The sequence below is a fragment of the Callospermophilus lateralis genome, chromosome 10 (genome assembly GCF_048772815.1).
Source record: "Callospermophilus lateralis isolate mCalLat2 chromosome 10, mCalLat2.hap1, whole genome shotgun sequence".
Classification (NCBI taxonomy): domain Eukaryota; kingdom Metazoa; phylum Chordata; class Mammalia; order Rodentia; family Sciuridae; genus Callospermophilus; species Callospermophilus lateralis.
The window spans coordinates 79972177-80116355 of NC_135314.1; positions in this window are offsets into that span (position 1 = coordinate 79972177).

Below are 144179 nucleotides of genomic sequence, written 5' to 3' on the forward strand. Positions count from 1 at the left end.
TCATGCAAGAATATATTTTCCAAAACACTATTGAATCATATAACCAAAAAAAAAAACCTATTTCTTCTAATTGTGCATCTAATCTACTTATTTAGCTGATTCATTTAATCATAAAGATAACCTTGTACGCAATTAATTTCCATGAAAGGAACTTTATTGTCTTGGGCTTTTCCAACTGTACCAAACAATGGAGCTAATAAAATAACACAAAGATACAATCAGTTCAAATATTCATCCTTTTATAGTAGAAAATAACATTATGAAAGATTGAATTTTTGAATGGATCAAATGCTTTTAAGTTTTCCAAAAAGTATCACAATCAACTTTGTATTGTTTTACTTAAATGTAACCACTAAGTCTACCTTTCTGTTGTATATATTGAACACACACACACACACACACACACACACACACACACACAAACACACACGTTTGCATTTCTATTCAGCTAAGTAAGTAGTTTAGATGCACAATTAGAAGACATAGGTTTTTTCCTTGGTTACATGATTCAATAGTGCTTTGGAAAATGTATTGTTGCATGAATTTTTCTACTGAAACTTGAATCATTGTTATTAGTGAGTCTCTTTCTTTTCTTTAAGTCTAGATGAACATATTAATATTGATAATACAGAAACTTTTACAAAATTTTGAAATAAGTTAATTACATAAAATTATATATATAATATATGTTATATTTATATATATACACACATACATATATATAAACATTTCTCAAGGGCATACGAATATAATGACAAGGCACCCATTATGAGGACATTTTATTTACAACAGCAATTTTCTAGTTAGTTTTATTCTTATTTGAAAAGCATTTATTTCATTGGGAAAGTTTGCATTTCTATTTTGCTACAGTAAATATAAATAACAAATCAGCCAAACAACTTTCTTTACCTTGGAGATAAAACATTAAGTATAAGGAATTAATATATAGCAAATACATTTGTTCAGCAATAATAGCTTTCTAAAAACCTTGTATTTTCAAGGCAATTTAACAATTTACTTCTTAAAATTTGAAACATTTTTGTTATATATGTTGTTTAAATGCTTTGTCATCTATAATTAATTTTCTATGAAATCAAAATTGCTGTTGTAAAATTCAATATTATTATATATATAAACAATCAGACTCTTTTGAACACAAACATAATTAGATTAGCTTGTCACTTTAGTATCTGTTAGGAAATAAATTAACTATTTCATAAGAGCAAAAATTCTTGAAGAAACAACCAAAAACAAAACAACTATATAAATTCCTCAGACATATACATAGCAAACATGTTTTAAAATAGGATTTTATAATGTTTGAAAAGAAAATATCTACATGAGGCAAGTTCTGTTATAATTAAAGATATTTTCTCCCATTAAGAAGTGGTATGATATTGAATGAATCACTGAAAATCTTTTGTATTTCCTTAAGCTGACTGGCAAAGTGTTTTACTTGAATATCTTCTAGTCCCTTTCTGATAGTAAACCTCTCAAATTCTAGCTGCTATATTTACTAAAAGAAGATATCAAAAGCAAAGTGCTTAATGAGAGGATGTCCCTTTTATTTTCTAAAAATATTGTATAATTAACTGCAAATTTTACCACAATTTGATTATTGTTTTAAATTGTATAATGCAAATATTTATTTTTATGTTTTAATTTAATTATAAGAAATGAGAATTATAATGAATTTTAATCATGTTTTAAGATTGTCTTCAGTTTCTTAAAATGAAAAATATTGAATTTAAAGTTAGATGCTCTATAATATTCAATCAAAACATACTGAGACATGTAATTAATATAATTAAGGTATGATATAATTTCAATAAAGAATGGAGATTTTATACTTAATTTGGATTTGTTGCGGTTTACTACTTTTTATCATTTATTATATGCAATTAATCAGAAAATATTCTGAATTAGCCTTTTTTCATTTTTTTTGAATTATCTATATAACTCTATTAGGTTTTTTTTGAAGTTGTTAATAGGATGAACTTTGTTTTTTTGTTGTTGTTGTCCTTTTTATTGTTTTATAGCTGAAAACATTGTCCTAATTCTATATTCTATTTTTAACTTAACCATATGATGTTGATATTTGTAATTAAGTAGGAAAATATTAGTAGACTTATTAATAACATTAGATCAATGGACAATATTGTATTAATGCAATAAAGTGACTGAACACTGTGGTCAGCAAAAGAATGTCTCTCCAAAGGGGGACATTTTATAACCTAAAATCAGAGTGGCTTGATTATGTTATGTGGCATTAAATTGAGGATCATTTGATGTGGGGATCATTCTGGATCATTTGGGTGGGGTCCCTTGTCGTCACAAGTGTTAAAAGAAGGAAACAAGAGGAATAAATTGTGATCTTACACCAAGAGCTTGGATTAAACTTTTTCAAGCTAAAGGAATGAGCCAGGAACTCAGGAATGCAGGACATCTTTAAAAACTGAAAGAGGCATTCTCCTCTCAAGGCTCCAGAAGGTACATAACTCTGAATTTAGATTTCCATTCTCTAAAACTGTTAGAAGAAGAAGAAAAAAAATGTGTGTTGATTTAAATAATAACTTTGTGGTTAGTTGTCATTGCAGCAATAGAAAACTAATAAATGTAACAGCCTCTTCAGTGTGTTTGTTGTGACTTTGTTTTTCCCCAGATTTATTGTCAATCTTTTTGGATTTAATACCTAACAAAAGCCTGTATTTCTATTAGGAAACACAATATTGCTATATTAAATAAAAAGAAATTAGATAATTATATCCCTAATATAATATTATAAACTTATTTTCTCACAAAATAATGTTTCATACAAATAATATGTATCATGTGAATCCTACTTCACAGAGAAATCTAACTTACTTTATTGTGTAATATTTTGTAGTATGAAATTCTCCATAGTTTATCCAAATACGAATATGCAGCCTAAAAACCAAACATATTTTAAAAGAGCTACTAAAATTAATGTATTGATTTTAAGGACTTTATCACTTTCTTATATGTTCAAGATTTCTATTTATTGACAAAATTTGATAATTGCACTTTGCTTGTAAATAAGCCATTCAATCTTTTCTTTTTTTGAGAAGGATCTATAATAGTCATCCCAAAGTTTACATAAGTTTTCCTGTTTTTTCTCTGGTAATATGTCTTTTTGCCTTATAGATACCTGCACACATGAGCACAAGTTTGTATTTGTTTATGTTTTTATAAAAACATAATTCATTTGGCTCTTTCCCTTCTCTAGTCAGTGTATAAGCAGGTTATTTATTGACAATTTAAAAGAAAAATTCTATACTTTATGCAATTTTTCCCGTTTGTTATTTTCAATGTTATTATTATTTACTTTCTTACTTTTGGAGTCACTTTTCTCTTTTTCATTTATCTTAGGGCCTTTCTTCATGACTTCCAGTCACCACACGTGCATATTTCAGGCATCTGTGTGGAGAGAGAGAAGGCACATCTCCCAACCCTGTTGGCTATTATTCAGTGGCTGGCTAGACACTATACACTAGACCTCCATATTTATCTATTGTTTAGCATGGGATCACCAGGCTCTTCCATCTGTTGTGCACAACAAAAAATGCTAGGTTTTATTATGACACATTATTGCCATGAATAAAATTGAATTTCTATTACTAAGGAAAGGACATGAAAAGGGTATTGGGTTGTTCTCAAAAGTTTCTACTGCATCTCACTCACCTAGATGTGACACAATGTTTTTATTTCTTTTTAATTCCTTATAGCTCCAAGGTCCTGGATTTTGTTGAAATTTATCTTTAGGTTTTTCTTTTATACTCTGTTGCATTTTTAAGAAAAAAGTTATTTTAGGATATCTTACTTCATGGCACTTTCACAATTTTGTAGTCCTAATAACATTATCCATTTATAGTCAATTACATAAATTGCAAGAGTCATTACCACTATTCCCCATTATAATCCTCATCATTTGTAATAACTTAGTTCTGATTTTCAGTTATTATATTTTTATGATTATTTTCCTCAGAACACATGGGTAATGCATGCTATGAATGTATGTTTAATATCATTCCCTTTCTCTGACAGGAGAAAAGTAAGTTCACTCTATTATTTTTGTCCCAGTAGATAATATTTGACTGCCAGGTTTTAATATTATAAATACATCAGATGCTAGTTTATCTTTCTAATGAAAGTTACTTATTCTTATAGAAGTTTATAAGACTTTCTATTTACTGTTGGAATTCAACAATTTTAGCAGGATATATCTAATTAAATGACCTTTTTTATTAATCTTCTCTGAGACTCAGATACCTTGTCAATCTTCAGGCACACAGCTTTCTTCAAATAAAAGAAGTTTTCTGTATTTGTTTAAATATTATTTCTCCCGTTTCACTTCCTTTATTTGAGGATCCTTTTTATACATATGGAAATTCTCTCACCTCTGTTTTCAAAAACTCATCTTTTCACTAGTGTTTGCCATCATTTATGCTGTCTTTACATGCTTTGTAATTCTTTCAATAGATCTTCCTGGTTGACTTACTTTGAACCATGACCACTTTTAAAAAGTTTAATCATAAATTTAAGCTGAAAATTTTATATTCTTGCTGCTTTTGTTCCAAAAATTGTTTTATATTTGATGTACTTGATAAATCATATTACTTAGCTTATTTATCTCATCCGACACTTTTATCACTTCTACTTTTTGTGAGACAGCTCTTTGTTTCTCTCTGTTTTTAAGTCTGTTGATTTTCTTTGCTTGTTCATGGTGGCAAACACAGAGACATCACAAGCAGAATAATACTTACTGGCACGTATTAGCTCCCACAAGAAATAGTAGCAACTCAGCCCACCAGGGTAAATAAATTAAAGTTCCTCTAGGTTTGTTAAGCATCTCACCCTAGACATCAGGACAGATGGAATCTTTCCTTTAGGACATGCAAAATTCTATATTGGTTTAATCATATTAGAGAAGTTCAGAATAATCTTGCTTGGTCAATCCTTCAAGGTCAAATCAATTAACTTGATCTCTGATGCACACTATCCATTCACTCCAATTCTGGTAAGAAATCACGTTTTTTTGCTTACTTTTTACTCGTTCATTTCTGTTGGTGTATACTGCCACACCATTTTCCCATGTCAAACAGAAAATGCTTTTTTCATTTTCAAGGCATTGTACTTGGAATAAGCTGACTTACAACAGCTTTCATGAGAAGGTATTTGCCTGAAATAATAGTGGTTAGCACATTCTATTCTAGGTGGTTCTACTGATTCACTCAAAGGATGGTCACCAAGCTGAATATAGTCTGCTTAGGCACAGGACAATTAGGGAATGAGAAATTTACTTCTACTTTGACCTTATATTTGAGAGGAAACATGTTGGATCATTGCAAGTCCTTTTCTTTTCACACATTGCTTTGTAAGGCAGCACAGAGGAAAAAAGCCTTGAGAAATGGGAGATGTTTCCTGAGGAACAGGTTGCTGAAACCTGTGCTATCTGTGAATTGTTCATCTGTAAAAGACAACAAATAATCTTTTTTTTTCCTAAAGAGTTTAAAAAATATTTTTGAAATATAGTAAATAATGAATCTTCCCAATCTGAATGAACTTGCATAAAGCAAACCTAAGTGTGTGTGTGTGTGTGTGTGTGTGTGGGTGTGTAAAATAGAACATTAAATCACCTCAGGAGCATCTCTTAACCTTGCTTAGAGTCAGCCAGTAATATGCAAGGGAGATCCGACAGTCTGATATGATATATTATTTTTGTCATTCTTTAATCCTGTGTGAATGAAATATATGTTTTTTTGGCCTGCATTTTTTAGCTCAAGTTTTTGTGAGATATATCAATACTGTATACACAGTTTGTTTTTCTTATTAATGTACAAGATTACACTGTGAATATACCAAAATCTATTCATTTATTTTGTGATGATAAGCATTTGGATAATTTCCTTTGGAAACCATTATTTATAGCAATGGTACAAATAAAATAGAGCATGTTTAGTGAACATATCATGCATTTATGCTGATGTATACTTCCATATCATTTTTCCATATCAAAGGATAGACACACATTGAACTCTGGTAAACACTGACAGTTTTTTGTAATAGTTGTAAGAATATACTTTCATACCAGCATGCATGAAAGTCTATTTCTTCCACATATTTGTCAACACTGGTATTTTAATTGAAACTTATTTTTTAAATGTCAATTTTTCTGTTGGTTGCAACCTCCCTTTTTTAAATTAAAAAACTTCTTGTTTTATTAGCTTTCTCTCCTTGCCTATTATTTAATGTAACAGAGAAAATTGAGAGGGAAGATTCTCATTCATGTCAAACTCAAGCCTTTTTCTTGAAAATTACAGGTATTCCATTCCTTTCAATTTAAATATACAGATGTATATATGTACACACACATACATACAAACATACAGAGAATACACACCTGTATATGTATTAATGTATGTGTGCGTTTGCATATACATACATATATAGATTTTTCCTGTCATTTCAAAGTAGCACAGTCTATGTTCATATTTTGCTTTAGTTCTTCATTAAAGTGAACTTTATTATGTACATTTAAGGAATACAACCAAATGGTATAGTATACTTATTGAGTAAAATGGTCACCACAGGGAACAAATTAATTATCCATCATCTCATATAGTTATCTCCCCCAATCCCAGCAACAAGAACAGCTATAGGTCTTATTTAGCAAAAATTATCCACAAAGTACACTGTTATTAACTATTGTCTTTGTTATGGTTTAGATGTGAGGTGTGCCCCAAAAGCTCATGTTTGAGACAATGCAGGAAGGTTTAGAGGAAAGATGATCAGGCCATGAGAGCCTTAATCCAATCAATGAACTGATCCCATGATGGGATTAACTGGGTGTGGCTCAAGGCAGGTAGGGTGCGGCTGGAGGAGGTGGCTAATAGTGGGTGTGCCTTTACCCCATCTTGTATCTGGTGTGTGGATTTTCTCTCTTTGCCTCTGATCATCATGTGAGCTGCTTCCCTCAACCACACACTTCCACCATGATGCTCAGCCTAACCTTGAGGCCTGAGGAATGGAGCCGACTGCATATAGACTGACCCCTCAGAATCCGAGAGCCCCCATATAAACTATTCTTCCTTTAAAATTTTTTGTGGGTTCTTTTAGTCACAGCAGCACAACGCTGACTAAAACAGTCTTCAGGTTGTACATTCAATCTTTCCAGTTATTCATCCTACATATTTTACTTTTTAATCCTTTGACCTACATCTTCCCAGTTTTAAGCCATAAGAATCAATTTTCTTATGGCTTTACATGATCAGTTGATAAAGTGAGGTTGTTTCATCTGTCAAATATTAACCCTATACTATATCTTACAGTCTAGGCCACAACTACTCCACATGTATTATAGTCTGTTCCTGAGGCTTCTTCTTTAGAAGAAAGAAATGTTTTCCTTCCCAGAAACAACATTAAGGGTCTTCTTAGTTGCACTGGGATCTGCTGATAAGCCAAAACCACTCAGGAACCTTACTTCCACCACTCTCTGGAACTGAGAATAGAGACCTTCTCATTCAAACATGGTGGCTAGGGACTAAAGAAGAGTAAATTTGTCAACAGGAAATTTGACTGTTAGTGGCGGGCAAGAAGAAAAGCATATATCCAGGAAGAGCCCACATTCTATCCCTGAATATTGTTTGTATTGTAAATATTATTTTCAACAGTTAAAAATGAAATTAATTGATGATAATTTTAAATGCACTTTCAGAGTCCTGGCTAGAGATTCCATTCCCATTTTGTGTTCATTATTTATTATAAATGCCTTTTCTATCATTCAAACTGAATTAATATTTCACAGTGTAAAGTGCCAGAAAAATGCACCACTTCAAAATAAACACCCATATGTGCATTTCTAGAGTGACTGTCATGTTGGCACTCAAATACAGGGATGGTTTCCTTGTAAGTGTCTTAAGAATCTTGATTTCTCAAATTATGCGTACATATAAGACAAGGCAGCATAAATAATCCTGCCTAAAATACAACTAGACAGTCTAAAAAAAATTAAGCTATAGGTACGAAAGTGATTAGGTAAGGTCCCCACTTCTCATAGGAACAACATTTATAGGGATAGTCATTAGTTTGGTGAATAGGGGAATAAGAAGATCATCAGTCTTGGCCAAAACTATGAAATTATATATGCTAAGTTAACATCTCAATTTCTTTTTCTTCTCTCTTCTTTTATTTCCCTTCCCTCTTTCTCTTCTTCCCTCTTTCTCTCCTTCCCTCCCTCCCTTCCTTCCTCTTTCACATTTCTTTCTTCATTCCAACTTTCCTCCCTCCTCCCTCCCCTCCTTTCTTTCTCTTTCTTTTCTTTCTTTTTTTTTTTTTTTTTTTTTGTTGTTGTTGTTGGTACTGGGGATTGAACTCAGGGGCATCTGACCACTAAGCCCAATTTTGTATTTTATTTAGAGACAGGGTCTCACTGAATTGCTTAGCATCTCAGTGAAACCCTGTTTTTGCTGAGGCTGGCTTTGAACTCTTGATCCTCCTGGTTCAGCCTCCTGAGCTGCTGGGATTACAGGAGTGCACCACTGCACCTGGATAACTTTTCCATTTCTAAAGTAGGTACTATTCAGTACCATTCATCTATTGTCAACTATATTGTTGCTTGACTAGCTATTTCAAAACTCAGAGGATTTGAATAATAATCATTTGATTTTACATCTATGAGTCTGTGACCTGGCTGGAACTCATCTGCTCTATGCTTTGCTAGTTCAGTTCCAAGCTGTGTGTAGGGCTCGTGTCTGTTCCATGAATACCTAATTCTTCTGAGACCAATAGAACCTGGAATAAATAGAAAAGGAGTAAATTGAGTCACATAATGCCTCTTATGGGTAAGATCACAAATCTCTGTTTGTTAGAGAAAATCTTTTGCTTGTTGAATAGGGATCAAGTCAAAACTTCACAAGAGGGAGATGCCTTCAAGGGTGATACTCATCTTTTCCTCGGACTGACTTCATTGTTTCTATTACAATAAGTAGGTTCAATCTTCATAAAGCCTAAAGAAGAAGGAATTGCTTCATTTTACTAACATATACTACAATAACTCAAATAGCATGTTTAAAAATATGGATTAGGGATAATGGGATTAAGTTTTCAATACATTGAATTTGTGAAGATACACTCAAACCATAGTAGATACTCTTTAAGAAAGTAATTAATACCTACATCCAATAGGAGTTTCCCTTCTCTGCCTGTTGCCTCAGTCAGAACCATGCTGCAAGTTCAAACAATATACTACTGAACATCACTTCAAAACAAGGAACTATTCATATGGCGAAGGGCACATGAAAGTGGAATCCAATAATTTCACAAGATGCTACATCATTGTCATTCAGAATCTGCCATCCTGATGGAGAATTGTAGTGATATTTTTAAAGGTGCCAATAAGTGTTATTCTGTGCATGATACCCTATAGACTTAGGGTGTAAACTTTCAAAATATAGATCATACTTTGAATTATTGGCTACTACCTGGTTCTACATTCCTCTAGCTTGAATTTGAGACTAATGCTCAGTCAGCCTTGCTCCTAGGAGAAGAGAAGACAAGAATCAATTATGCAGCAAGTTCTCAGGATATGGAACTATATAAATAAACCTTTACATAAACCATGTATTCTACTAGTCAAATATGCAACTCTCTTCTTGTAGAAGGCTAGTAATTCCAGGATCACTTGTAGCAGCTATTAATAATAATATGAAGGACAATTTACTAGTATTAACTGATGGCGTGGTAACAGTGATAGCACCTTCCATATAGGACTTGATAAGTGGAGGAAGCAAGAGATAACTGAGAACTTGTCACCACATCAGCTGTGTTTTTCTTCTAAACCTCAGTTCGTTTTGTTCAAAAAGAGAAGGAAAAAAACTTCAATTTACTTGTGATAAGCTTGAAGATTAAACTAACTAGTGTTTATAAAGTCCTAAACAAAGTGCTTGCCCTAAAACAGGTATTCATTACATTTTATTTCTTTCTATGCTTACATATTCATAATTAAAACAACTGCTATTTTTAGAGAAATGCTGCCTTTGCCTTATTTGATAATACTGAAATAATATTTAAAAGAGGGGAAGAAAGTAAAATGTTTTATTGAACTCTAACTGTTGCTAATGAAGATATAAGTTTATTTAACAAAACTTTTTTAAACTTTTAAAAAAATTCACACATTATTTCTCTCTACTATGAGTTTTTTTTTAATTACACTTCTTTAAAATATACTAGATGTATTACAAGTGCCTCTACATGATTATAATTAAATATCTTTGCTTTTTATAATGAGCCAGTATAAAATCATTGAAAAGTCATTGCGGTCACATTTTACAGACAAATCTCTATTCTAGGAAAAGGCAATTTCAACAAAATGCAAAATTTTTTAGGCGAGTCTGTGCTCTCCTTTCCTTCCAATAACGTGCAGATATTTTAGTCTAGGAGTTAGGTTGCCAAGCAATATATACTCTCTGGAAGTTTTGACTTCATGTTCTATTTTCTGCCATATAATGTTCAGAGTTAACATTGCTTCCATAGATAATGTGAAATTCTGATCTAATAAGTGTTTTAATACAAGGCAGAAGTTTGGATGTGACTTCATAGCACTCTTCATGTAATAATTATATTGATAAAAATTCACATGCAGCCTATACAAATGCATACATCATTATTTTACCTAAGCCAGATGCTATAAATTAATTATAAGTAATGGTATTTATTATTTGGTTGGATAATGGATCAAGAGCTCCAATCAGGCTTGTGTTACATTGCATTCATGAAAATCAACAGTAATTTTTTTTTTGGTACTAGGGATTGAACTCAGGGGCTCTCAGCAACTGAGCCACATCCCCATCCCTATTTTATATTTTTTAGAGACAGAGTTTCACTGAGTTGCTTAGCACCTCGCTTTGGCTGAGGCTGGTTTTGAACTCTTGATCCTCCTGTCTCATCCTCCAGAGCTGATGGGATTATAGGTATGCACCACTGTGCCCAGCTTCAACAGGAAATTCTGAGAGGAAATATCCAACAGCTGGTTACCTTCATGTGGTCTGCCATTGGGAATGTATTATTTATTTGGACAAGGAAATTAGAAGCAATGACAATTTACACCAGGATAACTTTATAAGTATATCTTATTGACAACATTTACCATTATATAATATTTTCTAATTTCATAGACCTATTGGTTTTGCCTGAATGACTGCTAGTTCTATATTGCCTCAATATTAAGTCATTAGCAGATATTCAGATACTTATTTCTTGGTACTGGGTGTTGAATCCAGACATTTTGCATATGCAAGAAGTACTTGGCCAGGTACTGTGGCACATTCCTGCAATTCCAGCTACTTGGAAGGCTGAGGCAGGAGGATCTCAAGTTCTGGGCCACATGGGCAATGTTTGACAATGTTTGCCCAGGTGGCCCAAAACTTGTGGTCCTCCTGCCTCCGCCTTTGAAGTAGCTGGAATTGCAGGCATGTGCCACTGCACTTGGCCAACCACTTCTTGAAAGATAAATTTGATTAACCATCAGTATTTATAGGGGAATGGTTTTATGAACTCCACACAGATAACCAATATCTGGGGATTTTCAAGTATTTTATATGATTATGCATAGTATTTGCATATAAACCATAATCACACTCCCATATACTTTAAATCATCTCCAAGTTACTAATAATACCTAATTCAATGTACGTACATAATACATAAAAGTTGTCTACTGTATTGTTTAAAGAATGATAACAAACAAAAATGTTCTACATATTTAGCACAGACACAATATTTCAACATATGTATAATTGATTGAATCTTCAAATGGGTAACCCATGAAAACAGAGAGCCAACTAAATTACAGTAATGATTTACATCGGTATTTATATTAGTAAAATTCTTTATTAAAAGAATGGCATGAGAAACAAGTTGGCATGATATTAAGATGTGCTTATATAGAAATATAAACCATGTATTATATGCCTAATTAATAAGGATAAGTGTCCCACAACTTTATAATACAATGGGCCCAGATTAAAAGCACAGAGTAATAATTACATCAGCACAGATGGTGCACAAAGCTGTTGGTTGAGCCCAAGGCTAGTACGTATGGTGGTGCAGCTTGGTAACTGTGCAAAGGAACCTGGCTGAGGGCACTAGCAAGGACTGATATTTAGCCCACTTCTCACCAGTGGCCATGTCTTTCCGGGGAATGTCATGTACTCAAAAGTGAGTGGCATTGAAGTCATTCTAGTTATCTGTATGTAGTGGACAGATATCTTGTGCCCCTTAAGGTTTGTTTGGGTTACAGCAGGACAAGTCAACATCAGGATTTATTCCCTCTTTGCACAGTGCTGGGTTTGGCAGAAAATCAGGTAAAAATTTCATCCTAAATGACTCCTTTCACATTATGCAAGAGAATTCTCCTGCAGTTGATCCTTCCCAAATGAAACATGTATAGAATGATATTGATTTATGTAGATGAAAACATTTATGTGGCCTCCTGAGGAGTGTTTTTTATTTGACTTAAAGCTTTTGCTCCAGGTCATGGAGACACATTATTTCTATTTTCATCTATTTCCTAAAAGCTAAGCAACAATTTAAAATCTGCTTCTTGAACAAGAGAGTAATTCTTTTTAATGGGAAGGACCTTGTTTCAGCAGAAATTATATACAATTCTGGGAGATAAGTAAAGATTATGAGGGAAAATGTGCTTAGAAAACAATTATTTTATAAATTGTGTCCTTTACTGAGATACCTGAAAAATATCAATTTTGTTACCTGTGGATCAGGAATTGTTTATTTTTATTTTTTTCTTAACAGGATAAAGAGTAGGATGATAAGGCCATGTAATGAGGTTATATGCATGTGGGAAAAAAAGTTTTAAGTGTTTGGTTTGACTTGTAGATAATTTCAACAAGAAATCAACTTATTCTAAAACAAACAGACAAAAAATCCCCACAAAATTTCCCTTATGTTAGACTGGTTATCATACTAATAAATGTATGTTAATTTTAGTAATAATATGGGGTAAAGTACTGCTATGGTTTAGATATAAAGTGTCCCCCAAAATATCATTGTGAGAAATTCAAGAAAGCTTAGAAGTCAAATGATTATGAGAGCCTTAACCTAATCAGTGCATTAATCCTCTAACTGAGAATTAGTGGTGACTGTAAGCAGATAGGGTGTAGCTGGGGGAGATGGGTCATATGGCGGTGTTTTGGGGGTACATATTTTGTGAGCTGAGCATATTCTCTCTCTGATTTCTGGTGCCATGATCTGAGTTGCTTTCCTCCAGCACCACCCTTCTGCCATGATATTTATGATATTCACCTCTACACCTAAGGAATGGAGTGGGTCATCTATGGACTGAAAATTCTAAAATTGTGAGCCACAAAATAAAGTTTTTCTTCTCTAAATGTTCCCCCCACCCCAGGTCTTTTAGTTATAGCAGTGAAATTAGTAACTGAAACAAGAAGTAAATTTGGAATTTCAAATGCCCAAGACAGAATGAAGAACACAGGAAGCACACATGGAGGTAAAAATGCTGTATTGTGCAACACCATTTCTATAAGTACAAAATTTTGGATGAATTGCTGTAAGTAAAGATGAATATGGCAGTTCATACAACTATTACAGCCCTCTAAATTCTAATGTGCATGAATTGACTTTGGGAACTCACAGGACTCAGAATCAAAGAGCTTGACCTCTTACAACTTATAATCTAAAGCATATTACTGTACTCAAATAGATAGTAGAAACAGATAAAAATAATTCAGGTTGTGGACTTTCCTTTTGAAGTTAACATAGCACAATATACTTCTAATTATGTCACTGTCAGTTGATGTTTTATATTGACTTTTTTCCTTATAAAATACTGGGTTCTATTCTTAGCACCACATAAAAATAAATAAATCCAATAATGGTATCACATCCATCTATAACTAAAATACATTAAAAAATACTACCATACTCACATAAAAGTATAATTACTTGACATATACTTTCTTATTTCTTTTGGGAAAAAAAACTATAGAAAAATTATTTTCCTTTATAATTTCCTCTCTTTTGTAACTGACAATTTTTATTTTTGTCTTTGTTTTATTTAAATAAATTTTTATTTAAACAAATTATTACATTATTCTTTCCAGGAAAGTCCAAACAATAAATGGTTTAGTCAAAATTAACTGCTGATGGAACATTTAGGACGTAGTTACTGACCTGATAAGAGAACCCTCATATTCCTCATTTTCTCCCAGTTTATCCTCATTTTATCTTTATTTCCTTCCCATCTCCCTGGCAATACGGTTTTTCTAATCTTGAAAGCAAATTCAACAAATAGAAACTATTACTAAACTTTTTGCTGTAGTAGATCACCACAGAGGAATGCAAAGTTCTAATTCTGTGGATCCTTGATTTTCATCCTCTTCTTTTGTATCTTTTCACATTTTTATCTCACATGTTTGCATAAATAAAGGTGACCTGAATTGTTAGAGTCTGTAAACAAGTCTGGATGGCGCCTGGCAAAATGCCAGAGGGAGTGGTTTGTGAAGTAACAAAAGCGAGTCATTAAGTGTGGAGATTCCTTATTGGTTGACTGCTGTATCTAGTTTATGCTAATTAAGATAAGCTGTGCAAAATGTATAAATACCTCTGTTATCCTACAATAAACGGCTTCCATTCCTGCTGTATCAACGTACACAAGTTATTCGTCACCCCCGGATATTTTGCTGCAGCAGGACTGCGGCAGATGGTGGCCCGTACAGGGAGCCCCGGGACACTCAGGGGTAAGTGACAAAAAAAGCTGCCCGTCCACAGATAGGATGGGAGCAATCTGCTCGTCCCTAGGCAGATAGGGCGAGAGGAAAAATGGCCATTTCGAGAAAATGGAGAAGATTGATACAGTATGTTTGTGTCTTGTTTTGTCTTGAAATGTTGTATTGTCTTTGTGATGAAAATATGGAAGGGGTGAGAAGTAAATTGATAAGAGAAAAAGGCACCCCAGTAGAACCAAGAATAGTTAGGGCATGTGTTGATAAAAGCCCAGAAACTCTAGTCAGAAAAAAAAAGAAAGATCAGAAGAAGAAGGATTATCAAGAAAAAAGTTGCAGCAAAAGGCTATTACTGAATACTTTTCAATACCAGAGGGTGCGTGAATCGGTGCAATGGCGGCTGCCACGTGCAGGAGCCGGTCACAGCGAGGCAAGGAATTTCCAAGCGGCGGCAGTTGCAGGCTCTTCCCCGCCCCCCTGCCCGGGGGAGCGGATCGCCACTGTGAGCCCAAATCTAGACCTGACCTAGAGGCACAGTCTCGCAGGCTTTTGCTCCCTGTGCCCGGAAGCAATTTGAATCTGGGACTCTCCCCAGGGCCATCTGGGGCTGCCCGGGATGCTACAGCTGGCAGAAGACACTACTGGCGTCCCTGAAGTTTGATCATTTCCAATGTCAGTAACTACAATGGTTTTCCCACACCTGGAAGCTAATGAGTAATAAGTACTATTAATGCTTATTTCAAATGTAAAAAACCTTGAGATAATGTACTAAATTGTTTAGAAGGTTGTTTTCTTAGTGAAATGCTACAGGATTTTCTTTAGCCATCTGGAGTTCCTGCCTTTGTCCCAGTGCCGGTGAAAAAAAAGGTAAAAGAATTTACAGTGTTGCTGAGAACCGGAAGAAACTTCGGCTGAGAACCCGAGGAGACTTCGGAGCTGTTGCTGTTTCTGCTGCTACAACTTAAGCTAGCTGCCTGCAGAACTTGCCTGGACTGTGATTTAAGCTAGCTGCCTGCAGAACTTACCTGGACTGTGATTTACCTGGACTGTGAGTTAATCTATTGAGACACTGCTTTATCTGGACTGAGACAACAAACTGTAATCTACAACAAATTGTAACTCAATATCTTTGCTAATGGTGTCATTGCTGGTATAATTTTTCCAAGGGCTTCTTGCATGAAGCCATCAATTAGCTTAGAATTGTAACATTTTGTATCCTCCCTTTCTGTTTCTAGCAGGTTATTTATGGTGTTTGTGTAAAAACCACTATGGTCGTTATTTAAATTAAACAAAAGGGGGATATGTTAGAGTCTGTAAACAAGTCTGGATGGCGCCTGGCAAAATGCCAGAGGGAGTGGTTTGTGAAGTAACAAAAGCGAGCCATTAAGTGTGGAGATTCCTTATTGGTTGACTGCTGTATCTAGTTTATGCTAATTAAGATAAGCTGTGCAAAATGTATAAATACCTCTGTTATCCTACAATAAACGGCTTCCATTCCTGCTGTATCAACGTACACAAGTTATTCGTCACCCCCCCGGATATTTTGCTGCAGCCGGACTGCAACACTGAATGAAGATCAAGATCAAGAGGATTAGAAAAAGAAAGAAGCAAGATTTTGTAGCTGAAATATCCCATAATGCTTAGGACAGCTGCCCACAACAAAGAATCACAAGGACCCAAATGGCAATAATGCTCAGATTGAGGAATCCTGGACAAGAACATCTCTTGGCTTTGCTACTGTAGCTAATGAAGCTCAATCTTTATTTACACAAAGAAGAAAAATCTCCATATATGGAATTGCCCACATTCTAAATGTTGTCTTGTGAAGCATCTACTCATAATGACAGCCCTATTTGATAAGGGACACATATTTCCACTGACTCAGGACATATCTGGGAAATTATGGCTTTACCATTCTTTCTAGACATCTCACCCTCTTTCTTATATTTAACCCTTATTTCTAGATTTTAGGATCATCAACTAAAAGATACAGTTTTAGAAAGTCAGTAATTCTATATAACTCTTAAAACACACTCCTAATGCTGGGCCATATTATCTTCATGGGCAGAAAGAAGGTGGTGTGTGAGGATATGAAGGTGAAGATGCTCCCTTATCCTGAAGAAATAAAATAAAAATACATTGGAGCTGCACAAGTTAGAAAGGGATAAAGGCCAGCTGCTTTATCTCTGTGTCAATAAAGATGAGGAATATTTTCAATAGCCAATAATTAGTTTTGCATTGTAGTCTCGATGTCTCTTCTCTGCTTCATGGAAGCTTGAGTCACTGCCCCTGTTGGCTTTTGTTCCAGCATTGTAGTTGATAGGAAACTCTGAAGAGGGATCAAATATATGTATGAACTAGATTGAATAAATTGGATATGGAGACAAGGACCTTCTTTACCTGATGTCTGTTTCCCCTATCTCTGAAATTAAAACTTGGTGGTTTAATATTCTTCCTTGAAATTTGATAAAAGAAAAGGAAATCCTACATCTATTCACATTTAATGAGTTCCAAAAATTCACTCTGCTTCACTTGTTTCCCATAAAGGCAACCAAGCATTACTTTTCAAAAGCTTAAATATTTTCATAAGAAATTGAGAAACTGGATAAAATTCAGATCCTACACATTAAAATTCTAAGTATCATTAGGTTTAATCCACTTGTTTATAACATAGCAGAATATATACTTTTAACCTTTTGATGTGGTCATTATTTCCAAAATGATTCTTTTTCTGTATTTGAGTACATAAAATGGCTCAAATACTGTTGAGTGCTGGCTCCTAAAACAATATCAACATAGTGTTTGACAACTTTGGGTTTACTACTTATCACAATAACTGAGAAGACCACCTTTGAACTTTGGATGAATGAGATTAATTTTTATTGAGAATCTGCAGTTTTGTTTAATGTCAGTTTTAAATGTGGCAGGGAGAAAGATAAATTAGGATTGCATAAGAAGCAAGGTATATAAGATTTTAGGATTTGTAGAAACAGCAATACAAGCCTTTGGGGCCCAGAGGTTCAAAGAGTCTTAGGATGCAAACTGTTAACACTTTTATTGAAGAATTGATGGGTATTTCATAAATCTGCTAATAACAAAGTTGCTTTCTTTAGCAAATGTCTTTTGGAATAGTAAAACCATGGTAATGAAGGTAATAGGATAGTAAAACCATTTTATTTCAGAAAATAAGCTGTGTCCCAGAATAGACTGTCTTGATTCCCAATGTCCCATCATTTCAAATTGTACCCATCATTTCTTTACAATTATTTCATTATTTTTTCCTATAGTGATTGAATCAGTGTTATTGTTGAAGTCATAACATCACTAATGACTATATTGTATGGGGCTTGAAGTTTATTCAGTTTTGCAAGCTCTATCATAAAAAAGGAATATAAAATTTTGAAAAATAAGTTCATTATTTTGAATGGTGATTACTAGATATACTTTCAAGGCAAATTTACTTCTGAATATAATTATATTATGATAGTTAGATTTGTCCCCCTGGGCTTAAACTTTGCAAGTATAGCATCAAGACTTATGACAGGGGAGAATGGAGTATGATTGAAACAACAGGATATGTAGTAGTCTTGGAAGAATAATTTAAGGGAGGACAAGGAAGTAGAGTTCTGGAGCAACTTAGAATGAACTTGTTCTAGTGTCAGAAACAAAAGAAGATACAAAACAGGCAAATGTGAAAAGACTGTAGTCTCTTGTAGGTCAGTGTGGGCAATCACAATTAGAAAATCATTTAAGAAGGTGGAGACAGTGAGTTTGGTGTTTAGGTAGTCAAACTGAGTTGTGGAGCTTCAGAAGAGGAATCAGAAATTCCTTTTAGGGCACTGTTTCTTAGTGGTCTTCATACACCATTGTGAAGATGCCCTTGGTTCTAAGTCTGGGTCAAACTCTAGTTTTGCTATCTCCATTAGGCTTCATAGCAAATAATCAATAAGCTTCATCTCCTATGATCTTAAAGTGTGTTCCCAAAATTTCAGCCTTTTTCATACCACCTTTAGGATTTCCACCATTTCCAAATATTTTCTATTATACCATTTAGTTTTGGTTAAATTTACTTATTTTTTATCACAAATATGTTTAGAAAAATTGCATAAAATACTGTTACTATAAATAGAAAGCAAATATGCATAAAATAAAAATGAGACTAAAATTAAAATTAAATATTTGAGCTAAGTGCTGTTGCTTAACAAAGGATTATTATCAAAGTCTGCTTTGTCTTCCATAGGAGATGAGCAAGTGTTTGCTTCCATAAGAGATGAGCAAGTATTTATGAATCATAAAAAGCATCAGAACATCACATTGACATCGTCTTTCACTTAATCAGAAGATTGAAAGGTGCTTGGGTAACTTTTGACTGTTTCAGTGTCATTTGGTGCATGTCAATCTTATGCATATCTTTCATTGCAGAAAACAGTTTTATAATGGGTTGTAAATCAAGTGGTAATATTATTAAGCAAAAATAACATGGTAAGATTTTAACCTCTTCCTAAAATAATGCATTTCCTCTCAAGATTGTATCCCACATGGCTGCTAAATACATGATAGTTTTCCATGGGCTAACAAAATGAATGTCTTTAAATGATAGAAGAAACAAGCTTTCAAGAGCACCAATTCCATTCTTAAGCCCATACCTTTACTCAAAAATTGATCCCTCCATCTCTGTAGAAGCTAGGCTCTTAAAAGCAGAAACTCTCTTTTTCACAATTTTACTTCAAATAAGTTGCAACATTTTAGTTCTTACAACATTTTAGATATCAATAATTGAATAAACGAGGGAGGTAAAAACAAAAATGACAATCATTTTGACTGAAATATAAATTCACTATGGCCAAATAGAAAAAAAATGATTTTTGTTCCTATTGAACTCCTAATGCCAAGGAATATTGAACAACTACATAGTTATCACTAAGTGAATGCCCACTTTCAGCACGTATGAACTTATGGAAGACTTGTCCTTAAAGAGCATATATTATACTGCCTAAGGTTAGAGTGTTTCTAAAGAAGTTGGTAACTAAAGTATAGCATGATTTTATTTTCATGCAATGTTTTGTAACATATTTTTAATTTGAGTGAAAAAATAAAAGTAAAGGGTATGCAGTTTAGACCTTCAGAAGAGATCTTCCATCAAAAATCATGTGCTCTCAGACATCTAACACCTTAGTTTACTTAGTCTTATTGCACAACACCCAAGCTTTGGTCAAGATTTCTCTTTCTTGTCTCATGATTACATGGTTCAGCATCCGAATTGAGAGTTCTTCACTTCACTTGAGTTGCTTGGTTCTAAAATTTGCCTGCTCCCTTCTGATTGTGACATGGAGATTTAATGCTCCTCACTCTTCATGTAGCCTCAAAGTATGGTGCACTTTCTGACAGTCCATATGCTAGAATTTGCTAATCTTCAATGCTTTCATGTTATAAAAGCCTGTGGGGGCCCCTGGCCCATACTGAAGCAATGCCTCCTAGGGGCTTTTGGTTGAAGATTGTAACACAGGCAGAGTTAAGCCTTCTGGGTACTATATACATATCTAATTACTCCTTGTGGCTGACCTTTATTAGTAAGTTATCAATTACTGTGGTTTTTACTTGATTCTAATCTCCTTGATGTTTCCTGGTGTATAGAAAGAAGTAATGGGAGGTTAACAGTTGACTTCAGGATATGTTTACTTCCTAATCCCATCCTCAGAGACATCCCTTTGTAGATTTGATTACTGACATTTACAACAAACTTTGAACTCTTGTAATCTCAGATAAAAGAATTTAACGTTAGCTTCTGACTACTGAGAATAAATTTTTTAAAGGCTTTCTTTCCTTGTAGAACATAACTACAAAGTTTTAGAATTTTCTTTAAGACAAAAAAAAAATCTTGTTTCTATAGAAAAAAAAAAGGAAAACATTAGGAGGATTCAGTGTTGGGAAAAAACATTCTTTATCACTCTCCCATTAATGCATTTTTTTTCCTAAAACCTTTCATTTGGTTTTTGTAAGTTTCTTGTACATTCTTAGCATATACTCTTGATTATATCTTTAATGATTTTTGTTTTTGTTTTATGCATGGGAGGAAAATGAGTTTATTAAAAAATTCACATGAACTATAGGTATATATAATATGAACATAATTCACATACAACCTGGGGAAATTCTTAGTGCTTTAGTTTAGAGAATCCATGTGGCTAAGTGGAAAATGGTTGGAGAGGTTAAAAGGATTTTGAGTGGAAGGGTATGTGTATGATCTCCATAGGACCAAAAGTGTAAGACAGTATGATGGGATAGATCTCTATGTCAAGGTCTGTAATGACACTACTGATGACCATGCTGGCAGGCTCACATGCTAACAGTTTTATGAAAAGTTAAAATAAAATTATTGGATAAAATTGTTGAGATACAAATGAGCTCAAAGTTCTAGTTCAATACTAGTCTCTATAAGGTTATCTTTTTCTGTGCTGGTCTCTGTTACTAGTAGTGTCAGACAGAACCTAAGGAGGAGAAATTCCAGAATTTCTGCACCATAGAAACTTACATGTGTTCATATGGTTAGGGCAACTGGAGCACTGGTCTTGAGGCTGTGTTTACATGGCAAGCATGCTCTTTTCACTTATATTCCACATTGCTTGAGTACATATGTGTTTGGGGGTTCCTATGAATCATATGGTAAAAGGTAAACCCTTGTTTATTACTCTTGGTTGCTAACCCTGTGGAGCTACTCAATGAGTCAGTGAGAAAAGCATTCACTGACAACTAAATTTAACATTCAACCTAGTTCCTGTTGTTATAAATACTATCAGTTCTTGCTTTGTAAAGTTCTGGCATGAGCAAATTTCATTTACCATGATTTAGTTAACTATCACTATACTATCCAAAACATAGTTTGAATTACATTTTTGCCATATTATAGAAATGGTGCATAAATGCATGTAGTACAAACTCCATTTCTACTTTTCCAACCTGCAAATCAATACTGACTATGAGACTTAGTGACCAGTCATGTTACTTCTTTCAAGATCTGTCAGTGACTGATCACTCATTGTGTTTATTCATTTCACACACACAAAGCAAAGCTATATTTGTACTGCCACTTTGTCTCCATAATAAGTTTAGGAGACAATATATGAAGATAGATAATCAAAGGAAGGAATTGGCCAACAAATCTGAAGGCAAAGCAGATAACCAGAAAGTAATAGTGCTGAAAGAAAAATTAGAATCTAATGTAAGTGGAGTTCTGGAAGAAATAGCTTGAGAGACCAAAGAGAAGTTAAGTGAAGACAGACTTATTGATGTCAATGACAGCAGTGATTGTAGTGAAAAGAACAAAGAGGAAGAGACAATGGCAAAATATTTCCCATTAAAGGAACTTCAGAGATATTTCATATCATTGAAAGTGAAGAGGATACGATGTTGGAAGATTATCAAAACTTAAAAAGGGGTATGATAGTTTTCCAAAACATTGAGAAATACTCCAAAATGTAAGTTATATGATGAGAAGAAGGCAAACACTGTTTAAATTACTCATAACATGAACACATTTTATAAAAAACAAATTAAAACCAACCCCCCCCTAAACTCACTCTCTTGATTTTTCTAATGTTTTAAATCCCAATATTTAAATAAATTTTGGATTATGAAAATATTAACATCCTTGGCTATAAATACTGAGGACCATTTCCTTAATATTTATAGCCAGTGTGAGAGAATTACTAATGTTTTACCAAACATTTTTGAAAGTCATGTAACAATTGTAGTGTTTTCCATTTTTAATAAGATTTTCTTTTTAAACATTTGAGTAAACAAACTCATTTTTATGATATTGTACTCTGGTGTAAGTCAAGAACTGCTATTACATTTTAAAATGTATAATGTTTAAATATTGATGAATATCATGTTTTTCTTTTATTACAAATTAATTTTTTTTGCTTCCAAATCAAATATTAATAACTAGTGCTAATGAGTTGGAGATTGACAGAAAAGTATCTGGAAGAAAACCTGTTATCAATAACCCTATGTGTTACAAGTAGGGAACAAATTACTATGTGCTTTACCTTAGAGAACACATTAAACAACATAATTATGTTTTTTTTTTTTTCCTCACTAGATCTCAGTCCATTTTGGTAGAATAATTTACTTTTCTTTAAGCACTGTTTGAAATTATTAGTGATCTTTCACAAACTAGGGCAACAAATGTATGCACTTATTAATATTTTTCCATTTGTACTATACCACAGCTCTAGTGGCAAAACGTAATAGAGGGATGAATACAACACATAGCACCCTTTGCTTCCCTTTGAAGATTTATCCTATCTTTCTGCTTTTACAAATACCACTGTTCTTTATACCATTGCTGCAGCTGCTCTCTCTGAAATGCTGCCAAATTCTATGCTCTCTGTCTCTCTCTTCAAATGATTTTGATAGAAATACTGAAACTGATATAAAAAAATTCTAAACAGAAAAAAAAATCAAAACTCCTTCAAGAATAAACACTTGAATTCTGTTCATTCTTTTCCTAAGTTGGTTTGGATATTCAATAAAGCAAGGATTTTTCCAAGTGTGAACCTTCCTCACTATGAAACCCTGAATCATTCTATAGAAAGGAGAAAGGAACTGAGATTCTGAGATTCCCAACTTAACCCTGTTTATTAGTGCTAGATAGTGCTTATCATTCCCCGGAATTCTGGGCCTCATTTTCATGATGGGAACACAGGAAACTAGAATTAGGGTAGGGATTCTGTAAGTAGAGCAGCCTGCCTATGGAAGGAAAATAACCTCCCTCCCTCCTCAGAGTTCCTGGCCATTGGACTCAGGCTTATCATAGAAACAATGGAAGCCTTTCAGCAAGTTTTCCCCATGTCTTGGGTCTTAGTGGGCTTTGTCAGTTAGTGAAACTTTAGGGTATTCCTGGGGGTATGCAATAAAAGGAAGTTGAACGTTCAATCATGTATGCATTAGAATTTTACTGAGCCTTATGTTTGCACAGAACCTTTGAATCTTATTCAATGCTCTTAGGTGTGCATGAAATGCTTAAATAACTAATTAATCTGCTAGGATAGGGCTACACATAAAATATGAAACACCTAGTTAAATTTGAATTTCAGATTAAAAAATAAGAAATTTTAAGTTTAAACATGTTTCATGAAATATTTAATTATCCTTATATTAAGTCTTTGACCTTATTTTCACCAAGTAAGTCCTAGATTATATGTGTAAAACAGATTGTTATGTTCTGTAACTTACTCTGATTTGTTGACCTGCTCCTTTGAAAACACAAAGAAATGATAGGTGGGGAATTTGAGGTTAAATAAATACATAGGGTTTCCTGGTCTGTCTGTCTCTTTACATAATGCTTATTATAAAACACATTCTTAATAAATTAAAAATGTAAATTTTCTTAAAATGAAACTGTGAGCAGTTCAGTTTGTTTTAAAATTTAATTAACATTTTAAAGTTTATTCCACCATATTTAATATCTATTTCTAAGATTACGAATGCTACTTTAATTCATGTAATTTTTCTTTGATTTTACTCTTTATACTATCCTTTACTTCATCCATCAATCGAGAGTACATTCTAAACTCTTCTGACATTTCTTCTACTGTGTTGTCAGTGGGTTCTGTCATTGGAGCATCTTGGTTTGTTTGGGGCACTTTATTCCTGTGTTTTTTCAGGTTGTTTATGTTTTCCCATCTAGCAGTATGGATCTAAAACAGCACAAATTCTACCCTGCAGACCTGTAGTGTCCCTGAAGGTTTCCAGCACCTTGCCTTCAAGGGGGGAGAACAACCTCAACAGCACCCAACGCAAATGACACACAGTCCCAAACCCACTAGATCCTATCAAGACTTCCACATTTTTCTCTCAACACACAGAGACAGCAAGTTCAATTACTGACCACACTATACACAACAAATTTGTTAACAGGGTTTACAATTCCAACTGTTGGACAAAAAGAGAACAGAAGTGATGCAGGACATGATGTTCATGAGGAAGGAGGAAAGAAGCCAGAAGAAAAGATCTATGAAAGAGTGGAAGAGGAATTGAAGGAGACTGACAGTGGGAGAAAAGATAGAGAATCCAAGAAAACAGACAAGCCAGAGGAAAAACATGTACAATAAAAAAATTAAAAATATAAAAATACACAACAAAACTGAAAAATACCATCCTTATACCATAGTACTCAACAAACTGGTGCATGAAAAATATTAGTCCCCCAAATAGTTAGAGATGCTAGAGAACAGGAAAAAAAAATATTTTAAAACAGAAACAAAACAAAAAACTAACTCAATGAATAACTGAACAACTGTTTGCTTCAGAGTTCAAAGTTTTCTCAGTCCTGTCTCTGATTCTTCACGGGATTGTCAGGCCCAGACTGACCCTCAAAGACCCAGTCACTCTGGGTTTCAGATATGCAGACTGGACCTCAGCAGTTCCAAGATATTAGTGCTGTTCTAATTTGCAGAGATCACCAGGGATGCGCTCACAGGGAGGAGAGACCCTGAATAGAAGCTGCAAGTTGGCTGTCACTAGCACTCTCAACAGGAAGGCTCCAGGCGCAGCCAACGCTGCAGGCATTCTCACACTGGACCTCCAGGTTCCAGCCCATGTCCCCAAACAGGCGGCTGTGCCCCGTGATGGCGGTGCTGGCAAACCCGGCTGGCCCCCTACATCCCCAGGTGCTGGCCAGCATCGCAGGAGGTAGCCAAGTAACCAAACCTGCAGGCTCTCTGGCAGTGGAGCTCTGGGTGGCAGCAGCAGGTCCGCAGCACCAATTGGCGGAAGCAGCACTGGTGGTAGAGGCTCCTGGAGAAAAGACCTCCGGGTGCCAGCAACACCTTCACAGAGAAAAGACCAAATCGTGGGGAGGGCGGCAGTGGCATCCCCCGCAGCAGCCATAATATCACTTCAAAAAATTAAAATTTTTTGATTCTCAAAATTTAATTGAATTTACACTTAAACACATCATTTTTACCACACCAACTTTCAAAATGATTCAAAGTACATTTTCATCATATTATGTCCACAGAATGGGAATTAAACATTTCAGACCATCAAAACGAGAAAGACAAAAGCCATCATGTGGCACACTCTTAAGAGCCCAGCCATTTGGGAAAGTGAGGCAGACAAATAACAAGTTTTAAGCCTGCTTGGGTCCACTTAAAGGAGTGCTCACCTAGCACATGCAAGGTGCTGGGTTTGATCCTCAGCACCACAAAAAATAAATAAATAAAATAAAGGTGTACAACTACAACTAAAAACAATGTTAAAAAATTTTTTAAAAGATCCTGTGTCAAAATAAGAAGAAAGAAAGGAAGGAGGGGAGAGAGGGAGGGAGGCTAGAAGGAAGGAAGGAGGAAAAAGAATGGGGGTGGGAGAAGAAAAAAGAGAAAGGAAGGAAGGAAAGAAGGGATGGAAGGAGGGATTGGGAGGGAGGGAAGATGGTTCTGTAGCTCAGTGGTAGTGGTAGAGTAGTTGCCTAACATGTACACCTTCCTGTGTGCAATCCCAGTACCACAAAAGAAAAAATAAAGTAAAGCAAAACAGTATCTACCTTTTTTTTTTTTAACTTCCACATTACCTCGAATTGTGTTCTCTCTGAAATAAATGTCACCTAGTTCTCAAAATAGAGAGTAAGAAAAGCCTCAAGATGTGCTTGTTTATTTATGTCCAACCATCTTGGAGAACATTTGGATTATTTAAAAAGAAGACACATATAATAATGTTCATCACATTCCACCATCCTTGCTAATCCCCTGCCCCCTCCCTTTCCCTCCCACCCCTCTTCCTTATCTAGAATTCATCTATTCCTACCATGCTCCCTCTCCCTACCCCACTCTGAGTCAGCTTCCTTATTCAGAGAAAACATTCAGCATTTGTTTTTTTTTTGGAATTGGCTAACTTCACTTAGCATTAACTTCTTCAAGGCCATCTCATTTACCTGCAAATGCCATGATTTTATTCTCTTTTAATGCTGAGTAAAATTCCATTGTGTATATATGCCACATTTTTTTTTTTTATCCATTATTCCACTAAAAGGCATCTAGGTTGGCTCCACAGTTTAGCTATTGTGAGTTGTGCTGCTATAAACATTGATGTGGCTATGTCCCTGTAGTATGCTGTTTTTGAGTCCTTTGGCTATAGTCTGAGGAGAGGGATAGCTGGGTCAAATGATGGTTCCATTCCAAGATTTCCAAGAAATCTCCATACTGCTTTCCATATTGGCTGCACCAATTTGCAGTCCCACCAGCAATGTATGAGTATACCTTTTCCTCACATCCTTGCCAACACTTATTTGTTGTTTGTCTTCATAATAGCTGCCATTCTGACTGGAGTGAGATGATATCTTAGAGTAGTTTTGATTTGCATTTCTCTGATTGCTAGAGATGATGAACATTTTTTTCTATATTTGTTGATGGATTGTATATCCTCTTCAGAGAAGTATCTGTTCAGGTTCTTGGCACATTTGTTGATTGGGTTATTTGTTTTTTTGGTGCTTAACTTTTTGAGTTCTTTATTCAGAGATTAGTGCTCTATCTGATGTGTGATTGGATGTCAGCATACTTTATATACAAACAGAGATATGAAAAATTGTGTTACATATGTGTAATAAAAACTGTAATGCAAAAAAACACACAAAGTACATTATAAAGACATGAATTGGCATGGACCTACTGTATATACAAAGATATGAAAAAATGTGCTCTATGTGTAATAAGAATTGTAATGCATTCTGATGTCATGTATTAAAAAAACAAAATTGATTAAAAAGTAAAAAAAATAAAAAATAACATGGTCTAAATAAAAAAGAAGACACATATATATTAAATAAAAAGGGAAATACAAATAATACCAGCATTATAGGGGTAAATGAAAAGATGAGGTAGGTGTCAAGATAATATACATACCAGAAATTATTCAAAATGTGATATAAGCAAGACAGCAAGAAGTTACATTTACTCTTTTAATATATTGCTTAAAACATCAATATATTACACTTTTTTTTTTCTTATGAATCACATTCTGTTTGAAGTCCTATGGAAAGAAAGCAAAAAGACAGGACAATGGGATCAGGGTGGCAGGCATGAATAGGAAGTGACATTTCTTTGAGTATATACTTTTGAATAGTTCTGACCCTTGGAACCAAGTAATGTTTCACATAAAAACACCCACCCAGACAATTAGAACCAACCGGGATGTTAGGGGAGCCAAAGAAAAATATAAACACTAAAAAATGCCTAACTCTATTTAAAAAAAAAAAAACTGAAATATATGGAAAAGAAAACTAAATTAATTAAAAATTTCAAACAGTACTTTGAACACTGCAAACATAAGTATACACAAAAAACTTCCACAAAAATACTTTTTGTCTTATATATCCATATACACATATATCCATCTACTTATATGTAGCTCTAAAAATAAATTATCTATTGAAATTTAATCAATGAGATATGAGACTCATATTTTCATAAATGTCGAATATAATTCTACAATAAGTATAAAATACGTGAGATCTTTTGAATTACTAAAGTATTGCTTTTCTAAAGTACACTGTGAAATTCAGACAGCTGACTAGGGAGTGGGTATATGGGCATAGAGAATGAGAAGCTAACATTATCTTAAGTGCTCCTTAATAAACTTAAACTACTAGCGGTAGTTTTTGATTAAAAATAACATTCTATAATCAAAAATTTTAGGAAGTATTGTCACTTAGAATTTAATTGAAAAAGAAATCATTTTTAAATTCATTCTATATAATATTTGGATGAATTTACTTTTGTTGTAAGTGTCACTGTCAGGTCAAAACCATATGCTTTTTTCCTACCATTCTTCACAGTCAAAAGAAACTTGGTACAATCTTATAGGTCACTGAATTTCCACAAAGACTTGTTTGTCAGCTCTGTTTTTGGAAATTTTTGGTACTTTTACTACTTAAAGATTAGCTTTTTTGTATTCTTCTGATCTTGCTATAACCCTGTTAAATTACTTAATTTATTTTTCTGGCCTAATTTGTCAGCTTCTTAAAAGTGTTGTGACAGATTGCTTGTTGCCTATCAATGTCCAGCCTTCCATTTTGCCATTGTAAACCTTAACTGGTTGTATGGTTGTCCAAATGAAATAGTTCATTTCTTACACTGCCATGTATTTGACTAACTTCTCATCAGTAGAAAAGAACAGAAATATCATAAGGGATAATTGGGTCTTTTCCTTAAAAGTTATAAGCATGCATTTCTTAATTTTTTTTAACACTTTTTTTCTTTTTCTGCCTGGTAATAATGAAATGAGTTGCTTGCTTGTGCTGGAGCCTGGGAGTTCCATGTGGAGGGTGATGGTGTCATTCGGCGATGCCTGAACCACTCAGTGCTGGACTTCAGCATAAAAAGAAAGTACATTTTTATCTAATTGAAATAACTAGTACTTCAACTCTGTTGAAAGGAGCTAACCCAATATTGTACTATAAGTACCAAGTATTTAAATGTCATTTTATTTCAGAACTTAGGTAGAATCTTATGAGCATATATTCTGGGAATTCTTGGGGTCTGAGGTCTGCACGAAGAAAATTATTTTTCAGTATGTACCTTCTTTTCTTATTTTTATTCTGGCTGTAATGATAAAAAAATTATCAGGTAAATAAACATTGCTGTCTCTATGGTAATTGCTATTTAGTGTAGCTTCTTGGGGTTTTACAATGCCCCCTTCTTCCTTTGATAAACATGGCTGCTACATCTGTTTAAATGTGATCCATCTCCTAATTTACAACAGAATTACCCAGTAGAGAACTTCTGTCACAACCTCCTTCAGTGTCTTCCCTGGTAATTTGAAATTTTGAACACAATATTTGAAACAGAGTGATATTAAAGCTTGGCTTGTGCATAGTTTCTTGGAATGAAACCTCTGTCATCTCCCACTAAATTCACTTCTTTCAGTGAACTTGCAACCAAATGAAAATTTACATACTCAGGATCTAATTCTATGTTTTAGATGTGTAGGAAATTTATCTTTCTTCGCATAGAGTGTCTTTAACAGAAGTAACCCAAGTCTAAGGACGCTCAGATTTCACCTCAATAGGAAAAGGCTAGCTAAAGGAGTTTTGAAGTAGCTTTTACATTGTACTGTACTCCTTCATCTTAAAGAGAGCTGTCATTTGTAATTGTTCTTTGTTTCTCTTCTGAATTCTTTTTAAACTGTCTTCTACTTTACACATCTAATATGATTTTAAAAAAACAAGCATTGATGTTTCATTGAAAATAGTATGAAAGAAGAGATAATTTTAACTTTCAGAACAAGTGTCACAGTGTCAAATATAACATACAAATTAGACTATAAAATAATATATGCAAATGAACAAATGTGAAGGATAGAAGCACAAATATATTCACCTTATGTTGGTAGAAGTTTGAAAATAGTAAATCAAATATCTGTCACTTAAGTGGGACTACTTTACATATTTTTCCTGTAAGAAAATGGTGAGGAAAATTTTTTATGATTTCACATGAAATTTTTCTTTTAATTATGGGACTGCATAAGTTTCAAGTGTTGCATTTAGTGTGAGAAAGTGTGTGATGTACAAGGATTCCAGAGGTAAAAGCACTAGTGCCCATTAGCCAAAGATACATTGTGCTATCTTGGATGAAAAGAGGGTTTCCTATTTTATATTGTCTAATATTTCACTTAAAAATGTGATACATTCTCAATTAACTGCAACTTTAATTTTAATTTTGAATGTGTATAAATTTTTAATTTTTTGTGGTATGGAATTTAAAATAACAGTAAATATACATATTTTTATTCAAAAATGACGGTGATACAGATGAGTAGAGTAATCAGTTTATTTCAACTGGTCATTGTATTTCTAAATCTTTTTTTGCATAAATTATAGAAACAAATAGCTCTTAGACTTGTATTTTTCTAATTTATACATATTGGTTTTATCTAATTCTTAAATTCTCTATGTTAAGTAGTGTAGTTTTAATTATTTAAAAGCAGAGAAAATGTTGCTGGGTGATATGATGCATCCCTGTAATCCCAGTGGCTAGGGAGGCTGAAGCGGGAGAACTGCAAGTTCAAAGCCACCTCAGCAACTTAGTGAGGACCTAAGCAACTTAGTGAGACCCTGTCTCAAAATAAAAAATAAAAAGGGCAAAAAATAAATAAATAAATAAAAATAAAAAAGGAATGTGACTCTGCAGCTAAGTGCGCCTGGATTCAATCTCTGGCTAAAATAAAATAAAAGCAGAAAAAACTTTTAATAGAAGAGGGAACTAGAGTTTAGACAATTTATGTAACTCATAACAACCAGAGCCACACAATTAGAAAATGACGAAATACAAGAATTCTTGCTCCATTGACTACAGGCTAGTTTTGAAATATAATCCATGGTATTTTATATGAATTGTTTTATTTCTTTGTCTTCCACTGTTATGGTTTGAATATGATTTATCTCCCTCAAAATTCATGTTGAAATTTGATTTTCATAGTATCTCTCTTGGGAAAGAGGGCTTTAATAGATGATTAGGTTGATAAAAGTAATGATTGCCTTTTTGTGTGAGTTTTTGCTCTCATGAGACTGTATTTGTTACCATAAAAACAGGTTGTTTTAAAGCCTATATTTTGTCTATTTAGCACATGCTCACTTATTCTTCAACTTTCTTGCTATGCTAAGAAGTAACATAAGCTTTTCCAAGAAACAGAATGAATGCCAGAACCATGTTTTAGGACTTCAAGCCTCCAATGTCATGAGCCAAACTAAATCTCTTTTCTTTATAAATCACCAAACTTTAGGTATTTTTGTTATAGCAATAGAAAATGGTCTAAGATACCCATACTGAGTTCAGAAAAAGAATTTATGTTATACAGTCATTTTTATCCATGGCAAAGTAAAACACTTGGTACTTTAGCTGCTCATAAAGCTATGATAAAGTGATTATGTATATTAATGAATGAACCCTTTTTTGTAAAAAAAAAAAAAGACTGATTTTTTCCAGAAATATTTCTTATATTGTTTTTAGATATTTTACATTCTATTAAGAGTGACAAATGTTAAACTCACTTATTTAGTTTTTAAGCCATTTACAGTATAGTAATTATAATGATATTTTTAAACTCTGTAAAATAATTGTGTTCTAAATTCTGAAAGTTGACAAGACTGAAAACCTCTCCCCTCTGTATAAGTTCTAATGAGTACAAAATATAGACATGTGTTATGATTGTTAAATTTTCATCAGAGGATCCAAGAGAGCTGTAGTGTTCACCTCCTCAACAGAGAACCATTGTTGGAGAGGAATTATTGCTCTTCAAGGACAGTAATTGAAGGAGAGCACCAGAACTCAGCAAGGCAATGGCTGAAACTCTCTATATCATGACACTTAAGGGGGCAGAATGTGAGAGGAACCAAGTGCACTGCCACTCAGCCTTGGCTCCTTGGCTGGATGGGACTCTATATTTTTGAGGAAAATAAGCAGAATATCTTCAGCAGCCTCCATCTTTAATGCAAAACTGAAGACTAAGAACAGGACAGGCTTTGAACACAGTTTGGGAAGCCCTCTGAAGTCCATGTGACTCATTTTTTTCAGAGAATGAACTCAGATTGGGACTTTCAACCCCCAGGCTGCAAGCTATTATTGTTTGATGCCATTTTCAGAATGGAGCCATTGTTAGAGTCCAACCTTCCCTAGGGAAAAAAAAATCTCCCTGCATTTCCCTATATCTGGTCTTACAAACATCCTAGCACAGTAGCACAAAATCGATGCTACTTCAGGAATCCAAATAGACCAAGCCATAGAACTCTGGCTCTGGTATCCAAGCCAATACAGCACCCTTCTCTCACCAGCATCAGGGCTGCCACAGCTGGAAGCCCGAACCCTGCAAGGTCTGTGGATGAACTTGTTATAATTTAAATATTAGGTGTTCTCCAAAAGTTCATGTGTGAGACAATACAAGGTTTAGAGGAGAAATGATTGGGTAAGGATATCCTTAACACAATCAGTGAATTCATCCTCTGGTGGGATTAACTGAGTGGTAACTGAAGGCAGGTAGGGTGTGGCTAGAGAAGGTGGGTCAGTGGGGGCATGCATTTGGGCTGTAGGTTTTGTATCTGGTGAGTACAGTCTCTCTTTCTGCTTTCTGATCATCATGTGATCCACTCCCCTTTGCCACACTCTTCTGACATGATGCTGTGCCTCACCTTGAGACCTGAGGAATGGAGCTACCTGTCTATGGACGGAGATGTCTGAAACAGTGAGCACCAAATAAACTTTTCCTCCCCTATAATTTTTCTGGCTGTATTTTTTAATTATAGTGGTGAAAAAGCTAATTAAAACACACCCATCTGAAGTTCAAATATCTAGCAACAGCTGACACTACCTCTATTGACATTTGCTTTAACAGGGTCTGAGGCCATTGACATATGGTGGCCAATGTCAACTACAAAGTTGCATGATTATATCCACAAACACCTGAAATCTACACCATTTATGTACTCTCAATGACATTGATCATAGCTGGTGATGTCACAGATAGGCCTACTCAGTGCCGCAGTCTCTCGGCTGGGCACAAATCACGAGTCTCCACACAGCTTGTAGATTCAAACAGCAATTCTTTATTCCCGAACTCACACCGGCCGTCTACAAACACGTTCTGGGGGAATCCACGTTCTCTGCCCAAATCCACTCCGTTCTCTGCCCAAATCCTCTCAGTTGTTAATAATACCCAGCCTACATAATAAATTTCCTAGTCATAGTGTAAAAAGAGGTTCCAGGGGATTAGGCTCCACAGGTGTAGATTGGGCTATGTTGTCTTTAAATTTAGATTCTCGCCCAATGTTAAAACTAAATATTCAAGGACACGACTTTAATGGGCTACTGGACACAGGTGCAGACCTTAGCATCATATCTAGTAAGGAATGGCCAAAACATTGGCCATTACAACAAGCCACTCAAACGCTTCGAGGCCTAGGAGTGGCTACTAATCCCCATAGAAGTGCAATGATATTAGATTGGAAGGATCCTGAAGGTTGTGAGGGAACTATACAGCCCTATGTATTGGATCATCTTCCTATAAATTTATGGGGACGAGATGTCCTAGATCAATTAGGTTTGACGTTAACAAATAACATCAATCCTAATGCCCCCACTACTAGGGCTAGACAAGGTTTTAGGAAAGAAAAAAGATTAGGAAAACAAGGACAAGGTATAGCAGCACCAATTCAAATAGATCAAGGAACAGACAGACATGGGTTGGATTTTCAGAAAGGGCCACTGAGACAATCAAAATTACTTGGAAATCAGAAAGACCAGTGTGGGTTCCTCAGTGGCCCCTGACTAAAGAAAAGATACAAGTAGCCCATGATCTGGTCAAACAACAATTAGCGGAAGGACATATACAACCTTCCATATCTCCCCATAATACTCCCATTTTTGTCATTAAAAAGAAATCTGGTAAATGGAGATTATTGCAAGATTTAAGAGCCATTAATAATGAGATGGTTATTATGGGACCTGCTCAATCAGGGATTCCTCAATTGTCTGCTTTGCCAAAAACCTGGCATGTTTTAGCCATAGATATTAAAGATTGTTTTTTTTCAATTCCAATTCATCCCGAGGATAGTCCACGTTTTGCATTTACTATCCCTGCATTAAATCATGAAGGTCCTGATCAGAAAAACATTAACCTAGGTTTGTGTGAGCTCAAAAAATAAAAATAGAACCTTATGATGTGGGAAAAATGCAATAATAAAATAGATATTGAAAAAAGCATCCTTGTTAATCACTGTTGCAGATGTAAGAATGGCCAAGCTGGAGTTCTGGATATCAGCTGTTATGGATTTGAGTCAAATCATCTTCTTTTCGATTCGTAGAAATTGCTTTAGTTAGTCTTTCTGGAATCCAAATCGGCTGCTGTTCTCCCTGTGGAAACACACAAACAGAGCCCCGACTCCAGACAATCACTGGGTCTGGACCTTTCCATTGTCCTGTTAGAATATCTTTCCAAAGAACTTTAGGCTTATGCCCATTTTTTGGATACATATGCCTTTCCGCAGCACTAAGTCCTGATGAATCCAAATTTAAAAAATTTAGAGTAAAAAGGGTTATTTTAAGTTTATCTTTGGGGGATATATACCCCTTTCCAATTTTTAAGATTAACTAGGCTTCAAATGACGCAATCTTTTCTCCATCATGAAGGCATCTTAACCACCTTCAAATTAACCTTTTAAATATCATCTATACTGTACTTTTAAATGTACTTTTTCATTACCTACAGCTTCGCTCTTTTAAACGAGGTTTAGATTCTGTTTAAATCGCTTCAATGTAGTTTACATGGCTGCCCTTCAACCAAGGGCCTTTTTTACTCCATTAAGAAGCTTTGTCTCAATCTGCCATGTACAAATACCTTTTTCTTTTTCTTCCTTTCTCAAACTTTTAAAGTAAGTCTAGTTTCCTCAAAATCTTTTTAAATGGCATTTTACAACTTTTTACTTTACCACACAGAGATTATCTCATTTAGAAACATTTCTCTCTTTTTTTTAACCTTTATATTAAAATATTATTTTCACATCTTGAATCTTTTTATCTCTTTTTTAACCGTTAACCCTTTTTATAAATTCACATTCTGAAATAACCCTTATAAAATTTTTGATTTAGACAAATTACTCCACTTTAAGAAGATGAAAGACTTTCATGTTTTTTATGATACTGTAATTGAAACCCAACTGAAACTTCTTATACTCTTTGTATATAAATTACACCTGATAGAATCTTAACACTTAGTAACCTTGTTTCAGCAAAGACATAGACCAAAGCAATATTAAACATTTTTCCATTCACCAATTTATGAAAACACACATAATGATTAATATATTACCTTATGGAACTTAATAAGTAAAGAGTACTTGATTTCATATTTAGTGGTTGATATTTTAACACTTTAGCTTTGTAAATTAATCAGATGTCTGTAAAAACCAAGATCTTAGACAAATGTAGTAAACAGAATTAGCCATCTCTTTCTTGTTGAAGAAAAATCCTTCTACAGGATACCATGATGGTCCCATTGATATATTTAATAACTCGTCTTTAAAAAGCCATGGGCTACATTTTTGTGTTGTATCAACATATGCCCTAATTGTTCTTGGTCTTACTGGGTTGCCTCCTTTCTCTAACAATTTCTCTTCCTCGGAGGAGAACAACTTAAAACCTTGAGTCAACCATTTTCCCCAGTTTGCCTGAGAAAGTTCTAGGAACAGGCAACTTGAAATGAAAACAAAATAAATCAAAACAAGAACACACTGTTTTTTGAAATGCTCACCCATTCTTTCGCTCTCCTTCAGGGGCGAGTAATTTCACTTACTTCCAATTTTTAAACGTTCCGCGTACGAGCCACCAGATGCCGCAGTCTCTCGGCTGGGCACAAATCACGAGTCTCCACACAGCTTGTAGATTCAAACAGCAATACTTTATTCCCGAACTCACGCCGGCCGTCTACAAACACGCTCTGGGGGAATCCACGTTCTCTGCCCAAATCCAATCCGCCCAAATCCACACCGCATGGGCTTCTGTCTCTCAAAAAATACTGTCTGACCCTAAGCACTCAAGAGGAACTCAGCAGCAGGATACGCCCTATTCCAAAAGAGGAACACCCTAATCTCCTATTACTAAACCACCCTATTCTAAAGGGGAAACACCCTACTCTCCTATTATGCTAAACTGCCCTATTCTAAAGGGGGAACACCCTAAACACGGATCCTGCCCTGGTCCTTGAGCAAGGTCACCTTTCAGAAGTCCTTCCACTAGACAGCATGGGAGTAAGCTGGCAAGGAATTTGTCATACCTACTTGGCTGATGGATCCATTCTTTATAGGACATATTAGAGCACATACAGGATTGCCTGGAGCCCTTAGTTTGGGCAATGATTTAGCAGATAAAACTACACATGACATACATATTTTCTCTACACTAGAAGAAGCTACGAATTTTCATAAAAAATTCCATGTTAATGCTAATACTTTACAAAAGCATTTTAAAATAACTAAGGAACAAGCCAGACATATAATAAAACAATGTCAAAATTGTGTGACCTTTTTACCACAAGTTAATCTTGGAGTCAATCCTAGAGGACTGATACCTAACCATATTTGGCAGATGGACGTCACACACTTGCCAGAATTTGGAAAATTAAAATATTTACATGTTACAGTTGATACTTCTTCCGGATTTTTGATGGGCTCCCTTCATGCTGGAGAAAAAACTAAAGATGTTATAGCTCATTGCTTACAAAATTTTGCCACTGTGGGTGTTCCTAAACAGTTAAAAACTGATAACGGTCCTGGCTATACCTCTACCTCTTTTAAACAATTTTGCTCATCATTTGGTATTACTCATATAACAGGAATTCCATACAATCCACAGGGACAAGGCATAGTTGAAAGAGCTCATCAAACTATTAAAACGTACTTACTAAAACAAAAAGAGGGAATTGGAAAGGGGTATATATCCCCCAAAGATAAACTTAAAATAACACTTTTTACTCTAAACTTTTTAAATTTGGATTCATCAGGACTTAGTGCTGCGGAAAGGCATATGTATCCAAAAAATGTGCATAAGCCTAAAGTTCTTTGGAAAGATATTCTAACAGGACAATGGAAAGGTCCAGACCCAGTGATTGTCTGGAGTCGGGGCTCTGTTTGTGTGTTTCCACAGGGAGAACAGCAGCCGATTTGGATTCCAGAAAGACTAACCAAAACGATTTCTACAGATCAAAAAGAAGATAATTTGACTCAAATCCATAACAGCTGATATCCAGAACTCCAGCTTGGCCATTCTTACATCTGCAACAGTGATTAACAAGGATGCTTTTTTCAATATCTATTTTATTATTGCATTTTTCCCACATCATAAGGTTCTATTTTTATTTTTTGAGCTCATACAAACCTAGGTTAATGTTTTTCTGATCAGTTTTATTTTTTTTGACTATAGAGTTTTCAAACATTGCAATGGAGATTTCACCTAGGTAAAGCTACAAGGCCTTTATTATTATCTTATGTGTTGTACGTTTGTTTGCACATTTGTGTTTTGTGTTGTATGTCTGCGTGTGCGTATTTTATATATGAGGAGCGCTCATGAGAAAATGGATCCGAATTTTTTTTTTATTCACGTGATTTAAATGGCTTAATTTAAATTAGGTAAACAGCTGTTAAAGATTGTTTTTAAAGGTGCTTAACATATCTGCTTGTTTACTAATTTAAATCAGGTAAACAGCTGTTAAGGATTGTTTTTTAAGGAGGTTAACAGATCTGTTTGTTTACTTTCACCTTTCCTTTTCATTATATTTAATAATTCTTTTCAGGTTAATGTCTTTTTAGCATCATTGCCAGAATTCCTATCTTCATCCCAATGAATATAACTCAACAAGTATGCTCAATCAAGGAGTCAACTTACTTTGGGAGGAAACGGACTTTGGGAGGAGACGGACAGATTGATAGATTCCTCCCCTTTGAACTGCTTACAGAACTTGCCTGGACTATGTAACTACGTTTAGTGCAGCAAATTGTGGTAATGCTGGCATATCTTTGCTGATGGTGTCACCAGTGATCTTTGCTGATGGTGTCACCAATGATGCAATTTTTCCAAAGGAACTGTCAATTGGCTTGGTGTCGTGGCATTTCTGTATCCTCCTCCCTTCTGCTAGTGATGGTCTAAATTTGGGGGCCAATGGCTATATGCTGGACCGGCAGTCAGTGACGGGTATGATCCAATTGCAATGGTATCAACCTAAGACAGGAGGCTGACGCCTAAAGGTCAGTTGCCTAAAGGTCAGTTTTCCCATGACGGGTAAGAACCATATGTTGAATTGGACAACCTACCAGGCGCGGTCCTTAAGCCACATTAACCTCACTCCCCCACTGGCACCAAGGCCAAATTTGGGGGCCAACAGAGGTGAGGCAAAGAACCTCACCCCCCCACTGGTGCATAGACCTATCCACAAGTATGGCTGTATGCTGGACCGGTAGTCAGTGACGGGTATGATCCAGTTGCAATGGTATCAACCTAAGACAGGAGGCTGACGCCTAAAGGTCAGTTACCTAAAGGTCAGTTTTCCTATGACGGGTAAGAGCCATATGTTGAACTGGACAACCTACCAGGCACGGTCCTTAAGCCACATTACTTGTTGTTTAATTAATCAGAAGGGGGGAGATGCTGGGAGCCATCAGCCAAGTAGGTATGACAAATTCCTTGCCAGCTTACTCCCATGCTGTCTAGTGGAAGGACTTCTGAAAGGTGACCTTGCTCAAGGACCAGGGCAGGATCCGTGTTTAGGGTGTTCCCCCTTTAGAATAGGGCAGTTTAGCATAATAGGAGAGTAGGGTGTTTCCCCTTTAGAATAGGGTGGTTTAGTAATAGGAGATTAGGGTGTTCCTCTTTTGGAATAGGGCGTATCCTGCTGCTGAGTTCCTCTTGAGTGCTTAGGGTCAGACAGTATTTTTTGAGAGACAGAAGCCCATGCGGTGTGGATTTAGGCAGGAGAGGATTTGGGCAGAGAACGGAGTGGATTTGGGCAGAGAACGTGGATTCCCCCAGAACGTGTTTGTAGACGGCCGGTGTGAGTTCGGGAATAAAGAATTGCTGTTTGAATCTACAAGCTGTGTGGAGACTCGTGATTTGTGCCCAGCCAGAGACTGCGGCACTCAGAACCCAAGCCAAAGTCTTTACCCAATCATGCTGGCCCATCTAAATGAAAGAGCCTTTCCTTAAAAAGCCACTCCATAAAGTTGGAAGAGGCACCTCTTTAATCATTTGTGTAAACCTCAATGTAGGGACATGTGAAAAACTGGGTGGTAACTATAGGAAGATGGGACATAATCAGAGAAAGTTAGTAGTGGGGGTGTGCCTTTGGAAATTATAGTTTGTTTCTATCTCCTAAGGAACTAAACTCTAATGAACTAAGTAGCTTTGAATGTCATGCCCTGCAATCATGTTGTTTGGCCTCACCTTGGACGCAGAATAAAGGAGTCAACCATCCACAAACTGAAGCTCTGAACTCTGAGCCTCAAATAAACTTTTCCTCCTCTAAGCTGCTCCTTCCATATGTTTTGGTGACATAATAAAAGACTGATGAACATAAATAGTTTTAAGAGGAGATTTTTGTAGCAATTGATGACTATATCAAAAAACCCACAAATATTGAAAATAAGTATACCTCAAAGAACTAGAAAATCAAAGTTAAGCCCATATTTAATAAAAGGATAAAAGTAGTAAGCATTGGAACATAGGTAAATAAAATTGAGATTAAAAAACACAAAGTTCCATATTTATTACTGCATCATTGTCAAAATCCAAGGTGTCCATTGATGAAAGAATGCATAAAGAAAATGTGATCTATACATAATCAATATCTATACATAATCAATATATTTCATTCACAAAAATGAATGAAATTCTGACATTTGAAGCAACATGGGTAGAACCAGAGAACATCATGTTAAGTGAATTAAGACAAATGCTGCACATTCTCACTCATTTATAGAATCTAAAAAAGTTCAATTCATAAAAAAAACAATTAGAGTACTGGCCATTGAAGACTGGAAGGGTAAGGAGAAGATGGGACAGAATGAATTTAGATAATGGGTACCAAGATACATTTAACAGGAATTAAGTCTAATGTTCTACTTCGTAGCAGAGTAACTATACTACAATTTATGATATATTTCAAAATAACTATAAGAGTCCAAAACTTCTCAACAAATAAAAATTTTAAATGTTTGAGTAGATAGAAATAGTAATTACCTTAATTTGATTATTACATGTTTTATAAATGTATTATTTTTGCAGTATCACATAGCTATGTACAAATATTATGTCAATTAAAAATTTTAAATGATACTGTATAATTAGATAGAAGAAAAAAAGTTCCAGAGGCTAGAAGTGTGTGGAGTCTGATGGGGAAAGGTTGATTGATCAGTATGAAATTAGATAAACAATCTCTGATGTTCTATTACACAGTAGGATGTTTGATAAAGCTTTGTCAGGAAAAATAATAAATGTCTGAGGTGATAGGTATGTTAATTTTCCAGATGTGATTATTACACGATGTAAGAAAAACTCCATAAATTTGAGTGATTATTATAGGTCAATAAAAATAATTTAAAACATTTATTGATTAAAGAGAATGAAAAACAACTCAACTATCAATACAGGATGATTTCATGGTGTTGGTATATATGAAATTCTTATAAAATAAAACATATGTCCACTTACTGTAATAAGAGAAGGTGAAGAAACAGTGTGAAGAACATTTTATATTTAGGAACACCATACTTGCTTGTAAAATGTTCAGATGATTTAGATTTAGATAAGCAGTCTAAATTTATGAAGTTGTATACATCTTTAATGATCAAAAGCATTTTATGTTTTTATTAGTGCATTAGAATTATACAAAAATTGAGATTCATTTTGATATAATCATGCAATCATGGAAAATAATCGCTCCACTTCAGTCCCCAGAGGTTCTCTTTTCCCTTCTCTCCACCCTCTCCCTCTTTCTCTTCATCTGCTTTACTGGTCTTCCGTCTATTCATTTGTATTTTTTGTAATTAGTGTTTTATGCACATATATAGAAAGTCAAGGGTTGAATGTTTTCTCTCATTGGCAAAGCTAAACCAAAATAAGGGGGCAGGGGGCCGGTGGGAGGAAATTCCAGGAAAATAAAAGATCAGTGGAGCAGAGGAAAGGGACTGAGGGGAAGGGAAGAGACAGGAAAAAGGGGGATGTGGAATGAAACTTACAAAATTTTGCTATGTCCATATATGTCTATACCATAGTGAATTTCACTTTTATGTGTATCTAAAAATGAGTTCTTAACTGTTTCTCTCAAATTGAATATATCGAATCCCAAGCTTCTCAACTGCAAGGGATTATAGAAGGTGCATTTATGAATTGTACTAGGTAATTACAACATCTAGCTACATGATTGCTATAAGAATGTCACCAAAGCATCCCTTAAGTATGTACTTGGCCTATGCTTCTATAGCCACCAGCTCTGAAAAATTACATGATTATAAGTATGTTCCGAGTACTATCTCTCATGTTGCTACTACCAACATCAGTCCTTTATCCACTAACTGCTTTTGGCCAGATACATACCACACTGCTCCCAATTGAAAAGCTTCACTCTATGGTTTTGTTCTGCTCAGTGTCAATTAGGCTGGAGATAATTTGTTTTTGCCCTTGTGCCAGATGTGAAATGGGCATACTAACTAGTTATCTCCCTTTTCCAATTTCCAGTTCTCTTAAGTCAGTCCAATGTGGGAAACACTCCTGTTTTTCTCTGGGAGTAAAGAGAAACTCCAGAGTTCCTTGCCAATCACTGTTACTTTGTAATTGTATTTACAACTGCATCAATCAGAGATACAGTTCAATCATTAGCTTTTATCCTTTTACTCTGGTACAAAACTTTTGCAGGATTAAAAAAGTTCTAAACATGGCAAATGTTTAGGTAATGATGGAAACTTGAGCAATATTTTAACTGAAAATATATATCTCAATAATGTGGGATAGAATGTATGTGGTCTGTCCCTGTTTAGTACTGGGGATATTATAAGTGAATTTTCATATTTTCTTTTTGTCCCCTCCAACTCTGACAGGAATGGACCCTTTGTGAATAAATAGGTCTTGGTGAGAGAGGACTTGTTTTATTATGTCAAACATATAATCTCTTCTCTTAGAAGGGAGTATGAGTACAGTTCAAGTCTCTTTTGAGGTTTCAGTAGTGCTAGGGACCTTTCTGGAAATGAAGGGATGGCGGAATGCATTTGTACATGGGAAGAGTATTTTCTGGAACTTTTCCTCATGTGCTTTCTCAACACTCATTTCAGATTTATTTTCACAAGTGGTCAGAAAATTGTCCTTTTTCCTGTCTGGATGAATGACCTCACTTTCTTATTTTATGTCTACTAAATAGACTTAAGGGTGAAGGGATAGGCATTTTCCAATCATTCCACAAACATAATATTTTAAAGAAATAGCTTCTTGGCCTAGGTTTTTACTACATTTCAAGCATATCAACAATACCCATTTATAATGGGCACTGAATATTAAATTAATGAAAAAATATGAATGAATGGGTTAGAGCTAAGAGAGGAAATTACATGATTAAATTTTTATTGGTTTCTTATGGTAAGCTAGTGTTATACTCCATTAGAGAAACATGCCAGGTTATGTTCAAGAACCATGAAATCCATCCGACCTTTGAAATTCTGAACATCAATTATTAAACTTCCCTCTCTCCACATACCTTAGTTATCAATTCCCCTTGTGTTGATAAAGGCTTTATTTAGGTGTGTTGTTACTCTATATTGTACTAGATTCACACTCAGTTTCCCTCAGCAAGCATTTCTTTCTGCCTCTGTCTCTCATTCTGTGTCATTAATCTAATCTGTTCTTATTTGCTTTTCAATAATCTATTTAATCTATGTATCATAGTGAGAGACACAGCATCTGATAAAAGCAGAAATCTTGGAGCCAAAATGTTGCCAGTTCAGTTTTTAGCTTTGCCACTTGCTAGCTGTTTAGAATTTGGCAATATCTCTGAGCCCACTTTTCCTCAAAAGTAAAATAAGGATAACAATAATAACACACATTATGGAATAGCTAAATTAGTTCATGTGTACAAACCCTTAGAATAGGATTTAAAATCACAAACAATGTTGGCTGTTTATCCTTTCAGTTATCTGATATAACTCATTATAGATATTTTTTTTCCATTTAATTTCTGAGATTTAGGAAGGTATTAGAAATTCTAGAATTGCTTTCACTTATTTTAGAAGTGATAATAAATATCATAATAATATTAAATATGAGTCAGACCTGTGTAAAGATATGATTCTTACTCTCAAAAACATAAATTAGAAACTGTTATTTATATTTTCCTAAGGAATCTGATGCTTTTATAAATAAATTTATGTTTCTGAAATTTAGGCTTAGGTCTGGCTTACTAAGAAACACACATAAGCATATTAATATGTACTTATTATAATATATCATATAATAAATTAACAATCTTACAGTAGGAATAACATAAAGATAAGTTCTACATTATAAGGTAGATTGTAATATAACCTGCAACTCTTTTCCAATGTTATGGTTTGATGGTTACAAAGCTTCATGCGTGTTACAAATCAGTTAGGCAATATTTTCAAAATACAAATGCACAGAACACATTTTATAAAAAAGTTGGATAAATTTATGTTCCCTTTTTTTGGGGTATATTGGGGATTGAACTCAGGGCACTTGACCACTGAGCCACATCATCATTCCTTTTTTGTATTTTAATTAGAGACAGGTTCTCACTAAGTTGCTTAGCACCTCACTTTTGCTGAGGCTGGCTTTGAACTCATGATCCTCCTGCTTCAGCCTCCTGAGCTGCTGAGATTACATGCACCACTGCACCCAGCTATTCCTTCGGTATCATATTATAATAACATACACTTTCTTATGTAAGCATTTCTATTAGAATATAAACTATGACTAAATTTTATTGTTTTAATTATGTGTATGTCTATTATCTATATATCTACGTGCCTATCTATTTATCCATGGCCTTACTCTTACTATATTTGAGGATTAATATGATACATAGACAAATACTTTATTTTTTAAAGTTTTTTTTTAACCTTTGTTTGTTTGATTGATTGATTTGTTGGTGTATTTATAAACCAGTGCCTCATACACGCTAAACAAGTGCTCTACCACTATACTACAACCCTAGCACCTAGACAAAAACTTAAAAAAATTTTTCTCTCATTCATTGGTTTTTGCATTTTTACTTTAGTAATATGCTTACAAATTATAAGATATATAATATTCATCTAAGAATTTCTATGGGCTAAAAATAATAACCAAATGAATCTCAAAAACGTTTCAGGTTCATATATAACATTATCATAGTTAAGGTTTTTTAAGAATTATTACAAAAAGAAATCTATCCTTTTCTTTCAAACAAAAACTTGTGTGTGTGTGTGTGTGTGTGTGTGTGTGTGTGTGGTGTGTGTGTGTGTTTGTTTGTTTTACTGGCGATTAAACCCAGAGCTATGCACATGCTAGGCACTCTACCACTGAGCACATCCTCAGACCTTTCCAACACTTTTGATGTCAAGAATGTTTCAGAATTTCACAATCAATAGCCTATGGAAAACTTAGGAAATTTTGGTTCAGATATTTGTTATTGTAAATTAATGGGGGCAACTGCCAATGTCTCTTTGGGGGGTTCTTCTTCCTGCTGAAGAGGGTGTAAGTCACTTGGAAACTTAAAGTTTAAAATAATTAGTGAAGAACAAAACACAAATAGTCAGAAATATATTTCCCCAAAGTGGAGACCTAATAGGTCTAGTCCAGATAGGGGTTGAAAATTGGCGAAGGAAAGATGGCTCTGGTGTTTTATTTAAGGGGGTACATCAAAGGCAGAGATAAGGTTTCCAGGGTGTAGTCTTGCTGCTTGATGTCTTGTGGTCAACAGGTTGATTGGCATCTTGTCAGGTCACACCCATCTCAGGGGCTATATGGGACATGGTAGAGCGGGATAGAAATTCACACTGTCCCTGGGCAACTGACCAGAGAAAATGTCCACTGGTCATTTCCAGACACCAGATGTTTCTATCCTCTAGGCTTCCATGCACGGTGACCCACACACAACCCTTGGACAGCTTGTGTTAGGAAATATATTGTCATCATGAATTGACTTTAGTATTATTGCTTTGTTATGTGCCTAAACTCAAATAAAAATCACAATTTTGATTTATAAAGATGCAATTAAATTTGCAGATTGAATTTTGCTCTTTGGTATGTGAAACTATAATAAAGTAAGAGATGTTAGCACCAAGTTCAAAAAAATTCATAGGGAAATCATTCTTTTCTGAATATAAAATGATGAATTATTAAGCTATAGGTGAAAGTTATGTTAATGTAAAATCACAAGTCATTGACATTTTGTCTACTCCAAGAGCAGTCACTATGTTGAGAGTTGATAAGTAGAGCATTTTAAGATAAAATTAATACTTTCATGAAGCTGAATTTATGGAAGATTTTGTGCTTTAAAGTGATCTTATAAGTGCTGTTTCCCAGGTACTGATTTTCTTTTAATTCAGAGTTAACTTACAAATGCAAAAAAATTAAAAAAAAGGTTTTTTTTTTTTTTAATAGCAATGTTCTTAAGATACTAGCACTCCTTTATTTATTTATAATTTTCCCTCAATTGGGGAAATCTTCATAAGGAGAACACATAGTATTCTTAAACATAAGCACCTTTGTGTCTGTTTGACCCATAACTGCGTTGGAACACAGCCTGTTTCAGGATGTACGTGAGTCAAACGAAACAAGTGAAAATTTTGACTCTGGAAGCTGAGGCTTAAACTTCAAAATAATTGTAAATATGATCACATTTCATTCTGTGACTTTAATCATCATCTATGAGCATATTATCTAAAAGTTTTTGTTACTGTCAGGGTTTCTCTCCTCAGATCCAGCTGTGAGTTCACCATCTTCACTGAAAGTACATAAACTTTCTCAAACTTGATATATCCAGAATAGAACTATTTATTTTCCCCATCAATCTGTTTCTCCTGTAGAATTTCCTACCTCAACACATGATTAGTGCATTTGTCTCATATCTCACCATTAATCCATTGGCATACCTTGTCTACATCACTTTCACGATAAACCCAGAATAACACCAGTTAGTACCATGAAGTCTCCACCAATCCTATTACAAACTTTTTTCCTGAATTGTTACAGTATTCAAAATTTTCCAATTGGCTTACAAAAATCTTGATGTTGTGCGAATAAAAGTCTATAAGCATTTCTAAGAGCTACATCAAATGATACTTTTGAAGGAATCATGCATAGATACAGCAATCACTATTAGTAGTATGAAAAATATCACAAGCTGTGGGTTTTATTCCATCATATAATTCTACATTAAGCAGAACTCAGAAAAAATCAGAATACTTGGATTTGGGGCAAGTTCATTTAGATGTCAGTGAAGTGTTAAATGAAGAGATATATTTAACCTCCCACAAAGTGGTATTTTCTAATAGCACTAAAGCACACTCTCTGCCTAAGGACAGCAATCACCAAGTAACTGTAAGCCCAGAACTCGGGAGTTGAGTAGGTTTGGGGCAGTCTAAGTCTCTGCTTCAAACAAGACAAATGGAAACAAAACCACAGAAATAATAGAAGTAGCAGAAGTTACAATTTAAGTAGAGAAAATATGATATTCTATTCTTGTCCAAAACATTGTACTTTTATACTTTTCAATAAAGGTTAAGATGTGAGTAGGAGAGAGAGAGTGAGATAGTTAGAATTCTGAAATTAGCTGCTAGTAGATTCAGATATGATAAATCCACAAAAACGTTGGATTTGGTTAGGGTCTCATGGGACAGAATTGATATTGAAAGCTATCAAATTTTGAAGTAAATATGTCAGGTTTATTTAAAATAATGTGGTGTAATAGACTGCCCCAAATTTTGGTGGTATAACAATAAACCCAATTCATTGCCTTAAGGAGAGAAATTTCAGAATGCTCCATGGTTTCAGGTTGACTGAGACTTGAGTTATGCCCTATTTGGCTTCTTCCATTACTTTATCCTGCTTGCTACACTTCAGGTGCTTTTTCCTGGATATGCTTTCTTGATAGATCTCTTACACTTTAATTCTTGACTCCCAGCCTGCTTCTAGCAGAAACAGACCCAAGAAGCGCCACTTTAATTTTTGTAGAGGTGACAGCCGCACCACATTTTATTTGATCTATGGCCCAGCTGTCTTCATTGAACATGCCCTTGACTTGCTTAGTCCCCAGTGTTTATATTAAATTGAATGTCTTATTGAAGTTGGAAACACCTTCATTTTTGATCCCAGTAAGTTCCAGATTTTTCTGGACTTTCTATATTCTTTCTGAATTTTGATTTTTCTGGACTTTCTATATTCTTTCTGAATTTTGTTTTTAAACTAGCTACTTTCTCCCAGAGCTTGTTCATTTTAAAAAAATGTATTTATCAAATGCAGCAAGTGAGGTCTGGATCATGCTTTAAAAGTTACTTTTTCTGGTTAACCACTTTCCAAAGTTCACAAGTTCATACGTTTGTCTCCTACATTTTATGTTAGTGTTAATTTTAACAAGTGTTTGACTAAAACACATATGTCTATTTTTCCAGCCTCCATTATTAATTTTTAATTTGAGTTTTCAACCTTCTATGACAAATACTTTGTTTCCTACTGGCCTCACAGTCAATACTATATATTTAAAAAAAAATTGTGTGACAATATTCTACTTCTGGGTACCTAATTTCATCACTGACACCTTCATTTCTGATATTGCCTTGTGGGAAACCACTACCAAACTCATCATGATGATGGCAGAAGCCCCAGAGAGCAAGCTCCATGCATTTTAGCTCTCAGCTTAAATCACATCCACTAACATGTCATCAGCTAAGCAAGTCATATGGTAACATCACATTAATGAGGTAGGAAATATATGTTGTCTCTTGAAAGAGGACATCTTGTCACATGACAGACAGCATGGATAAAAAGGCAAGACATGGGAAAATTTATTTAGTTTATCATAGCAGGCTGCTTTGCTAAATTATCTTCAAGAAGGAATCATAGAAGCTGGAAGATTACCCAGTCCTTTAGGCTCCAGAACTTGCTCAACAGGATTACTGTAAACTGGTCTAATTCTCAGGACATCTTGAATATGATTATTCTATTTATGGAGTACAGTGAAAAGAAGGCAAAACCCAGAAAGCAAACTGGAAGCTTCCAGATTGACTGATCAAAGGTTTCACTGTATTCTCAGGGCAGAGTGCCGCAGTCTGGCTGGGCACAAATCACGAGCCACTGAAGCAGGAACAAACTTTATTTTTGAACTGCAAGAAAAAACCTCACACACCCTCCTGGGGAATTCTCCCGAATGCCACGAGGCTCGTCCAGGAACCCCGAGCTGGAAATATCTCTCCCAGAAATCCCTCCTCCTGCACTTCCCCAACCAATGGGAACTTTTGGGGAATCCCCAGAAATCCCCACGAGAACTCCAAAATAGTGCAAGAACTCAAAAGTAGCGGCAGAGGCGGATAGTAATGCCTCACCTGTCAATCAATACTGTTGGCAAAATGCCAGGGGCCACATAGACTCGGCCATGGCTCTCAGCATCTCCCCCCTTCTGTTTAATTAAACAACAAGCAATGTGGCTTAGGGACCGTGCCTGTTAGGTAGTCCAATTCAACATATGGTCCTTACCCGTCATCAGGTGAACTGACCTCTAGGTGTCAGCCTCCTGTCTTATGTTGGTACCACTGCAATTGGATCATACCCGTCACTGACTACAGGTCCAGCATACTGCCATACTTGTGGATAGGCCTTTGCACCAGTGGGGGGGTGAGGTTCTTTGCCTCACCTCTGTTGGCCCCCAAATTTTAGACCAACACTATTAGAAGGGAGGAGGATGCAAAATGCCACGACACTAAGCCATTTGAGGGCTCCTTTGAAAAATTGTACCATCAGTGACACCATCAGCAAAAATACTCCAGCACTACCACAATTCGCTGCACCAACAGATAGTTTACAATGCAAGTGATACATAGTCCAGGCAAGTTCTGCAAGCAGTTCAAAGCAGAGGAATCTGTCAATATGTCCATTTCCTCCCAAAGTAAATCGACTCCTTGATTGAGCATTACTTGTTGAGTTATTATTCATTGATGCATCAGTTTATACAGTTTGTTGTGATAACTATCGAAGAAGCTGTAGTTTGGTTTTATCTTTGTCTTCACCAGCACTGGGATGAAGATAGGAATCCTGGCAATGATGCTAAAAAAAAATTTATGTAACATTCCAACAGGCACTAAGAAAACAATTTTTTGAACAATTTACATATTCATGAACAGAATTATTAAATATAATAAAAAGGAAAGGTGAAAGTAAACAGATCTGTTAATCTCCTTATTTGTTCACATATTAAAACAATTTTCAACAACTGTTTACCCAATCTACATTAAATCATTAAAATCACGTGAATAAAAAAAAATTCGGATCCATTTATTCATGAGCACTCTTCATATATGATATATGGACATACGCACATACAGACATACAACACAAAACAGAAGTGTGCACACATAACATACAACACATAAGACAATAATAAAGGCCTTGTAGCTTTACCTAGGTGAAATCTCCATTGCAATGTTTAAAAACTCCACAGTCAAAAAATAAAACTGATCAGAAAAACATTAACCTAGGTCTGTATGAGCTCAGAAATAAAATAGAACTTTATGATGTGGGAAAAGGCAATAATAAAATAAATATTGAAAAAAGCATCCTGGTTAATCACTTTCGCAGATGTAAGAATAGCCAAACTGGAGCTCTGGATATCAGCTGTTATGGATTTGAGTCAAATCACCTTTTTTTGGTCTGTAGAATTCGCTTTGGTTAGTTTCTCTAGAATTCAAATCGGCTGTTGTTCTCCCTGTGGAAACACACAAACAGAACCCCGACTCCAGACAATCACTGGGTCAGGACCTTAGTTAATCTCTCTGGAATCCAAATCGGCTGCTGTTCTCCCTGTGGAAATACACAAACAGACCCCCGATTCCAGACAATCACTGGGTCAGGACCTTTCCATTGTCCTGTTAGAATATCCTTCCAAAGTACCTTAGGCTTATGTACATTTTTTGGACACATATGCCTTTCCGAAGCACTAAGCCCTGAGGAATCCAAATTTAATAAGGTTAGAGTAAAAAGGGTTATTTTAAGTTTATCTTTGGGGATATATACCCCTTTCCAATTCCCTCTTTTTGCTTTAATAAGTACATTTTAATAGTTTGATGAGCTCTTTCAACTATGCCTTGTCCCTGAGGATTGTATGGGATTCCTGTTATATGAGTAATGCCAAATGATGAGCAAAATTGTTTAAAAGAGGTAGAAGTATAACCAGGACCATTATCTGTTTTTAACTGTTTTGGAATGCCCACAGTGGCAAAATTTTGTAAGCAATGAGCTATAACATCTTCAGGTTTTTCTCCGGCATGAAGGGAGCCCATCAAAAATCCAGAAGAAGTATCAACTGTAACATGCAAATATTTTAATTTTCCAAATTCTGGCAAGTGTGTGACATCCATCTGCCAAATATGGTTAGGTATCAGTCCTCTAGGATTGACTCCAAGATTAACTTATGGTAAAAAGGTCACACAATTTTGACATTGTTTTATTATTTGTCTAGCTTGTTCCTTAGTTATTTTAAAACGCTTTTGTAAAGTATTAGCATTGACATGGAACCTTTTATGAAAATGTGTAGCTTCTTCTAGTGTAGAGAAAATATGTATGTCATGTGTAGTTTTATCTGCTAAATCGTTGCCCAAACTAAGGGCTCCAGGCAATCCTGCATGTGCTATGATATGTCCTATAAAGAATGGATCTTTTCTGTCCCAGATTAGACTTTGTATAGCAGAAAACAAAGAGAAAACAGTAGAAGAAGGGGAAATCCTACCAGCATCTTCAAGGGATACTATAGCATTAACTATATACTGACTATCAGAAATAAATTAAATACAGAATCTTTAAACATCATAAAAGCTTGTGAAACTGCATTAAGCTCTACCTTTTGAGCTGATTGTTTGGGTACTAAAAATGTAAAAGTTTGATCAGGGATAACTACTGCTACTGTACCATTATTTGAGCCATCAGTGAATACATTTGGAGCATTCATGATAGGGGTTTTTCTTGTCATTTTTGGAAAAACTACAGGATGCTTAGACCAAAAAGACAACAAAGGATTAGATGGTAAGTGATTATCAAATGAAACATTAGAGTTACACATGATTATTGCCCAAGTATTTAACTCATTAGCTAACTCATCAATTTGATCCATAGTATAAGGAGTAATAATTTTATTGGGAGAAATTCCAAACACTCCCTTCGGTGCTTTTATTCCTTTGAGTATTAATTGTCCTACAGCCTCAGGATACCTAGTAAGAATAGTGTTAGGAGAATAAGATAAATGTATCCACAATAATGGACCTTCTTGCCAAAATACTCGTGTAGGAATATTTTTTGTTGGTATTACAATAAATAATAAAGGCAAAGTTATATCAATTCTATCCAAATGCATATTTTCCATATATGTTTCAATAATTTTTAATGCCTTTCTTGCTTCAGGTGTTAACATGCGGGGTGAATTTGGATCTGATGGACCTTTTAGGATATCAAATAAAGGTCCCAACTCTCCTGTTGGTATGCCTAGATAAGGCCTTATCCAATTTATGTCTCCTAATAACTTTTGAAAGTCGTTAAGTGATTTGAGTTGATCTACTCGTATTTGAATTTTTGGTGGACGGAACATGGTTGAGGATAATAGAACTCCTAAATAATTAATTGGAAAATTTAATTGTACTTTATCTATGGCTATCTCTAGATTATAATTTTTTAATAAATTTGTAAGTGTGGCATAACATTCTAGCAATATGTTTTTATCTTTGTGTGCTAACAATACATCATCCATATAGTGAAATATTTGTGGTTCAGGATTTTGATTTCTAAGTGGCTGGATTGCTTTGTTAACATAAATTTGACACATAGTTGGGCTGTTAGCCATCCCTTGAGGGAGTACTTTCCATTCATATCTCTGATTAGGACCTTCATGATTCAGTGCAGGGATAGTAAATGCAAAATGTGGACTATCCTCAGGATGAATTGGAATTGAAAAAAAACAATCTTTAATATCTATAGCTAAAACGCACCAGGTTTTTGGCAAAGCAGACAATTGAGGAATCCCCGATTGAGCAGGTCCCATAATAATCATCTCATTATTAATGGCTCTTAAATCTTGCAATAATCTCCATTTACCAGATTTCTTTTTAATGACAAAAATGGGAGTATTATAGGGAGATACGGAAGGTTGTATATGTCCCTCCGCTAATTGTTGTTTGACCAGGTCAGGGGCTGCTTGTATCTTTTCTTTAGTCAGGGGCAACTGAGGAATGCATACTGGTCTTTCTGATTTCCAAGTAATTTTTATTGCCTCAGTGACCCCTTCTGAAAACCCAGTCCATGTCTATTTATTCCTTGATCTATTTGAATTGGTGCTGCTATACCTTGTTCTCCTAATCTTTTTTCTTTCCTGAAACCTTGTCTAGCCCTAATAGTGAGCGCATTTGGATTGATGTTATTTGTTAATGTCAAACCTAATTGATCTAGGACATCTCGTCCCCATAAATTTATAGGAAGATGATCCAATACATATGGCTGTATAGTTCCTTCACATCCTTCAGGATCCTTCCCATCTAATACCATTGCACTTCTATGAGGATTAGTTGCCACTCCTAGGCCTCGAAGTGTTTGAGTGGCTTGTTGTAATGGCCAATGTTTTGGCCATTCTTGACGAGATATGATGCTAAGGTCTGCACCTGTATCCAGTAGCCCATTAAATTCATGTCCTTGAGTATTTAGTTTTAGCATTGGGCAAGAATCTAAATTCAAAGACAGCATAGTCCAATCTACACCTGTGGAGCCTAATCCCTTGGAACCTCTTTCTATACTACCTATGGAAAATTTATCATGTAGGCTGGGTATTATTAATAACTGTGCTATTCTATCTCCTTGTGAAATTACTGATATACCCTTCGGAGAACTAGCTATAATTTTTATTTCACCTTCATAATCAGGATCAATTACCCTGGGACTTATCATAAGTCCTTTTAGCGTAGAAGAACTGCGTCCTAACAATAAGCCTACTGTTCCTTGGGGAAGAGGTCCTTTTACTCCTGTGGGAATGATTTGAACTCCCATCTCTGGAGTTAGTACTGCTCTGGCGGAGGCGCAGATGTCCAACCCTGCACTCCCTCTGGTTCGTCTGATGAGAGATCTGATGGATAATGTGTCCTGGGCACTACCCTGATGGTATTGCTGGGTTCCTCCATGGTGTTTCTGGGTTCCTCCAGTGCCCCGTAAATTTGTGGTTGTGGGCCCTGGAGCATTGGGCCCCCTTGTTCGTTTTTTGGCAATGGAGCCCGATGCCTTTCTCCACGATATCGTGGGTAAACACCTGGTCCTTGTCCAATTTTTGATAATGGAGTACCCTCTATGGTGGCTTGAGAACGGCATTCATTAGCCCAATGTCTCCCTCTACGGCATCGTGGGCAAATACCCGGTATTCTATTCCTTTGATACCTAGCTTTGTTAAACCCTCCTCCTATGGGGCAACTCCTTTTAAAATGTCCTGTTTGTTCACAACTGTAGCATGTTTTTGGCCTGGCACCTAATGCCTGTTGTACTGCTGCCAAGACTTGTCCTTGTTCATTAATGTCTCTACATAATTTAATATACGTGTTTAAATCTTCACGTCTCCATGGTCTAATGACCTCTCTGCAGCAACAATTTGCTTGGTCATAAGCCAGTTGTTTTATAAATGGCATTGCTTGTTCTGTATCCCCCAAAATTCTGGAAGCTGCTTGAATAAGCCTATCTACAAATTCAGCGTAAGGTTCATTAGTTCCTTGTATTACCTTAGATAATTGTCCTTGTAAATCTCCATGCCCCTGTAAAGTTTTCCATGCCCTAACTGCATCTACAGCAATTTGTGCATATACGCCAGGATCATATTCAATTTGTTGCCGTTGACCCTCATAAGGTCCTTTTCCTAACAACATATCTAGATTTCTTTGAGGGTAACCGGCTGCTGCATTTTGCCTAGCTGTCCTCTTGCAAAATTCCTCATTGGCAACCTTCCATAACAAATATTGTCCTCCATTTAGCACAGATTTACACATACTAGCCCAATCTGCTGGCGTCATGTCCAAGTTGGTAATGGATTCGACCATGCTTACAGTGAAGGGTGCTTGAGGACCATAGGTTGTTATAGCCTCCTTTAACTGCTTCACTGTTTTGAAATCTAAAGCACAGTGAATTCGCTTCCCTCCTGCCTGCTCAAGTACAGGGCATGCTAATCTTTGAGGTTCTGTCTCAGGATCCCATCTATCAACTACGGGGGTTGAGGGCCACTCAGCTATCTCCATAGGTGGAGCTGTTGGTTGAATTATGCCCTCTGGTGATATAACTGTGTTAGTAGCAGCCTCTTGTTGTAGCTTTTTCCCTAATTGCTGTTTCTCCTCTAAGCTTTCTTCCTTTAAATTTTCTTCCTCTGTTTGACTAGCTTGAGAGACCTTCTCTTTTGCTTGATCTAAGATGTCTTTCTCCATGGTCTGAACCTCTAACAATTTACTTAACACTCTTTCAGTTTGTTTTTTACTAATTTATAATCTGTTATAAAGATAACGCAACCCAATAAGATAACACAAAACAAAACCGAAACAGAATGAAACAAAAATGGAACAAAAAATTGTTGTATCAATATTCCTATTTTCTTGACATGTGCATTTGTGGTCTATTTCTATCTCTTCCTCAGGGGCAAACAACTTCAAACCTTGAGCCAACCATTTTTCCCAGTCTGTCTGAGAAAATTCTAGGGATAGGCAGCTTGAAATAAACACAAAACAAATCAAAACAAGAACACATTGTTTTTTAAAATGGTCACCCATTCTCTCGCCTTCCCTTAGGGGCAAGCAATTTCACTTACCCCGAAGCTTCAGACTTTCCCCGTACAGGCCGCCAAATGTCCAGATTGACTGATCAAAGGTTTCAATGTTTTCTCAGGGCAGAGTGCCGCAGTCGGGCTGGGCACAAATCACAAGCCACTGAAGCAGGAACAAACTTTATTTTTGAACTGCAAGAAAAAACCTCACATACACTCCTGGGGAATTCTCCCAAATGCCATGAGGCTCATCCAGGAACCCCCAGCCGGAAATATCTCTCCCGGAAATCCCTCCTCCTGCACTTCCCCAACCAATGGGAACTCTCGGGGAATCCCCGGAAATCCCCACGAGAACTCCAAAATAGTGCCAGAACTCAAAAGTAGAGGCCGAGGCAGATAGTAATGCCTCGCCTGTCAATCAATACTGTTGGCAAAATGCCAGGAGCCATACAGACTCGGCCGTGGCTCTCAGCAGCAGAGAGTTCTTCATTCCAATTAAAATATGTGTGATGGACAGTGAAATCTGTATATTCCATTCAATTTTTCCCATTACCAAGCATGAGCTACTCACATAGTTATCACCATGAGATAGTCCAAATGATGCAATGAAATAAATCTGCATTTAACCAGTTACAATTATTCCCAAAAGGTGCTCTTGAAGAGGAACTGATAAAGAAAATAGAGTATCCCTGTGGACTCTGGATTTAAGTATATGAATATAGATGTTCAAAACTTTGAGCTCTCTCCTCTTGTAGAGAAGGCAGATTAGTTTTATAATAGTTGTTATTTATAAAGGCTAATATATCTTCCTATGAATTCTGTATACCTTATTATATTCAAAACTTCTCATAGGTTGATGAGTTATCTAACAAAGTTGTGTAGACACAATTGGATTGCAAAACATCTAATAACATCTAATAACAAGTTGGGAAATGTGGTGCATGCCTGTAATTTCAGCTATTTGGGAGGTTGAGGCAGGGGGATTGCAAGATTGAGCCCAGTCTTAGGAATTTAGTGAGATCCTGTGACAAAGTAAAATATTAAAAGGAATGTGTATGAAGCTTATTGGTAGAGTGGTGCTGCATTCAAGCCCAGGTATCACAAAAAGATAGGAGATATATATTTATCAACATCCATTCTACTCTACACTAATAAATTAGCTACGTGATTAGGTAGAATTAATCCCACATTCAAGTTCAAGTTTGAGTTGTTATTGATTTAAATCAATTAAGCTAATACCACCCACCTAGTAACAGTGCTAATTTCAGAATAGATGTAATCTAAATGGTCAAAGTAAATGTCAAGAGTTGTTCAAAGGTTATGGGAAGCAATGCATTCTCTTCTTGGAAGGAAATGAGGGAACTTTTAAATCTTAATTGTTTCTGAAGTTCAAAACAAAGAACTTGTTAATATGAGGAGCACAGGGTTAAAATTATCAGAGTGAATTTGAAGTTTGTCTTGGACCAAACTATCTGAAACCTGACCTCCAGGTTCATGGAAAGCAGACAGACTAATGAGATTACCACTTTTTAAATGTGAAGGAAAATATCTTAATAGTGATGTTGTATTTAAATAAATCTGGTTCTCTATGTCTGGAAACCTTTACTGGAGTTCCATTTTGAAAATTAATAATTAAAATGGTGATCATTTAGTTCCTAGATTCAAAGCCATGTCTTTTTATTTAGAAAGAAAAATAATTTAAAGCTTTTATTTATTTTTTGGTTGATACTTCCTCCCATCCTCTTTCTTTCTGTTTCTTTCTTTATTTTCCCTTTTCATTTCAGAACAGATCAAAACAACACATATATGTGGCAACATGAATGAAACTATGAACTGCTTTCATGAATTATTAAATTGAAATTTTCTATATTTGTGCATTAGTTTAGAGCAATAAAGAAACAGTACTGAGAAAAGGAAAACATTAACCTGTATTGGATAGTCACATATAGTCATAAAAAGAAAACCTGACTCAATGTTTTAAGATCTTAAATTGGCTAAAAACTCAAGGGGAAGTCTGAGTGGCATTAGTGGTATGGTGACATATTGATATGAAAAGAGGAAGTAAATAGCAAATTCAGGGATTACTGCAGATGACCAAGAATTGAAAGATAAAAAATGTCAGGGAAGATTTGAAGAGAACTTTTCTCTTCATTACACATAAGTCAGACACTCTTCTGGGCTGCTAAATCAGGGCCAAATGGTAGCTAACTCAAGACATACATTATTAAGTGCAATTTGTTATCAGAAACGATGGGCTAAGCCAGGTACAGTGGTGAATAACTGTAATACCAGTGACTTAGGAGGCTGAGGCAGGAGGATCTCAAATTCAAGGCAAGCCTCTGCAATTCAGTGAGACCCTGTCTCATAATAAAAAGTAAAATGGCTGGGAATGTAGCTCACTGGTAACGCTCCCCTAAGTTTATTTCCTAATTGCCCACCCCCTACTTAAATAAAATAGTAAAGATAAGATTGTCTAGTCCATGTGGATAACTAACAGATGTTTGTGGTGTCCTTTGATGTGGTACTAGTTAGTCACTCCATGAAATACTAAGGGCTCAATCTGAGCAGTGTCAATTCTTTAAGTGTATTGCATGTCCTTGCTGTTCATTCTATAGCAGACATTTCTGATTCAAAATTTCCTAAAGATAACACCATTTTCTGATTCACAAATCATTAATGCAATACTCAACTGTATTAGTTACAGCTTACATAATTTTCTGAGGCAAATTATCTTAATTAAATTTGGAATATGTTTTAATAATTTATGCATTATCTTAGATTCATTTATTTTATGAGATTTTTCTAGTTATTGAAGAAGATTTTCATGGACAGAAACAATTTAACCATATACAATCTAACCACAAAATTTTTCAAGTTAACTAATTTTAGAATAAAATAAGCTGTGGTTATTTTGTGGTATAAACATTCTTACATTTGTCATGGCATTATCTAAAGTCCAATTTTTCATTCTAACACTTAATCTATATGTATATGTTACTCTAGGGACCAATCAGTGCTGTAATTCTTAATCACAGTGCTAAATGTGAAGTTGGATTACTTTCATGCTACAAGATCCTATTCAATGCTTTCAAATAGCCTTCAATCATGACAGAATTCATAGGAAGAACAAAGACTAATGAGGTTATCAATTATTCAGCCTGAAGAAAAATATTCTCAATAGCCATATTGTTTTATCTAAACAGCAGCATTCTAAAAATTTGTGCTTCTCCACTTTTATATAAGCTTTATAAGACTTATGACAATTATAAGAGTAAAAACTATTACTTAGTGTCCTATATTCAAAATCACAGGCCAAAAGTTTTGAGTATATAAAAATAAGACAATATTTTTAAGGAAACTACCTAATTTTAGTCAATTATGGATAAACTTGGTCATTTTAGACTTATATAGTCAGTTCTGTACATTTTCTTTCAGGCTCCTATATCCAGATCAAAAGATCTATTGGTCTAAATAACTTTACGACATTACGCTGGTGAGAAATTTAATTATTATTCATATGCTTACAACTCCAGTTAGTGAAATGCTGTGTTCATCACCAGCCTTGAATATATGGTCCAGGGGGTCTCTATATGTGTCATAACTATGAGATTTCTTTGGATGGTAGACACTTTTTTCCTTTAAACCTACTTCCTTTACCTTCTTCCAGAAATCAGAGATATTTGTTTAATAAAAGTGCCACCTGGATGTTTGGTAGGAGAGCACTTCTCGCCTGTCCACAACATTCCCAATAGCCTTTCAAGGAGACTCTTTACTTTGCTCTGCTACCCTCTGTGATGACCTGGGAATCACAGGAAAACTGTTTTCTCCCAAGGGGTCCAAATGGGAAGCAGGCACTAGTTCTCTTCAATGGCAGCTTCCCCAAAATATTAGCTGATCACTAATACTTTGTGTGCCTTTCAACTTCTCCCTACCCTTGTCTCAATGTGAAAAACTTTCGCTCAGGTAAGATATACTGGTACAGGATGCATTCTTCCAAACCTTACTGAGTGGCATTGGGGCTATGGCTTTTAATACTTTGTGCTAAAGTACAAAATCTTGATGATTTTGCTTGCTCTACTATGCAGAGTCTCCTTTAGACAACAGATACTTGGGCAGAATCTGGGGATAAGGAATTGTCATGATAAAGGTATAAATACTTTGCAAACAGACACAGTCTCAGGCTGGGGTTGTTGCTCAGTGGTAGAGTGCTTGCCTCACATGTGTGAGATACTGGGTTCAATTCTCATCACTGCATATAATAAATAAATAAATGAAATAAAGGTCCATCAACAACTAATACACACACACACATACACACACACACACTCACACACACATACACACACACACACACACATATATATATATATATATATATATATATATATATATATATATATATATATATATATATGACTCAGTCCCTAGTGCTTTCTGTGTGCTAGACAATGTGCTAAAGCCTTTGGTATTCATTCTCTCATTTACTCTTCATTAACCATAGTATGTGATTTAGTGTGCACAGTAATTAGGATTCCCTTTCTGCTTCCTCTGTTAGGCTTATCATTACAAATGCAGAAAGGTTTAACTTATTCATCTTTAGATCTCAGAAGCCTTGTCCCAGGTCTGGCATTTAAGAAATGCTAAATATATTTTAAATGAACAAAAGCTATCAAGTTAGTTCCCAAGACTAAAAATTGAATGTTAATGTGAACAGAGCTTAGGAACAATGCTAAAGAACAAGGATTAGGTCATATTTGTTCTCACTTAGGATAGGAAGGGAAAGGTTAGTTTTATTTGGAGAAAAGACAAACAGATAAGTTGTTTTATTCTATGCTACAATAGTATACAAATCTTAATGAGTTCCAGTTTGATGTTTTCACATTTTAATGATTTTACTATATGTGTGTATTGTTTTTAGCACTGGATATAAAGTATATCAATAATTAACAAAATTCTATTTAGGTACAGAAAAACTGTAACTAAAATCAACTATTAGAGAGCACTTCCAGATACTTGGTAATATGTAAATGTAATTAAGTCTATGTCCTGTTCTTAAATTTCAGAGTGTCTTCTGATTTACTCAAAGCAGAACTGTACACTGTAGTAAGAAGAACCCATTACTACTTCATTCTAAATAGGTTAATAAGAAATGGTATTTCTGCAGAATTCTGAAAGTATTAGACATGAGATCTGCAGGTGAGTTTTAAGAACACATAATCCAGCATAATCTGAAGCATCTAGAAGGAGTGACTGGGAAATCCTCTAAATTCACATTGCCATTTCATGACAAACTAGGACTAATGCCAGCACTCCTGACTTTTACTAGGACCCATTCTTCTATAACAGTAGTTTGGAAACATTTTCCACCTAAGGATGAGATCACATTTAAAGATTAACATGGTTAGAATAGCTTCAGTTAAAAGGAAGTGTTTTAGGGATGGAGAGATTAAAAGAGCCTTGTGATTTTCCCGAAAACACTTATGAAAAAAATCTAACTTTGAAAACTCCAACTCTTTCCTATAGTGATTCTTCATGAGGAAGAATAAAATGGTAAGTATTAAATAGAATTCACTGGAACAAATAGATAATATAGGCCAAATTAACTGATGTTTCCATTAATTTCAATCACAAAATATATCTAGAACTACTTATTGGTAAAAGGAAATGAATAAATATAAAAAGCTCCTAATTTTCTACTAATAATATAACTAATAATGGAGTTCATTATCACCACATTAGCAATTCTCAAGAAAAAAATGTTTTCTGCAGTTCGTTTTTTTTTTTTTTTCTTCCACTGATTGCTTTAATCATGGCAAGATAGGATTTTCACTGAGGAAGATTTAATTCATCAGTGAGAACTTTTGATGCTTAGGTACATGAACACTATTCCACCTCTATGCATCCAGAAGTTCACAGTTATTTCTGAAGGAAAATAGCATTGTATGTAGTGGTATGTGTGCCTGTATGTGCGTTTATACATGGGTATTTTACTACAAATAGTAATGCTTGGTGAAACCTTAGGAGTAGGGGTAAGTAGGGTAATCAGGTGAACCTAGGAATGTACAGTTATTTATTAGGCCTTAACTCAGATCTGCCATAAAAATAGATGTCTTAATGAAATGAATGTTAACTGCAATATTAATGGTAGTTGATAATAGCAAAAGAAAAAAAAAAACATTGGGGATTTTAACATTCTTATAAGTAAGCTTGTCCTTACTCTTTCATGGTTTCTGCTATTAGCGTTAGCTTTGAAGCTAAATTTATGAAGTTAAATATCCCTTGTACTGCTTGGATTGTGGGGAGGAAAATAAGTGACAGAAAAGAAACAAATATCCATTAAGCAATGGTCTTACTTTTATGCTCATTCACATTTTGGATCCTTAGGAGAGATGGCATTTTGGATCTTCTGCCCAACAAATCCTGCCCCAATTGAGACTGAGAAGTGTCTGCACCAATATCTTTGCATCTGGACCTGTTTTTCTTATTGGTATGCTGGTACTTTCCACTTTTGAAGGGTCATAATTGTTAATGTTGGACTCATTTCCTGCTTTTTGAATGTGATTTTGAAATTTAGTGACAGATTCACCAAATTTTAGATAACTCGTCCTTAGCTGGAAATGTCTTTTCTTACTTGGAGTGCCAACATCACACTCCTCTCTGACTATGGAGAGTCACAAGAAAGAGATAAAAAGTAAGTGGTGAGATCACCCAACATGCTCCCTTCTTATTGAATGTCTATTCGCCCTAAAGCTCTATGTCAAAGATTTGAAAAATCAAAAGCAGATATTCCATAGCAAATAGATTCTTCTGATTTTCATTCAAAATTTTTTTTTAAAATGCCCAAAGCAAAGGCAGCATAGTTCTCTTGATAGGTGACAAGGGGAAACCCTGGAAATGTATTTCTATTCCAATTGAAAGATACAAACAAATTTGCAACAGCAGGGTGTGAGATACATGAATTCTTTTGTCTGGCATTTATTTAAAATAAAATGTGAGCATCATGATTTAAATTTCGGCTCAATTTTTCTAAAATTCTTTCTTTCCTGGGGCTGGGGCTGTAACTCAGTGGCAGAGTGCTTGTCTAGTATGCATGAGGCACTGTGTTTGATCCTCAGCACCACATAAAAAATAAACAAATAAAATAAAGGCATTCTGCCTATCTACAACTACAAAAAAATATGTTTTCTTTCTTTTGTTCCACATTATATATGTTTTAAAATTAGCAAAATACTCATATTCTTACGAGTATGTATTTTATATTATATAATAAATTATTACGTAAATACAACTAACATGTGTATACATACATGTAATTTGAAGATTTTCTAGTGTATTTTGACCTATGATTATTTCCTGGTTAACTTCACATGCTTTCTGTCTCACTTTGAAAGCATCAAGGCATATGTGTGTGTGTAGAGCCAATTTTTCAATTTTACTTTGGGATGACTAATTCTTTGCTATAGATTTGAAGAAGGACCATGTGAATTGTAGGATGGTTAGCAGCATACCTGTCCTCTACCCAGCAGATACCAGTAGGAACAGTCCCTTCCTTCAACAGCCAGTGTGACAAACAAAAATAGCTCTAGACATTGCTAAATGTTCCCTGGGAGAAAAAAATTTCCCTGATTGATGACAATAGTAGTACCACATCTGTTACACTTTGGGAGTTCTCCAAGTTCTTTTCCTTTATCTCCTGTGACATACAGTGTAAAGAAAGGTCTCAGAAAACCGCTGAAAGATATTGATGTGCTGGAGTTTTCCAGTATACTTGTTACTTTCAAATTTTAATTGTTCATTGCCGGTATATAAGAAAGCCATTGGATTTGGCATATAAATCTTGTATCTTGTAAAATCATTTCTAAGTTCTAGGAGATTTTGTTGTTTTGTTGTGATTTTCTTTATAAACAAATAACTTTATTTATTTTATATATATATATATATATATATATATATATATATATATATATATCCTTTTCCCTTTTGTCTTATTGCACTAGCTAGATATCCTGTACAATGTTTAAAAAGTAGTGGTGAGAGTAATCATTTTTATGTTGTTCTAATCTTAGGGGAATGCAACCAGTTTCTCACCATTAAGAATGCTGCCAGCAGTAGAAGTTTTGTCTGTACCCTTAAACAAGTTGAGGAAATAATTCCACCTTACTTCTAGTTTGCTGGAAGGTTTTTCAATTATGAATGTTAGCCTTTGTTACTCTTTTTTTCTGCATGTGGTCTTTTGATTTTTTTCTTTTACTATGTTGATATGATAAATTATATTAATTGATTTTCAAATATTAAACTAGCTGTGTATTTGGTCATTGCATATAATTCCTTTTTTTTTTTACATTATTGGATTCTATTTGCTAATTTTTGGCTTAGCATCTGTCTTCATAAGAGATCTGGGATCTATAGAGAACATGGTGGATTATAGGAAGACTGCCCTTCCCCATAGTTCCTCAGCCCTAGATGTACAAATTGGAAAGTCTGCTTCTCAGAGAGGTGGGTAACTAAGGGAACTCACTGAAACATAATACTGAACTGTAAAAGAAGCCATAGAGGCATAGAAAAATCAGAAACTTGAATATAACATAAGAAATAAAATGTTAGAAATTCCCCAGCTTTGAGGATGTTGGGCAGCGGATGCATTCATGCATTGTTGGTAGGATTGCAAATAGGTACAACCACTCTGGAAAATAGTTTGTGGTTTCCTCAGAAAACTTGGAATGGAACCACAATTTGACCCATTTATCTCACTCCTTGGTCTATATCCAAAGAACTTAAAATGAGCATACTATAGTGGTGTGGCCATATCTATGTTTATAGCTGCTCCATTCACAATAGCTAAGTTACATAACCAACCTAGGTATCCTTCAACAGATGAATGGATAAAGAAACTGTGTTATATATACCCAATAGAATACTACTCATCCATAAAGAAGATTGAAATTATGGCATTTGAAGGTAAATGGATGGAACTAGAGACTATCATGCTAAGTGAAATAAGCCAATCCCCCCAAACCAAAGGCCAAATATTCTCTCTGATACACAGATGCTAACACACATTGGCAGGGGTTGGTGGTAGGGAAAAAGAGAAGTACTTTGAATTAGACAAAAGGGAATGAAGGGAAGGAAGGAGGGATGGGAATAGGAAAGATGGTAAAATGAATCAAAAAAATCTTTCCTATGTTCACATGTGAATGCATGACCAATATAACTCCACATCATGTTCAAACACAAGAATGGGAAGTTATACTCCATGTATATATAATATGTCAGAATACATTCTATTGCCATAAAATACTAAAAATAACAAAGAAAAATAAATAAATATCCAAGCTTAACCCCCACTGGTGGCATGAGTGGAGGTTGGAGCATAGCCAAATAAGGCCATGGGGTAGCTTGAAGTTAAAGAAACTGAAAAATAAAGGTAAACTGATTTGGGTAAACCTGGGCAGTAGAGAGAAAGGCTGATTTAATGGACACACATTTGGAAGGGAAAGTGACTCAGTGTAAGCAAACCCCAAAATCACTTGCCTCAGTACAGGAAGCATTTCATGGGTATGGAAAACCCTCACAAGTACGGAAAGCCACTTCTATCTGGTGCAGGAAACATCTATAAGAATTATTCAGCTGCAAACAGAGATCAGAAACTTATAAAGGAAGTTACCAACTGCTGATTAAACAAAATCCTAGAATGAGAGAGACTGAAATAGATACAAAACTATAACTGGGCCATACAGCCTTCCAATACCAGAGAAGTTTTCCTTTGTTGCTGGTGCCACAAATGAACTATTGGGGAGACAACTTTTGCAGCCACAGAGGAGCATCTGCACTCCTGGTCAGTTACCTGGTATATCATATTATAGGAGTGAAGGTGAAACCTGTGGAGGTTAAGTCACTATGCCTTAAAAATGGATTTTAGTAGAGGCTCTAGAGTTCCAAGTGTCCTACAGAGATTGGCATCTCCCTAACAATAGGAGGTGTGGACTAAATCTCATTTGAGAAATCTGTACCACCCCTACTACAGAAATACACAATTTGTCAGCACCAAATTGTGCTATTCTACTGGTTACATCAGATCTTTCACTGCTGTGACTAAAAGAGCAAACCAGAACAATTGTAGAGGAAGAAAAGTTTATTTGAGGGCTCATGGTTTCAGAGGTCTTAGTTCATAGATAGATGGTTTCATTCCTTGGGACTCCCCAAGGTGAGGCTGAACATCATGGTGGGAAAGTGTGGTGGAGGAAACTAGCTCACATCACCATCAGGAAGATAGACAGAGTCTGCACTTGCCAGATACAAATATAAACCCGAAAGCCCCCATTCCCACCTCCTCCAGTCACATGCTGTCACTTCAGTTACCACTGAGTTTATCCCTATCAGGAGATTGATTCACTGATTGTGTTAAGACTCTTAGGATGCAATCATTTCTCCTGTGAACCTTCTTGCATTGTCTCACATGTGAGCTTTTGGGGGAGACCACATCCAAACTATAATACCCACCCTTATCTGGAAGCCTAGAAGCTGAGATGTACTACAACTAGCTTTTCCCCTTGCCACAATGGCTGGCAGCTAAGTGAGGATCACAAAGGCATTGAACATAACAACCCTCAGCCAAAGACCCAAAGCTAAACATAAACATGATCAATGAAAATCCACACTTGTAAAACAGTTTTAACCACCTCCGCAGAAATAAGCCCCTTATTTATCAGTAAGATTTTTATTTTTTTCTCTTTCCCCTTATTTCTTTTTTCCTGTCTGTACTCCCAGTTTTTAATTTATTTTTATTCTTATTATTTTAAATTTTAATGTTAAATGTTTTTCAAACATAATTTCATCATATTATATTACTTTTTTTTCTACTATGCATAATTTGTGCATGTGTGTGTGTTCAAAACACATGTATATTCATATAATTTTACTTTCACATTAGTTGCTTTCTTCTGCACTTGTTTATTATCCAGCCTTGATTTGACTTAGGTGGGGTTCAATTATACACGGTTTTTGAATTGTTTTGATATTATGGTTGCTGGTTTATTCCTACCTTGCTTCTGGACCCTCTTACCTCTCTTCACTCTCACTCCCCACTAACCCAAATTTCCCCATTCTCACTTCCTCTCTTTCTTTATTACTTTCAGATACTTTTCATTACATTTATGTTACAGTCAACATCTGCTCCCTACCTCCTGCCTCTCTTCTCACCAGATTATAATATTTTAAACTTTCTCTCCCCTTTCCACACTATTTTTCTTTTTTACTCAAGAAACTACAAGGATTGCAAAGATTGCAGATTAAAGGAAGAAACCACTTTCTAGTAGTTCCTCAGCATTAGCATCAGCATCAGCAGGATGATGGCTCCTCAGTGAAGTGGTAACAAAGGGTGCTAACTGAAACATAATACTGAAATGTAAGACAAACCATAGAGTACCGAAACTCAAAAACTTCTTTGAAAAGACTATAAGAAATAATACATTACAGATGCACCAGTGTGGCTGTCAGACACTGCCATAGCCACTGAGGGGAAAGAAGGACAGAGGGAGAATTAAAAGTGATTTTTTTTTTTTTTTTTTTCTGGATTGGGTGAATCTTCATATTAGAGAGAGAGGATGATCTTAGTGAACACAGAGTTGGTAGGGTAAGGGGTTCAGTGAGTACTGAAAACTACTGGCCCAGAAAATGACTGTGGATGGAGCCCTGGAACTATCTCTAAGCACTGCACACAGACAGCAGAGACAAATTTGGATCACATAAAGGAAGTAGCTAGCAGTTGCATTGTATGGCCCACAGACTGTGCTTGAATCAGAATAACTGAAATAGCCACAAATAAAATTATAGAAGACTCACATAGGCTCTGAATATCAAGGGGAGAAATCTTCCTTTGTTGCTGATCCCCCTTAAGGCTATTAGGAGGACACCAATTGTGGGCATCCAGGAGCATATCAGAAATGAATACAGTAATGATCAAAAAGTCTCTGCTCTTATGGAATGTGCATTACCTTGGAAGAATACACACAGTGAACCCATAAATATATGTATGTGGAAATGAAGAGAAAGTAAAAAGTAAGTAAGATTAGTGTTTAATTGTTTGGGGTTTTGTCACCAAGCAACAAATGATTAAACCATGGAAAGATTATACTATCTCTAATCTAGTTACTCCTAAATAGTGCTCCTTATTAATATTAAACAACAACACAATATTTATTGAGTATTTAAAGCATGCCAGTGCTTAAGCATTTTGCATGAGTTCAATTCTCAAAAAAATTTTCAGGTAGGTAAAAGCAGCTACACTTTTTTGATTTCAAAGTTCTTGATTTCAACGACTATGTATTGGACCTCTTCTCATAATGTTCTGTGTTGGTAATGATCAATGGTCATTCATATGTACTGGAGGAAAAATTCTATTGTTTAATTAATCTGAATGGAATCAGAATTGTGTGGGAATATTGTTAAAACTTAAATATATTAAATCATAATGTTGAGTATGATGTGTTCAATAACACTGTCCTAGTAAATGATATTCAAAGGAATCTATGTTATTTCTGTATATCTATTTCATTAGGCAGAATAACTCTGAGTTAGATCTTCCCAGTTAAATTTTGTTGACCAGCTGAAACCCAATGTTAGTATATCAAAATTTCTGTTTTCAAAAGGAAATAAAAACCGTCTGAAGATAAATCTTATATACTCTGCTATATAATTTAGCCAAGTAGATTTGGAATTCAGAATTTCAGCAACAATCGAGCTGCAGTTTCCCATTCTGTTACTCCAGAAACATCCTTCCTTAGTTTAATGGGGGGAGAGAACACCTTCCAGTTAGATGGTATTATCTTTAAGGGTCATATATAGGATGGATTTAATTTTTTAAATCATTAATAGTTACAGACATAGAAAAGATAAAAAATCATTTTCCCTAAGAGTTATATTTCTTAAATTTCAGAATTAATGGATTCAGATTGTATATTTTTAACTTCGTCAGAATGAAAGAAGTTGAGTTAGATAGCAGTGTATTTAAAATTATGTCTTCAGAAAGTATTTGTTTGCATGTAGAAACTTTGGGTTTTGGCTGATCAACAGAGTTTAACGGAGCATGTCTAACTCAGAGCTCATAACTGACTGACCGACGCTGTTCAATGAATGCATGTTAGGTATGCTGTTTTCTAAACAGTTTCCTGCTAAAACAGCTAATGTAAATTAAAATCTCTCCTTTTTTTTTTTTTTTTTCCTAGCTTTGGCAAGGCCTGTAATGGCCAGTCCCTTCCATCAGGGAGCGCTGCCTCAAAATGCAACCGCCCTGAGCCCTTTCCCTTGGACCTCTTCCCTTTGACTCCTGCTCAATCGGATATAAAGCCCCATTTGAGGGGCTGGGGCGTGGCTCAATGGTAGAGCCAACCTTGGATTAGGGATCCGTCCTTCCAGGTCACACATTGGAATTTTATCAGTTTCAGAAACTTGGCTGAGGAAGGTGGAGATGTGAGTAATCTCAAGAGGCTGGGCAGGAATAGGAGAGGTTCATTCCTGGCCTCCCGCTCCCCAGAAATACCTAACACTGACAGTGCCTGGAATCCAGAGTGTTGCACCTAGACCTACAACAAAGCCATAAACCACACACACTCTAGGCCACATGTGCTTTGGAGAGCTGGATCCAACCCAGAGTCTCCTGAGATCAGCCCTCATCTCTACCTTATAGTCTACAATCCTTGTAAGCAGGAGCTCCCTAGTTGGCCAAGCCAGATTTTTTTTTTTTTTATTGGTTGTTCAAAACATTACAAAGCTCGTGACATATCATATTTCATACACTAGATTCAAGTGGGTTATGAACTCCCATTTTTACCCCAAATACAGATTGCAGAATCACTTTGGTTACACATCCATATTTTTACATAATGCCATATTAGTAACTGTTGTATTCTGCTACCTTTCCTATCCTCTACTATCCCCCCTCCCCTCCCCTCCCATCTTCTCTCTCTACCCCATCTTCTCTTCATTTCTCTCCTTGTTTTTTTTTTCCCCATTCCCCTCACAACCTCTTATATGTAATTTTGTATAACAATGAGGTTCTCCTTCCATTTCCATGCAATTTCCCTTTTCTCTCCCTTTCCCTCCCACCTCATGTCTCTGTTTAATGTTAATCTTTTCCTCCTGCTCTTCCTCCCTGCTCTGTTCTTAGCAACAGTGAGTGGACAACAAAACGTTTCTGTTGCAACAATTTTGGGAAATAGGAAGTAATGTGAACTTTATCATACTGTGAAGAATGAGTGGGGTTGCCAAGTAGAGGGCATCATAAAAATTCAGACCTAAAATCTTATAACCAGACTATTATTTTTTCTAATTCATTCAGCTGTTGAGAATGCAGCACTGAGATTTAACCCTGGTGCTCTGGCTTTCTACCAGGATGAATAGCAGGTCCTTGATGCTGAGGCCAAAAAGATATTATCTCCATGACATTTTAGCTGCATATTTTTGGGGGAGAATGCTTAAGTAAATAAATTTGCAGCGAACTATAGGTGGAAAAACTGTCATTCTTGGGTCCTATCTAGAACAATTTTTTTTGTCCACAGAAAAATGTTTTCCTTCTATTTTACCTAATGATGTTGAAAAATATGTTTATATTTTAACAAATGTCTATAAGTAACTTCTTGCTGAGAAAATCATTGTCTAACAAATAAATTGAACAGTGTAGGATGAGCTTCTTATAAACTTATGATGATTTTTATTTATTTACACTTTACCTAATTCAATAGCAAGAAGCATACAACTGACACACACTCCCACACAAAAGCATTATAATTTGAAATTATGAGTGTAGTATTTTAAATAAGGAAAATAAAATTTGCTTGTTTGATACCATGGATACTAATTTTAAAATCATAAGAAGTGAGCCTTACAGAGAATAACAGGTAAAGGTTGCACAGGGCTGTTTTCTTGGCTTCTTGTTTATTGTTACTTCCACCAGAACAGGAATGTTTGTTGCATGTGTTTTTCTCCCTCATCAGTGCCTGAGTGAAGCATACAGGTGATTGTGTATTGCTTTCTCCTTCTCTCTTTTATCCATATTACTTCTTTTATCCACAACTTAGTATCATATTTTTCCGAAAGAAAAGGCTGGATAGTCTAGCGGTCCTTGGGCCTATACACTCAGACTAAATAGATGTAAAAGAAAAGAAAATCACTTCTGTAATCATCTCTAGGTGGTAGAGATGAAGATCCTTATGTCTCTGTGTTTGGTAGCTATGATTATAACTCATCTTTTCTGGTTTGGGGTGCTATACATCTGTGTCTGAATATGTTAACCAATCTTCCTCTTCCAGTTAGGAATATGTAAGCTTGTGTTAATGGGAGAAACTTGACTATAGGTGATTGACATTATTTATATATTTTAAAAATCTGTTTTAGAAACAAAAAGATATCAAAAAATTTGGCTGTTCCTTTTAACCTCATTCACTTACTTATAATGCTTACATTTCATTACATTATACAGACAGACAATAAATCATTAGTTGTTGTTCTTACTATTTATTTAACTGTGCTTTTCCATTTTTGCTTCATTTATCTACATGACTGTACTAGTGTTCAATGTTGGTTCTCAAAACTAATAGCATCATGTCTCATTGCAAGAGTTCTTTTACTCCAGGGTAATTTTAAACAATACTTCTCTCTATAACTTTGTTAATCTAAATGAGTTACGCTATGATGGAGGTAGTCAATTATCTTTCCAGAAATTTAAACACATTTCTCATAGAATATATAAAATGCCTGCTGGATCTATTATGAAAACCTAAGCATTTCATAGACTGAGGCAACTTCAAAATGAATAATTAGTTATGTTTGGTACCCATCTATGTGACACTGAAGCCAAATATCTAGATTTGAATATATTTAGGGCAACCAAAAAACCTACCTCCATGTAACTTTTGTATCATTTCTGTATTGTACAAATTCTGAGATATATTTTTGCAGAAACATTCAAGCTGACAGAAGACTTAATGGTAATATGGTTGTACTGCTTCCCATCACTTCCTAACTTCAATATCTGTTAAAGAGGTAAATATAGAATTTCTTCATAACCTGTGTCACCTATAGTGACCAAGGCATTGAATGTACCCCAGTGGTTACCTAATGCAAGAATGTTCTTAATATATCCCAGAAAGAACCGTTCAGATGCTATTATTTAAAAAGGTACAGAAATAGAGAACTTCCTTTCCCAATATGGCCTCTTCCATTGTTCTGGTTGTTTCAGACCTCATAATACTTAAATGCCCATGAAGATCAACTATTTCATAATCTCTTAAAATTTAAAAATATTTTGCATGTTAATGCATATCCATGCAGTTCAAAATAAATTTTGTTAAGAAATTAATCAGATGTTAGCAAGGGAGTTAATTAAAATAAAGTCTCTATTACCAAATAAATTTGGGAAGCACATATGTATCTGACCCCCAATAATTAATATGACACATTAATATAAAAAAGGCTTTGAAAATTCCTATTGATTTGAAGACTAAATTCATTTAATCCAAGATTCTAAAAGGCATCTGACAAAAAAAAAAATTAAAGAAAGTATAACTATGAACATTTGGTAGGGGAGGTACTCATAACTTTGGGAAATGCTGCTAAGCATCAAAACTTACATGGTTACTAGGTCTGCCCTCTCCAGGCACCAGTATTTTGAATTCAGCTGTCAGTTCTAATTGACTCACTCAGAAATATTCTAAACAGACTACGCGAAGAAATTGCTTAAATTGGAAATGTATATATTAAAAAATATATACATTTCCAATTTAATGATTGGTAATTTAAAGTAGATGGAGAACAATATGTAATTTTGTATTTTCTTACTAGAACATTTGGACAAGGTACCAAGAATATAACTAAATTAAAAATAACCCTCAGTAAGGAGTTCATGAAATCCATATCTAGCCATAACTAAATGAATTATTTTTGCTCCATTCAGTCTATTTTCGTTTCTTTCATAGTCTCTAGGCTATTTGCCTAGCAATGTGAAAGCAAATGTCCAACACATCCTATGCTGTCACTTTTGATTTCCTTGGAAAATTCAGTTAGATGAAAAATACCTCATTTTTGTTAAATGCAATAATCTGTTTGATCAAAGCATTCACCATGTATTCCTTATCTATTTACTTTTGTGAAGTCCCTATTCTTCTGTCCTCATTGGCTTGTAAATTATTTTTTAACCTAAATAGCTATAGGATTTTTGTTTTCTATATACTTAGTAATAATTTAGTGGAAAACATTGCAATGTGGTGCTTTTCAACAATTTGCCTCTTCACAAACAAGTTATTATGCTTTTAGTTGACATATGATTTATGATAATTACATTTTAAATATTTGTATGGAATGTTTATAATACAGTAAATATGTCTATTATTTTTCTTCATAATAAAATTTTAAAATATACTTTAGCCCTTCTCTTACGGTTTTACAAACACATCTGCTTTTCTCCCCAACCAGAAAGGGTTAAGATCATAGATTTATTTGGTATTTATATTTCAAATAGATTTCTTTGTAATTTTCTATAATGCATGAATTTACTGAGCATTGTACAAAATTGCATATTTTATACAAACAGAATATACAAATGTATTTTTCTTCAACTTGCCATAAGCATAATATATTTGTGAGTTTTGCATTATAAAATTCTAGTTCATTGACTTTTATTACTATATAGTATTAAGTTGTATGCATATGCTAAAATGTATTTAACTGTATTCCTCTGGATATAGTGTTTCATTAAGCTTTTACTTAGTTCTTTTATTTTTAACTTGTTTGAATATATACTGTTGCTATTTACAAATGATGCTGCTCTAACACTGTGGTATGTATCTCCTGGTGTTTATCTGTATTGAATAAAATTGTAAGATTATAAAATACGTATTCAAATATGCAATGTATGTTAAAACTTGCAACATTATTGTTAAATTATTCTCTATGTGATTGTATTTGATATTTCAAATCTAATATTTGTAGTTATCTATGTAGTTTCCTGAGGGAAAGGGTTCTTGGGAGACTCCTTCCCCACTTGGGCATACATGGAGAATGAATGACCTAACTAGAAAAACTTGGAAGAACCCAATGATTTCAATCAGAGATATTTTAAAATAACTTAATGATATGTTTTTTGCTGAAAATCAAAGAATTCTTATGTATAAGATGACATTTGTAGAATATATTTAATCTATATTTTTCACATGAAAGATGTAGACATTTATGGGTTTATGAATTAGGGATGGTCAAATCATTACTCATGTAGTTGAGGGAGGGTCAAATAATGGAGCCTGAAAACCAAATTGGTTCTTTTAAAGATAATTTTTTAACTGTATTAGTAAAAACTAAACTGTTAATTTAAAACCAAAACATAACCTAATATGGGAGAAATATAACATTTTGGAGACTGTGTCTTGCAGTTTCAGGTTCCTTTTCTAAGAATTCCATCTGTACCTGGTGCATGCCTGTGTTGCATCTTAGTCTTGAGTTGAGTAAAATCTACAATTCATTTTAGTCTGTTTTGACTATTCAGTCTTTGATGTTAACACAAATCTTTTTCTGTATTTTTTTTTATTTCTTCCATTTTCTGCTCATGATACACTCTTTCTGGTGTATTAAGCAATGTTTATTGTGAAATCAGAATTGGTTAATATTCATGTGTAAGAAACTGCATATCCATAATTTAAAACTTTAAAAAACAAAATTTGGAATAATATATAGGTTTATATAAAATAATATATATTACCTTAGTAATTTTGCAAAATATTTTAACAAGAAATGATATGGGCCTGAATTTGTAGCTCAGTGGAAGAGCATTCGTCTAGCATGTGTGAGGCACTGGGTTTGATCCTCTGTACCACAAAAAATAAATAAATAAATTAAAGGTATTGTGTTGCTTTACAACTAAAAATATACAAAAAAAAATACATGAATCTTACAGCTTTAAGGAATTAAGTCATAATAAGTCATACTATTTTTAATAAGTCATAAATAATCTTTTAGGGATTAACTAGAATCAAATATATTATGTACAGGTTCTGAGTAACAAATCATAAAATCAAGACTCAAATAGATAACAGGATTTCCACTTATTTATCAGTAAAACATAACAAAGCCAAATAATATTTATAGGAAGATTTAAAAAAAGAATAGTGAACAATGAAAGATTCTCCATTTGCCATCCAGTTAAGATTACCAAACATGCAAAGCAGCACATAATCAGCTCAAATTAACTGAAGCCAATCCAAATATGACAGATATTAGAATTCACAAAGACATTTAAATTTAACATCAATGTGTTTCCTATGTTTAAAGAATTGTGTCCAATTTGTAGAGTTGAAAACTATGATATATGAGACAATAATGACTAGGTAGAATGACAGATATGACTTGGTGTCAGACAGACAAGATAGAAAGACTTTTAATTTTTTTCTGGTGCTGGAGATTTAACCTAGTGTTTTGTACATGTTAGGCAAGCACACTCCCACTAAACTATACCTGCAGCCCAGGAAACTAAAATTTAAAATGAAGAGCATTAGTAAGCCATAGGACAACTTTTATTGTCCTAATAGGTGTATAAAAGTAAAAGAAGAAGGAGAGAATAGGGAAAGAAAAATATTTAAAGATATAACTCATAAATGTTTCCCAAAGTGATAGGAAGTATAAATTCACAAATCTGAAAAACTCAATGAACTCAATTAAAAAATAAAATAAAAAGAATTGAACTACACAGGCATACTACTATCACCAAGTGGCATGCTTAAAACCGGTGATTGATAGGAACAACCTTAAAAGTAGACAAAGTCATGTGTCATAAACAGAAAATAATAATAAAATGACAGAAACTTTTTATGTGGTGGTTTAGGATTTTCTAATCTCCTAATTTTTTTAAAATATTTTAATGCATTAAGTTTTACTTTATTTTGTGAAGTCCTATGGCTTTTGACAAATAAACACGGTTAGTGTCTGCTCTTATGGCATCATGTAAGACAATTTTATGACCCTAACAAATCCCTTCTTTTTTCCTTAGTCAGAACCTGCTCTAATCCCTTTTGCACCTTTCAGAATCACTGTCATTTCATCTTCTCCATGATTTTGTCTGTTCCAGAATGTCATATAATTGAAACTATGTAATATATAGCCCTTTCAGCTTTGGATCTTTCATTTATTAAAATCAATTTAAGATAAGTGCAGTGGTGAACACCTGTAATCCCAGTGGGCTGGGGATGTGGCTCAATGGTTAAGCACCCCTGGGTTCAAAGCCTGGTATATAAAAAAAAAAAAAAAGATCGATTTAAGAATCAGCTATGGTATTATATGGATTGATAGCTACTTACTTGATATTGCTTAGCAGTGGAACCCATATGGATACATCAAGTTTGTTTATCAATTGATTTGTTGAATGTCACTTTGATTTTTTGCAGATACTGATGATTATGAATACAGATTCATTTACTTATAGGTTTTGGTGTGGGCATAAATTTTCAAATCAGTTAGGCAATTACCCAGGAATGCAATTGCCAGGTCAGATGACAAGACTGTAAGGTGATAAGACTTTCAAAGTGCTTGCACTAGCTGCATTTTCACCAATAATGATTACTAGTCTCTATGGCTTCACTCATTAGCAATTGATATTGTCTTTCGGGTTTTGGCCATACTAATAAATATGTAATGGTACACATCATTTAAATGTTCCTAATGCCAAGTAGTATTTACTATCTTTTCATATGCTTTTTTTTTCTTTGCCACATGCATAGCTTCTTTTATGAGGTTTCAGAGCCTTTGTACACTTTTAATTCAATTGTTGTTTCCTTATTATTGATTTTGAAGTGTTCTTTGAATTTCTTAAAATACAATTACATTTTATAGGTGTTTTGCAAATATTTTATCTAAGTCCTTAGCTTCCCTTTTCATTTTTTAATATAAATTAAAAAATTTTTGTAGTTGTAGATGGACAGAATGCTTGTATTATATTAGTTTATTTTTATGTGGTGCTGAGGATCAAACCCAGTGCCTCAGGTATGCTAGGCAAGCACTCTACCATAGATAACACTTTTTGTATTTTACCCATAAACTCATCACCAAGCACAAGGTAATGCAAGTTTTCTACTACATGTTCTCCATGAAATTCTATAGTTTTGATTTTATGTTTAATTAAATGATCTATTTTATTTAACATTTGCTGTGCTGGAAATTGAACATAGGGTCTTACATATTCTATCACTGAACTACATCCCCAGCCCTTTGATCTACTTTAATATAACTTTTGTGGGAAGTATATATTTATTTTTTCCAGATGAAATTCCATTTTCCCTATATAATTTATTGTAAAGTCTATTATTTCCACTGTATGTATTTCATATCAATAAATTCCTTAAACAGTTCAAACTATCATCCAAAATAAATTAACTTCAATTCACCAAATTGTTGTATAATAGAGTATATCATATTTATCATGGACAAAGTCAAAGTTAATAGGCAGATGATGAAAAGAAGATGTTTATATTATCCAAAACTGACAAAGGTCTAATAATTACAACCTAAATTAAATTCTTACAAATCAAGAAAAGAAGGGCAGAAAACCCAACAGAAAAATAGTCAACATTTATTTGCAGAAAATTCACAGAAGTGATGTCTCAAACTATTAAATATAATATTGAATGTGTTCCTTAGAATAGCCATGAGATATCACTACACTAATTTTGAATAAATTAAAGTTGGATAATGACAACTGTGTGGAGATACGACATTGTAATCATGCTATTGTTTGGGTCTTGAATGTTCTCCAAAGGTGCACAGATCAAAGCCTTGGGCCCTTGGGGTGGCACTTTTGAGAGGAAACAGAACCTTTAGAAGTTGGGGCCTTATGGCAGGATCTTAGATGGTGGGGTTGTGCCCTCAACAGATAGAGTGGGACTCAGCCCTTCCTCTTCTTTCAATTTTACTCCCTGGCTGATAGGTGAGTGGTTTTGCTCTGCCACACACTCCTGCCATGAGGTGTTGCCCCTCTGAGGCCCAAAGAAGTAGGGCCAATTAGTCACAGATTGGAGCCTACGGAACTGTGAGCTAAAATAAACCTTCTATACAAGTTGATTAGAGAAAGCGATTTTCTTATAGTGATGGAAAGCAAACTAATGCACCCTGTATTTCAAGTTGCATAGTGTTCTGGAGCAAAATCTGGAAACTACTAAGTAAAACTTACTGTGTGGACAGCTTAGGATAGGACTTTACAGTCCTATTCTTGTATTATTTAAAGTAACTCTAACAATTGTAGTTTAAGTAAGTTAAAAGGTACTCTGGGTACCCTTCATTGGAAACTACCAATTATGTTACTCTAATTGTACAAAAGGCATGAGATAGCAACTTTAATGAAAACAGCAAAAGAAAAAGAGTGAGATGCATAATGTAGTGCCATCTATATCAGTTCAATATTGTACTCAAAATACAAAACATAGTTTGCAAGAACACATAGGAGCCATGAGATACATGTTGCTTGGGTAGGGAAAGAAGGCACTGAGAGTAGAATATGAGAATCAAATGTAATGAACAACTAGAAAGTATAGAAGGGGCAAGAAGGAATGAAAGTAGGTACACTCTAGAAAGCAGTGTATGTGGGGTGCCCAAATGCAAAGGCCTTGTGGTGTTAATGCACCTCTTTAGGAATTCAGCCCCATGTTGTACTTTGAGATGTTCAGCACAATGGAACTGTGTAGGGGGTGGGGGATGCAAACCTAAAGATCATGGGAAAATAAACCATACTCTTTGGCCCTGGCATTCATTCACTTTAGGAGTAGCAAATCATACTCTGGTATTTTGGATATTTTCCAACACGAAACTTAGTCCTTAAGATGAAAATTATTTGCTTAAGGATCATTCGTCTTTTCAAATATATATCATTCAATAGCTGTGCCAGAATTTGACTTTATATTAATTTAGCAGTTCAATTTTTTGTTTGGAGAAAAGTGTTAACATACTTTAAGGCCACAGTGGAAAAGAGCATAGGCTTTTTACTAAGATTTATGTCCAAGTTTCACATCCCATTCAGTAACTTCTTGTGAAAAAAGCTATATTCCAATGTTCTCAGATGGTTTCATTTTCACTCAAGTGCTGTGAAAATAAATGAGAAGTTACCTGCTAAGACTGTGCACCTCAATAAATGCTAATTCTCTTCATTTATTTCTTCTCAAGTTGGATGTACTCTCATGGACTGGTGACCATTATTTTAAACACTTCTATATTACTAGAGCTAATATTTTGCTATTTCAAGTTACAATGTGGCAAAATTAAAATTAAAATGAATATATTAGTGGAGAAAAGCAATTAGATAGAGTTTCTCATGGTCAATCATAACTCATCTTTTCAATTTAATTTTTTAATTTTCTAGGGCTAGGAATAAACTTATCTAAGATAAGTTTACACTTTAAACTTTAAGTTTACACTTTAAACTTATCTAAGATAAGTTTATACTTTTTTCCTAGAGTCTGTCTAGTAGACTTCATTTTCAACATCTAAAAGAAAATTTCATTACTGATATATGTATATATAATATATGAGTATATTTGATATATTTTAGCATGTTATATCTAAGCAGTTTCTATCTAATGAACATGTGGATAAGAAATAAAAATAAATTAATTCATTTTTGAATATGACCTTTTAAGTAAATTCCTAAATACCTTCCAAAGAGCTTTTATTATTTTCAGTTTTCTTATCAAGTGTTAGTATCTATTGTATTTATATTTATTATATTTCTATTTGTTAATGAGAACAGAGAGTTCCCATAAGTTCTCTTCCTCTGTGCATAGTTTCCATTATTATTGCCATCTTATATTAGCATAGTTCATTTGTTACAATTAACATATCAATATTGATATGTTAATATTATTAGCAAAAGTCAACATTTTTTTTCAGGTTACATTAATTCTTATATAATCTTCATTTTAAATTTACAATCTCAATATTATATTGAGTTTTCATCTCTCCTTAAGGCTCCTCTTGGTGATGAAATTTTTTTAGACTTTCCCAGTTTTTGATGACAGTTTTGAGGAGTACTTGCTAGTATATTGGAAGACAACATTCTATCAGAATTTATCTTACAGTTTTTTCATGGTTAGACTATAGAGCTAGCTAATTGAGAAGAGGAACACAGAGATAAATTGCCATTGTCACCACATCATATCAATGGTACCTTCTATCAGTATGATTTGTCACTGTCCATGTTGACCTTGATGACTTAGTGTCTGGAGATATACATATTAGCATTCAAGATAAAGTAAAAAAAAAAAAAGGCCAAAAAAGAAGAGCAGTCTTTTGAGAATTTTAATTCTGTTTTCTCTGTTTATATCTCTTGGGTCACATTTTGCTCTTTTGGTTTTCATCCACATCACCTAGACTAGTCTCTGAGTCAAGTTTTCTTAACTTCAACAGTATCAATATTTTGGGTCAGATAATTCTGTGTTGTGGAGGATCACCTTGTATATTGTAGAATTTTATCAACATTCCTGACCTCTACCCGCTACATGGCAGTAGTACAGCCATTATACTCTGTCCCAGATGTGACAATCAAAAGTGTCTCTAGACATTGTTAAATGACCTGTGGAGAGCAAAATTAACCCAGTTGAGTATTATTACTCTGAAGTATTGTCTGTTCTTATGGTTGGATGTGGTGTCACACAAAAGCTCATGTGTGAGACAATGCAAGAAGGTTTAAAGAAGAAATAATTGGGTTACAAGAGCCTTAAACGAATCAGTGAATTTATAACCTAATGAGATTAATTGAGTTGGTAACAGAAGGCAGATGGAATGTGGCTGGAGAAGGGTGTGGCTTTGGGGTATATATTTGTATCTGGCAAATGGAGATCTCTCTCTACTTTCTTATCATCATGTGAGGCACTTCCCTCTGCCACATTCTTCCCCTATGTTGCTCTGACTTAACTTGGAGACCTGCGGAATAAATTCAGCTGTAAATGGACTGAGACCTCTGAAACCATAAGCCCTCAAACTTTTCCTCCTCTATAATTGTTCTGGTTGGGTCTTTTAATCACAGTGTCAAAAAAGCTGAATAAAACATCTATCTTCTGAATCAGCATCTAACTTTTTCACTTACACATTGCATATGTCTATTTTGTTGTCTTATGACCACAGCACTTTAAACATTCTTCTTCTCCAGGTGTTTTACTGAATTATTATAATGCAGAAAGACTATTATTACCCTTGTACTTGACTCCTTCTTTTTTGAGTAAATATGGGATCCTATTGATTAAGGGATAGATTTTTCTTTTGTTGAGGCCATAAAATGTACCTAACAAAAACTGAAAGATTTAATCCATCTGTATAGATGCATAAGATCCTGGTCACATTTACAAGGTATAAGAATCATTCTGTATTAGGAGATCAGAGGAAAAATAGAAACTATTTTACATTTTTCTACTACTAGACTCACTATTGATTATAGTGTATCATATGGATTTTTATTGGTGAGTATTAATTTTACAGAATATTGGGTTTTATTGTTGCATAATTAGTAGTGGTCTCAGTATGACTTTTAAGACTATATATTATATATGAACCTATTCCAAACTGATTCACCAATCTTATAAGAGAGACAAAAGATAGGGTACTGGACAGAAATATGTTAAAACACAAAAGAGAGATAATTACTGTAGCTCACCTTGAAATTACACACTTCATTATTCAATGATAATATAAGCTATTTTTATTTATCTTTATTATTGAGGCTAAGATGGCAAGGAAATAAGCAATGCTTTTGACATTTAAATAAAGATGGAAAACAACTAAATAAAATCCTGGAGAAGCTCTGAAATAAATTGTATTTAGAAATTCTATCCCACATTTTTTAAAGTAGAGAACTGCTTCTAGGTTACTTTTCTTTGAAAGGCTGATTGTATCAATGATACTGGAGATAAGGAATGAAAATGAGATGGTGGTCATTACATTTATCACTGAGATAATCAGCCTGGCCTGTAACTGAAGCAAATAACTGATTTAGTCACATGTGTGTTGGTGGGGGTGGTTACTAATAAATCAGTATATTTTTGTGTGTGTAGTTTTACCACTTTCATTTTTAGAAATTTGTCTCATGCCTCAAAAGTGTCACACTTACATGAAAGTTATTTAAAAAGAGTAACTAAACTTCTAGACAGCCTTATTAGCAGTATTGTTGTTAAAGACCGTATAATATATTTTAAGTTTATTCATTAACTTTAGGTAATTTTTTTTTTACTTTTTAAAGAAAGCAATATTTTTATATATTCAAGTTTTAGGTAATAAACAAAAATTTAACATCAAGTGGTTTTACTTGAAAATGTTGAATCAGTGCCTACAACTAAAATGATCATAGTCAGGTCGCAAATCTGTCAGTAAATAAAACCAAAAATAAACATGAAATTAGAGGCTCTTTGGTTCTAAGAAATTTATAATTGTATACAGATGACTACTTATTAGAGTAAGATACTATATTTTCTCTATTATAAAATCACTGTATTACTATTAGTTGCTAATTTCAACAGGATTTCTTATGTTATTTATTTTTGTTACAAATGAAAACTGCTATGATCTTTCTTCTGCAAACCTGTGTATTATTTCTTAATCTTTAACCTATTATTCCCTAGACTAATTTTAGAATATAATGAACTATCTTAGTAATTTGTCACCTAATAATTTTATTATTCCACACATGCATATATCATGCTAAGATTGTATCCACCTACTTTCTTCTCTCTCCTCTTGCCATCCCATCTCTAGCCCCTCTCTCACTCCCATCCTCTTTTACCCTAATAAACTGATTTAGTCCTTCTACTTTCAAGTCATATTTTTAAAACTTTGCACATATTAGAGAAAGCATGTGATACTTGTCTTTCTGTGTCTTATTTCACATAACCTGACGCCATCCATCATTTCCTTGCAAACGACATGATTGTAATTTTCTTTGTGGCTGAATAATACTCTATTGTGACTCTACTGCATTAATCCACTTATCTGTTGAAGGACAACTAGGTTGATTTCATATCTTGGCTTTTATAGATAGTGCCAAAATAAAAATAGGAAGTCAGACATCTCTTTGTATGTTGATTCAATGGTGCCTCTTTTATATGGTATTTTGCTAGTCAGCTTTTTATCATTGTAATTAAAATGCCTGACAGCATCTTAAAGGAAAAAAGTTTATTTTGTTTCATGGTTTCAGGTCTTGGTAGGCTGGTTCTATTGCTCAGTTTGCCATGAGTTGAGCAGATTTCCTCCATCACACCCTTCCATCCTGATGTTCTGGCAAATAGGAAACAGAAAGAACAGGGAAGTCGTTGGGAACAAAATATAGTCCCCAGTGGCACAACCCAGTGACCTACTTCCTCCAACCATGCCCTGCCTGCCCACAGTTTCATCACTTGCTAAAATTATCACTTCTGTATCTTGCTACATTGGGGTTCAAGACTTCAGCACACAAGTCTTTGGGGGATATTCCAGGTCCAGATCATAACAGGTACTAAACACTTTCATGAAGCTTCTCCTTCATGTCCTATTCACCTCCAAGGGCAACACTTCCCAGTACCATCACATTAGAGAGCACAAACTTTCACACCATAGCACACCAGGTGAATAAGTTAAGTAGATTATGCAGATCAAAATTCTTAGCTTTACTGAACCTCTTGAAAATTATTTTCCTACAAAATAAAACTTTATTTTATAGAAATTATGTAGGTTTATACACAATTTTTAAACTTATTGTGGTTGAATAACTTGAGAATGAAAATGGAAAAAGAAACAGTACTGGTTATTTCTTCCTGATATCTATTATTTCTTTAATTCTTGTTCCTCTAGATAGATTGTATGTGTGTGTATATGTATGTATATGTATGAATTACTAAAAATTGAACCTAGGAGTACCACAACCACAATCACCCCCCTCCCCCTTTTTAATTTTTTTTATTTTTGAGACAGAGTCTCACTAAATTGCTTAGGCTGACCATGAACTTATGATACTCCTGCCTCAGTCTCCAAGTCACTGAAATTTCAGTAATTTGTCACCTAATAATTTTATATGGTATTTTGCTAGTCAGTGTTAGATAGGTCCTTTGCATTCAAACTTACAACAACTATACTCACTCCACAATCTTAGTTTTAGTTAGCCAAGAGTTGACAACAGCACATCTGTGTCAAACACATATATTTAATTTTAGCAAACTATATACATCTGATCAATTCACCAAAATGTAAAAGGTTCAAAGTTTTGTGTAATTGTTGAGTTATAATTTTCTTTTCCTTTCTTATAAATATTTAAATTTCTGTAAAAAATGTTTATAAATATTTTTTTAAAAATATAACATATATAGTATTAATTGACATTAGTAAATGAATAAATAAAATTATCTAAAGAATAATGAAATGGCTGGGCACAGTGGTGCATGTCTGTAATCCCAGCAGCTCAGGAGACTGAGGCAGGAGAATCTTGAGTTTAAAACCAGCCTCAGCAATGTTTAGGCACCAAGCAACTCAGTGAGACCCAGTTTCTAGATAAAATACAAAATAGGGCTGGGATGTGGCTCAGTGATTGAGTGCCCCTGAGTTCAATCCTCAGTACTCTCCGCAAAAAGAATAACAGAATGTAATTTCCCCAAAACAATACAAATATATTTACAAGGAATATGGTAATCTCTTCATAATAATTTAAAGGTTCATTCTTCCAGATATTCTTAAATTACATGGAGCTGGGCAATGTGAATATAAATTCATTTAGAGCTTCAAACTTCAGTACAACAAATAGTCTAAAGTAATAGTTATGTAGGAAGTCTTCTGATACAGTCCAATACCTCTAAATGAGCCTGTGTTTGAACAATACCAAGTGATTGTAAAACTTCCTGCAATCCAAGGGTTTCTGCAGTCCCTCATAATAATGTCTCTCAGTGTGATAGCATAGCCATTGTCCTGGAATCACTCAGGTCACTCTGACTCCATCATGTCCATGGTGAAGCCAAGTTACCAGGTGGAGCAAATACTTACTTCAGGCCTTTGGGGATGGGTAGAAGAAATACTTCTCAAGACAAATAATTCTAGAATATCTATTTGTAGGGTCTAGCCACTTCACTCAATGACTATCCCAGCCTGATTTTAAAACTTCCAGCCCTCCACAGCTGCTGGGTCTTTGATAGTACGGGTGGCCTTAAAATTTTCTGAGATGACCTTGGGGCTGTTATTCCCACTGACCTGATTTGTAGTTTCTGGCTCCCTTTTATCACTCTTAATCTCCTTAGTATGCAATAGCTGGGCTGCACACTTAAGTGCTTTTTCTTTGTTCTTTTCCAGGACAGGATGAGAAATTTCCAAAACTTTCCACTCTATTTCCCTTTTAATTATAAATTCTGTCTTTAGGCCATTTTTTCCTGGTTAAAAGTAACAAAGCAAAAGCCTGAATGTTTTGTTGTATAGGACCTTCCTCTGTTAGGTCAACTAGTTCACCATTTTTTCTTTCTTTCTTTCTTTCTTTTTTTTTTTTTTTTTTTTTGCAATCAAGACCTTTTTTTATTTCTCATTAATTTTTTTTTGTAATTGTAGATGGACAGAATGCCTTTATTTTATTTGTTTATTTTTATGTGGTGCTGAGGATCAAACCCAGTACCTCACACATTCTAGGCAAGTGCTCTGCAACTAAGCTACAGCCCCAGCCCTAGTACACCATCACCTTCTGTAAAGCTAGAGGGCATGGACATATTACAGCCAAGTTCTGTGCTATTTCATAAAAAAGGATGAGATCTAACCCAATTTCTAATAGGATATTCCTCATTTCCATCTGCAACCTCATCAGCATGGTCTTTTCTGTTCAAGCTTCTATTAGCATTCTTGTCATAATGAACCAATCTTTAAGAAGTTCTAGCTCCTGCTTAGTCTCCTAGTCCTCTCAGCCCTCACTAGAATCACTCTAAGTGCTCTGTTTGTTGGTTTCAAAACTTATTCTATACTCTGCTTCTTCACATTCTTCCAACCTCTGTCCATTCAGCAGTTCCTAAGCTGCTTTCATATTTTCAGGTATCATTATAGAAATAACCATACTCTTCAGTACCAATTTTCTTGGTTCCTTTTTTTGCTGTTATAAACAAAATATCTGAAGCTGAATAATTAAAACAGATCCATTTAGTTTATAGTTCTGGAAGTTCAAGAGTATTGTGCCAGTGTTGGTTTTTCCTCAGGGTCTCAGGGCAGATAATATCACATAATGGGAGCATATGTGCCTGTGTGTGTGTGTGTGTGTGTGTGTGTGTGTGTGTGTGAGAGAGAGAGAGAGAGAGAGAGAGAGAGAGAGAGAGAGAGAGAGAGAGAGAGAGAGAGAGAGAGAGAGAGAGAGAGAGAGAGAGAGAAATTGAAATTGAAAAAAAAACAGATCACATGGGAAGATAAGACCAGAGAGTGGAAAGAGGCCAGACTTGCATTTTTATAATGACCCACTGTTCTGGGAACTGATTCGCTCTTTTGAGTTCTGACCATAGGAACATCTCTAAACTACTCAGGAGTGGCTTCTATGACCTAATTGCCATTCACAAGACTTCAGCTTTTAAAGGTACCACCACCTCAACACTCCCACACTGGGAAGCAAGCTTTTAGCGCATAAAATTTGGGGGGACAAAACACATCAAAATTCTACCAGAAGTGTAGGTATATTTTTTCTTTCTCTCATTAATAAAATGAAACACTTCTGGATAAAAATCATATTTCTGTCCCCAACACATTCATGGTTTTTGAATTTCTTCATTAGTCTCCATGGCCTGATCTAAAGTCTATTTGTAACTGTGGAACAAAAGCATTGGGAAAAATAAGCAGATAAAGGGAACCTGGATTATTGATGGTATTGTTAAGTGACTGAATGAATGCTTGGAACAGCCTGTCTCTAAATTTCTTTTCATGCAAAAAACAGCACTTCTACATACCTTGTTGAAATCTCTGTTATTTTTGTTCACTTTTATGTCAAAACTTTACAATTTGATTCACTTTTTTCCAGAAACTATCAAAATAAAACTATCTCTGTGGACATTTGTTTACTTTGCTAAAACAGAATAATGATTTATACTAAATTCTAAGTAACTAATTTCCATGAATTAATGTCTTCCTTGAGGATTTCACTTTATATATATGTATATGTACATATATTACAGATATATGTAATAAGTATTATATATGTATGTGTACGTATTTATAGTAACATATATTTAATATATAGGTAACTACTATGTAGATAATAGGAAGTAAATATTAAAAATATTATTAATGTAAGTTATTTTCTTTGAAAACACTGTTTCTTTTTCTTACTGTTTTATATGCAAAATTGAAAAGGACATATGCTTTTCATCTAGAAAGATTGATCATCATGAATATAGGCATTACTTTTTAGAAGCTCCTGACATTAAACATTAAAATACTGAATAAGTCCTCAAATACTTGATTTAGCATTTATTAATCTAGTATTTCTTCAACTATCAATATTATATTTTCTTTGTCTATAGTGATATACTAATTATGTCTTTGTGAATAGTGTTTTTTACAATATAGGGCACGGTCTCCTTTATTTCTACCAGTCCTTCTCTGGATCAGGATGGATTTATACATGAAGTGAAGTATGAATTTGGATAACTTCGGTTCTTAATTCAAGATCCCAAAATATTTTCAAATATTATTTTTGAAAATTTTATTTTATATTATTTATGACATTTATTGTTTTCTAAAGGCTTTCATGTATACTGTCTGAGAACAATTTTCTTCATTTTGCAACCCATCAAAAGTGTTCTTTTTCTTAAATGATAATGTAAAATTGATTCCTCATATGATTCAAAGAATTGAAAATGGTAATGTAAAACTTATTATAAATCTACAGTAATCAAAACAGTGTGGCACTGGTATAATAATAAACCAACCATTAAAATACAAAGCCAAAGGGCTGGGGCTGTAGCTCAGTGGCAGAGTGCTTCGTTAGCTTGTGTGAGGCACTGGGTTTAATCTCTAGAACCAAATAAAAGTAAATAAATAAAGGTATGCTGTTCATCTATAACTACAAAACAAACAAACAAAAAGAATTCAAAGTCCCCAAACAAACCCCTCTTATATGCAGTCAATTGATTTTGAACAAGGGTGCCAAGACCGCTTTGGAGAATAAACTATTTTATGGATCAGAAAACTGGATGTCTACATACAAGTGATTAAAGTTGGATCCTGAATATTTGCCATATCCAAAAACTCAAAATGGATCAAAGGCCTAAATTTAAAAGCTAAAACTATGAAACTCTTAAGACAAAAACAGGAAAATCTTCATGATACTGGATTGCACAATGATTTCTTCAATGACACCAAAAGCACAGCCAACAGAAGAAAAAAAAATGATGCACTGGCTTCATTCATCAAAATTAAACATTTTTGCACATTAAGGATACTGATCAAGAGAGTCAATAAACCCCACAGATTGGGAACATTACTATGTAAGTATAAAATTGAGATCCTGCTTTCTATTTGGGGTATATAGGTAGGAGTGAATCTACTAGATCACATGGTAAGTCTGTTTAATTTTTTGAGAAACCCCAAACTATTTTCCAGTGGGCTGCAACATTTTACATCGCCATCAGCAGTGAATAAGAGTTGCAGTTTTCTACAGCTTCTGCAACGGTTACTAATTTTTTTTTTTTTAAATAGCAATCCTAATTGGTATACTTAACTATCCAAATGACTGTATCCTCCAACTGTGGTTTTTACATTTCCTTAATGACTTTGATGTTGAGCATCTTTTCTTGTGCTAGTTGACTACTTGTGTATCATCTGTAGACAAATGTGTATTCAGATCCTCAGCTCCGCCCACCACTACCACTGCCCTGGTGCCAGGGATCAAACCTAGGGCCTTGTACATGTGAGGCAAGTACTCTTATCACTAAGCTACATGCCCAGTGCTTTATTATTATTATTATTATTACTACTACTACTACTACTACTACTACTACTACTACTACTTTTTGAAAGGGGGGGGGGTCTCAATATATTGCCCAGTCTGACCTTGAACTCCTGGGCTCAATCAATTCTACCTCTGCCTCCTAAGAAGCAGAGACCACAGGTGCCCAGTCTCCTTTTGCATTTTAAATTAGGTTGTTTTGTTGTTGGGTTGTAGGAGTTCTTTATATATTCAAAAAGAGTTTTATGAAGAAATCTTTTATAAAGTTTTAAAGACTTTCTCCTTTTGCTTTCATTTTTACTGTGACATATTGGTTTATGGATTTCTTTCTCTTTATCCTATTTTGAGGATAATTTAACTATCCTATTTTGGTGAGCCTATTAAATGTGTAGATTACTGTTTTCACACACACACACACACACACACACACACACACACACAGAGTCAGTATTTCTGTAAGATTTGTTGTTGTTCTTTTTTTTTTGATATATTGCTCTCTCCTTTCCTTCAGATCTCATTACAGATGTGTTAGTGTGCTACACATTTTTTTTTTAGGCTCTCTTCTCTTCTTTGGTTTGCATAATCTCCAACACTGTATCTTCAACTTAATTTTTTATTTCTTTGCCCAGTTCATATTTTCTTTGTAGTCTCTTGAGTAGTTTCCTCCCCACCATTATTTGAACTTTCTATTGTCCTAATTTCCACTTGTTTTTTAATAATTCATATTTCTTAGTGACATTCCCTATTTGATTCAACATATTATCATCCCTCCTTTACTACTTAAATTTTTTTAAATTGTTGATGTACTTTGATTATTTATTTATATGTGGTGCTGAGGATCGAACCTAGTGCCTCACACACGCCAGGCAAGTGCTCTACTGCTGAGCCATAACCCCAGTCCCTTCCTTTACTTCTTTAAGCATGCTTTCTTTCTTCTTTTTTCTCTTTTATTTCCTGCGAAGATGTTTTTAATGGGTATTTTAAAGTCTTTTTCTAAATATAACATCTAATCTCTCCCAGGCAGTTACTATTTATTACTGTTTTTTCATTGATCATATTTTGTTTGAATACCTTATGTTTTTCATTTGGAACTGGACACTTCAATAATATATTTTATCAGTTCTTTATAATGGCCTCCATTTTACCCACTCACTGGGAAGCTATTATTTTTATTTGATTATTTTTTTAATGACATTGACTTATTTTTGTGAAATCTATCCTACTCCTACACCCCCAGTCACCACTGTGTTCAGCCTTTGATGGGACTTCCAAGGGAGGCACGCCTTTGGATATGCCCACATCACTTTGGGATGATTATCATACCCAGCCATTAAACAGCAGTTATTACCTTATTGCTGTATTATTTTCAACAATACAGGCATCAATTGTTCTATAAACTAGTCCAATCAAATTCTGGATCCTTTGAAAAACTAGTATCTAAGATCAAGGACTTTTTCTGTTGTTTGTTATTCTGACCCAGGAGGGCTCCTCTCATCTCTTATTTTCTGGTTCTCTTCTTCAAACTGTACTATCTGTGGTTTAGCTTATAGTTTGAATTTCTTCCACCACCTCTGTCCTTAAGAGTATCTTAAAGCTTGATTGATTTGTTGCAAATGAAGTTAACTTCTTTTATTCTCTCTCTCTCTTTTTTTTTTTTTTTTTTGGTGGTGCTGGGGATTGAACCTGGGGCCTTATGCATGAGAAGCAAGCACTCTACCAACTGAGCTATATCACCAGCTCCACAAATGAAGTTAATTTCTCTGGGAAGAGATTAAATAGTTTCTCTGTTTACCCTCTAGGTAAAAATCTATGAGACAAAATTTTGAAGCTATAGGTGGTGACAAGGGCAATCTTCTGCCTGAGAGACACTCCTGCTATAGAAGCTAAGTAATGAGGTTGAAAGGAGCAGGGGGCTGAATCCATAAGGCTTGCCTCTCCCAGAATAAAACCACCCCCCAAACAGTGAGCTGAGCCCTAGGATTCTTACTCTGCCATACACCAAGGACAGCTTCTTTTCTACAGGCTTCTCTCTCTGTCTAACCTTACCCAGGACTTAATCTCAGGAACAGACAGCTGGGGCCATGGGAAATATTTATGTCCTTCCTTTGTCCAGGAAGAAAGCCTTCCCTCTTGAAGCTAGGGATAGGGGGAGACCTGTTCTTGGTTATGAGGTCTGGGATAGGGCTTCTGTTTCACTGAGCTGGGCCTGGGGTGAGTGGGAATGTTCTTGTTTCAAATATAACGAATCCTAACTTTCTTACCACTCTTTTTAGATGTTACTAAAAGGCTCTTTATTCATTCATTACCCTTAAGACCATTTCCAGATAGTTTTAAGTGGTTGTATTTTTTTTTCCTCCAGCTTTGGTGGGGAGCAGTTCAGCCAGCAAAGGTCCTCATATTATCACATAGGAAGTTCATTTCCTCTACAATAATTTTGATGTTTATTTTTAGATCAGGCTAAAATGAAATGAGAACTAATAATTTGATTAGAAGTTAAAAAATAGCAGTGTAATGAGTCAGTACTTTGCACATAGTTTTGGTGTGAATGATGTAATTTGTTAACTTAGATATGTTCCTATACTCTTTGTGCAAGTGAAAATATAAATAGAACATGAACTTCTGATTATAAATATAATTATGCAAATTTAGTGTACTTATGGAATTTTAAATATTCTGTAATTTTTTTGACAGAGAATGATGACTAAGGTAGAAGAAATTGATTTAAATGAAATAAATTATCCTAAATGACAATAAATATATAAATCAGGTATTATATATATAAATTTCATATTTTTCTTTCTTCCTCTGAAATTCTGTCAACATTTTATTTTTATGCTAATTATACTGAAGTATAATCATCGAGATGCATTATTTTAAGGTCATATTTTTCTGAAAATGTATAAATATTAAAATGTTGTGTTAAATGTCCAAAAGAGGCTTCTTTTGAATAAATTAGAGCTACAAAAACTCAAAGCATTTAAAAAAATTATTCATGAGAACAATATGATCTGATTTTCTTACAATTTTCTAGTTAGAAATTTATTTTTATGAATGAGTGTCAGCTATATTTTGGACTGCTCACATAAACAGAATTTTAAGCAATTCTGCTAAAGAGTGCAGTGTAAAAATAATTTTCTATACATTAGATTTTCTATTTTTGTAAAATTTCATTTGCAAACCAAATGAAATTGTTACATAAGAAATTTTCATTTAAAAAAGTGCATAGTTTACTTTTTTAAAAAATCTTTTTTAGTTGTATATGGACCCAATGCCTTTATTTGTTTTTATGTGGTGCTAGGATTGAACCCAGTGTCTTACACTTGCAAAACAAGTGCTCCACCACTGAGCCACAAATCCAGCCTGCTTAGTTTATTTTTTATAAAGCATTTCACTTATGTAATCTTATACTTAACAATTACATAATACTATGACACTTTTTATTTATTATGTTATTTTTTATTTAGCTTCTATGATTTATACAATGTAATTGAGCAAGTTGACAAAAAACAAAATTTGACAAATATCAAGCTAGAATCCTAAGAAAAAACATTTCAGAATAGTATATATACTATTTAGAAATACACACACACACAAACACGTATATATATGTACATATATATTTTAAATTAGGTTGTTTTGTTGTTGGGATATAGGAGTTTTTTTATATATTCAAAAAGAGTTTTATGAAGAAATGTTTTATAAAATTTTGAAGACTTTCTCCTTTTCTTTTGCTTTCATTTTTCTATGATATATTGGATTATGGATTTATGAATTTATTGGTTAAAAATATCTGTGAAAAAACAAGTATTTATATTTGTTAACTTACATGTACACACACACACACACACACACACACACACATGAGAGAGAGAGAGAGAGAGAGATTTTACCACCTCAGTCTAAACTCATTTGTTATTGTAGAGTCAAATGTCCATTAGCATGAACCAAATGTCTACGACAGCTTAAGAAAGATTTTTACTTTCACCTTCTTTAATATTAAAGTCTCATGTTTACACTGGAATTGATAAATGCATCAGAAATATTTATTCAATTTTTAAGTCCAATAGAAGTTCTGTCAGTCACACTTTTAGATACCAAATTGGTGATTTTATTTTATAAAATCTCTTTCCAAAGTTATAAGTTTTAAAAGAAATCAAAAACTATAGTAAGTCAGCTGAGAATCTAAGAGAGTAGGATGAATTTTATATCAAGTCTGTGTCTAATGAAGGACTGTATTGAAGCAATTCATTGAATGAGCACATACTGTTGCCAGGTACTAGTCTAGGATGCTTTCATTTATTAATAGCTACTCATTTTCATATACTTTGGAAATTTTATACAAGTCTGTGTTGTAGTATTTCTGTGTACAAGGAATATTTGACTTATAATCCTATCTTCCTTCCTTTGCTACCTCAACATTTAAACCTAGCAGCAATATCCTGATACTACAATTGCATGGGGTGAATTTTGGAAGAAAATGAGTTAAACAATGACAAGTTTTTTTTTTCTTTTTAGCCCCTGAAAAGATAAATTATGTAGCTTTTTCCATGTGCCAGACATTATTATACTAGCTCCACATGTTAACTTATTTAATAAGCATAACCAGCCTCTTTATGCTGTAGGTTATGTTTAGCATCATTCAGATGATATTATGTGACTTTACAAGGATACACAGCTAATGAGTAATGTAATTCATAGTCCTTGTACTTCATATGCTGGAGTCCATGGCACAAATGTTTCTATGATTCTAGAAGGATCCATAGTTTATACCCATGGAAGCCCAGGTGATCTTTTCATTATTCAACTTACTATTTGTATTTGGTAGTGAAATAGAAGGAAAAGAGTTTATTTCCTTTCACAAATTGCTATGTGACTCCTTCTACAATAGTTTCTAAATAAAGAAGTGAATATGTTTAGACCATTAACTCATGAAAGGTATCATGGGAATCATGATTATTTCTCTGAATTTTATCAGTGTAGACACAAATAGATTTTTAGACTTCTTTTATTATTCAAGTTGGCAACCTTTAATGATGAAAATAGTGTTTTTTTTTCACTCTGCACACTGTTTTAACCTTGGTTTAAATCACCACCATCTTGACCTTGTATTCATGTTGTAATAACATCCTACTTGTCTCAACTCCACCCGACCCCTGCCACAACCTCTTTTTAGACTACATTCATCTTTTCCAAGTAATCCTGACAGGAAGGTATCATTCCTGCTCAAAGCACCACAGTATGTTTGCATGTACTTGGGGTAAGAGTTTGTCCTTTCTTGTCTATCCTGTTTGTCTCCCAATATCCCCCACCTGCTTGGCTTTCCTACTGTTCCCTTATGCTTACCAATCCTGCTGAAAAGTTAGGTCATTTTCTCCTTGCTCTTTAATTTGCCCAGGTGACACTTTTCTCCAATATCTACATATCTCATCCTTCTTTTCCCTCTAGTTTAACTATTGCAATGGTGGTGCCTTCTCTGGCCATCTTTGTTTATAATATGCCTACCTTCCTGACCGTAATTTCTATTGCCTTTTTGCTTTATTTTCCTTTAGAAAACATCAGTATCTGATTTAATACCTATGTTACTTGTGTATCTTTATTTCTCATATATAACATCTATTTTGTTCATAGCTGGAGGCTTGACATAGAAAACGAAATTGGCCATGCAGTAAGAGCTCAATAAACTTTCTGCTGAGTGAGTGAAAAAATGAATTGACAGTTAGGCACTGGACTGGACTTGGTTGACATACTCTAAGGCAAAGTATTTCAAAACAATTTGAAAAATATCAGTTCGACATATTCTGGCCCAAAATTAGACTATTTTTTAAATTCTTGCTTAATTTTACCTTTTGATTGATTAGATATTATACAGATGTTGAAGTCACCTAAGGCCAGAAGAACACATAGGAACTATGAGAGATGCTCACCTCATACCCTAACTTTTCCATATATTAGCCTTTGGTCCCTTTCCTGCTTACTAAATCTGAAGAGAGTCTAAATTATAGACACTGCCATTAAGAAACTGAAATATTATCTCTTTAGTCTATATAAATATTATCTCTTTAGTCTATATTTGTTTTACTTAGTTACACATGACAGTACAGTGATCTTGACATATCATACATTTGAATCAGATGGAATATAATATCTCATTTTTCTGAGTATACAGGTTGCAGAATCACATTAGTCATGCAGTCACATATATACACACAGTAATAATAATGTCTGTTATATTCTGTACCTAATGTTCCCAATATATTTTCTTCTCCTATCCAAAAAGATACTAACATAAAAGAAGCCAAAACAAAAAGTCGACTTTAATGTTTTCCATATGTGTCAAACTTTCATATGGCTTCACAACTTAAAACATGTCCTTCCTTCATCTGATTTTCTTCCCTTCCTATCTCCCATCCCACCTGATGTCTTCTCTCTCTACTGTAGATACTATATTTGTCCTGTTCCCAACAGCATCCTTAGCACCAGGGGCTGAAAGGTGCTAGATAATCAATATTTGGTGATTGACAAAATTCAATGCATCTTTCTTGCCTTAGGATGACTTGGATTTTGAGGTCCTTTTTTTTGTATGTGTTGTGGTCATGTTGTAGCAAACATTGGCAGACATATTTTTAAGCTCCTAAACTTTTGAGGACAGTCATTTTTTAAAAAAATAACAATTCTGCCTTTCTGCTTGTTGATCATTAAGTATTAGCTAAGGAAAAGAACAAAAGTTAAAAGCACAAGAAAAATCCTGAAGTGCCAAATCGGAAAGAAAATATATTTTTCCCTTATAACAAGGCTTAAAAATTATTTCAGATTGTGACAGTAAATTTATTACTAGGCTACTTAAAAATAACCACTGCAATATGAACATTATTATATAAAAATATCACCTTGTGTATGTGTGACTTTTCACAAAGTGACTGATTATCTATAGGATGGAAACAAAAATGAAAAAAAAAAAAAAGAAACAGTGGAACAAATAAAGCAAAATAGAGGAATAAAGTAAGAACAAAATTAAAGAACTAGAATTCATGAAAATCTTAGTGTGAAATAAAACACTTATGAACCTTATGAGACAAATAACTAGATGGACAGTTTGACATAAGAAAACCGTGACAATGATTCATTTGTGAAGAATTTTATTTTTTAAAAAACCTGTCGATATTTATTTTATTTAAAAACAAAAAATGAAATAGAGCTAATTACATTTTCTTTTGACATAATTCTTTCTTTCTTTTCTTTTTTTTTTTTTGGATGGGAGAGGTACTGGAAATTGAACCTAGGGGTGCTTTACGATTGAGCTACATCCCCTCTGTTTTTTAAAAATCTTTTTGAGATAGGGTCTTGCTGAGTTGCTGAAAGTCTTGCTAAATTGCTGAGACTGGTCTTGAACTTGCCATCCTCCTGCCTCAGCCTCCTAGGTGCATGGCCCTTTAGGTATGTGCTACCATGCCAAGCTTTCTAACATAATTCTTGGCTATATTTTTTGAGAATAAAAGTTAAAATTTTAAAGATTTTACTCACCAAAATAAAAAGAGAATATTTTTTGAGGCAAAGATCAACTATATGAATATCACTCTTTATTTCAGCAATATTCATAGTACGAATATGTAAAACTCAAATGTCAGCTCATTTACCACTGTGTATTATATGTGTAATAGAAATTATTTAAAGTATAAAGAAATACTTTTTCATTGTGTAACTTTTCAATTATATTAATTAATTCATTCCTAAATGTCATAGCTATAAGTTTATATAATAATCTGAGCAAAAATAAATTCGAGTTCAGATATGCTTCACACAAATGTTTTGAACAATCAAAATCAAGTTTTCCTCCTTTCCCTTACCATCATTCTATTCAATACATTACTAAACAAATATTTAACTCACTTGGGTGATGTGACCTAAGATTCTACACTATGGATCTAGGGTTTTTATTACATACATTTATGTGCTAAAACCTGGCTTAGGGACTACAGATATAACCAAAAATGAGGTATAGCCCTGGAGTTCTAATAGCTTGTTATTAAATGAAAGCAATATGTAGACATCTAAATTGCAATATAATCTATTACTTACCAAACTATGGCCAAAGTCCAAGAGAACATAAAACACACCTCACATGTATAAAATGGGACTTTCTTTGGATAAAAAGTCACATTTGTTTTGTTCTTTAGTAATATTAGTAATTTTTCTATTATTCAGTGACAGGGGAGAAGAGACCCTCCTGAAGAAAGCACTATTCAAAACTACTAAGCAAAGAAAGAAAGGATGACAGTAGAGTTTGCACAAGTACAGTGTGGACACATGTGAGGTAAGGCGAAGGATGTGGTTGGAATAGGCCCTGCACATACCTTGGCAAAAACTTTGACAGGACCTGCTAGGGTTTGGATGTATAGGCTTGTTCCCTGAGGAAGGTATTATTGGGGGGTGATGGAACCTTTAGTAGGTGGGACCTGGTGGGAGGTCCTTAGGTTATTAGGGGCATGTTCTCCAGGGGAGATTATGGGCCCCAGGCTCTTTCTCTTCCTCTTTTGCTTCTTGGCTCATGAGATTTTGCAGTTTTGCTCTTCCATGCATCCCAAAACGAGATTCCACATTTGCCCGACGCTCAAAGAAATGGGACTACCTGAGCTTGGACTGGATCATCCAGAGTCATAACCCCAAATAAACCTTTCCTCTGTATAGTTCATTGCCTCAGATATTTTATTACAGTGATGGAAAACTGACTAATACACAGACTAATTGCCACATGTCAGGAGTTCAGCTGAGCTGGGAGTGAGGGTGCTGAACAGTAAGGCATTTGAGTAGTCATATAAAACAATACACCCCAAATAAAAAGTTAATCAAACCTTTAATAGCTGGCAGTAAGCAAAGAACTAAAACCAAAGAAAGTGTAGATACCTCTAGTTGCATTCCCCCCCCCCCCCCCCCGCCGCCGCCATGGAAAATTGCACAAGTAGAGAGGTCAGGTGTTCAGGGAAGAGGCAGGGGAGGTATCACTGTTGTGTGAACCCCAACAAAATGCTCTGGAAGTTTTAAAGTAAAGGAACGGTGAGGGAGAAGAAATTGGCATAGAAAAGTACTAAGCACTGAGTCAGATTGAGGAAGTATCTTCAAGTCCACCACTGCATGAAGTGGACTGCGCTGAGACTTCTGAGAATATCCTCAGCCCAAGTCCTCAGATAGAGTTGTGGGAATAAAGGACAGTGGCTGAACTAGGAATGCAAATATACCCATGCTATGATCAACCAGGGATGTCTGAGCTATTGACTGAAACTCCTTTCAGAGGTTGCGTGTGCTAGCTGTGCACCACGCCTGGTTTGGAGAAGACAGCTTTCCCTGTGAGGCCATCCGTTAAAGCTTTTCTTATTATGATTATGCTAAGTGAAGTTAGCCAATCCCCCCAAAAAAACAAATGCTGAATGTCTTCTCTGATATAAGGGGGGGTGACTCCATGGGAGGGAGAGCAAGGGAGGAAGGTTACCTCTAGATAGGGAATAGGGGTGGGAGGGAAAGGGAGGGAGAAGGGTAATAGCATGGAGGGTGAAAGGAGACCCTCATCATTATACAAAATACATGTATGAAGATGTGGGGAAAAAAGCTTTTCTTATTGCTTATAGTTGGGCCTGAAAAAAAATCATACAAAATGCTTTCACCAGAAGCTGCACCCCTCACCACAGTAAGAGCACTGTGCATATTATGGTGTATATAGTGGGGAAGTATAAGCAATTTTTAAGCAAAGAGTGGCATGATTAGATAACTGTTTCAATAAAATAACCTATTACAATGTGAGGACAGATTGGAGCTGTTGTAAGACAAGAAGAGTGGTTGGAAGACAGTGCTCGGGTATGCATTTGAAGACCCTTTGTCCTACTAAGAGTCCACCAGGACAAGTTGAAGTCACTAAATTCTGACCTGGGGATTTTAAGCCACCCCTGTTTCATTTCTTTTTTCTTTCTTTCTTTTCTTTCTTTATTTTTTGTAGTTGTAGATGGACAGCATGACTTTATTTATTTATTTTTTAATTTTTATGTGGTACAAAGGATCGAATCCAGTACCTCACATATACAAGGCAAGTGCTCTGCCACTGAGCTACAGCCACATACCCTCATTTCTTTATTTTTCATTAGAATTAAAGTGCTAAATTTGATTCTTTGCTCTTATTGTTGTAACTCTTCCTTTCTATTAATTAATGGTTGCAAAGTAGAATTGTGACCCAGTGTTATCATTTGTTTATCAACAATTCCTATTTGATAATGTTTCTTGGACCTTTCAGAGTTTTTTTTTTTTTTTTTAATATGTAACATAGACAGTCTGTCAAATGTTTGCATGATTTCAGGACTCTGAGATACACTACAAGGCTGGCTTTCTAGATGCTTTTTCCTGCAGCTGAGATGATAAAAAGTATTTGTATCAGGATATTGTATTTATTTTGAAAAGTAACAATGTTCCAAATACTACTAATTAATTCATCCTGAAACAATGAGTTTAATCATGAGTTGATATATGTACAAGTATTAATTTTTAAGAAATTATAAGTAGTAATAGTTTAAAAATGTATTTCATGTGACTTTGTAGTTACAGTGGGAACTTGTATTCTAGAAAATTCCAGTATATGTATTAAAACCTGCAGTGATTGCTAGTCAGCTATTGGAAAATTAGCACTATATTCTATTTTTATAAAGATCAATTTATTCATTAACTTTATGGTAAACTGACATATATTATCTCAACAGAAATATTTTCACTGTCATCAAATAAAAATGTAAATCATTACTAGTTTGTTGGAGGCCATGTATGAATTATGAGATTGTCTGAGCCATCACAAGGCAAAGGGGACCCTTTTCCGGAAACTCTTGGTATAAATTCACCAGTTGCAGATTGCGCAGATTAAACTAACACCCTACTAGCTCACAGCCCTAGGTTCAAAGCAGTCCCTGGTGGATGGCATAGCCTCCCTAGCCCGGACAACTTGTTTTACCCATCTTTATCTTGTTTTCCTCAAGAAGCCTGCATTGATGTATTTTCCCTTAAATAAAGAATTTTGGCCTTTTTCCTTGTTCAGTTCCAGTTCCTACAAGAGCTGACCCACCAGGCCCCTGATTTGAAAACTATTTTATGCCTAATGCCTTATATTCCTTATTGATTCATACTTTTTATTTTCCTAACAAGTTTACATTTCCACGTAGGAATTAGCAATTGGGTGCTGGTAACCCCAACAGTAGTTAATGTCAATAAAAATTACATAACTCATATTTCACCCAATTATCTATGAAATATTATTAAAATATCTTTACATAAATAAGTCTAAAAACAGAAAATCTTCTATTTACAATCATTTTTTTTCTTTCTTTACTAGGAGAGAAAGAATGATTTTCTGATTGCAATATTGTCAGGATGATATTAAGACTGAATATGGTGAAATGCAGGATTCTGTTATATCAGTTTGCTTTTGCTGTATAACAACATATCCAAAGCTTAATGGTTTAAAACAGTAATAATTTATCAGCTCATGTTTCTTTGGGAGTTTGGTTTGAGCTTAGCTGGGCTATTCCTCTTGGGTTCTTGCCTAATTTATTCATTACTTTTTTGGTTTCTTACCATTTGATCCAGTAATCTTGCTCCTTGATATTTGCTCAGAGGAATGGAAAGCTTAGTTCCACACAAAGACATGTTCAGGGTTGTTTATAGCATCTTTATTTATAATTGCCAAAATTTGGAAGTAATCAAGATGTCATTTACTAAGAGAATGTGGTACATTTAGACAATGGAATCTCATATACTGCTAAAAACAAGAGTAATCAAGTCATGAAAAGACAAAGAGAAAACTTACATGCATATTAATAAGTGAAAAAAAGCCATTCTGATTCCAACTATATGGGACAGATAAGAAAAAAAGATTAGTGGTTGTCAGTGATTAGTGGGGAGAGAGGAATGAGAGGGAGGGACAATTTTAGAGAATGAAATGATTCTATGATACCATAATTGTGGATACCTTCGACCAAACTTATGAAATTTACAACACTAAGAGTTAATGCTAATGTAAACTACAGGTTTTGGGTCATATGATGTTTCAATACAGGTTTATCAATTGTCACAAATATACTATTGTGGTGGGGATGGTTAAAAATATCTGTGAAAAGACAAATTTTTGACAAATTTGAAAAGAAAAGCAGTGAAAAAGTACACTGAAACAGTATTAAAATTAAGAAAGAAAAGGGATGTCAAACAAAAGATTTTCAATTATCATACAAAATTTGAATTAAGACATTTCCCTTTCTCTTTTTTTTCTTCCCCCTCACACCATCTTATATGTAATTTTGTATAACAATGAGGGTCTCCTTCCATCTTCCATGAGATTGCCCTTCTCTCTCCCATTCCCTCCCACCTCTTGTCCCTGTTTAATGTCATCTTCTTCTCAAGTTTTTCCTCCCTGCTCTGTTTTGAGTAGCCCCCCTTATATCAAAGAAGACCTTCAGAATTTGTTTTTTTAGGGGTTGGCTAACTTCACTTAGCATGATCTGCTCTAATGCCATCCATTTCCCTGCAAATGCCATGATTTTGTTATTTTTTTAGTGCTGAGTAATATTCCATTGTGTATAAATGCCACATTTTCTTTTTATCCATTCATCTATTGAAGGGCATCTAGGTTGGTTCCACAGTCTAGCTATTGTGAGTTGTGCTACTATGAACATTGATGTAGCTGTATCCCTGTAGTATGCTCTCTTTAGGTCTTTTGGGTATAGTCTGGGAAGGGGAATAGCTGGGTCAAATGGTGGTTTCATTCCCAGCTTTCCAAGGAATCTCCATACTGCTTTCCATATTGGCTGCACCAATTTGCAGTCCCACCAGCAATGTAGAAGTGTACCCTTTTCCACACATCCTTGCCAGCACTTGTTATTGTTTGACTTCATAATGGCTGCCATTCTTACTGGAGTAAGATGGTATCTTAGAGTGGTTTTAATTTGGATTTCTCTGATTGCTAGAGATGATGAGCACTTTTTCGTGTATTTTTTGATTGATTGTATGTCGCCCTCTGAGAAGTGTCTCTTCAGATTTTTGACCCATTTGTTGATTGGGTTATTTCTTTTCTTGTTGTTTAATTTTTTGAGTTCTTTTATACTCTGGAGATTAGGGCTCTATCTGAAGTTTAAGGGGTAAAAATTTGTTCCCAGGATGTAGGCTCCCTATTTACCTTTCTTATTATTTCTCTTGCTGAGAAAAAACTTTTTAGTTTGAATACATCCCTTTTGTTGATTCTTGATTTTAACTGTTTCATGAGAAAATATGCCAACCATTGGCATATTTAACCATTAAAATAGGTTAATTAACACCTATTTTTCACATCTGAAATACAGGTCTTAATTAACAAAATGAAGACATTAAACATAATAAAAACATATTCTTCAAAAAACAAGTTTATAAGGATACGTATGTTTAGATTACTTTCAAGGAAATGTAACTCAGTGTAACACTATTTTAAAACATAGGAAAATTGGAAAATTAGTTACTTTTCAAGCTAGGATAATTTAAATAAATACTCTATAAAGATAACAAAAATCATGGTAGTTATATGCCAAATTAATTAATATGCATAGATGTCCTCAAATTTACAACAGGCATTCGTTAGAAGACTATATCCTGAAGAAGTATATTATCTGCTCCCCAAGCTCATATGTGAGACAACAAAATAATTTCCAAAGGCAAAATGATTAGATTTTGAGAGATATAACTTAATCAGTGGATTAATTTACTTATATAAATTAATTGAGTGCTAAATGTAGGCAGATAGGGTATGGCTAGAAGAGGTAGGTCACTGGAGACGTGCCTTTGGGGATTTTATTTTGTCCCTGGTGAGTGGAGCTGCTGTCTTCTGGAGGTCCTTTCGCCATGATGTTCTGCCTCACCTTGGGCCCAGAGTTATGCTGGTGACCATCTATGGAGTGAGATCACTGAAACTATGAGCACCAAAAAATCTTTCCCTCTTCTACATTGTTCTTGTGGGGAATCTTGGTCACAGTAACCAAGATTAAAAACACTTACTAAAACAATGTAAATATGCTTGTCTCTATAGAAAAAAAATAAAGTCAACTGATAGCAATATGATATAAAACACTTCAGCTAGACGGCTAGAAACAAGATCGAAACAAGAATATTAACACTGTGTTTATACAACAAGAGTAAGAAACAAAATAAGAGAATTAATAGCGCTCCTCTACAACAAGATTGATCAACTGGAAAAGGTAATAGAATAGAGATCCCAAAACAATTGAGGAAAAAATGATAAAATACCTAATAATGTACTTAATAAGAAATGTGGAAGACTTTTGGGGGAAAAATGTGAAATTCTACTAATGGAGTAAAAGAGGCTTAAATGTATAGAAACTAGTTAATTTAATAGATGCAAAACTTTGTATTTTATAGATGTCAATTATATTAGAAGGAAAACTGTAAAGTTACTTCTATTTTGAGCATAATCCCAGCAGTATTTTTTAAACTAATGGAATCTCAAATACTTTTTCATTCATAAACAGAAGTGTGATTATGTATTGGCCAGGTAAATTTTTAAGAAAAAACAATGCAAGGTTAGGAAGAGGAAGGGGTAGGATATGACTTTATCCTCCAGACATCAAAATAATTTATTTAAAAACTATTTTAATGAAAATAATGCAATAGCAGAAATGAAGGAATAATTGAGCTGTGAAACATTACGGAAACATAAAGAAATAAATATAACAGTTAATACATTAATGAAGATTGTTTTCAAATTGAGAGAAATAACACAAAATCTAACAAGTTAAATACTGACAATTCACAATCTGTTTAGAAAAATTCCAATAAGAATTAAAACTGAGATTGAAAATCTTCAAAGTTTTGATGGAAAATTTAGAATGTTTTTAATACACTTACATTCTCTTCCAAAATTTCAAAGAATGAACAATGAATTCTGACCTTCAGTGGATTAATCCACTGATGAGGTTATAACTCTAATAATCATTTCAGCCTGAATATTCTTGCATTATCTCACACATGAGCTTTTGGGGGATACCTCTTACTTGACAACTCAACACACACACACAAACTTGAAAAATTGAAGGGGAAACATAACTTAGAGAACAATCAATTTTGGCATCTGAATCAGTAACAGCTTCAGATAACATGCATCATTAGAATTAAGACTTAATATTAATTTTTATACTCTGTATAAACATAAGTATAATAACAGATGCATAAAATTATGTTTATGTCAGGTCTGAAAATTATCCATAGTGGCTGAATGTGAAACTTCCCTATAAGAGACTGTATTATTAGGTATTAGTAGTGAATGAAATTCAATTTGATTCTTAATCTGATTTATCTAATAACTTAAAAACTATATATTTTCAATTTACCTTAATATTGCTGAGTAAAACACTAAGTCATTTATTCTGAAAAGATCTATTCTAATAAGCTATAGGTTTAAAGAATTTACTTGTGCATGTAAGTGAAAACAAATTCAATTGAAATAATCAGATGGTTTATGATATTATGTGGCTTTGATTATCAGCTTCAGAATATCCTGTTTATTTTAACTTCTAGAACTAATAACCTTTTCTTTAGCTTAGTGAAAGCTGTATCCACAGTTTTGGATGGTAAGGACTCTGACTTTACCTTGAATTCAGAAATTACAAATGAAAACCAGATTCAACTTGACTTCATTTATTCTTGGTATTCCTGGTGATCTTATCCACACACAATTTTGACATTTAGGATAAAGGTAAGAGAATTGTTTATTTCATTCCATTTAAATTTGACAGAGGATTAAAATGAGATATTCAAATTCTGAAATCAAAAATTTTAAGTATTGCAGGCATGTGTCAATGCACCCAGCTGGCCTATATTTTAATATCATTATTTGCAATATGTCAGTCTTCTGGCTCAGGAAAATTCCTATAGGCCTCTTTGGCATTCTGATTCTCTGTGTTACATGATTAGGTAAATGAGCTAAATTTGAATTTAATATTTTTGATGATGAAACAAGACATTTAATTTGCATGTATTATAACCTAAAATGTACATTTAAACACTAGGAAAAATTCTAGAACACTTCTCAATTCAATAAATTTACAAATATAAAATCTCAACATTACCAGACATAGTGTTTCAATACCACTTTCTTGAAGGATTACCAGTTTGAGGGCTGGTTTCTGCCCGCCTCTTTATGATTATATGTTTAGATTCAAGGATACTAACCACATAAAGTACATTAGTTTTAAATTTTATGTACCAAGACACATATAGCAATTATTATATATCTACAATTCCTTTAAACATGTCATGAATTTTACTTAGGTACTTACTGTAGCATACCATTAGAAGGTCAATCTAGTATCCTCATTTTCTGATGAGTTATCTAAAGTATGCAGAATTAAGCACCATATTTGCACTGCAGAAAAGTACTTGTGCTTATATTACAACCTAGCCAGGCTAACTACATAGAATTTCATCTTACACCTTACCACATTTTATGGTTTGTATAAGAGGTATCCCCCAAAAGCTTATGTGTGAGATAATGCAAGAATGTTCAGGCTGAAATGATTATTAGAGTTATAACCTCATCAGTTGGTTAATCCACTTGAGTTGATTAACTGTGTTGTAGCTGTATGCAGGTAATGTATGGCTGCAGGTCATTTAGGGTATGCATTTTGGGTTTATATTTTGCCCCTGGTGAGCAGGTCTCCCCCTCTTCGATGTGGCTGTCATGAACTAAGCAGATGACCTTCACCATGACTTTCTGCCATGATATTCTGCATCACCTCAGGCCCAGAACTATAGAGTTGGCCAACCATGGGTTGATTCTATAAATCATGAGCCAAAGTAAATTTTTCTTCCTCTGAGTAATTGTTGTTAGGTCTTTGGGTCTTAACATTGAAAAACTGACTCAAACATACATTGTATTGTCTTTTATGTCATGCTTGAAAAGCTTGACTATTTGACTATTTAAATTTTGTTGACAAAAAGCTCATGCAGTCTGAGGATATTTTATATTATCATTTTTACTTAATTTGATATTGGTCTACTTTTTGGTTTTACAAATATTCCAGAAATTTATTTCACTGCCTCTTTAGTTCAACTGCATTTTCTACCAGATATTCTAGAGATCACTAAAACTTTGATATAATTGAGGAATATATAAATTGCATATAGTAATTCTACCTGCTGAATAATAAGTCATGCAGTGGAAATTTTATTTCTCATCTAATATTTTTCATTTCGATGTTCATTTTAATGTATTCACTATGTACAGCATAAGCTAAGTTTTAAAATGATATTTGTAATGTCACTGTAAAATAAATGCAACCCCCCAATCTATAGACAGCAGATGATATATATCTTTATTAAACTTTGCAAAAGGCCTATCAATTGTATTTTCAAATGTTGAAATTAATCTGTAGAATAATGGGTCAAATTGATTTTTAAAACTTAAATTTTAAGGAACAGATTAATGTCATGTGGGCCTTTCCAAGATCAGAAAGTTATAATGGAGGTTGCCAGATAGGGAGAATAAGGTTTCATTCTAGGACCTAATTTTAACTCTAAACTTAAAAGAATCTGTAGAGGAATCTGTGAGGTTATTGTTAGTGCTAGAGAAAAAGACAGCAATAAAGTACCTGGGGAGAAGCAGAAGAAAAATATACATTAGGATATTTTTTACTTTATTCCACTGAGTATAGGAAGGGTATAGAGAGTCAGCATGTTGTATGCACAACAACAGTCATACCACACCTGGATAAACAATCTATTTATCCTCTTGTGCTCTCTTAGGATGAGATTCTAAATGAAGAAAAATAGCAGAATAGAAGCATCAATGTGTTTAAGTCTCTGAGGACAGAGTCTGATATAGAAGCTGTTGTTGGCAAAGGGAGACATCTCATTGATCAAAAAGAAACACTGCTAAGTTTTATATAGTAATTTTCTGGGGGTGGGGAATAAAAATAAAAGAGAGGCAGAAGCCAACAAGTATGTTTTTGTCAACCTTGGACCTCCCCAGAGCAGAAGCAAGATAAACTTTCTCTTGTAATCGATACAATGGGATCACTAAAAAGACAAGGAGATTAATCAGCTAACATCTGAGTAGCTCATTCAAATATGTTATAATGATCTGAGCTGGCTACATAATTGAGGGAGAAAAATGAAAATGCAAGTCTCTAAAAATCAGTAATAAAGTGATATTAAATGTATTTCCACAGTCTCTCAATTGTTTTTTTATTTCCTATTTAATTTCTAAATAATGTATGTATAAAAATTATTAGTATAAATTTTAACATTATATTGTATAATGTCAATTTTAAATGCAAATATGAGAACATTTAATTCATATGCAGAATTATTGAAACTGTACAATTTGAATTGCATTACTGATATGTGTATATGTATTTTTCTCTTACCAGAAAAATGGAAATACTCTACAGAGCTAATTGAACTGGTCTTTGTTTGTTTTCACTTCCTGATTTGCACAAATTTTATAAAATCCTTTCATTTCAGCTTAAGCAAGGAAGGATTGAAAGAAAAAAGAGTTACATTTTGCCCATCCGTTCCCTTCTATGTCATCATTTTTAGCATAAGGAGTTGACTGATAAAGGTAAGTAGCACACATTAGAAAAAACATGAACATATTTCTTGTCATTTGTGTTTCTTTCTTTTGGGGAGGTATCGGGGATCAAACCTAGGAACTCACATTTGATAGGCAAGTGCTCTGCCATTGAGTCACATCCTCAACCTTTTTATTTCTATTTTGAGAAAAGGTCGTGTTATGCTACTGGGGCTGGCCTCAATTCTTGTGCTACTTGCAATTCTTGTGTCTCAGCCTCCCAAGTAACTGGGATTACAGAAGTGCACCATTGTGCTTGATGTAGTGCTGTTGGGAAGTAACCAGAGGCTTGTCATTTGTGTTTCCTAGAATGCCATTTCTTTTCAACTTTTGAAGAAATTTCTCATTGTAATGCAGAATGTAGCCTCTCTGGTTATAAGCAAATTAATCTTATCTTTGAGTCTCACTGAACTCAAATGGGTCCACTGATGCTTTGTGCTTTAGTGACCTCAAATTCTATATGTGAATAGGTAGCAAGGAGCAATGAAATCTTAGCATTCACGTACATTTTTATTGTTCTCTTAAGATTACCTTCAAAATATAAGTTTAAAGATGAATCATTAAGAATTGCAACATAGTGATATGAAAACATAAAATAAGCACAGGACCCTTCTCAGTATAGTGTCTCTTGTGACTGCACAGATTGCATGCCTCTGAATCTAGCCCTCTTAAAGATAGAATAACCCTTACATAGATGCATGACATAGGGTTACAATGCTTTTTAGGGCTGGGTTTTTTATCCTTATTTACATTTCATAATTTAAAATATTAAGTAGAGACCCATTTACAGCACAAATATGCTAATGTTGATACAAATGTAAATATTAAATCAGATCAAATTTCTCTGAAATTAAAGTAAAAGAAAGTGGCACAGCTATAGTGAATTATTGGTATCACAAGAAGATAATATGAGGAGGAAAAGCCAGCAGCAGTGGATGGGCTTAGGAGATGAACTAGTGTCTAAGGCACAGAATATAAAGAACCATCCCTGGTGTTCTGTTGAACAACCTGAAATGAGACAGAGCATAACAGAGGCAAATCTAGTTGGTCATTATTACTGGGGGAAGCATGTAGAGATAAAGAGATTTCTAATGGATTTATTCGTCAAAAACAAATTCATGGGGAGAAGAGGAGATATTAAGACCAAAAAGAGGTACCTAAGACAAAAGTCTATCGGGAAATAACTGGGCACATTTCAGCCCTTTATCTGGAGAGTAGTAGGTCTATAGGCAGAACAACCAGATTGTCACCAGGTAGAGAATACGGTTAAGATCATAACTCACAAGAATGAGTGACATGATAGAGTGTGGAAAGTCTCAATCAGCACATTGAACTAGGGGCTCTATAGAGCTTACTTTGAATGAAGCACATGTGGCTGGAGCCAAGTACACAGGGTGGTTTTGAGGTCAATTTTGTGATAGTCAATCAGGAGCCCTGGTGTCATAGCTTTTATTTCTAGGGAGTATTTCTAAGTTATAAACCACAAGATCAAACTGCCTTTGCAATCTGCTTAAACAGATGTTGCTGTACCCACATGAGTGTGTTACATGTACACCTTGCTAAAAGGATTGGAAGGGACAGGAATAATAAAAAAAGAAAAGAAAAGATAAGGCATATCATTGAATATAGTAGTATTCTGTGACTAAATTATCCAGATAACTTGTTTATGCTTTTCTTTCCTTTTAGGAATAGACCTTAATTTAATTATATTAGATAGTAAATTGAATAAATGAAATGGAGAGATAACCGGTCCAGTTTCTGATTCCACTAAATATCAATGTTTGAGAAAATGAATATTATGTGTTAGAAGTTTCATAATGCATTAAAAAATCTGCCTGGACATCTTTACATAAAACAAGTAGGGCTATTTGATAAACATTTTAATATGCACAGATACATACATTCTATAGAAACATGCTTAGTTTCTACTAGAAACTAAATTAGAGTTATAGCAAATTAGTAACAATACAGGAGAAAGTTCTTACCTTTTTAAAGGTCATCATTCAAATGAAGACATCTTTGCATTGTTATAAATATTTCCTAAAATTTGCTAATGTGAGACTCATATTAACTGCAAATAATAGTCTATCAAATTAAACATTTTGTTTATATCTTATTTTATATAAAAATTGATTTACAAATGAAGAAATTGAAGATAAGTCACATAATTTTCATAAAATAGGATTTGTTTTGTGGATTATAACACCTAACAACAGTTCATAATATGCTTTGCTTATTTTATCACATATAACTGTTTTTAAATACATGATATTTTTATCAATATAAAGTGTATAGAAAGAACAGAAAATAGTCTCAGTGACGTAAGAAAGTTCTGTAAGGAAGTCTGGCCATCTGCCTTGTCTAACTAAACAGGGGAATGTTATAGCCATATTCAGGCAGAGTTCTGTGTAATATCACTAAAAATACTTAGTTCCCTCCCTTATGGCATATTAGCTTAGTAGGTGCTCTTATTCAAATAGTTAAGCTGTGTGGCAATAATCTGTTTATTGTTTGAGATAGAGGGTAACTATTTTATTGCAATTAATGGAGTGTTATGGGTCTTCAAATTTTTGTTTAGGGCAACTCCCCAGTAATTTTCCTAAGTCAGCTTTTAATATAAACTAAGCACAAGATCTTTACCTATTTCTGTACCATTCATTTCAGGGAAAAGGCAGCCCATTCTGATTGTTCAGATTAGAGAAAATTGGTGTTTTTTTTGAGGGGGGGCTTGACATAATCAAAGAGAACCGTTTTGAAGAAACATGTCCCGACATATTTCTTTTAAGAAATACATCCCATTTCTGAGATATTGGTATTCAGATTCATATACATTTTCAAAACATATTTTATTTTAACACATACTGCCATAGCCAAAGAAAAATCCAGATATCCCCAAACGTTAAGCATATTTAAGAATTGAAATTTTAATTTAATGTTTTTATAACTTCATCTTTAAGTAAATGATAAGAGATAACAGAGGATATGTTGACAATTTCCTTGGAAGTTTGACAAAACCAACTGCAATGGAATCATAATTTCTTAGTTATAGAATAAGTCAATGTGTGATAAAAGATAATTTATTTGACAATTCTATATGCTTTTCTATATACAGTACATATGTTGTACTATAATGAGATAAGTTGATTTTCGATATTATTTTGGGACATTTAGAAAGTTAGAGAAATTTTCTAAAAGAAATTAACTGGAAATTGAATATTTACTGAGAGCCTATATAGTGATCAATGCCATGATTATATAGGTATAATTTATATGGCAAAGAAACTGATACATGGGAAAAAGTAATTTATAAGTTTATGAGCTTTTTAATCAATATACTTGCCCTTACATTGTTTTGTAATCATTAATGGATCTGACCTAATGCTTGAAAACTATCCACTCAAATTTACTCTCAAGGTGAATTAGTCGGAAACTTAAGGACATAAAATTTTTAAACTAGAGATTTGCAAGTAGATTTCCCTGAATATGTCTACAATCATGAAATACTTCAGGGAATTCTAAGTACCTCAAGATTGTTCTGAAAACAGTTAATTTTTAGAACCTCAAATCTTATACATTTTAATACACAGTAAGCTCTTATTTACACAGAATAGTGAATCAAAATTAGTTTGGTTATGGTATAATCCATATGTACCTTACAAATTTTCAGAATTAGAATACAGTGAAATATATTTGACATAAATTCTATGCTAATGTAATCTGCCATTTGACTACTGCTTCTCCAATGATACAGTATACACAGTATTACTCTAGAATGGAAATTTATTTTAATAGCAGAACCATGTAGCTTATTAGCTATATCTTTCCCTGAAAATTTCATTTCAAATTTATGTTTTGAAACTTTGTTTAGATCATCAAATATATTGAGATTTTCCTAATCTACTTCTTTTTTATATTCTTTATTGCCTATTCTTCATATATCTCTAAGAATATAATTCTTGACATATCTTTACTTCCTACATTATATATAAATTGTGTACATATGTATAAGCATCTATATCTATAAAGATATGCACCTTTACTCAACTTTTGTCTTTCCACATTTGGTACTTCTGTCAATTAACTCAAATCTATCAATGTTAACTATCCAATTTATTGCTTTATTATTTTATTGATCTTTTCATATAACATTACTTTCTCCACATTTGTCTATTTCCATAGCCTATAAGTACTCTTAAGCCAACCTCAACCCTACAAACAAAGGTATATCAAACTTTTCCATTAGTATTGTTTATCTGTTTGCCTAAATGCTTACTAGTATTTCTAGATAATTGATTTCTTTGAAAGACATACCCCCATACACTTGAAATCAATCAACAATTCTTCAGCTCTCTTTTATGATTCACCCTTATTACTTTATTAAATCTATTTTCTTAGAGTTCAGCCATGACTACCTGTTGTCAAACACAATAGGTAATTTCAAATTGGAGGAGGATGACTAAGAAAATTTGGATGAAGCACCTGACTTCTTTAAACAAGTTTTGTATTAGGTAGAGGGTAACTTGCTATAGTAGTAAACAAACCTGAACATACATAATAGTTAAAACACAGAAGCTAATATGTTTTTCTTCTAAAGTCCATATGAGTAATCTTATTTGGTACATGGCCCTCATCCAAGTCATGACCCAGAATTCATTCATTCCTATCTTGTGGCTCTGCCACTTTAAACACATGGATTCAAGGTCATTCTGCTCCTCTGTGTAAAGCTATTGGAAGTGTAAGAGGCTTTTCATATTGATGTTTAGTGGTATTCACTATTTCACTTATATTACATTGACTGGATCTTAGCCTTTGGCCACATTTAATTGCAAAAGAAGGTGGAAAATGAACTCTATCTGCATCTAGCAAGAAAAGAAAATGTATTCAATGACGTGCACACTCTATTATACTATAGTTTTTCTCCTGAACTTTTACTTTCTTTCATCTTCCTCCTTAATTTCCCATTCTCTCATTATAAATGGAGAGTTCAATTGAGATCCCATCTACGGATGATCTGAGCACCCTCTAACTATATCTTCAACAATGAGTAGCAAGATATTCTACTTCAAGAACAACTAGTTGGGCTGGGGATGTAGCTCAGTGGTAGAGCTCTCCTGGGTTTTGTGGTACTAGGTTTCTGTAGTACCCCATAACAAACAAACACACAAACAGGCAAAAAAAAAAAAAAATCAACTAAACAGTGACTTATAAGTTTTTCAAAATAGAGGTTCATAGGTTGGTTTAATCCTCAAGTTATCATAGATAGCTTGCATTGATTTAGGTATCCACAGGGCCCTTACACCCTTTTAGGATCTACACCCTAGCTACTAAAGAGACATGCAGAAACTTTATTCCCAAACTCAGGTAATTTTAGACAGATAGCCTACTTCTAAGTGGCCCATTCTACCTACCCCTCTACCTCTACCCTCTTCATTCTATTAGTTCACATATATAACTTGTTATGTTAGATATTCTTACATATCAACTCATGTAGTACATTTTAGCATTACAGCTTTCTAATAAACAGAGAAACACAATTATGTTTATATTTCTATATCTTTTTATATCTATATAATTATATCTCTACTTTTCTCTATTTATGTAAATTTTACTGTGATATTAGTTCATTCTGAGTCACTTTTCTTTCATTCATCACATATTTGTTATAAACTACTTCTTTGCTTTGATGTAGGAAAGAAGCATGTGTCATATTAATATTTTTCTTAGTTTTAAATTATAACAAAATATTTTTTGATTCAATTATTCTATATTTTATGAATATTAGTAAAATTTTAAAAAATACATTTGAGTGACACTGTGCTTTGCAAGAAAGCAAAAAGCAGAAATATATTAACTTAATGAACTTAATCATTGTAAATGTTAAACATTGCCTAGAACCAAACTTGAATGTTACATTGCTGGTCCAATTAAATTGTCTCCATTGATTTGTTCCTGGTAAGATTGACAAATCTTCATTTGTATTGTCTAAGAAGAAAAATATGTTCTTCAATTTTATTTCACTTAGATTTTTGTGAAAATTAATAACATATTTCTATTCCGGGAAAGTGAAATTCATACTGAAGGTAATTTACTGTCCAAAATTTCTTTAAATAACCATTGCCATGAAATATCAGTTTTAGCATTTCAAGTGTGAGAAGTTGGAGAACATAAAAAGCTCACATTCTCAATGATGAGTTCTTTTGAAAAAAGATTTTGAGTGGTTCCATTTCAATTGGATGGCAACTTTTTAAAAGTTTTCATTGTACCCTCTGTTGCATCTGCTATTGCTCCCAAATTAATACTAAGAAAAGAATAAGTTTGGGGTAATAGAATGTTTCTTCAGGTATCAAGACTACAATATGCATTTTTGAAAAATATTCTCATTGAGTCAAACCATGCTATAATTTTAGCATCACTGGAATTATGCAGGCATCAAATTATATATTTTGAATTCAAAGTTAATGTGAATTTTTTATTCCTCCATTGAATTCAATTTAGTGGAAGATTTAGATATGGTACCATGGGGGTATGTTCATCTATTTCAAAGGTATCAATTTCTATGTGATTACATGATTCAATTTAGCTGTGCAAAATTCATGAGCAAAAACCAATTACATGATAGATAGAGTAATAAAACTTGCTTTACTTTGGAAAGTACAGAATTATTCCAGTATTGAATTGATATAATTATTAATCAAGCCTCCTTTTACTTTCAAAATGTTTCAATTTCAGTAAGTTTTATGCTTATTATTGGATGATGCATTATATGGTCATCCTAATTATAAAAAAGCCAATTTTAAAAAGCTATAATTATTATACATTTTACATAACTTATAAGTTACTAAAATCAATGAACAATATACTTCATTTCTTTTAGAGAGAATTCAGTATATCATTTTAAAATAAATTATTGATACTTATGAACATACCTTGTCCATGATACTGTTCCACATGAATAATATATTTTAATTTTATATCATAAATTTTTACCTGAATTATATCTTTTTTATGTAGATAATATCAATAGTCCTATTTGCAGTTAATGCAACAAAGACTATGAGAGTTTAAATGGTATTCTTAAAGCTGTAAATTTGGCATATAGAACAGATATGTGAATCCACTATTACCTGCAGAATTAGAGAGCTTAATCATTTATAAAATAACTTCCCTTACAATCTAATTAAATATAATCATTATTTTTCTTTAGTATTAATAACATGTACAATTTTGACATTAAATTTGGAAATGTCTTGTTCAGTTTTTCCTAATAAAAATCAAACATTTTTTTGTTATCATATTCAACTTCTTTAGAAAAGAAGATTTAATTTTTTTTGTCTTATTTTTAACATCAATGTTTTCTCCGTATGAGAATCCTATACTTTTTTATTCTGGAAAACCCTATTATTATTTCTTTAAATGGTTTGCTTTCCTTCATTCTCTCTAATGCTTTCTAAAAACTCTATTAGTTAGTCATATGTCTATCTTCCAGAGTTTCTTCTCATCTATTTTCATTTCCTCATATCTCTGCATTACTTTCTTCATGGTTAGTTACTATTTTATATTTCTCTCTTTAACTATGTCTTTTGTCGATGAATAACCTTTACATTTTATATCTTGTTTTCTGTAATACCATTGTTATTTTATATATCCTGTTCTTTCTTTTATCTCTTTGAATCTGATCTCACACTGGGTTTTCATTTTGCACTTTGGCTCTATAGTGTTTCCCAGTGACTTTATCGCTAAGTTCTTGGCCCTGACTCCTTTTGGTACTGATACTGTAGATGCAGAGGTTTTCTGATATATAATAGGTTTACTCAGGCTCTTGGTTTTATATAAAAAAACAAAGTTTCTTCTACACTAAACATCACATTAATACTCCAGACCTGAAGAATATTTCTCATACTAATATACCTTTGAGTTACACCTTGAAATTACATAAGGTGAAAAATTTCTCTATCCATTCATAATGTTTTTTTCTTTCTGATTTTAAATTCAACTGTTTGTTTATCTATTTATTTATTTGTAGTCTGGGGATTGAACTCAGGAGTCTCACACATGCTAAGTGTGCTCTGTATCACTCAGCAGTATCCTTAGTCCTATGAATTTTTGAAAGCATTTTCTCACTACTAATTTGTATGAGTGATATTGTTGGAATATGTGCATGTAGAGTGTGCAAATGTGTGTGTATTATATATATATATATATATATATATATATATATATATTTGATGTATATGTGCATACTATTACTGCCCATGTTTGCTCATTCTATTTGCTATTTGCTCTGAAAGTTCACAAATTTTCAGTTTGTCAGTCTGCATTTAAATGCAAGTTATTTCAGTTATTAAGTCTGACAAGTTATTTGGGAATGATCATTAGTAGTTTATGCATAGTTCAGTCTTTGGGCTTAAAGAAAGGCAACTCAAAACAAATAAACAAAGCATGTGATTTCAGATTATCAATGAAAGAGAATTTAACAGAACATTTACAACTTGCTGTCAAGCAGAACAAGAGAAGTCATTAAAAATTATCAAAAAGACTGAAAGCAAAGGGGATAGAGAGAAGAAAAAAATGTGTTACCAAATAAAATGGATGTAAAGTTGGTTTTCTTCTCATGGAACCATGAAGTAGGCTAAGGACTTCTGTGAGGGAGTTGTTAGGGCTTCTTTGATGATTGCTTATCTGCTTCTTTCTAAAAAAAAAATTACCTTTTATTTTGAGAATATACTTAGAGTAAAATGCTGGGATAGAAGCTGTTTAATAGATTTTATTGAAGATTTTTCAGTTAACTAAATATTAGTTGGCTACCTATATGTCAGATATTTTTCTAGGAGATTGGGAATAAAAGAGAAGTGTTGGTCCTCAATGGACTTACATACTATGTGGAGAGGCAAAAGGTATAACAGAAATATAGTGGATTGTTTCTTTGTAAAGTGTCATTAATGTATAATATGATCATACTTTACAAACTCATGTGAAAGATAATGAAGGAAAAATTCATATAACAATGCATCTTTCTAAAGCTTTATAATGGAAGTTTTATCTTCAGAGGAGGCAATATTTGAGCAATGCTCTAAATGAAGTAAGGAAATTGATATATTGTTATCATGAAAAGACTTGAAACAAGAATGCTTAATTATTTTTTATTGGTATTTAATTTTCTGATGTTTCAATTTCCTCAAATTTTCCACAAGACAAATGTGATAGTGATAGAGGTTATTGTTTTATATTTTGTTTTAATTTTTTTTCAATTGGTCTTAGGCTGATTAGGTTGCTGAAACAAACCTCTCTAAATAACAGCTATTTGTTTCTCATAGCTCTGGAGGTTGAGAAGTCCAAGGCATATGGATTTGGTATCTGGGTGAGGATTTGCTTCTTGGTTTACATGTGGCTGTTTTCTTCTATGTTCTCATATTGCACTTTCATCTAGCAGACTTTGATATTGTTTTGAATTTGGTGGATGTGATGCTCTGCCAATTTCTCACCTCAAGCCTTAAGAGACTTACAGGTTCCACTTTCTGTTTCTTAATACTTTCTCTCAGAGTCTTAAGCCACCATCTAAGAAGTCTCATAGCCCAGAAGGAGATAAAATAATAGGACTGATACTGCATGTGAAGGAATGAAGGCTCCGCTGAGCCCATGTTCTAGCCATCCCTGTCAAAATACCAGCTGATTTGGACACAATAGGTGATTCTGGTTGATAGTATATGAAGCCATAGAGTAATCAAACCAACTTCTATTTGCAATCTTTGCCCCTAAACACCATGAAATATAATAAAATAATTACTGTTTTAAGCTATTAATTTGTGAAGTACTTTGTTATACAGACATATAATTGGAATAAGAAAGGGTCCAAAAGAGGAGACTTTTGAAAGACATTTGTAAGATTAGGAGGGTGTAAGGACCTGTAGGATTACAAAGGTAAAAGAAAACACTTGATTTGTTAGGAGGGAACATAAGTCCTAATACACAGAAAAGAGAAGTCTTCCACAAAAGGGACCAATGAGTTAGGTTGTTGAGTCATGAAATGGTAAGAAATAGGAACTGTTAATCAAAACTTTAGAGACACCCAAGTGTATTGCCATGAAACTGGAAGTTAACTTCAAATTTTGAAATTGGATGTGCAAGCAGTGTTTCAGGCTATCAGACAAGAGGAACCAAATAAGATGCCCTTTGGGGCTTTTGATAACATCACCAACATATACCAAGAGGATTATTCAGTGGTAATTTTATGACAGGGCATAGAGTAAAACAGACACGAAATTTGGTCTAAAATTACTGTGGCTTAACAGTTGGAGAATTGAAGAATGTTATGAGTAAGTGTATAAATTTAAATGCCAGGCAAACTTTAGAGGAAAAGTGCGTTGAATGTCCTAGTTTCCCTAATTCTAGAAAATACTGCATTGAACAGAATGTAATAAAAATATTTCTTTGTTAATGATAGAGATGTGAGAATTAGAATCCTGACAAACATCACGTGCTCGTCTGGTTTCCCTCACAAAACATCTTAAAGAGAAGTTGAAGATGATTTTGTCAGTGAGCTGTAGAGGTCTAAAAAAGGTGGTATATCAGAATACTATGTTTTTGAAAGGGCCATCACAATGAAACTGGAGTTTTAGAGGAGGGTTGATTCTCCACTTCCATTGGAAATCGGGTCTCCCTGCAGCCGACAAAGTCCATTTTAGTGTGAGCAACGAAGCACATCCAGGGATGCCTACCTTCATCAGCTCCCGGGGTCTCAGGTGGAAAAACCTGATTCTTCTCCACTACTATCAAGCGGTGGTTGCAGCTCTTAGCATTGCAGCTCTAAGTCTTGCGCTATGCCGTCCGGTGTTGCAACAGACCCCAGCAGCTCCCTGCCAATTTCTTTCCAGGTTCCTCTTAGCAATCCGAAGAATGAAATTTATGGGCAAATATAAGGCAAGAGTGAAAGGATTAGAATTTACTCAAGTGTGAAAAATAGGGACACAACCATTACAAAGGCAAAAAGGGACTCAAAAACAGGTTGCCCTCTGAGTGGTTTAGATAGCATATTAGGTCAACGCTATTGACCCAGATTTATGCTGATGAGGGTTTGGAAAAGTACCAACCTTAATAATGGCTAGCCCTGCAGTCCCATTCAGGTCAACCCTCTTCTGTTTCCTGCTGCTCTTGAAAGTGCGAGGTGATTGGATCTCATGGATGCTCAGTTAGTCTGCTGTGTCATACCAAGCAGCACATTTGTCCCTAACCATGGAGTCCCCAGCAGGGTGACAGTTTGGCCCACTCTGCTCACCTTGGTTTTAGCTTGCTGCACTTCGGACCCAGGCTGGGTAGAGGCCCTGTGTGGCCTCTATTTGCAATCTTTGCCCCTAAACACACAGGGCCTCTTTGTGTTCCACTGACGCTTCTCCTCAGGGGTTAGCGGGCTGGCTGTGCTGCTGGGGAGCCGGGTTAATAATATGTAAGTATCTTAACCACATAGGAGGATTTTTTTTGACCAATGCCTTTTTCCTACATTTCTCATCAGCCATAAATCAACCCTTTTTCTTTTTTGACCTACAGTGCTTTCATGAGGATATTAAAACGCATTGGTTTACTGCCATAATACAGTATGGAATGCTCAGGAAGTTTTATTCCAACAACTTTAGCAGTATTTCCTTACAGAAGCAATTAGAATGATATCAGTAATTTCTTGGAAGGGAATAAGGATGAGAAAGAAGCCTTAAATTGGACAAAATCCAGGTAGTTCATAAAAATTCTAAGATGATCCATTCAGTTACATCAATGGATCCCAAAAATGGAGCAGTCAAATTGCTATAGTAGTGGATAACTTAAGCTCAATATTTTAATTCCAATGTTAAAATTTGGAAGAATTCATGTATAAAATGGTATAGAAATTATAATAACTTGACAAGAAGGTTGTACAAACCATTGCTCCAAAAGAAATTTGAAAAGGGAAATTTTAGAATCCCTTGCCTAGGGACCATATAATATGAGAAAGATACAACATAGGAAATTTCATCCATCTATACTCAGGTCTTTGGCATTTATGGCTGAGTCCTATAAGGTAAACCATTTGATAGATGATTTTGGAGTAACCATATACCCCACACTGGGTTCTGCTGGAGATAGAACTTATATTTAGGCTGTGTGTACTTGCTCATCCTTAATGATGGTTAAAATATTGAAGCACTTAAGTACTGACTGCAGGGCATGTGACCCTGTTCACAGGGACTTTTCCTTTCCCAGAAGTTAGAGAATAAATTCCAGGGAGTTGGGAGGTATGGTGAAAACCTGTAATCCCAGTTACTCCAGAAGCTAGGGTAGATGGATCACAAGTTTGAGTTTAAAAGTGGAGTAAATTCTAAGCTCCTGTAGGATCCTATTCTAGTTCTATGGCTTTTCCAGATCTCAGTCAGAACTTAAGCTTGTTAAATACTTTTATTATTTCCAGAATTCAGCATCTCTGGAAACTTGTGCCAAACTCCTCTAGCTAGCCATCCTAGGGAGGATAAGAGTTGGAATCTATAATCTATAGAGTAGATATAATGGTTAATTTCAAGGCGTTTTTTGAGGGGGCAGGGAACAACATCATTTTGAGTTCATAATTGATAGCAAGATTGGTATTAAGAGGGTAATACATTCAGTTTTTATATTTAAGTAGAATAATTACTTATTTCTTTTAGTTGTAATATTTCTGTAATTGACATTTTACTTTTTGTTTAGTCATATTAAATAGAAATTCAAGTTGAACGGAAAGGTAGAAAAGAAAAAGCATGATTGCTATAATTAAACCTCACTTTTACTCTGCTATCCTGGAATGCTATAATTTGAATTAGTGCAAAAATGTATTGAATACATAATTTAACCTGTATTAGATTAAGATTTGTACAGTGAGACTGACTTATGCTGAATACTGATTGAAAAGCTATCAATAATAAAGAAAAGGTTTGCTTAAATTATGTTGTTATAAAGTGCCTGGCAAGTTGTAAGAGAACCATTATAACTTTATAATAAGAGTGATATTTGTTTAAATACAAATCTCCATTTGATTGAAACTAATGATGAAAACATTCATTCTTTGAAATTAGGTTTGTTCCAAACCAAAGAAACACTTAGCAATTGCTTGTGCTGACAAGTTGTTTACAAGTAATGAAAAAAATCCTATTTTCTTAAAGGAATAAAAATATATACAAGTATTTCTGAAGATAATCTTGTCATAAAAACTGACTTTTCTGGAAGATGAATATGCCTGTTCTTGTTTTTGATATATTTTTGTAGTTGGCTCACATCATCTTTCCCAGGTCTCATATTTTCGATTATGTTCATAATTCTGACCTTAAATGAATAATATGTTTTAACCACAGGAGAGGGTTAGAAAGTTATGATATTCTGAACTGAGAATATATTAGGTTTTTCTTCAAAATTTCAGGCAGGGAAAGATGTCAGAAGAGCAAACACTAGAGAGATCTTGCAATAAGATAAAATCACTAGAAAACTAATCTTTAATAAAGTTCACTCAGGAACTATTCTTTGGGGCCCGTTTATTTAAATTCCTTCAAAAAAGAAGTGATGACTTGTCTTTTGTTTGACTATAACGGTAACCTTTGCTGGAATGTTGATGCAACCATAGAATGCACCATTGCATTTTATCAGGTTTCCAGTATGGCTACTAAAAATTTAAGTATGCATTAGAAGGGAGATGAAAAGAATGATCACCCCTTTCAAATTTATTATATATAAGGAAATGTGGCTAACTTTTTAATAAATCACCCTAAATTACTATTATAGTAAAATCATTGCTATGGGAAACACTGCATATAGGTTTCTCTTATTTTCCAAGATTGTACATTTTGGAAGAATTATATTAAATATCTTTCAGAGTTTTATATTTTAGAAGAAAAATCTCTTCACTTCTACCTCTCTTTGCCACCTAATAAAGATATAACTTTCTATTTTCAGGTATGTCTTATAATTTTAAACTCTTGATAGCAAGCTATTTTATTCCATTATCCTTAATATTTATAAAACTATGCTATGCACCTATTGAGATATGAAAATATAAATCATCTCTAGGTTTTTAAATCTTTCTTTCTATTTCTCTTTTTTCTTTCATGTTGAAGATTGAAGAATTGAATTCATGGCTTTGCACATGCTAAGTACGTGCTCTACCACTGAGTGATATCCCTGGATTTATTTTTTTAAAAGGCAGTATGTCCACTCCCATAGAATTTACATAATAGTGGAGAATATAGACAATGAATAATTAAGCATTATTAAATATGTTAGTGTTAAGGGTTATAGAGCACATAAATCAGAGGAGAGTGAGAGTGAGTGTTCGGTGGCTATTTTAATCAAAACATATTGAGAAAACACTTGGTCACTAAATGTACAAAAGTGATGGAGGAATATCTGCAGAGCATATTTCAAGCAGAAAGAAGAACAAGATAAATGACCCAGCATATTCTCACACTAGCTATATGACAGTATGGCTGGAAAAATATTGAGTAAGCAAAGAAAATGGGACCAGAAAGGTAGTGCAAGTGTGGTTGTGATAAAAACAGCTGGGTCTTAGGCAATTTTAAGAATTGTAGATTTTAATCTACTGGAGATGGGAAACCAGTAGATGGCAGTAAGCAAAAGAAAGATGTGATTACTTTGAGTGCTGGTTGTTAATTAAATGTAGAGGTAGATGTAATGTCATTTAGGATACAATGTATCTATCTTTGCTAGAATTTGATGGTATCTTTGCCATAGGATGAGTACATATTCTGCTTTTCCTAGAAGAATCCCAGTATAATTGATTTTTCTTACAAATTATTCTAATTCATAATTACTAAACGTACCATTTGGGATGACTTCATAGCAACCTTATATAGATTAGAAGTGTGGTGTTGAAGCTAGTAAGTGCTCATCATGATCTTTGTATATTTGGAAAATGTTAAAAAAGGGTATACTGATGGTTTGGTTAAAGGCTTGCATGACAGAGAAATGGATCAAAAAATGACCTGAGCAACTGAAATGATACATCTCCCTTTTTAAAGATGGGAAAAGTTATGTGAAAAGAAGGTAGAAAAAATTTTACACATCGTGAATTTGAGATGTTCATAAAGATGCTAAGTAATAAGTAATATATATTAATTAAATTTAAGCATGAAGGGTCTAGTCAGAGATACACAATTGTCAATATTGTGTCATAGCAGAAGAGAAAAGCCTTTTGGGGATTGATTGAATAGAGAAATAAAGGACAGTGATTGAAAATATAAAGATATGTTTTTGAGGAGTTTTGCTCTAATAAGATATTAATAATACTTACCCTGCCAGGATTTTGTGATTGTTACATACTCTTAGATGTGTACCAGAGTAGTGAAAAAATTATCAATACAGATATTGATTAAATCTTATGGCTAAGGGAAGCATTTTGACATATGTTTTAACATTGGAATTTGGGGGAGGTGATAGAATGATTTGGGTGTAGTAATGAAGTACAAGGATGGCCTTTTTTTACAGATAATTTAACTTGAATTCATCCTTGGGGTTCATAAGAGAGAGTTAATTCTTGGTTGAGTGTTAGAGGAAAGGCGAGGATAATAACAAAGTTGATAATGAAGGTAATTCTGGGGATGGAGGACTGTGAGTGATGGAAGGAATAGTGACAAGTGAAAAGAGTTTTGGAGAAGTGGATTGGGAGTTAGAGCTTTATGCAAGTCTCTATGGAACATCCACTAGGCTAACAAGTATAATGAGAAAAGTTCCCAGGAACACAGAGCAAGTTGGATATGAGGCTATGATAGTGGTTGAGGGTGGCAGGAAAGGAAAGATGTTCTTAGGCAAAAGTGGATCTCTCATTCTCATCTTCTTTGCTGTTGCTGTAGAAGTGGAGTCAGGTGCTGTGGGTCTTACTGAAAGCAAACAGAATCCTGGGCCCTTTCTGCTTTTCACTTGATTACTGAAAAGCAGAATCAGAGTAGAAACAGTGCATCGGAGTACATGGTTTTTAATTTACCCTGTAAGACAAAGACTGTGGGTTCATAGTATTGCTGTGATTGTGGGAGCTGAGGCTAGATGCTGATGTGGGAGGCCATGGAAGCTCATGTTTGTTGTAAAGAGCATGACAGCATTCCAAAAGGCAAATTGCTCCATCAAATGTCACTGGGTACATATATGTGGTATGATTGCTTCTTTATGTTTTTTTCCCAAACATCATAGGATTAGGAAGATCATGAAGGTAGAGATGTCTGAAAATCCTTATTTCCAGAGCATTGTACATGCCAGGTAGTGTTTTTCAGGTTTCGGATGTGTATACTAAGTGAAAGAGGAAGAGGAGCTTCGTTCTATAGCAGGATTACAATGCTATGATATGAGCATGTACAATTGGTATATGGCATTGTAGTATGCTGTACTGTATGAGGACAATGTTAATAGGCAGTATATGTTGGAAACACTGAGAAGAGATTTTTTAAACAAAAATTTTTAGGTACATTTAATATGTGATGATCCATCTAAACACTGCTCTCTGTGTGAGGTTCAGATGTGGTATGAGTATGTTCCCCAAGGTTAGTATGTTCCACAAAGTTAGTGTGTTCCCCAAGGTTTGTGTGTTGAAAGCTTGGTCCTCAATGTGGTGATGTTCAGAGGTGGTGGGACCTTAAGAGGTGAGGTCTAGTGGGAGTTGGTTAGATCATTAGGTGTACTGCCCTTTAAAAGGATTAAGGTAGTTCTCCCAGTGCCTTGAGTAAGTTCTGGCTAGAACTAGTTGATATCAAAAACCAACTGGGCTCTCTCTGTCTCTCAGGTCTTTTTCTGGCTTATTATCTGACCATGTGATCTTTTCCTATGGAAAAAGCATGGGCTATGATGTTATCTGCCTTGTGACATAGACAAAAGGGTCCTTACTGGAGTGGCCAAACAGACACAGTGTCATGTTGATTAAAGTTTCAGCCTCCTAAAGTGTGAGCTAATAAACCTCTTTTCTTTACACATTACTCAGCCTCAGATATTTTATTATAGTAACATAAAATGGACCAATACATCAATTTAATTCAATAAAGACTGTAGTAAAGACTTATACTTTTCAAATTAAGCTTTTACTCTTTAATGATGGCATTTAACACTATGTGGGTGATACTGGAGAATTCATTTAGATATATCTGAGAGGTTATCTGATTCATGGGTAAAATTTCAATTTTTTCATCTCTCCATGAAATCCCTATACCTATCAGTGCCTAGAACACAGAATTTTATTAGTATTTTGAACAAATAAATGAATTAAAGTTAAAAGAGTCAGCTGTTTATTCACAAAACTGTAGAACACTTTAATAAACCTATACTACTGTAAAAAATGAGTTAAAGATGATTGTATTTCTCATGTTTTCAATTTCTACATTAAAAATGAAAAGAAATTGACATCTAGAGTAATAGGCAAATAATAGAGATTATGCTGTACTAAATGTATATGTTTGGTTATTTTTTAATCATTGAAGAAGTGTTAGCTTTAAGTTTTTACTACATTTTGAACATTTTTATAAATGAATATTTGACTTTGGGATAGAGAATCCCTTTCCAGGGACTGACAAAAGTAAAACTATACATTGATATTTATATAGTTAGTTATTCAGATGCACTTTTAAAACCTTTGAATAATCTCAGAGACCTTAAATATTTAGATAAATAATCTTTGTCACAACCAACATGAACCTAGACATTTCAAAAGGTTGGGCCATTTCCTTAAAAAACAAAAGTAATTGAAGGAATAAATAAATATCTAAATAATAGAGAAGACTATGTATGACATGAGTAATAGGATTATGTGTCACTTAATGTTTCCTTTCCTGTGCTTATTTGTATACTCCAGATTTTTGAAAATCATCATGACATACATTATCTTTATAATAATAATAAATCTTCCCATGTATGAATTTGGTTTATTACTCCACTTCTTGGGTATTTTTATGCATATCTGCTATTTTTTAAAATCCTTTTATCTATAAAAATCAAAAATATAATTAGTTTATTTTATATAAATTTAATTCGATTCATTATTGAAAGTCACATGAATTTCTGTTTCTGGAAACTGAGTTTTAAAAATTATATTTTAATTGGTTTCATTAAGCATAAAAAGTATTGACTTTATATATTTTAATTTTGCTTCCTTATCTTTATCTTGTCTGTAGATTCTATTGAGTTTTCCATATGATAATCATTGAGAAAATTACGACACCATTTAAAATGGTTCCTTTGCAATTCTTTTATGTTTTATTTCTTTTCTATTTCTACTCACCTAGATAAGACTTCTAGTAAATATCTTGTTAAATTGGGTCAATAATAGTGGGTAATTCTCTTTTGTTTTTTGCGTTAAGATAGTATTTTTCAATTTTTGAACTGGTATTTGCTGCAGATTGTTGACAGCTAACTTTTATTAAGTTAAATATATTTTTATTTTAATTGTATTTAACTAGAAGTACCTGTCATAAATGAGTTTTAAATCTTATCTAATACCTTTTGACTATCATATTATTTTTTTTCTTTTATTCATGTGGAAAAATTCACTAAAAGATGTTCTTACATTCCTAAGTATAATCCAGCCTGATCAAAGTGTGTATGTGTGCATGTGATTGTTTAAATAAACGTGTGTGTACATATTATTGGTGTTCTGCTATTTTATTTAGGTTTTACATTTCTCTATAAAGATAATTGGTTCACAATTTCTTTTCTTTCAATACTCTACTAGGATTTGCCAGAAAAATAGAACCAATATGGTATAGACTCACCATGAGAAATTGCTCACATGATAATGTAACCCACAGGTCTCAGCATCTGCAGGGTGAGTTGGCAAGCCACTTGCCCAGAAGAGTTGAAGATGTTGTTTCAGCTGGAAGACTGGCAGGCTCAAGACCAAGGAAAAGCCTCGGTTTCAAATCAAGTCTAAAAGCAGGAAAAAGAAAATGTTCCAGTATAGAAGCTGTGAGGAAAGAAGAATGCTCTTATACTTGGGAGAGAAACAGCCTTTTTGCTCCATTCAGGCTTTCAATAATTGATTAAGGCCCATCCACATTGGGGAGGGTAATCTTTTTTACTCACTTTGAAAATTTGAATGTTAAATTCACTTAAAACCACCACGACAGAAACTCTCAGACTAATATTTAACAAGTATCTGGGCAATCTGTGATCCATTCAAATTATAAAACTAACCATTACAAATGTCTATTTATTATTACTAATATATTAAACTAGATATATTATAATATCTGGCATTTTCTTGTACTTTAACCTATTCGATCAATTTTTTGAATTAGTTAGAATTTTTTTTCCCTGTGTCTCTCCATTGACAATGGTGCAGGGCCTGGGCTGAGGTGCATGGGATGGGCTCCCTCTGCCTCTTCTTTTTATCCAGTGTTAAAACACAGCCTATGGTAATGAATTAGTTAGATATCATCCCTTTCTCAAACTTTTAATAAATATCACCTCAAAAATATATTCTATAGTCATGGTGTTATCTTTGTGAATAGATTTCATACTAATCTTCCATTTTCTATAACTATTTTGAATATAGTCATCTTTATAATTATATATTATCTTTAAATAATAGGTTTTATTTCATAGCTAAGTATTAATCATCTTGATGAACTAACAAATTATTTTATTTGAAGTATCTATTATTTCTTTCTATTTCATTTGTTTCTGCTTTTAAGATTATTTTGTTTCTCCTCCAATTTTCTGTTGTTCTTGACTGTTTAGCTTATTAATTTTATCTTTTTTCTAATATAAGTTTTATGGCCATTCTGTTCTAAATGTCTGTTGCTATGTTTCTCAATTTTTTATAGCTTTTAATTTTCTTTGAGATTTGATTATTTAACTTTTTACATTATGACTATTTAGCTTATTAATTTTATCTTTTTTCTAATATAAGTTTTATGGCTATTTTGTTCTAAATATCTCTTCCAATGTTTTTTCAAATTTTATAGCTTTTAATTTTCATTTAAATTTGAGTATTTAATTTTGTAATGTGAGTAGTTAATGTGGCTTTTTGCTGTAGTGTTCGTACTGGGGATAGAACCTGGGAATTCATGCATGCTAAACAAGTTCTCTACCACTGAGCAGTACAGCAGCCTTTACCTATAACTTTTGTAATCATTTAAATCAGACAAGAAAAGTAGTTTCAGATTTCAAGCCATAATTCTCTCTTTCTGTTATGTGTACCACAGGTGGATGAACTGCTGAAATGGAGAAGCCATAACTTTGTATTTCTATCCAATAATAATGTTTCTGTTGCTCAACAGGTATCACTGCTTCCCATTCTGTGTGGTGGTCGTCTAAGAACTTCTCATTCCATCTTCTTACCAGAGAATTGGTATTTTTAAAACTGGTCACTGTTTTCAAATGTGAAACAGTTTCAGAATCACTAATTCTTCTATATATCAAGTCACATGGCCTATATTTCTTTATATTTATAATTATTATCTTCATAATTTATGTAATATCTTTATAGTTTATACATAATATTTATAATTTCTTCATAATTTATGTCAGATGTTTATAGTTTACACATTATCTTTATAATTTTTACTAATTCTTGGTATTGTTACAAAAATAAAATAACAGAACAATTTGAAAGCTATAAATGGCTATGTTCTAGTTTTTTGTCTATCACATACAGTAGGAGTTAAGAAATCATAATATGGGGAAAAAGAAAAGTCATATTATTTTTCAGTAACTGTTTTTTTTTATGTTGGATACTTCACTTATATATGTGTCCCAAACTTTTTATTAACAAGTGCTATATTGTTTGTCCAATGTTGTTCAATATTCCTCTTATAACCCATACATACTAGATATGGTTACACTTTTATCCTTTAATATTTGTATATTCATAAATATTTTTAAAAAGTATTTTTTTTTACTTGTAGTTGGACACAGTACCTTTATTTTATTTATTTATTTTTATGTAGTGCTGAGGATTGAACCCATGGGCCTCACCAATCTAGGCGGGCGTTGTGCCCACTGCACCACAACTCCAGCCCTCCTTTATTTTTTGTAGAAAAATCTCCAAGAGACTCAATGGGTATTCATTTTTCAATTCCAAACAGATCAAATGGCTCAAATTAATCAACAGTGAATATGAGTATTCATTTATCTTCAACCTCTACAGCACTGGTTGTAATGTGATTTCAGAAGTTGGAAATTCTGAAAGGTCAGTTTCTAGTTGTTTAATTTCCTATTTCAGATAGTGCCTTATAAGAAAGACAGAAATTCTGAGTAACGAATGTATTTTTTTTTTCATCATTGACTCTGGCAAACTGGCAAGGCACAAATGTTATTTTCCTTTTGTCTACTCTCTGATCTAACTTAATCATAGTCTTCTCTTCTGATGAACTCATTTCAACTCCAAAGGTTTCTGCTTGTGCTGTCACAGAGCCAATGCTGTTTTCTGCTAAATTGCCATGTCCTGCAAAAGGCATTTCTGCTCATTTTCTAGGGTTGCTGTAACAAAATACCACAGACTGGGTGGGCTAAATAACAGAAATTTATTTTATTTCTATTTGGCTGCCTAAGTTTGAGGTCAAAATGTTGATAATGTTGCTTTATTCTGAGTCCTTTCTCTACCTATAGTTTGTCTATCTTTTCATTGTATCTTCACATTGTCTTCCCTTTATGCTTTCCTGAGTCTAAATTTCCTCTTAAAAAGACATAAGTAACATTGGATTGGAGCCTAGGCTAAGGACCTCCTTTTAACCGAACTACCTCTTCAAAGACCATATCTCCAAATCTAGTCACATCCTGAGATTCTGGATCTCAGGGCTTTAGCATATACATTTTAGAGAAACACAATTCAGTCTATAATATCTATCTAGCTCCAATTAGAGTCATATTAATTGTTCAATATTATTGAATTGTTCAATATTTGCTAACTCTATTTGGATTATATCCTATTATTTATTTTGTTATAAACATATATACCTTTCATATTTATTTGGATTCTGAATAATGTATTCATCATTTTATAATAAAGAAAAATGCACTTAGTTCAGCATCCATTTAAATACACTATGATTAAGACTTTCAATCCATAATTCTTTAACAGTATTTTAATGATTTAACTTTATATAATAATGCTCTGACTAGAAAGATATGGCTTCCTGTTAATGTTGGTTCATAAACAGACTTATTAAGTACTTGTTGGAGATACTCTGGAATGGATGGAAAGTGTAAATTGAAAATTGTTTTAGTCAGATATTTTATCACTTTGACCAAAACCTGGTGAGAAAAGTCAGAGGAGAAAAAGTTTATTTGATTCTCATGGTTTTAGACATCTCAATTCATAAATAGCCAACTCCATTACTCTGGGCCATTGTTCATGGCAGAAGAGTATGGTGGAGGAAAGTGGCTCAGGACAGCTACCAAGAAGCAGAGAGAGAGGCAGTCCCCATTGACCCACCTCCTGCAGTCATACCCTACCTGCCTATAGTTACCACCTGATTAATCTCTATCATGGAATTAATGCAGTCATTAAGTCAAGGCTCTAATAGCCCAATCATTTTACCTCTAAACTTTCTTTCCTTGTCTCACACATGAACTTTTGGGAGACAAATCATATCTAAACCATAACAGAAATTATTTGTTTTGGAAATTCTTTCTATGTCCCCAAAAATAATTAATCTCATTTATATTCTATTCTTATATTCCTAAGTTATTTTGTATGGAAAATGACTATTTTCCATTTTATGAAGATAGGCTAAATTTCTGGGTAAGCTCTGTAATGTGTATCCATCAATATAACTATCCATGAAAATTATATATATATATATATATTTATTAAAAGAGAGAAAGAGAGAGAGAATTTTTTAATATTTATTTTTTAGTTTTCAGTGGACACAACATCTTTATTTTATTTTTATGTGGTGCTCAGGATCAAACCCAGTGCCCCGCGCATGCCAGGTGAGCACACTACCACTTGAGTCACACATTCCTCAGCCCTAAAATTATATTTTAAAAATATTTTGGACCTATTAATGGAAACACAGACACATTCTGAGCATATTGACACATACATGCAGTTATTTAAGTTTGCTTGAAACATGTGATTGAGCTACTGAACATATCATATGTCATGTATCATCCTAGGATTACATGTGAAACATGCTTTTATTATATTAATATTCTATGTGGTTTATTGTACTAACTGTAATTATGAAGTGGTATGTTTCTAACTATATACTTGTGAAGGAAACATCTAGTGTGTGTGTGAGAGAGAGTGGAATTTTAGTTGAACAGATGGCTATTGTAGGTAAAAATTAAATAATAATATTTTTTCTAAGTTATTTGAGCTATTTTATGCTACAATTTTTGGTTAAGTTCCCTACAGAAAGCAAAAAAAAAAAAAACATTTAGAAATATAGAACAATAAAACTGTGTAGAATCATCCTTTACATGAAAAACTATATGATTTGTTCATCCCTCATTCATTCAATTAGTTACTGGCAAAATTCTGTAGTCAATGTAGGTTAAATAAAATATTGTCTCATTAATTATTATTTTGCAAAGAAAGTGTTTATACAATTCAATTTCTCTAAGTATCATTTAAGACTAAACCCTTATTGGCTAAAGCATCATTATCACCAAAATCATATTTTCTCCTTTGGTGATTAGAATTAGCTTTTACTTGTGATGTTACAGATAAAAGACAGAACTATCAGTTTCTGGCATTTCAAATAGTTCACTACTAATATATTTGAATTTATAATTTTGATATCTGGATGGTCATAAATAGATAATAATTGTGTACCTTTTCTTGTGAATCTAATTTACAAATAATGAGAATATATTTCAAAATTTATATCTTGAACCTGAGGAAACGTTATAAATACATGCTACATTATCAAAGATCACACTGACACATTTAAATTACTTACTCTTTTATGGTCAAATTCTGAATCAGGATCATTTTGAAATTGTAATTTGTGGGTAGAACAGATGCAAAAGACTTGGTTGAAAATAAAATGTTCATAAAAGTAATCTCAGTTGTCAAGTGATTGCTCACCCACTGAAGAGATTTTTATTCACTGCAGTGGATTTAAGACCAAGTTAAAGTGCCTAAAGAAGTACTTCAAGTACATATTTTTAAAGCACGGATATATAGCCAGGTGATTTACTCCACTTTTGTAAGTGAAGTCCATTATTTACCTAAGAATGAAGGCCTTTATGAAATGAATATACATGCAAATTATAATTTCTTAGGAAATAAAGTTTAAAAATCTTTGAAAGTTGTCATTATTAAGGATTCAGTCTAATAATCTTTTTAAAAACTTATCTAATACAATTTATTTTATATCTAAGAATTTTCCCAATTGTCATATTTACAATTAAATCATTTTATAATGCCAAAATAAATAAAGTTTAAACTCTGTAAGACATCCTAGGAATTCGGAAATACAGGTAAACTACTTACTGGGTTCTTTATTTGAGTCTGAAGATAATTTATGTATTATTTCATTTATCATCAAGTTAACAGATTAAAAAGAGGAAGCACATTTTTTTACTTTCTTCTTGTTTATACAAAAAAAAATTAGGATTATTAATTATTTATACACAAGTGAAGGAAAGATCATCCAATCTTGTTCACAGTTCTTTCCACTCATTTCCCCTCACACTGTGTAATCAATTTAAGTAATTTCTGATTTATCTTCTCTCTCATTTTTTGTACTAGTGGGGAGACAAAACACATTTTCTTAATTCCTATTTCTCTTATGAAAGCATATGATACATATTAATTTATAATTTCTTTCTGAAAAAAAATCCTAGAAGTCACTCTGTATTTGGTAATAGAGATCTTTCTCATTATTTTTACTGATATATAATATTCCATTCTGTGGATTCCACAGTTTATTCAATCACTTTTATAGATATGGGCTTTTAGATTGTTTCCAAAAGGTTGCAGATACAAACAATGTTAGAAAGAGTAGCCTTGTGTCTCCACATTTTTTGTCTTTTTAGATGTGAATTTTTGAGTAAATCCCTAAAATTTCATAATAAGGAAGTATATATGCAATTGGATTCGTTTATTATAAAATTTCTCTCCTGTAGTGTTCTTGTATTTGCCTTCCCACTAGCAATATGTGAGAGTATCAGGTTTCTCACAACCTTTCCAACAGACTGTTAAGTAATTCTTTTCCATTCTCATCAACCTCATAAATGAGAATTTTTTTGTTGTTAAAATATTTTAATTGTAGATGGATACAATACCTTTATTTTATTTGTTTATTTTTATGTGCTGCGGAGGATCGAACTCAGTGCCTCAGTGCTCAGGAGCTAGGTGAGCACTCTACCACTGAGCCACAATTTCAGCTCCAAGAAGTGTTATTTTAATGAAGTTTTAATTTGCATTTCTCTAATTATGAGTGAGGAAGAATATTTTTACAGTTGTTTAAGTGCCAGTTTTATATGTTAATGTAAGTATTTTGTATTTTTTTTCTTAATTTATTTTTTTAGGGTTAGTATTCTTAATTTTTATGAGTTATTTTTATATTAAGCATATGCATCCTTCATCTGTAGTATAGATTCCAACTATTCCTCTCTAGTTTGTCAGTTGCTTCATTTTAAACCCTATTTTGTCTTATTCATTTATTGTATTATTTTTATGTGGTGCTGAAGATGGAACCCAGTGCCTCACATGTGCTAGGCAAGCCCTCTAACACTGAGTCACAACCCCAGCCCTTGTCAGATGCTTTTTGATTTCATTTATGATGTGTTTTTATTTGGGTTTTAGGTGTCCCACAGAAATTCATCTGCTAAAAGTTTGGTTCACAGAGTAAAACAGGGAGGTGTGAGAAACTTTAAGAGGTGGGACCTAGTGGAAGGTCTTTTTATTAGTAGAGCCATGCCCCAGAAGGAGATAGAGAGACTTTGGTATCTTCTCTGTCTCTGTCTCTCTGTCTCTCTGTCTGTCTCTGTCTGTCTCTGTCTGTCTCTGTCTCTGGCTCTGTGTGTGTGTGTGTGTGTGTGTGTGTGTGTGTGTGTTGCTTCCTGGCCATGAAGTGAGTGCTTTTGCTCTCCTATATTCTCCCACCATGATTTGCTCCAATAAATTAGTTGACCCAAAACAACAGGGTGAAGTAATTATGGACTTAAGTCTCTAAAACTGTGAACCAAAGTAAACCTATTCTCTTGGTTATTTGATTATCTCATGTATTTGTTGCTGAAATAGATAGTTAACAAATGCACGGTGATTGTTTGGGGGAAGTGGAAGGGGGGGAGGGGTTTGCCACAATATTTTCTGTCATTTTAAAATAACCAATATTGATCATCTCTGGCTTTTGAATAACAGAAAATCTTTTTGTTTACCTTGAGATTAGGGAGGAATTCATATGTGTTTTCTTCTATTACTTGTTTGGTTCCCTTGTAATTTTTTTTTAATTTAGATCTGTGATCCATTTGGAGTTACATTTTTTCAGTATGGTGCTTAAGTATGAATCTAATTTTGTCTTTTTCCAAATGTTTAGCCAATTTGTCCCTGCATCATTTATTAAAATGTTTTTTTTTTGTTGCCTTAGTAACTTGAAATACCACCTTCATCATGTCCTATATGATAAATTCATGTGTACTCAGACATATTTCTCACTTTTTTTCTGTTCCAAAGGTTTGTTTGTCTATTCCTGTCCCAGTGCTATATAGTTTTGTCAATAGAGCACTCAGCATAATAGTTTTTTTATATTGATCCAGTTTGTTGCATGCATCAATAGTTTGTCTTTTTTAATGCCCGATAGTACTTCCTAGTAAGAATATATTGTGTGTTATGCATTAGATGCAAGGTGTCCCCCCAAAACACTTGTGTACGACAATGCAAGAAAGTTTAGAGGTGAAATGAGTGGGTTGTGAGAGCCTTACCCTAATCTGTGCATTAATCCCATTAGATAGTGATTAACCAAGTGGTTAGGCAGATATGGTGAGCTTGGAGGAGATGGGTTGCTGTTGATCATACCTTTGGGGTTTATATTGTGTCCTTGTTGAGAAGAGCCTGTCTCTGTTTCATGATACTTTGTCCCCAGCTGTTTTCCTTAGGCACACACTTTAACAATGATGTTCTGGCTCATCTCTGGCCCTGAGGAATGGAATGGATTGTCTAGTGGTTGAGACCTCTGAAACTGTGAGCGTCAAACAAAATAAACTTGTTCTCCATAAAATAGTTCTTGTCAGGTCTTTTGATCACAGTAGTGAAAAAAGCTGACTAAAACATGTTGCTTACCTATTTTGATGGACTATTGAAGTGTTTCCAGGATTGGTTATGTTGTGAAGCTATTAGGAATATTCTTGTAAAAATCATTCTGTGGACATATATTTTGAAATCTATTGGATACATATCTAGGAATAGAATGACTAACAATGTCTGATTATCTATCCTACGTTAATAATTGTTTTTAAATTTTGTAAGAAACTTCTGGATTTTTGCCAGATATGGGTTACCATTTTATTATCCCACTGATGATATATGATAACTCCTTTTATGCCACATCCTTGCCAATACTTGGTGATATGAAATTAATCTGCTTTTACTTCTTGTTTTTGTAATGTATTTGAGACCTCATTGTGGGGTTATTTTTCATTTCTCTCATAATAAATTGCCACAGTCTGGCTGGGCACAAAATCACGAGCCACTCACAGCTTTGTAGATTCAAACAGCAATTCTTTATTCCCGAACTCACACTGGCCGTCTACAAACACATTCTGGGGAAAATCCACGTTCTCTGCCCAAATCCACACCTCCACTGGGCTTCTGTCTCCCAAAAATACTGTCTGAATCCCGTGAGAACTCAAGGGGAACTCAGGCAGCAGGATATGCCCTATTCCCAGCAGGAATAATCTTAAACCTGGAACCGCCCTAAACCCAGATTGTCCTAAACCGGGAATGCCCTAAACCCGGATCCGCCCTGGTCCTTGAGCAAGGTCACCTTACATGCAATGTCACTACAAAATGTCCTATTTCCATGAGTCCTTCCACTAAGCAACATGGGGTACACTGGCAAGGAAATTGTCATACCTACTTGGCTAATGGCCCTCAGCAATAAATGATGTTGAACATTTTTCTAATGTTTATTGATAATTTATATGTCTGACTACTATTAAAATATCTTTTCATTGTTGTGTATTTTGGTTTTTAAATATTGATGTATATAGGAATCTTTACATATCTTGGATGCCAACTTTTGATGGTTATATGTTATGTGAACATTTTTTCTAGTCCTTGGATTATCTTTCTTTTTTCTTAATGTTTTCTTCTGAAGTTATTACTTTGAGGCTTCCTCATGGACCCTTGCATAACAATAATAACTAAGATATTCCTACATGTTTTTTTTTCTAAAAGTATAGGTGGTTATCCTTTTTGTTGATATTTCTAAAAAAAATTTTCTTTTCCTGTTACAGAATTGTTTTTTGTTCTTTTTAGTTAGACATTACAGTAGAATTTATTTGGACAAATTATACGACATGGAGTATAACTTCCCATTCTTGTGGTTGTACATAATGTGGAGTTACACTGGTTATGTACTCATATATGAACATAGGAAATTAATGTCTGATTCATTCTACTGTTTATCCCATTTCATCCTCCTCCCTTCCCCCCACTTACCCCTCTCCAATCCATCCCCCCCACCTATTGTGAGTCAACATCATATTGGTTTTTTTGGTATTGGCTTTGTATGATAGTCTCCATTTCCATCCAGTTATGGGAAAAAATGGCATAATTTGATTCTTCTTTATAGCTGAGTTATATTCCATTGTGTATATGTACCACATTTTCTTTATCCATTCATTTGTTGAAAGGCTCCTACACTGGTTCCATAGCTTGGCTATTGTGAATTGACCTGCTATAAATAGTGATGTGGCTGTGTCACTGTAGTATGCTGATTTTAAGACCATTTTATATGCCAAGGAGTGGGATAACTGGGTCAAACAGTGGTTCCATTCAAAGTTTTCTGAGGAATCTCCATACTGCTTTCCAGGGTAGCTGTACCAATTTGCAGTCCCATCAGCAATGCATGAGTGCGACTTTTCCCCTACATCCTTGTCAACATTTATTGTTAATTGTATTCTTGATAAATGTCATTCTGACTGGAGTGAGATAAAATCTCAGTGTAGTTTTAACTTGCGTTTCCCCAACTTCTAGAGATGTTGAACATTTGTTCATATATTTGTTGACCAATCATATTTCTTCTTCTGTGAAGTGTCTATTCATTTTCCTTGCCCATTTATTGATTGTATTACTCATTTTTTGGATATTAAGTTTTTTGAGTTCTTTATTTTAGTAGTGTCTATGGTGATATTTCCTTTTCCATCACAAATTTTAATAATTTGAGTTTTCTTTCTTTATCAGCTTGGCTAAGAGTTTATCAGTTTTATTTATTTTTTCAAAGAATCAATATTTTGCTTCATATATTTTTTTATTTTCTTTTGCTGCAATTTCATTGATTTTAACTCTGATTTTAATTTATTTTTTTCTCTAATTTTGGTGTTGATTTGTTCTTCTTTTTCCATGGCTTTGAGATGTAACCTTAGTTATTTTGTTGACCTTCTGTACTTTTAATGAATAAACTCAATGCAATGAACTTCTCTATTAGCACTGCCTTCATAGTGTCTCAGAGATTTTGATATGTTGTATTGCTATTCTCATTTGCATCCCATGAATTTTTTAACTCAATCCTGATTTCTTCTGCTGTCCACTTGTCATTCAATATCACATTAATTAGTCTCCAGTTGTTAAGAGTAGCTTCTATTCTTTATTTTACCATTGATTTCTAATTTTATTCCATTATGATCTAATAGAATACAAGGTATTATCTCTGTTCTTTTGTATTTTCTAAGAGTTTCTTTGTGGCCAAAGGTAGAGTCTATTTTAGAGAAGCATCTGTGAGATGTGAGAAGAAATTGTATTCAGTCAGTGATGGATGAAATATTCTATATATTTCTATTAAGTCTAAATTAAAAATTGTATTTTTCAGTTCTATAGCATGTTTATTTAATTTTTGTTTGGAGAATATATACAGTGATGAGAGAAATGTGTTAAAATTATGTGTTGTGGTCTGTTTGCTTCTTGAAATTGAGAATTGCCCACGTCCTGTGTGGGGAGAGAATGGGTAACTGTCAGAAGTGTAGGTCAGCTGAAAATAAAAGCAATGAAAGTATCATTAGAAAATAAAGATGAAAAACATGGGAAATTAATTGAAGTAGGGGCTGTACAGGTGGATAGTCCTGATGGTTCTTATTCTCACAAAGAGAAATGCTTGTAAATGCTTTATTTACAAAAGCACACACCAAAGGAAACTTTTTTCAGGAAAACAGAATTAGAATGGGGAAAACAGGTTGTTTGGTGCTTAGCAGGGTATGCCTGTCTCTAGGAAGTTGTGTTTGAGCCTAGGGCTGTGAACTAAGGCAGGGTGCTAGTGCGAACTGGGCTTTCTTGAACAGGGGAATTTCACCTAAAAGTTCCCAGAAAAGCAGCCTCCCTGCCTTAATGGCTCAAACAAAATCTATATCTCATAAGTGGTTTCCAACAGAGAATGGGTCGTTTGATGCACAGAGATGCTTCACTCTTTGGTGCATAAATATTTACGATTGCTGCCTTGTTGATATAATTCCCATAAGCAGTATGAAATGTAATTCTTTATCCTTTCTGATTAAGTTTGGCATGAAGTTCACCTCATCTGATATGAGAATAGAAATCCTTGCTTGTTTACGAGATCAATGTGAATGGTATGGGTTTTTTGTGATCCTTTTACCTTCAGTCTGTAGATGTCTTTGCCTATGAGGTAAGTACAGCCTCCTAGAGACAGGGCATTATGTAAAATGTGGATGTGTAAGATTCTGCAATCTGTATTTGGGGTAAAAATGGGAGTTCATAACCCTCTTGAATCTAATGTATGAAATATGATATGTCAAGAGCTTTGTAATGTTTTGAACAACCAATAAAAAAAAAGAATATTGTTTGGTTGTGTTTTTAATCCATTCTTTATATCTTTTGATGTAAATCTTTATATCTTTTGATGGATGAGTTTAGACCATTTACATTCAATGTTATTATTGAGATATGATTTTTATTCCCTGTCATTTTTATTTATTTTTGGTTTTTAATTTGAATTAGCTTCTCCTTTGATTGACTATTCTTTTATTGTCATTCCTCCCTTTGCTGATTTTCACTTTTATTTTTCATCTCTTCTTTTTTTTATTGATTTTATTTTTTAAATACATGACAGAAGAATGCATTACGATTCTTATTATTCATATAGAGCACAATTTTTCATATCTTTATATATAAATTATCCATTTCTTCTTCATAAAATATTTTATTGAGTATTTTTTGTAGGCTTTATAGTTGTATATTACTTTAACTTTTGTTTAACATGGAATGATATGTTTTTTTGTGATCCTTTTACCTTCAAATTATATTAGTTCAGGGCTTGATATATATTAGTTCAGGCTTGATAAATATTATCCTAAAACATAGCTTTGAGGATCTAGTTTGAAATCCCAAATTTCTATTATCCTAAGACATAGCTTTGAGAATCTAGTTTTATATCCCAAATTTCTTGGAAGTTCTGGTCTCTTAACATCTTTATTTTCAGGATTCTCTATTTTGTCTTCATGGCCAAAACTATGTCCTCCAAATGGTCCAGTTTTGGGTAATGATTTCCATTAAATTTTTAATTTGGTTTATTGATTCCTTCATTTTGAGGATTTCTGCTTGATTTTGTTTTCAGAAATTCTATCTCTTTATTGAAATGATCTTTTGTTTCCTTTATTTTCTCTCTGATATTATTCCTTACATCATCCTTTATCTTGGAGATTAGTTTAACTATGTACATTCTAAACTTGTTCTCTGAAACTACTTCCTTGTCTTGGTAATGGATTATGTAATCCTGTATTTTGGTTTGGGATGATTTTTTTTTTCTCTTGCTTTTTCATATTGTTGTGTGTCTACCCACTAACAGTGTGGATATGAGGCAGGAGAGTTTCTATCCTATAGATATATCATTTCCCTCAAGTTTACTAGTACCTCACCATTTATGGGGAGACAAATAATAACAACAATCATTGCAAACAATATATAGCATCAAACAAAATATTTCCTGCTATGACATCTACAATGTTAATTGTCAGATTAAATAGAAATGATATAATCAGTTATTGTCTACAATAAAAACAGCAAGATTGCAAAATGGTTTACAAATTCAAATGCTGGACAGGGAGAGAACAGAAATGATGGATGATGTGGTGATTATGAGGGAGGAGGTGAGAGGATGGAAGTAAAAATAAAGGAAGAGTGAAGGAGAGAAAGAGATTCAAGACAAACAGATAAGTGGGAGAAAAAAGTACATAAAGTTAAAATTTTAAAAATTAAAAATAAAAAAGAATATAAAACAAAACTGAAATATACTAATCAAACATCCTAGTCATCAATAAACTGATCTGTGAAAAATAATTGGTTTCAATAATTCTAGAAATTAGAAAAGAAAAAAACACAAATATAAATATGTATAAGTGTCTGTGAGCCATTAAGATCACAGTTAAGCAGAGAAAAGAAGAAAGGAAAAAAGATCTCAATGAAAAGAATTGTTTCCATTGTAGTTCAAAAGATTCTCAGCTTCCTTTCTTAGTAGATAGATGGTGTTGTCTGGTATGTGATACTTGCTCTACCCTCAGGGTAAGGTTGCTAGGGTGAGGATGGTAGTCCTCTAGATGAAACTTCTGGAAGGGAGGGTTTATGCTTACGTAGGCTCTAGGCTCTTTAATGAATACTGATTGCTCTGAAGATTCTGAATCAGCATACCTCCAGAACCTAACAATTGCCAGTCCATCCTGCAAGACTGCACCCCAGGGTCTCCACTGGTTTCCATTTATGTGGTGGAGGAGCCAATTCTTAGTACACTATGTCAACTGCACATCCCAAGTTTCCTGGTCTTAAATTCAGTCTCTAAACTCATTCTCTGCTGCCTCTATCCTTTTAAATTCCCAGCCAGGGGCCTCTCTCCAAGCCAGTTCTGCAAGCAGCCAAATTAAAGTTGGAGGAGGAGAGCCTGGTGGGTTTCCATGACTAGTTCTCTCCTGTGTGAGACTCTCTCCACATTTCATTTTCTCCTGGTCATTTAGGCATATTCTATGTTGTACAGTGAGTATTTGCCAGGCCTGTATTCTGTGTTCAAAACTTATCTTCATTTTGAGAAGGAACCTAGAATAGATGTATTAAAGATTACTGATTTTTTTTCCTTTGTAATACTGATACTTTTACATTTTTAATAATTATTTCACTTTTAAATTATTTTGCATATATTTTGGTAAACATTTAAATGACATATTTAATGAAAATAATTTAAATTAATTTTCATAGATACTACTACTAAATTCTCTTATAGTTAATATTCAAATATTGTTTTATAATACAGTAAAATATTTTCAGGATGATTTTAATAAAATATATGAAAATATTAATAGCAAAATTAACCCTATTTTTCCATACTTAATAGTTTATAGACATTTAATCTATTATCAGATATTATTAACTGATAATACCTGTGATGATTATGAAAAAAAATGAACATCACAGAAATAACTGAAAAGAGAAAAAATGATGTAATAACAAAAAATCCCCATAAATGTCAAGAGCTAGAATTTTACTCATTTGTACATCAGATTAAAATCAATAAATATGGGACTGGGGTTGTGGCTCCGTGGTTGAGTGCTTGCCTCGCATGTGCAAGGTCCTGGGTTCGCTCCTCAGCACCACATAAAAATACATAAATAAAATAAAGGTATTTTGTCCAAGTACAACTAAAAAATATATATATAAAAACAATCAATAAATATATTTTATTCAACATTAACTTAGCGGAAGTTTGAAAATAGGCATAGATTTTTATGTACTTTAGAAATGGTAGGCTTATATGTTTTACTTAATACTGTAGTTTTGCCACTACAGTAGAAAATATAAACTACAACTTTTCAAATTTAGACTACTCTTCACTTTGTAATGCAAATACACCTTCAGTGTAGCATGTGTGTTTTCTGAACAATATACCCTAAATTTTAGAAGGAATCCTAGCTTACCATAAAAAAAAAAAAGTCTGAAAATATTGGCTCTTCCTATTGTTACAAAATCAGATTTGGGAGAAGGAAGACATTTTGGTGATGGGTCAATGGAGATGCCAGAAGTTGGTACTGTCCTCTCAGATGGGATGCAATGATGCTATTTCTGAGATTGTTGGAACTGGATCCACTTCTGTTGTTGGTTTCATCTGTTGCTACTAAGAGAATGCATTGCTAATGTGACTCATTAGGAACAGTAAGGCAATAGTGTACACTGTTTTCTTCCTCTACTCTTCTAATCTGCTTGAGAATTCTTAATTCATAGAGTCTAACAGAGCCAACTATTTCTTTAACCAAATCTATTTATCCCTTTATAGAATTTGTACTTGCAGATATCATATTTACATATAAATTCAAATATATAATTTTGTTCACTTTTTCTTCAATGTTATATAAGCCCCAACATGTTCTTTCTTTTACTCACTGCTCTTTCTTGACTAACTTGAAAAATAAGATGCATCTCTAAGTGTTCAATAAGCATTTGTAAAGTAATGAAGAATGCATTCAATATAGCTTTCTTTGATGCCATTTCTAAATCCTGGAATCCATCCCTTGCTTATAACATTCCCTGTCTGTGTAGTCTTTGACCTGTTGCTGAATTTTCAATTCCTATACTATCTTTTCCCATAATGGAAGATAAAGTTATTTTCCTTACCCTCAATTCACCTTCAGTAATGAGTTATTTAACTAACTTATCTATAAAGCCTATGCCAGAATGATTGAATAATGATTTTGTGTATATATGAACTATTATTTATAACATTGCTTAATTATAGTATCTTACAGTTGATAAGATCATTAAAACAAAGATTTTTTCCCCCAGATTTTACTTTTTGATAAATAAAAATTTCAGTGACTTGGCCCTTTATGTTTTATATTACTGTAATAATCTCATAAAATTTTAAATAAATTTAAATAGATTCCATTCTCACAATTTAATGAATGAACCCACTCGTTTCATAAAGCCAATGTGTAAAATCCTACAATTATAATTTTATTGTTTCTAATATTAGACATTTTTCCCTAGATATATAATTTGTATTCTAATTAATAAATCATTTCCTCCCTCTGAAATACTCAAAATATACTTCTCCATTAATCATAAGATGTTTTGACAAGTTCATATTTTATGAGCTGAACTGAATCCACAGTGCACCAGGATCTATAAAGGAAGGCATTCTCTGTGGGGGCCCATATATTTCAGATAATGGTGGCATAATTTATTCTTTTCCACTGTGAGAAGATATCCTGGCACTACTACTAACCAATGTATAAAACACTGAAACAGGCAAGTTGACATTTTTACAAGAGTTCTATGATCCCATAATTTTTTTCCTTGGCAGTACTTCTGCTACAGATCTTTAAAAAGTCCGTTTTTTTTCCTTTAAATAGTTGCTTCTCCTTAACCTATTACTATTATTGGAACATAAAATAATGTATAAATATTTTTGTCCTTTTTCTACAAGGTCTGGAGGGAGTTGGTAAATGGTACTAGAGTTAATAATGTTGCAACATTTCTTGGTTGGAAAATGGTAAATAAAAGCACTTTTTATCTATTTCTAAAACTTCTGTATTTATTGAGACCAGAAGAAAATATTGAATCTAATTAAAACTTTTCTTTTTTCCTTTGGGGTAAGAGGAATGCATACTATTATGTTTTAGTAAAATAAAGAATTATCAATGAGAAATATTTTAAAATTAAAAATATGCTAACACAATCACCTGTATGTTATCATGGCTTAAATTATACACTACAATACTACAGAGACTATTTAAAAGTATTATGGTGTCACTTGCTGCTGGCTTCACAACTTCTCTTTCACCTTTGAGTGGTGTAGGTTAGAGGATTTATTTCATCTCAAAATATGTATTACTGTCTAATAAGCATAAGACATAGTCATTCGCATTTCTTGCCTTTGACAGATAAATATTTGATGAGGCTCATTATAATGCAGATAAGCAAAACGGTATAATATTGAACAGAATAAAGAGCTATTAACTAAATAGATTCTGAATTACTTAACATTTGTTTGATTGAGAGAAACAGGAATAGTTTTCCAGAGGGGTACTTGAGTTAGGATAGGCCTAGGAAAGGCAGAATTGTTGGCTGGATGCAGTGATGCAGGATGTGTAAATAGTGGGGTATTAAAGGAGGTAAGTATGGTAAAGGGGTGATCGTTATAATGAGCTCTGGCAGAGATGATATCCAGCTGTGACAATGTACAGTGTGAGTAGAGGGAAATGGCTTTTAACTGATCCAATGTAGGAAATAATTTGTAAAGGAAACTTAATAACAAAAGCCATTTGACTAGGAAAATAAAACAGTGGTTCCATTAGACATCAGAGGACATGGAAATATGATCTTAAATATGTTCAACAGAGAGTTGGAAATTATAAATCTGGGATTTGGGAAGATAAGGAAATGATTTGTCAATTCCAACAAAGCTAATGTTTAAATTTAATAATTGTTGGGTAAAGATTTAAAGAGAAAATTTTTAAGATTTTTTTTAGTTATTCTTTATTCCCAAACTATTGTATCTCTTGTTTTATTTACTATATTAATTTGTACTTTATTTACTGCACTTACCCTTGTTTGTTTTGTCCTACATTATTTGGCAAATTTAATACACAATTCTATGTGTCTGAATGTCCCTTGGGGGAAGAGTCATTTATTCAACTGTTTATTTCTTTGGTGCCTTTAGTAATGTTTTACACTTAAAAAGATGTGACAAATATTTATACAGCAGAATTGAAAGACAAATTCAGCTCACCTTGAATTTACTAATAAAATCATCAAGGTGGAGGGAAGGACAGGGAAAGGTTGATCAAGGGGCAGCAAGTTATAGGAATAAGAAGTTTGGTGTGCTGATACTCAATAGAGTGACTATACATAATGATAATGTATTGTAAATTTCAATATAGCTAGAAGAAAGGATATTGAATGCTTTCAGTATAAAAAAATGATAAATGTTTGAGTAAATATATATGTCTATCCTAATTTCAATGTTGCCTTGTGAATACTTGGATTGAAACATCACATGGTGCCCAATAAATATACATTTCATTTTTCTACATATAAATCATCAAAATTTTTAAAAAACTTCAGTGTCCAATAATTTTATCTTGATTGTACCAGACCAACATTCAAACGTAAGATCACTTAAAAATTAAGTGAATGTAA